The sequence below is a fragment of the Delphinapterus leucas genome, chromosome 5, assembly GCF_059928025.1.
Source record: "Delphinapterus leucas isolate spDelLeu-1000000601 "Yukka" chromosome 5, BTC_Dleu_Yukka2, whole genome shotgun sequence".
Classification (NCBI taxonomy): domain Eukaryota; kingdom Metazoa; phylum Chordata; class Mammalia; order Artiodactyla; family Monodontidae; genus Delphinapterus; species Delphinapterus leucas.
Window position 1 is genome coordinate 62,069,698 of NC_143133.1, and position 144,179 is coordinate 62,213,876.

At 39.5% G+C, this 144,179-nt stretch overlaps 1 protein-coding gene across 1 annotated transcript; it reads left to right on the forward strand.

Annotated features, from left to right (window-relative positions):
* The first annotated feature begins 4,446 nt into the window (after positions 1–4,446).
* LOC111170757 (NACHT and WD repeat domain-containing protein 2) lies at positions 4,447–113,189 on the forward strand. Its single transcript, XM_022566305.3, has 3 exons — positions 4,447–4,597; positions 76,754–76,842; positions 112,530–113,189. The coding sequence occupies exons 1-3, from the start codon at positions 4,447–4,449 to the stop codon at positions 112,665–112,667; spliced, it is 378 nt and encodes a 125-aa protein (XP_022422013.2). The 3' UTR covers positions 112,668–113,189.
* Positions 113,190–144,179: the final 30,990 nt, after the last annotated feature.

The following is a 144,179-nucleotide window of genomic DNA, read 5'->3' on the forward strand; positions in this document are numbered from 1 at the left end:
CAGTAGTATGGTGTGTTAATTTGGTCATCTTTATAACACTAGGGGCTCTATTTCCACTTCTATCCACAATAGGAAAAATGCAGAACACCGGTCCAGAAGCATTCAGGCCAGAATATTTGATGTACAGAAATGCAAATGTACATGCAGGTAAATACAGTTTGGATGATGTATCTTCCTTCTGCTGGGTCAGAGTCAATGTTCTTTATGATCACCACACCCATTATCTAAGCAGAATGAACTGAACATGTGATACAGCCATGTAGCTGGGTGAAAAATCACCAGCTTTCACAGGAAAGGGAAGTAGGTGAGGTACATTTGCATACCATGGACTTTGGAACAAGCAGCCTGCACATACATCACAAGAGGTATACAAGGGACAACTGTGTCCAAGAAGGGACATCAAGTGGGAAGATGGGAGGTATTTGGCCCAGATCCCAGATACAGTGGGATTAAGTGAGAAACCTATTAAAAGCTTTATACAGTGTCTAGCTTACAGACGCTTAACATATCAATATTATTAGACATTAGTTTTCTTTCCTCCTGTTTTATAAAATTACTTTGTGGGAGGGGCACTATCTATATACTAAGGGGAGTTGGATTCCTTGACTGCAAAGAATCCTTCTAGCTTTACGAGTAGAATGAACCTGGCAGTAATTTAACCTTTGAGCAGCCCTGTTTTATCAAGGGCTGGCATCACTGTTTATAAAGATAGTAACCTCTTTGTGGTCCTCTGGCCTGCAAAGTTGGGTGAGTGAGAGGATGGAGAGGGGAATACCTGTTCCTGATCACAAGCTTGGTCCCAAGCCCATTTTTCATGTACATTTATTTTCCTATTTCTATTTCTAGGTGCTTTTCTAGATGCTCCAGCCAACTTCAGGCATGGTATGGGTTTACCTGTGGTCTTATGAGGAAAAGACAGGACCCAAGGAAAACAAGGAACTTGGAAGTCTTTGTCATCAGATCAACATCCTACAAGTTGGAAGAGTCTAGTCTTGTGTGATCTTGTGGCAGAACTTCTTTCCTATTTGGTCTGTGATAACCAGCCTTCCACACCTGTGAACACAGGCCTGAACACCTATTTTTCAGGTTACTAAAGATGCCAGCCAGGGTCAGACCTGGGCAAAATTAGAAAACAATGGTGGTGTGTTAGAAAGACTACTGAGACAGGGGTCCCAGTACCTGGATCCCGGCTCAAGCATTAACTAGTTATATGACTTTGGGTAAGTCATTTCTCTTTTTTGAGCCTTGTTTTTTTGTGTGTGTAAAATGGGAGTAATAATAACATGTTTGTAAAGTGTTTTAAACAGATAAAAACAGAGCAGTCTCCATACTGTAAGTCAGGGCCTGCCTTCCACATTCATGCCCACTCTTTCCCTTCCCTTTCCAGTTTCTCTCCCTCCCCACCCTCCACTTGTACAGCCTACAGTTCCTCAGGGTGGGAAACAGATCTAGTTAATTCATAACAAAATGTTTGCACCATGAGTGACTCTTCCCTTATGCCATCTGCATGCTAATGAATGAATCTCTGTTTTTAGGCTATCCAATGTTAACAAGAGACAGAATAGAAGAAGGTAGAAGTGTGCATTTGGGGGCGGGCAGGGGGAGGTTGGGTATCCTTAGGTAGAAACCGCCCTGATAACCCAAAGACAGCAGCCGGCTCAACCTGACGCAAAGCTGGCTGTGCTGGGAGCCTTTGGAAGCTTGGTCCCACAGATACCGTGCAATTCTCTCTCCTCTGCATCCTGGGTCTGCAGTGACACTGGCAGCTGCTAAACTTCGGCCTGTCTAGAACACTTAATTAGGTTATAGAGGCTGCCCAAAATCCCAAAGTCATCCTAAGAAAGTGAAACACTTTGAGATCTGAAACAAAGGTCAGAAGACACAAACACTAGTTTGATTTTTTTTTTTTTTTTTTTTGCGGTACGCGGGCCTCTCACTGTTGTGGCCTCTACCGTTGCGGAGCACAGGCTCCGGACGCGCAGGCTCAGCGGCCATGGCCCACGGGCCCAGCCGCTCCGCGGCATGTGGGATCTTCCCGGACCGGGACACGAACCCGTGTCCCCTGCATCGGCAGGCGGACTCTCAACCACTGCGCCACCAGGGAAGCCCCACTAGTTTGATTTTTAAGAGAGAAACCACCAGATAAGGAGGCGGGGTGGGGGGTGGGGTGGGCGGGGGGGGGGTGGACGAGAAGGAGGGGAAGGCCGGCGAGCCCTTGACAATCTGGCAACTCCTCATCAGTCTCATAAACAACACTGAGATCAGGCATAAAGTGGTCCTGGCTCTCCTTTCTCCAGTAACAAATACTGTATATTCATAAAGGATGATACTGTAATAGACACTGTATATTCATAACCTCTTCCAGAGAGCCCAGTCCGAACCTCCTGGGACATCAGGAGAGCTTTCAGAGAGTTATCCTTACTGCTGAAGAAAGTTACCACCTGGGAGTAATGAGGTTGGAGAGAGGAAGGAGATAATTTGCTAAATGGGATCAGTTGAACTAATACATGGGCACGTTCAAGGTTTTCTTTATTGGTTGCATCAAATTATTACAAAGTAAGGACTGCTGTCTGCCCCCCTGGTTCTCAGTACTGAAGAGGCAGCCTTAAAAACCCAGAGACCCAATTCTCCGAAAAGGTTACCCCAGAAAGTGTGTGCTGGTGATGCGGCGGGGTGACAAAATAAACAGCCGTGCGTAGGACTTCACTGCCACCAGCTGGGCCCAGAAGAAGTGCAGGCCAGGAGGAGGCCAGGAGCTGCCTACAGCAGAAGCCCCAGGTGAGAGGCTAAAACCAGCAGTTGAGCTACCTTCACCCTGTGCCCACCCTCCCCTCCCCAATCTCAAAGATTAGGAAAAGCTATTCTTCCTCTCTAAAAGCCAGGAGTTCCTGCCCTAAAGCTCAACATAAGGGGTTTGGAGACCAAAGTCCAGTTAAGGCTCTAAGCACGCCCTGCTCACTTCCGCCACCCCACAGCACAATCACACTTCCTTCGTGCCCCGGGATTTGCAGAATTTTGGAGGTGCAATGAAGTGCGGCCCGGAGATGGCAATTTTATGGCTCGGTCCCTTTATATCTCACGTCACCCCGGACGTGGATCAGACTCCTTGCACTGTCCACCTCACGCCCCGACCCCAGGCAACAGTCCCCCCATGCGCTCTGGCCACGTTGGATCAGCGTCAGGTGGAGCCAACTCACGCTCTGCACGAACTTGGAAAAGCTGCTCCACGCCAACTCTGATCTCTCGCACCTGGCTCCAATCCGTGGCCACCTGCACTTTGCGGGACGTTGCGCGGGGCGGCGCTCCCCCGAGTCCACACTGGTCTGCGGAGCCCAGGCGCGCGCCAGGGCGCGCGGGGCTCCCGGCATCCTCCCGTGCGGCGGGGCCCCGGAGCCTCCGGACTGGCGGAATGGCCCGGGGATGCGCCCGGGCGGGAGCAGGAAATAACCCCTGGATACTTAGAGACCTCGGGAGGGCTCGCTGCGGAGATCGGCTCTAGAAAAGGTTCCGTGAGCACGCGGCGAGGAGCACGTGAGCGGCGCTGCTTCGCTATAAAAACCCCCGGCTCTGCTGGGCGTGGAGAGTGAACGGAGCGGCAGGACTCGCCACCTGCGCCAGGAGAAACGGCGACGGTGATATTCCCTCCAGGACGCACGAGACGGTCCCGAGTTTTGGTGCTTCGATCCCTGGGAGTCCGGGCTCCGTGGTGCGTCTAACTTTGAGGCGGAATTCCCAGCACTTAGGCAAAAAAAACGCGCAGACGCCGGGATGCGAGCGTTTTGGAAAATGCTCAGGGCTTGTTTGACCCTTAGTAGAGTTGGAGGAGGAGTAGCAGAAATCTCGGGCTAATTTCTTTCTGGTCATCCACCGAAGAGGCAGCCAGGAGCGCCCGGGGTCGCCCTCAGAGAAGCCAGGGAGACCCCTGGCAGCCCGAGGCCCCCCGCAACAGAACCGCCCTTAATTTAATTAGGTGGCGGGATATTCCTGTGCCCCACGGGAGGCGGCTGGGGATAAACTCCGGACGCCTTTTGTAAAGTTTGGTCCGCTCCACTTGCCCTCTCTGTCCGGGCCCCGTTGACCGCCCCCTCCTTTAGCGGCGGGCGCGGGCGGGGACATGGCCATGGGCTCGGCTTCCTGGCGCAAAGAGGCGCCGCGCCCGTAGCCGCCGCCACGCTGACCTCCCGCTCTCGCCCGCTACTGCGCTGAGCCCTGGCAACAAGCGAAGGCTGACGCCCAGAGGGGCAGAGGCGGCGGTGAGAGGGGCCCGAGGGCCCGTATGGCCGCTCTCCGCCGGCCGTTGGTGTGTGCCACGGAGCTCGCCCGCGTCGCCTCGGGCTCGGAGCGGCTCTGAGCCGCGCCGCCTGCGGGGATCGACCTAGCCGTTCCGCGGAGCCGCGGGCAGGAACCCGAGAAGCAGGAGTCGGCGGCTCTTCCTCCCTGAAGGCAATGTGGCCGGCCGGCGCGGGCACCAAGCTGCCCTGTCCCCGGGACTCTGCGCTCCGGCGGGCGGCTTTCTCTGGGAACCTCACCGCCCTGCCTTCTCACCTGATGCCAGCCGGCCGCAGCGTCCGGGTCTTCATCAGCGCCAACCCTGAAGGTAAGTCCTTTGCTTGCGCTTGTCCGTCTGTCCTTCTATCCGTCTACGCGGCGGAGCCAGAGAGAGTGCCATGGCACAGCCGGGCGCGCCGTGCGTCCCCGGCGTTCCCTTTCTCTAGCTAATACCGAGGCTGTCCTGAGCGCTTGGGACTTTAATTTGAATCACTTTTCTTCTTCCCTCGCTCATTGCTTCTGCCTGCTGACTTCCCCTGGGACACCCATTTCTCGCCCCCTGGGTTCTTTTCCCTTGGTCTAAGAAATGTCCGAGGTATTAACAGACGCTTCTGGAAGCTTCATCCTGCCACTCCCCACCCCCACCCCGTTTTTCTTTCCTTTAGCGGTTTCTTCTCCGAGGTTATCGTGAAACGCAAATAATACGTCCTCTCGCTCTCTCGGCTCCGCGGCAGATTCCTGAATGGGGGCTCCCTCCTCTGCCACTTGTTCAGGCCGAGGCGAAGTGAGAGCATGGGGTTCCCCGAGGCTTGCCTCTTGCCGGTGTGCTAGTGGGACCCTTTGTCTTGGGGAGCTAAGGAGACTCTTGTGAACCCAAGATCCGCAGAGATCGAGGGGAAACGCGCTGTGCGGTCCCGAAACAGGCTGACGCTGGTTTCCAGGTGAAGCGTTCAGGATGAGTTCATCTCTACAGTTGGGTCTTGGGCTAGATCGCCCCGGTCTAGAACTTGGCCTTCTCAGTCGTGTTCCAGCTAAAGGCTCGGGCCCTGGTAGCTGCTAAATGAAAACTTGTTGATTTATTGCATTCACAAATCACAGCGGCTGAGCTCCGGGTGGTCAGTTTTCTCTCATCACTGCCTATCAATTCACAGTCCTGAACGTTAACTTTCATTCCCAGTAAGTGAAGAAAAAGTAGGATGCATTTGACTTGGCTTGGATAAAACTGTAAGAGTTGCTCTTTCCCAGAAAAATAAGTGTTTGGCCCTAAGATGAGTTTATAGGAGACTGAAATAGGCGTGTGAGATGGGAAACTTGCTACACTCTAACAAGCCTTGGTTCTGACAAAGAAGTAAAGGAAAAAAAGAAAGTTAACAGTCATATGGATAGTCATCATTGCAAAACCCAAGGTTCTGGTTGCCTGTAAAAAGCATTCAGAGGACCTATAAAAAAATAGCTTTCTAAAAAAATTACTGTTTCATAAAACGCTAGCAGAAATTTCAGGTACAGTTCACCTTATGACAAAGGGATTGGGAAAAGAATCAAATAGATAACCCACAGTGATTAGTATTAGAAGGGCTGTACACTTTTGAGGGAGGGTATGACTGTCCTCTTATCAATTTACAACTTGGTTTCACAGCACTTAGTAATTAAGGAGGCTTTTTGAAAGCTGCAGTACATTCTTTAAAATTCCTTTCATCTGAACTATGTCTTACAGGATTTTTTATTTAAATCTGGATAAAGAAAACTGTGGGGCTGTGCAGCATTTTGAAGGACCTAAGGAAGTGTGCAACTTAAGTTTTCGGTGTTGTTTTTAAAAATATTGATAAAACAGCAGTATTTGAGAGAATTTAATTTTCCTGAGCTTAAAAAAAAACCTCATAAGAAGTGTTAAGTGTGCTGATGTAAAACCAGTTAAGTAACACTTTTCTTTAAACAAGTTGTTTTTAAATACAGTGAAAAGTCTGCTAATATCATTAGTAGTTTATTTTTCTTTACATTTGTGATTTCTAGGATAAAAATCAGTGATAATGGATTTATATCAAGTTAGCTTAATATTGAATTAATATTCAAGATTAATGTCATTTTTCTTAAGCCAGTACATGTGATTCTATAAGTTTTCCCATTTCTTGAAATACAGTAGAAGCTTCAGCGTGTATTAACATTAGGACAGCAGACAAGAGAGGGGGTGAATCATGCCTTCTGGTCACTGAGCTGGGCAGCTTGAACATTGATCTTAAAAGCCCAGAAATGTGACTCTTACCTGAGAAATTGCAATAGGAGCAGGACTTCACCTTTTATCCCAAATGGAGAGCCAAGGGTATATTAAATAGAAAAGACAGAGATAGGTATTTTTTTTAAGAGCCTGAACATGAAGCTTTGCGATCTCCGTAAATGCTCTGTCAGAGACAGCACTTTACCACCAGATCTTTATGGATATGACTCAGGAAGCAAATGGTTGTGTTTTGGTGCGATCCCGTATTAGGTTGTTGGCCAATACTCAAGAGCCTCTCCGCTGTCAAATTAAGACAAAGAATTTTATCTCATGCTTTTCTTTACAAGCCGGGAATGCAGTTTATGCTCTAAATAAAAGCTTCTCTGTGTTGAACTCATAGCAGTACTTTTAAGAATCCAGAAAGGATCTCCCTTAGATTGCTTTACAAAGCTTGTATGAAATTTCCCTATCAGTAATTAGGATAATACATGTTTTTAGAACATAAGTTAGCTCAGTCAGTAGTTCGGTTTTCGTTCTCAAACCCTGTGAGGATGGTAGACCAGAGGGTGTTCTCCCTATTTTACAGAGGAGAAAACTGAGGTACCAGGTTAAGCTAGTTGCCTGAACTCATCTAGCAGAATGAAACAAGCTGGAGCCTATAGGGGCCTCAAAACATCTCTCTTGGTACTTAGGTCCATGCCTGATTTCTGTAAATGTCTTACACCTATATGGTCAAGAAAATCAGCTAGCTGTAGTCAAAAATGCTGGCCTTCCTCTTGAAGCCTGACAGCCACAAGAAGCTGAGTAGCAGGAAGGAACCATAGCTGCCCTGACCCACTTTACCCCCATGAAAAGGTAGCCATAGGAGCATTCAAGGAAATGGCAGGATTTTCTGAACTCTGAAGGACACATTCCTATTCAAAAGCATATCTGCATCAGACCTGTCCCCACTGTGTGATAGACACTCGAGAAGAACCAGTGTGGGAGAGGAGTAACTGTCCCCCGTTCTCTTGCGTGGACGGACCTTGGACTTCATCTAGTCCCACCTCCCACCAACGTAGCAGTCCCATCTGTGGCATCTTTATTAATCCTTGGAATTTTTCCAGTCATTTAACCACTGTCTCTCTGCCAGAATGGCACTTATACCTCCTTGGAACAGTGGTTCTAAAGCACATATAAATTTCTCCACTGTGATTAGCCTGAATTGAATTGTCTGTGAATATGCAGAGGAGAGGAGCCTGCACAGTTCTCTCCCTGTGACTGAAATTGGAGGGGCCTGTTAAATAGTATTCCTCTTCTGTGCTTCATTTCTTACCCAAGGCTCCTTTCCTTATAAGGACACATCTCATATTGGGGACTCTACTTTCATCATCTCATCTAAACCTGATTACCTCCCAAAGGCCCCACCTCCAAATATGATCACATTGGGAGTTAGGGCTTCAACATATGAACTGGGGGGGGGGGGCAAACACTCAATCCATAACATTCTGCCCCTGACCCTCCCTCAAAATTCATGTCCTCCTGGCATGCCAAATACATTTATTGCATCCCAACAACTGCAAAAGCCTTGTCTTGTTGTAGTATCAACTCTCAAGTCTGAAGCCCAAAGTCTCAACTAAATAATATGTGGGTGAGACTCCAGATAGGACTCATCGTGAAGCGAAATTCCCCTCCAGCTGTAAAGCTATTAGATAAGTTATAGGCTTCCAAGACACCATGAGGGGACAGGCGTAGGATAAAGTTTTCCATTCCAAAAGGAATGAGAAAACTGGGAAAATTGGAAGGAAGAAAAGGATGAAGGGTTCCAAGCAAATCCGAAACCTGACAAGGCAAATGCCATTAGGTTTTAAGGCTCTAGAATAATCCTTTTTGATGTGATGCTTTGCCTTCTGGACGTGCTGGGGTGGCAGTCTCATCTTTATGGCTCTGCCGGGAGGGAATCACCCACCCAGGCTCCAGGAGGCCCTGCCCCCAAATCTTTAGGCAGAGGCCACCTCCCCTGTTGAAGCCCAGGTGATGCCTCCCCCAACTTTGAAACTAAGGAGGCAGCCCTGATGACCTCTGAATCTTTGGGGTCATTCTTCCTTTGTCTTCAAGAAGAACACATGTTCACAGGCAGTAGCCCTGCGTTTCCGGTCCTATAGGGCCTAAGAGGTCTGACAGCCTTCCTTTTTGTCAACCTGTCTCCTCCAGTTCACACTGGCCATGTTTCTGCTGGGCGGGGGGGTTAAGGGGGGACGGTCCATGCTTCACACATATACTCATTTCTTTACCAAATGGTTGTGTGACCACACCCTTACTGTTCTTTTCAGAACAATGTTTTTTGCAATATGGATAGACAGAGAACTTTCAAGATCATCAAGTTCTGGTTCCTTTTTGCTTAACAGTTATTGCTTCAGTTCATCTCTTTCTCATTTTACTATAAAGAGTTAGGAGAAACCAAGCCAATCCTGCAATACTTTCTTAGAAATCTCCTCAGCTGAACATCCAGTTTCATTGGTTCTAAATTCTACCTTCCACAAAACACTGTTCAGCCAGTTCTTTGCTACTTTATAAGTCACTTTTTCTCCATTGTCCAATAACATGTTTCTCATTTCTGAGAGTCACCAGAAGGCCTTTGTCGTCGATAGTCTGGTCATGATTGTTTATGTATTCTCTGAGAAGCCATCTCTCCAGCTCTCCTCTTTTCTTTCTGTGCTCTTACCAGAGAGTCTCCTTTAACAGTCCCTTCATGGCATGCTTGGCTTTTTCTAGCACGCACCTCAAAACTCTTCTAGCCTCTAGCCAGTTCCAGAGCTGTTTCTACATTCTTAGATATTTGTTAGAGCAGCACCCCACTTCTTGGTACCAAAATCTGTCTTAATTTCCTAGGGTTGCCATAACAAATTACCATAGATTGGGCTTTAAACAACAGAAATCTATAGCCTTACGATTCTGGAGTCTAGAGCCTGAAATCAAGGTGTTGGCAGGGCTGTGCTCCCACTAAAGGCTGTAGGGAAGAAACTTTCTCTGCCTCTTCCTACTTTGACGCCAGTCCTTGACGTCTGTGGGCTTGTGGCTTTATCACTCCAGTCCCTGCCTCATCCTCGTATGGGGGAGAGAGAACTCTTGTGTCTCTTCTTCTAAGGACAGTAGTCCCATCATGGAACCCTACCCTCATGACCTCATCTAAACCATTATCTCCCAAAGGCTTCACCCCAAAATACCATCACATTGTGGGGGGTTAGGACTTCAACATGTGAATTTGGGGGGATACAGTCCTTCAGTCCATAATAGGTAAAGTCTAAACCTGAAAAAAGACCAAATATTGCCTTTATAACTAATGAAAGCTGAAGCAGGCCAGTACTCCTTATCTGTGATCCTGTGGGCCAGATGCGATTTTGCAATTCCACATTTTTTTAGATTTAGGGGGTAAATGGTGCATATGCTGTTTATTATTAATATCTGATAACCAGATATGAATATGTTTATAAGAAAACATGACTAAGTGCTGTACTGTAGAACTTTCTGCAATGCTGAGGGTCTTTATCTGCATTATTTTGTGTGAGAGCACTATTTACATATGGCTGTTGAGCTTTTGAAACGTGGCTAGTATGACTAAGAATTTGAATTTTTAATACTTCACAGTAATTGACTTAAATTTAAATAGACTCACGTGACTATTGGCTGTTGTATTGGACACATAGCTCTAAGTGGGGTAATAAGGACTGTAAGTGGCGTCATGTCCATCAAGGTCAGGTTTTGCCACCATCGACTGAGGTCACTTCAGGTTTTGCGGCCATATGAATTGGGGAAAAAAATTGTTTTCAACACCGGGGGGATTTTGTAATTGCAGGTAAGGGCTGTGGCTCTTTACTGGGGAATGTGGCTTTTAACTTGAGACAAGTGGGTTTCCCAGTACTGAACCTCAGAATGGCACAGACTTACCCTCCCCATCACTATCAGAGTGGACAAAGTCCAGACCCCTCCCCGTGGACAGAGTTGAGCCCTCTAAAATTTAAGATACAGAGGAGCTGAGAAGAATGACAGGTTTACTTACAAGAGAGAAAGAAGGGGCTGGGCTGTTTGTGCTCAGATTTTCCTTCCAAATGCATCCATCAGATAAAGACACTTGTCCCCTGAGGAATAAGTGCCGGCCCTGTCCACGGCTACTAGTAGATCCCTCTGTGTGTCGGGAGACATCTGGAGTGGAGAGAAAGATACCTCCAATGCCTCTTTTGTTTGTTTCCCATCCCCTCACCACCCCCCCACACACAGATTTATGCACTGGTCATCTTTGAAGATTGTGCACTTTTGTCTACAATGTTAATGATTGGATGCTGAGTCCATTCCCACTTAGACTTCTTACTTTACTCGTCTTTGCATCTTCCCTGACTCTCTTCTCCATTCCTTTGGAGTCTTGGTGGGAAAGCTTATTCTCCAATTGCCAGAAGCCGCAGTAACAAGAAAGAGATAATCCCTACAGTTGCTGCATCCAATGGCCATTGGCTTTAGCTTGTGCTCCCAGACAAGAGGCAGAACGATGTGCGTCAAGAAATTCACAAGAAACCTATGAATATTCTTTACCATGGTTCTTCTTACCTTTCCTACAACGCTAATATCCAGGCTCCTTATTTTTTCATTGTTTTTATGAGTCACTAGAAAAAATAGTTAAGCACAAGAAGCATATATATACTCTTCTGATGCTGCAAGAATATCTTTCAAAGTTGAGAGTCATAAAGGAAAATATCGTGAACGGCTCTTTTATGATAAATGCACACAGGACATTTATAATAAATGAATTATAAAATTTTAGTGGTTGAGTCTTCAAGTCCTTCAGCAAACATTATTCAGGCAGGAGAGAATACTAGATACAAGTACAGACTTGAGAGCTAAACTAGCCAGGTTTGACGACTCCTCAGTCCACCGTGTAATGCAGTGATTTCTTAAGCATGTTGTTTAACTTATTTGTTCTCAGTTTCATAATCTCTAAAAGAAGACAGTAGTACCTGCCTCACAGGGTTATTGAGTAGATTAAATAAGCTAATAGACATAAAGCACTTAGAACTGTGCTGGACACTTATTAAACATTGTTTGCTATTATTATCCTTATCATCTTTATTAGTTTCCACTGTGATCCAGACACTGCAGGTATGGATATGCGGAGAGGAACAAGGCATTTCGTGCCCTCAAGGGAATGCCGTCTGTGAAGCTATCAGAACTCAGTAGTAAAATTAAAAGCCGTTCCAGATACTGTAGGAAACAGTGTAAGGGTTGAAGGAGTGAAAGTCAGGGGCACCATTAGGCATTTAGGTCCCATTGCCAAAGCTGTCACCCAGAGGGCAGGAAAATGTAGAAGCCACTGCCAGGATCACAGCTGCCGCTGGGGACTGGGTAGCTGGCTGGCTTCTACAAGCACGCGCTGAACCCGAGTGTCAACCACAGCTGGTGGCAGAAGAATCTCCCTGGTTCCCCTTGCCCTCCAGATCTCACACAGATTGTCCATCTGGCAGAAGGGGATTGCATTCGGACCCTGGCCGCAAGTACGACTAGGACCCTCCAGGCTTCCAGCCCCTCCATCACAAGGGAGAGAGTGAAAGAAGTGCTATCGGATGTTCAACCCCAAGAAGCAGTATCTGGCCCGGGGTGGGAGGGAAGGCATATTCACTCATTCGCTTATTCAACCACTAACAAGCGAATGAGTGAAGCACCCACTCCATATGGGTGCTGTTCTGGTGCTTAGAATACAACAGTAACAAAACAGGCCGGGTCTCTGCTCTCACAGAGTTTACGTGAATCATAAATTATATGTGATGGGCACTGAGCTAAAATATGAGCAGAGCGTTAAAGAGACAATGAGGGTGAGTACGCCAGCTTGGGGCCGAGGATGCGGGGTTGGGAGGGCCCCCCAGAGGAAGGAGTGGAGAGCCAGGGTGTAGAAACTGTTCTCTACGGTAATGGAATATGAGGCAAAGAGATGGCGAGATCTCTACAGGGAACAGAGAGGGATCACCTTGATTATTCAACGAAGAGCTTTTATCCTTTTGAATAAGAGTGGCGCTGATGTCTTGAGGTGATGGTATCGTTTGTTCCTTGAAAGTGGCTCATTTAGAATGACATTTAAGAAAGCGTGACTTGGACCATATAGGTACTCTGTGTCCAAATAGATCATGACTTTATGGTTTAATAAATCATCTACTGATCTTTAAAAATTCTTGTTACACCATAACAATGGTGCATTTGCCTTTTTTTTTTTTTTTTTTTTTTTTTTTTGCGGTACGCGGGCCTCTCACTGCCGTGGCCTCTCCCGTTGCGGAGCACAGGCTCCGGACACGCAGGCCCAGCGGCCATGGCTCACGGGCCCAGCCGCTCCGCGGCACGTGGGATCTTCCCGGACCGGGGCACGAACCCGCGTCCCCTGCATCGGCAGGCGGACTCCCAACCACTGCGCCACCAGGGAAGCCCGCATTTGCCATTTTAAAGGGCGTCTGCAAGTTTGTATTTTGTTTCAGTTGTCTGTTGCTGTGTATCAACTTGCCCCAAAACGCAGTGACGTAAACCAGTGATTTACTGGTTTACACATTTCTCACTCCTGTGTCTGGCTCCTCTGTGCTCCTCCATGAGGGCTCCCGCGCTCCAGCTTATTCTCATCATTCAGGATTCATTGTAGGGGATCGGCTTCCCCAGAGAAAGGAAGTGGAATCTGCTGGGCCTCTTCAGGCCTGGGCTCCGAAGTCCCAAAATGTCACTTTCCCTGCCCCTGCGTCCTATCTATGTGAGTCATTAAGGTGAGCCTAGAGTCAAAGGGAGGGGAAGGAGACGCCATCTCGTGATGTGGGGTGAGGCATGTGCATGCAGGGAGGGGAGGATTTCATGGTGGCCAACTATGAAAGCTACTGAAAGTCCCAGTTATATCGTGTGGTTTCTTTGGCTTGGCTTTGTCATAATTAAATTAAATGAGATAATACATGAAAATGTAGTAAACTGATAGCCTGACACAAAGCGAGTGCTCAACAAGTGTTACTAATCATAATAGTTGCTGTTGTGTTGATGATGAGTTGTTGAGGCTTGACAGTGACTCTGTAAACGGTACCCTTCTAGATCCCCCCAAAATCTGAACGGAGGGAAAAAAGACCAAAGAGTTTGCAGATAGGAGATCAAATTATCACCATTTTTGCTGACAAAGGTAACACCAGAGGATGCTTTTGTGCTTCCTAGCACTAAACATCGGAATGAGACAGTCTTCTGCCCCCACACTGGCAGTGGGGCTGGGGAGGGTGAGGGACGGAGGTTCTGCTCCATAGAACAGGAGTCTGGAGCGGGGAGCGCAGCCACGCTCTCTGTGGACAGACGGGTCGCTTCCCCAGAGAGAGGGGTGAGCAGGTGGGTGGAGCTTGCCTGGTTTATTCTTCCCACATTTTCCAGTCAAACAAGTCACCCTTTAACTTCCCACCCGATTCTGGAGAGGGTAAGCGGGGCAGTAAAGAGAGTCCAGGAGTCTTCCGCTCCAGAAGGGCTTCTCTTCCCTAGCACGAATATTCACTTATTTCTATTTTAGCATTTGTACACGGTGGAAGCCTTCAGTTACCCAGGATCATTTAAATCAGATCATCTAGTTTGACATACCCCAAATTATATCCCAGTGAAATATCTTAATACAAAGAAGAGGAGACAGTGAGCTATAGGGTGTTACATACCGTATATATAAAAGCAGAAATTACATGCAAATATCCGTATCAGAATACTTTTGTAAGATAAGTGCTTAGCAGGGCTTTAGGAAAAGTCACTTTATCTCTCTAGAAATAATTTGTCTTAAACCACTAGGTTTTTGGGGTACATTGATATGCTGCAATAGACAACTAAAAAGTACAAACTCACAAAGATGGCAAATGATAGAATTCCTACAGAGTAACAGGCACTCATCTACAAAGCAGTCGAGTTTGATAAAGTAAGCGGACAGTTCTTTTCAACTCAGGAAATTCTTTTAAGTCTCGTTCTTCATGGTCGGGTGATTTAAATAAAAGTAAAACTTGTAGATGGCTCACAAGGATTCATAGGTGCTGAGTTGTGTACAATCTAAAAGAAAATGATATTAACTTAAAGATTCCTTTGTATAACTTCTTCAGAGCTTAGTTTCCATCATTTTTTGCTGTAATTAAACAGAATTCATTCTACAAATTAACATATCTTGGCTGTTGTATAATTAGAAAAAGATTTGTGTGATACTAAGTTACTGAAAGGTTAAAAAACTGCAGCTTTGGATGCAATTCAAAGGGAATAATACCCACTTCCAATTAAATACTTCCTTGAAATCTCATTTCCAATCCAGAATATTTCAAAGACTTTGACATGGGGGTACACTCAAAACAGAGAGCAAAGCCTAGATGTCAGGTGTCTTATTCCAAGAGTGATTGCAGAATCTAACTCAGAAATGAAATCACAAAATTGAAAGGGTATCCCTCATAATGCTGAATCTGATCCATTATGTATAGTATCATTCAGAGAGATTCTTGCCCCTGAACGTATTTTCTTTATATTTTATTCTAAGCTGCACCATTGGTTAGACAGGCGTTGTACACACCAAACTCCTAACTGATTGGTGTGGAGAGTTACAAAGGAAGTTAGGGACACATGCTGCTGCCTTTATTTTTTAGACTCATCCATCTAGGAGGCAGGACCAACACAGCTGCCAAAACCATCAATGCAAACACTGGCTGTGAGAGGGATGTTTGTGTGCAAAGGTCAATTGGAATAATTGGAATCAAACTGTCATATCTGATATCCCAGTCAGGCAGGAACTGGTCAAGTTTTGTTAAAAGGGAAAGACCAAGATGTATCAAATCTAAGAGAGAGCCCTCTCTTCTGCAGTGGAGTGGCCAGCGGGGAAACTGGTCCAGCTGCAGGTGATGAGAAGCAGTCTCTCTGCTGAGACCGCTGAAAAGAAGATGTGAAAATAAAAGCTCCCCCACCCCCCGCCCACCCCCAGCAGAGTCCTCCCGGCAGACCAGTGGCGTATAGAGCAGAAACCCCCTCCCCACCAAGCCCCGCCCAAATTGCAGATCCAAGAGAAAAATGAGTGAGGATTGTTTTAATCTGTTATGCAGTAATAGATAAGTAAAAGGCATAAAATGAAACAAATGCACTATAGTGTGGGCTGGCTAAGGTGAAAGAATTTGGGGGGCACATCTGGATTTGCATCCAGAGATTTGTTATAATCTTGGTAAAGCATTTAATTTCCTCAAGCTTCATTGCCCCTCAAACTGCTGAATGTTGAGCATAATATTGGGTTGACCAAAAGGCTCGTTTGTTTTTTTGCGTAGCATCTCACGGAATAATAACAATGGTAACTACCTTACAGGGCTAGCACGAGAAATAAATAAATAAGCACCTAAGACAATGCCTGAAAAATAGGGAGGGCTTAAACGTTCTAGATCAGAATTTGCTAAAAGCCCTAGGCGATACAGAAAAGAAGAGGTGTAAGGTTACAAGGGAATGAGAATTACTTGAATAACTGCTCTTTTGTCATATTAAGAGAGATGAAAGTGGAGAGGAGGTGGGGGCAGTCTACCCACAGATCCAGCCTTCCCAGGCATTCCTGCAGGACCAGCTCTAGTGCACAGAACCCATCCCCCTACGTTGCAGTCCCTGTTGCCTCCCACCCTCACCTCCAGCAGAGCCAACCCTCTCTCTGGCAATATACCCAAACTCCTCATACCTGTATGGCTCCCCTGCTCTTCTGGGTGAGACTAGGTCCCTACAGGGATGGTTGTAGAGACCCAACCGTGCAGACCCCATCCCCCAGGCTAGAGCTTCCATGAAGCCACATTCCATGAATACAGCTCCTGATTTTTTGCTGTAGCCACCCAAGGGAGAGGAAAATTGGCGGAGAAGGGCGTCTTCCTCTCAGGAAAGCAGGGACTGAAGGATGAGATGAGAAGAGATTTCTGCCATGAAACCAGACAACAGCAGTGCAGTTTTAAGTTTCTGTGCAATTCTCACAGAAACAATTGAGAAATCAAATACTGCTAATGTTATGGTCTAGCTGCACTGTGACTTTGGGGACCAGTTAGGAACCTTGCCACTTTCTGTAACATTGTCTTTATGGCAAGTTTCATTTTGTGTTCCATTTAAATCATGCGCAGTCAGGCTTGCGTATCAGCCATTTAGAAGTTGGAGAGATTTGAGCGTTTTCGCTAGAGAACTTTCTCATTTTCTAATAGCCTTGTGTGTGCGTGTAGTATAAATGTTTGTGTCCTAGAGGCGACCTGTGGTTAGGAGGCCTGAAATGAACTGAAACGTTTTGCCTTCTACTTTTGGTTTGGACAGTACCTCTGCTACCTTGGGCAGTTCTCCCTGGGACTCTTTTCCTCATCTGTAGAATGAGGTAGATGAAACACAGGGCTTCTGGGACCTCTTCCAGCTTCAGTATTACATTACTCCATTTCTTTGAAACTCCACAGCAGTTCCATTTTGTTTTGTTTTTAAGAAGAGGAAGTGTGGGCTCTAGCTCTGCCTCCTACCTTTGTGAACGATTACTCTGTCGTCGGAAAAATGATCATAATATCCTCTGACCTCCTTGACTCAGATGTTTGTCATGATAATGGATGGAGGAGCACTTCTGAAACCGCAGTGTACTGCAGGAGTGAACACTGTTGATTATTGGAATGTCGAAAGTTTAGCAGAGGACAACCAGGTCAGTGGGAAATCTCACCAGGATTTAGAAACCCTTCCCACCTGTTCAGTATTAAAACTGGAGAGTGTGAGTAGGATGAAATAAGCATAAACGTCCTCTTCTTCAGGCCTACAGATGAGACTTTTAGGTTGACAAACTTGTTGGGCCTTTGGGTGAGGTGGTTGAATATAAACTCCTGGATAGAAGGGGTTGCATCTCCACCCTGAATTGCGTGATGGGATTCATCATGTGTGTACATCCAACACAGGATACACACAGGGACTAGTGAGTAATCGAGCCTAAAGGTTCACAATCTGGAGCTGGAAACACTTGAGTTTGAGACCTTGCTCTGTGCCATTTTCTGACTCGGTGACCTTAAGCAACTTATTTAAGCAAATCTACAATTAGAGAAATTTTCTCTAAAATTGAACATATCATAGGATTCTTATGAGGCTTAAATAAGATAAAGCTTGTGAAATGCTTATCACCTGCCTGGCACATAACAAGTCCTCATTAAGTGTTAACTAGGTTTATTTTTATCGTTGTTATTTATTAGCTCCATTATCTCCTTACCTAGCAGATGCTGACAACTCAGCTAGTTAAAGAGGTGACATCAAGCCTGGCTCAACTAGCTGGCAGTCATTAAAAACAAACAAACAAAAAAAACCCCTCATCTGCCAGTGGTATCTTGTTGCCCACTCAATTAGAAGAGGGAAAGATATGTGACATGATGATACAGTTGGGAAACATTTATATTCTATTTGTTTATATTAAGCCAGAATGTTTATTTCCAGCTGTCAAGGTTGATATCTTAAGAGGCCATGGTTGTTACAAACATTTTAAAAAGTGCTTTTGTAGAATTATCATCAGAAATAAGCTTATGAGCTAGGAGGATAGGCATGCCTTCTTGCTTTACAGTCAGACCCTGTTTTTAATCAGAAATTCACAACAGTCATTTTACAAATATTTATTGGGGGCTTTCTACATGCAAGACACTGTTCTAAGCCCAGATGATACAGAATTTAACTATGTTAAATAACTGTGTTTATTTAACATACACATCACCCCTACTGTCATGGGTTTCATGTTCTAATGGAGGAATCATGTGAAAAAAGCAAATAAATTAAAATATCTTTAAAATATCTTTGTAAACTTTGTAAACTCCTTGGGATGATGCATACCATGAAGAAAAATGAAGCAAGGTAAGGAGAAAGAGTAATAGGCAGAATTACTTTCCCATCAATGAGTGGTCAGAGAAGGTCTGCCTGATGAGATATTTGAACAGAGCCATGCACGGAAGGGAAGAAGGGAGCCAGCGAGATAACATGGAGGACAAGCATTTCTGCCAAGAAGTGCATGCAAAGAAGAAGCAGTAAGTGCAAAGGTCCTGAGGCACAGCATGCCTTAGGTGCCCAAGGAGCAACAAGGTCAGTGTGGTGGAGAACAGATGGAGACGGCAATTTTCACAAAATGTAACACCCCAGTATAGCAGGCACCAACCAACCAGAACAGATACTGTCTATCAGCAGCCAGTAAGCTGCACCTGTGTGTCTCTGCTGAGCATCAGCCTTGGTAGACAATGAGATCAGGGAACATATGGGGGCCAATATCATGTGCAGCCAGCATGTTATCTAGACTTAGCTCCATAAACCAACTTTACCCACAAAAGATAAGGATTTTTCACTATTGATTTGGGTAGTATCCCATTCATTGATTCCATTTATTTTTAAAAGTGATTCTAAGAGAAGTTTCCAAAAATATTTCCAACATTGTTGGAAAAGAGGGTGTGTCAATATTCACTTGGATGTATATGTAGGTTCGTTAAAAACGAACCTGATCAGTGTTTTGTTTTGTTTTTTAAATTCAGCAGTTGTTCAGTGCCCTAATGATGTAGAAAGGTGTGCAGCCTAACCTGCCTCTACTGGCTGCCTGGGTCCCTGGGAACTAGAATGGAAAGGGATGAGAGACATAATAGTCAGATATTCAGAGGAAGCAGGTGGCAAATGGCCCCAAACCTTGGAAATAATACCCATACAAGAGAGGAAAAAGCCATTTAAACATATGTGGCCTGGCTAGACAGGAAAGCCTCTGTGAGGTGGCAGAGAGGATGGGGCCAGTCTTGGTCTCTGGGTGCTGGAAAGATGCATTGGCTCTGCTTGATGTAGCTCCAGGTGAATCCCTTAACCAAGGTTCATAGGAAATCTTTTACAAATTCTTTTTATTTTATTGTTTTTAAATGAGTTCAAAGTTTATTTCCACTGAATGGATGAGAAGGTCTTTCAGATCAAGTGAGGAAAAAGCGTCAAATTTCTTGAACTTTAAAATATTAGGCAATAATAAACATTAGAACAAAAAATTCAAACTTAAAAAATAGATTTTATATCATCCTTGACTTTTTATCCATCCAGATACTGGAAAGTTTCTTTGTTACACGTTTCTGAGTAACATAATGTTATTACTTGGTATTTAAAATACCTTCATGTAGAGCATATCTTATTTTTTTTTAATAATCTTTATTGGAGTTTAATTGCTTTACAATGGTGTGTTAGTTTCTGCTTTATAACAAAGTGAATCAGCTATACATATACATGTATCACCATATCTCTTCCCTCTTGCATCTCCCTCACTCCCACCCTCCCTATTCCACCCCTCTAGGTGGTCACAAAGCACCGAGCTGATCTCCCTGTGCTATGCAGCTGCTTCCCAATAGCTATCTATTTGACATTTGGTAGTGTATATATGTAAAAGCCACTCTCTCACTTTGTCCCAGCTTACCCTTACCCTTCCCCATATCCTCAAGTCCATTCTCTAGAGCTGCGTCTTTATTCCTGTCCTGCCCCTAGGTTCATCAGAAACTTTTTTTTTTAATTCCATATATATGTGTTAGCATACGGTATTTGTTTTTCTCTTTCTGACTTACTTCACTTTGTATGACAGACTCTAGGTCCATCCACCTCACTACAAATACCTCAATTTCGTTTCTTTTCATGGCTGAGTAATATTCCATTGTATATATGTGCCACATCTTCTTTATCCATTCATCTGTCGATGGACACTTAGGTTGCTTCTGTGTCCTGGCTATTGTAAATAGTGCTGCAGTGAACATTGTAGTACATGACTTGTTGAATTATGGTTTTCTCTGGGTATATTCCTAGAAGTGGGATTGCTGGGTCGTATGGTAGTTCTATATTTAGTTTTTTAAGGAACCTCCATACTGTTCTCCATAGTGGCTGTATAAATTTACATTCCCACTAACAGTGCAAGAAGTTTCCCTTTTCTCCACACCCTCTCCAGCATTTTTTGTTTGTAGACGTTTTGATGATGGCCCTTCTAACTGCTGTGAGGTGATAACTCATTGTGCTTTTGATTTGCATTTCTCTAATGATTAGTGATGTTGAGCATCCTTTCATGTGTTTGTTGGAAATCTGTATGTCTTCTTTGGAGAAATGTCTATTTAGGTCTTCTGACCAGTTTTGGATTGTGTTGTTTGTTTTTTTGATATTGAGCTGCATGAGCTGCTTGTATATTTTGGAAATTAATTATGTCAGTTGCTTCATTTGCAAATATTTTCTCCCATTCTGAGGGCTGGCTTTTCATCTTGTTTATGGTTTCCTTTGCTGTGCAAAAGGTTTTAAGTTTCATTAGGTCCCATTTGTTTATTTTTATTTCCATTTCTGTAGGAGGTGGGTCAAAAAGGATCTTGCTGTGATTTATGTCATAGAGTGTTCTGCCTATGTTTTCCTCTAAGGGTTTTATACTGTCTCGCCTTACATTTAGATCTTTACTCCATGGAGTTTATTTCTGTGTATGGTGTTATGGAGTGTTCTAATTTCATTCTTCTACATGTAGCTGTCCAGTTTTCCCAGCACCACTTATTGAAGAGGCTGTTTTTTCTCCATTGTATGTTCTTGCCTCCTTTATCAAAGATAAGGTGACCATATGTTCATTGCATTATCTCTGGGCTTTCTATCCTGTTCCATTGTTCTATATTTCTGTTTTTGTGCCTGTACCATACTGTCTTGATTACCGTACCTTAGTAATATAGTCCTAAGTCAGGGAGCCTGATTCCTCCAGCTCCGTTTTTCTTTCTCAAGATTGCTTTGGCTATTTGGGATCTTTTGTGCTTCCATACAAATTGTGAAATTTTTTGTTCTATTTCTGTGAAAAATTCCATTGGTAGTTTGATAGGGATTGCATTGAATCTATAGATTGCTTTGGGTAGTGTAGTCATTTTCACAATGTTAATTCTTCCAATCCAAGAACATGGTATATCTCTCCATCTGTTTGTATCATCTTTAATGTCTTTCGTCAGTGTCTTGTAGTTTTCTGCATACAGGTCTTTTGTCTCCTTAGATAGGTTTATTCCTAGGTATTTGATTCTTTTTGTTGCAGTGGTAAATGGCAGTGTTTCCTTAATTTCTCTTTCAGATTTTTTGTTGTTAGTGTATAGGAATGCAAGAGATTTCTATGCATTAATTTCGTATCTTGCTACTTCACTAAATTCATTGATTAGTTCTAGTAGTTTTCTGGTGGCATCTTTAGGATTCTCTGTGTATAGCATCATGTCATTTGCAAATAGTAACAGTATTACTTTTTCTTTTCTGATTTGGATTCCTTTTATTTCTCTTTCTTCTCTGATTGCTGTGGCTAAAACTTCCAAAGTTATGTTGAATAATAGTGGTGAGAGTGGGCAACCTTGTCGTGTTCCTGATCTTAGTGGAAATGGTTTCAGTTTTTCACCACTGAGGATGATGTTGGCTGTGGGTTTGTCATATATGGCCTTTATTATGTTGAGGTAAGTTCCCTCTATGCCTACTTTCTGGAGGGTTTTTATCATAAATGGGTCTTGAATTTTGTAAAAATCTTTTTCTGCATCTATTGAGTTGATCATATGGTTTTTATTCTTCAGTTTGTTAATATGGTGTATCACATTGATTGATTTGCGTATATTGAAGAATCCTTGCATTCCTGGGATAAACCCCACTTGATCATGGTGTATGATCAAGTGTATGATCCTTTTAATGTGCTGTTGGATTCTGTTTGCTAGTATTTTGCTGAGGATTTTTGCATCTATGTTCATCAGTGATATTGGCCTGTAGTTTTCTTTTTTTGTGACATCTTTGTCTGGTTTTGGTATCAGGGTGATGGTGGCCTTGTAGAATGAGTTTCAGAGTGTTCCTCTGCTATAATTTGGAAGAGTTTGAGAAGGATAGGTGTTAGCTCTTCTCTAAATGTTTGATAGAATATGCCTGTGAAGCCATCTGGTCCTGGGCTTTTGTTTGTTGGAAGATTTTTAATCAGAGTTTCAATTTCAGTGCTTGTGATTGGTCTGTTTATATTTTCTATTTCTTCCTGGTTCAGTCTCAGGAGGTATGTGCTTTTGTAAGAATTTGTCCATTTCTTCCAGGTTGTCCATTTGATTGGCATAGAGTTGCTTGTAGTAATCTCTCATAATCCTTTGTATTTCTGCAGTGTCAGTTGTTACTTCTCCTTTTTCATTTCTAATTATGTTGATTTGAGCCTTTTTCCTTTTTTTCTTGATGAGTCTGTCTAATGGTTTATCAATTTTGTTTATCTTCTCAAAGAACCAGCTTTTGGTTTTATTGATCTTTGCTGTTGTGTCCTTGATTTCTTTTCCATTTTTTTCTGATTTGATATTTATGATTTCTTTCTTTCTGCTAACTTTGGGTTGTTTTTGTTCTTCTTTCTCTAATTGCTTTAGGTGTAAGGTTAGGTTGTTTATTTGAGATTTTTCTTGTTTCTTGTGGTAGGATTGTATTGCTATAGACTTCCCTCTTAGAACTGCTTTTGCTGCATCCCATAGGTTTTAGGTCATTTTGTTATCATTGTCATCTGTTTCTAGGTATTTTTTTAATTTCCTCTTTGATTTCTTCAGAGATCTCTTGGTTATTTAATAGCGTATTGTTTATTCTCCATGTGTTTGTATTTTTTTACAGATTTTTTCCTGTAATTGATATCTAGTCTCATAGCATTGTGGTTGGAAAAGATACTTGGTATTATTTTAATTTTCTTAAATTTACCAGGGCTTGCTTTATGACCCAAGATATGATCTATCCTGGAGAATGTTCCATGAGCACTTGAGAAGTGTATTCTCTTGTTTTTGGATGGAATGTCCTATAAATAATCAATTAAGTCCATCTTGTTTAATGTGTCATTTAAAGCTTGTGTTTATTTATTTTCATTTTGGGTGATCTGTCCATTGGTGAAAGTGGGGTGTTAAAGTCCCCTACTATGATTGTGTTACTGTCGATTTCCCTTTTTATGGCTGTTAGCATTTGCTTTATGTATTGAGGTGCTCCTATGTTGGGTGCATAAATATTTACAATTGTTATATCTTCTTCTTGGATTGATCCCTTGATCATTATGTAGTGTCCTTCTTTGTCTCTTGTAATAGTCTTTATTTTAAAGTCTATTTTGTCTGATATGAGAATTGCTACTCCAGCTTGCTTTTGATTTCCATTTGCATGGAATATCTTTTTCCACCCCCTCACTTTCAGTCTGTATGTGTCCCTAGGTCTGAAGTGGGTCTCTTGTAGACAGCATATATATGGGTCTTGTTTTTGTATCCATTCAGCCAGTCTATGTCTTTTGCTTGGAGCACTTAATACATTTACCTTTAAGGTAATTATTGATATGTATGTTCCTATTACCATTTTCTTAATTGTTTTGTGTTTGTAGGTCTTTTCCTTCTCTTGTGTTTCCTGCCGAGAGATGTTCCTTTAGCATTTGTTGTAAAGCTGGTGTGGTGATGCTGAATTCTCTTAGCTTTTGCTTGTCTGTAAAGGTTTTAATTTCTCCATCAAACCTGAATGAGATCCTTGCTGGGTAGAGTAACCTTGGTTGTAGGTTTTTCCCTTTCATCACTTTAAATATGTCCTGCCACTCCCTTCTGGCTTGCAGAGTTTCTGCTGAAAGATCAGCTGTTAACCTTATGGGGATTCCCTTGTGTGTTATTTGTTGCTTTTCCCTTGCTGCTTTTAATATGCTTTCTTTGTATTTAATTTTTGACAGTTTGATTAATATGTGTCTTGGCATGTTTCTCCTTGGATTTATCCTGTATGGACACTCTGTGCTTCCTGGGCTTGATTTACTATTTCCTTTCCCATATTAGGGAACTTTTCAACTATAACCTCTTCAAATATTTTCTTCAAATATTTTCTAAGTCCCTTTCTTTTTCTTGTCTTCTTCTGGGACCCCTATAATTCGAATGTTGGTGCATTTAATGTTGTCCCAGAGGTCTCTGAGACTGTCCTCAGTTCTTTTCATTCTTTTTTCTTTATTCTGCTCTGCAGTAGTTATTTCCACTATTTTATCTTCCAGGTTACTTATCCATTCTTCTGCCTCAGTTATTCTGCTATTGATTCCTTCTAGAGAATTTTTAATTTCAATTATTGTGTTGTTCATCATTGTTTGCTTGCTCTTTAGTTCTTCTAGGTCCTTGTTAAACGTTTCTTGTATTTTCTCTATTCTGTTTCCAAGATTTTGGATCATCTTTACTGTCATTACTCTGAATTCTTTTTCAGGTAGACTGCCTATTTCCTCTTCATTTGTTTGGTCTGGTGGGTTTTTACCTTGCTCCTGCATCTGCTGCGTGTTTCTCTGTCTTCTCATTTTGCTTGACTTACTGTGTTTGGGGTCTCCTTTTACAGGCTGCTTGTTCGTAGTTCCTGTTGTTTTTGGTGTCTGCCCCCAGTGGCCTAGGTTTGTTCAGTGGGTTGTGTAGGCTTCCTGGTGGAGGCGACTAGTGCCTGTGTTCTGGTGGATGAGGCTGGATCTTGTCTATCTGGTGGGCAGGACTGCTTACAGTGGTGTGTTTTAGGGTGTCTGTGACTTTATGTTTTTAGGCAGCCTCTCTGCTAATGGGTGGTGTTGTGTTCCTGTCTTGCCAGTTGTTTGGCATAGGGCTTCCAGCACTGGAGCTTGCTGGTCATTGAGTGGAGCTGGGTTGTAGCGTTGCGATGGAGATCTCTGGGAGAGTTCTCGCCAATTGATTTTATGTGGGGCCAGGAGGTCTCTGGTGGACCAGTGTCCTGAACTTGGCTCTCCCCCCTCAGAGGCTCAGGCCTGACACCTGGCCGGAGCACCAAGACCCTATCAGCCACATGGCTTTCTAAAGAGAGCAGTGTTTGTGGTGAGTCTGGCCTCCAGCCAGTGGGTCCGATGCTGACACACTCCCGTCTGCTCCTATTAAAAATTCTTTAAGAGGGAAAACTAAGGCAGCAATTCTGAAGCCCATTATAAAGTTGATGGGGCAAGGACCACCAGCCCTATGGTGTCTGCATCATTGAGGGCAGTAGCAGCAGCAATGAGATTGATGGTGATCAGTAGCGGAAGCTTAAGTGAATTCACCTGGGGCACCTTACAGCCCAGCAGCAGCTGTGATATGACTGCTGTCTGGGACAGTGGGGATGCATGGTACGGGTTTCACAGCTGTTAAGATCCCAGGACACTGTATATGTAGTAAAACCTATAATTGCAGTAGCAAAATGTAATGGCACACAAGGAGAATGCATAAGCCATGTGTTTCATAGCAGATCCCCAAGGTAATCAAGAGTTTCATACTGGCTATTACTTTTTCATTCATGCATGTGTCCGTTCACTCACAGGACCAATAAGTGTATGGTTGGAGCTGTCCACTGCTTCCCCTCTCCCAGTCTGGTTTGGAAGCTGAGGAAGCATGGGTTACACAAGCTTTCAAGATGTTAACAATCACAAAGGATTGTGTGGCTTTTGGCTCTGGAATCTGAAAGTGCCAGGTGTGTCTGGATTTCACTACTTCATAGCAGTGTGTCTTCTTTCTGTGAGCCTTTTAAATGGGGCTAGTAATAGGACTTGTAAGCTTCCTATGAGAATTACTGGGATAATATATGAAAAGCACTTAGCTCTGTGCCTGGCATAATAGACACATTAAAGCTAGTTCTGATGATTCAGAATGAGAATAGAAGTATAGACTGGGGAGTGTGGGGGAAGAGGAGGAGAATGAAGAGGAGGAAGAGGAAGAGAAAAGAAAAGGAAGAAGGTCGAGCAGAGGGGGAGGAAAGGAGTTAGGGAGGAGAACATGCAGGGAAGAAAATAGCCGAGAAAAAAAATCAAACAAATGTGCCAAGCTATGTGAAGACAAAATATTCAAGCTCCCTATAAATTTTAAGAAAGTCAGAAATTATTTAAGAACCAGAGACTGATAGACTGGAAGGGGCCCTAAATGATGTTTTTTTTTAAAGGAGAAGGATTTTTTTTTTACATGAAGAAGAAATGATTTTAACAGTAAGATTTTAGATGGTCATTGGAATCAAATGATTGCTTTTATTCCTGTTTGCTGAGTTCCTGTAAACAGTGAGATGAGTAATACTTTCTGAGCATCCCTGAAACAAGATAGTAATTAAAGAGAATTCTAGAGTTGTATCTGATGGTTATTAAGATGGAGATTCCAGAGTACAGTTAATAGCCATTCATTTCAGATTGAACTAACCAAGCCGTTCCAAACCAAAGGAGATTTTGGACTCAAACTTCTTCTATCTATCTGTCTACTTCCAATTCTAAGAGGTAACTGTCAGCTTAAAATTCAGTGCCTGGCCGAATTCAGATGTGATAGGTGATTATTTTTTTTACCAGTCCCTTCCTATAAAATAGGAGGATATGGAGAATTTGAGTGGTTTGCTGAAAGTTACATAGCTGGCATAAACCCTATCTGTCAAGAGCATTTCAGAAGATCTTGCTTTATTCTGGATGTGATTTGGGTAGTTTCTCCCCCTTAGGTAAAATGATGTTTTTCTACCTGCCCTCATCCTGGAGTTGTCTAATCGTTTTGGTTTTTTACAACTTGCTGACCTTTTTCCTAAATAGATCATTTGGTTTTACAACCAGTAAACTTTGTGTTCTGGAGATTTTGCCCAAGGAGGTTGAATAGATTTATATCTGCATGTGTCTATATATTTCAATATGTATTTGAAAGCTGCTAAGGTTATATAGCACTATGAAATTTCCTGCTCCACAAAATAAAATGAAAACAAATGCCCTTATCCTGTAACAAGACATTTTCAAAAGTTCAAAACATGTAAAAATGAGGCTTTATTCTGTAAGAAGTAAAATCAGAAATAAATACGGGATCTCGCCCTTTTTCATTAATGCCCTTATATTCTGTGTACATATGTAAGTAATTTCCCATTTAAGTTCTATAAAAGATTGATCATATTTAGATGTACATGATATGTTTCTAAACATTTTAGCCACTTAATGTCATTTTCTAATCAAAATGACATCTGCAAGATAAAAATAACGTTTAGAACATTTGTTTTTGGAATAACTTTTTTCTACCATAACAGCTATACTATCAAAACACACTGAAGGTGTTTACTGCAAAATCTATAGGGTAGAATGAACCTCAGAATAGGTCTGCCAGCCATGAAGTACTTAAATTAATGCAGATTTCAGCAATATTAAAAACAGATCAAAACATTCTATCAAGCCCAAGTCCAGACCATTCCATGACTGGATTGTAAACTTTTCTACCCCTCCAAAACAAGGGGGAGACAGAAGGAAAAGGTCTGTTTCATGGTAGTGACAATACTGAATAATTAAAAAGGGGGGGTAGATAGGACCTTAAGATCCAGATATAAAATGATTACAGCTGCCCCTTAAACAACGCAGGTTTGAACTGTGCGGGTCCACTTACACATGGATACTTTTCGGTAGTAAAAACTACAGTACTGGGCAGTGCATGGTTGGTTAAGTCTGTGGATGTTGTTGACCTGCAGACATGAAGGGCAGACTGTTATACATGGATTAAACCCCCATGTTGCTCAAGGGACAAGCGTACTTCCAAGAGTACCAATTTACCTGTGGTAGATTACATGAACAAGTAAGATGTAATTGAGCCTACTCTGCACAGTCTCTGTAAAGTCACAGAGAAGTTTGAGACGTGGGATCTACACCCATGAACTTGCAAAATAGCTACTGGCATTGACATCTGAAAAGTTAGGAAGCATCTAACAAATGTAAAACATTTGTATTAGTTCTGGAGGTTCTAGGGGAGAATCTGTTTCCTTGCTTTTTCCAGCTTCTAGAGTCTGCCTCTACTTCTTGGGTCATGGCCCCCTCTGCATCCTCAAAGCCAGTAGTGTAGCATCATCCACGTCTCTCTCTATGACCTCTGTTTCCATTGTCATGTCTCCTCTGATTCAGCTTTCATAGTTACATTTCCTCCTCTCCCTCTGACCTCCCAGTCTGGTCTTAGTGTGTTTTTTGAAAACAGATTTGCATGTTTACCTTGTACCAGGAATTATTATTATTATTACAATATAGGTAAAATAATAACTGATAACAATTACAACAATTAATGATAAGTGTGCTCTGCCCCCAAGGACTTCATGTCTGATAAAGGGAGAGAAACACAGAAATAGAAAATAATAATTGGATGTCATGAGAGTTGTGAAAGCTGCTTGACCCTAGTGGTATGGGACCACTACATGCCTCACTCCAGTTCTGATTCCTCAACCATTGTCTACTCTTCTTTTTTTTTTTTTTTTTTTGGTACGCGGGCCTCTCGCTGTTGTGGCCTCTCCCGTTGCGGAGCACAGGCTCCGGACGCACAGGCTCAGCGGCCATGGCTCACGGGCCCAGCCGCTCCACGGCACGTGGGATCTTCCCGGACCAGGGTACAAACCCATGTCTCCTGCATCGGCAGGCGGACTCTCAACCACTGCACCACCAGGGAAGCCCTGTCTACTCTTCTTAATCTGCTTCTCCCTTACCTGCTCCTGTGACCTGTCTTATTTCCAATAGGAGCCCTCTGTGCAAAGAAGATAGCTGTGTAGTCAGAAATTATCCATGTGCCTTGTCATCAACCCGGAAGCATCTACACTACCCCTTACCGCCTGTGGGATAAAGTCTTATCTCCAAGAGCCTGATTTGCCAAGCGTTCAATAATTTGGCATTATCCTACCAGCCAGCTAATTTCTTTCTGTACCCTACCCTCACCATATCCCCCCAAAAGAAGCCTTTGTGTTTCAGTTTTAAGGTCGACCTCCTAGGGGAATTATTTAATATCAATGTTTTAAAAAATCATATAGATCCCATTATTGCTTCACCTTATCTAATGTCTATGCCTTGTTTCCCAATTCATTGTCAACTAATTAAGGGCTAGGACTCTGTTACAGTCATCTATCAATTACGAGCACCTTGGACAGTGCCTTGCCAGACAGGCGCCTAGTGAATGAATGTGCAGTATTACAATACATAGCTTGACTGTTGATAAGACAATTACAAATGTAGATTGCCATATGGTCCTTTTATACAGTAAGATCACTCTCCGGCATTAGTGATGTCCTGTAATTATTAAGAGCTTTTAAAAGGCTATTTAATAACACTTAGGGGAAAAAGCAGACCATTGGCATGAGGAGTTCGTTTTTAAGAAAATTATTTAAAAAGTTAGTTTTTAAGAAAATTATTCTGGCAGCCATATGCATGAGGGGTTGAATAGGTGAGGGAAACTGGAGGCAGGTAGACAAGCCATAAGGCAGATGCAGTAAATCAAGCATAAGAGGTGAGTGAGTATCTGGAAGGAGTTTCCCAAACACCTAGCATAGCCTATTAACATCCATTATTTAAATGTTGCTAAAGCTTATTTGACAAATGGAAATAAGTTATCAGGCTTTATTCCATTAATTGATCAAAAAAGGTCCATTTTTAGGCAAGTAAGATCAGAGTGAATTCCAGATTTCTCACAGCAGTGATTTTTAAGCCTAATCTTCAAAGAATTCCTTTGCCATTGTGAGATTTATTTTTATTAGTATCACATCGATGTGTACATTGCTGGTTTTATAGGAATTAAATAGCCTGCATCTTTCGCTAGAAAAAAGAACACGTACTTGTATTACAATCACAAATAAGATTTTTAGAATAAAAATTGAACATACTGATAGTGGGGATGCCAGTCATAATTTGATTTGATTCAAGACAGCCGATGCTTGTCTCTTTTCATGCTGCTCTCAATGATTGGTTGTACTTTTTAATTAGGGAGAATATGAGCTGTGCAAAATTGATGTCTAGAATATTAAAGTAAAAAGTGGAAGGTTTATCCACAGTCTTCTGAACAATGATCTTTCATGAAGTACAATTTATATATAATGAAACACACATATCTTAAGTGGACAATTTGAATTTTGACAATGGATTCACTTGTGTATCCACACCATAACAGAGCTATAGCACACTTCCATCACCCCCAGAACTACCCATGTGCTCCCACCTGTCAGTCTCCACCCTACATAAGCATCATTCTTCTGATTTCCATCACCATAGGTTAGTTTTATTTTTGAATTTTATTCCAGTGGAATCATACAGTAGGTACTTGATCTGGATCCTGTCACTCAGCATAAGGTTTTGGAGATTCGTCATTGTTGGGTTTGTATCAGTAGTTCATTCTTTTTCTTTTTTTTTATTGTTGAGTCCTATTCTGTTTTGTAAACATAAAACTTGTTTGTACATTATCCTTTTGATAAACATTTAGGTCGTGTCCAGTTTTTTGCTCTTAAGAATTAAGCTGCTAAGAAAGTTTTTAAGAGTGTCTCTATATTTTTTCATTGTTGATTAAATACCTAGGAGTAGAATTGCTGACTCAAAGGCTGGCTGGATGCTCAACCTTATAAACTGTCAGTTTCTGAAAATAGTTGTGCCATTTTACACTCCCGTCAGCAATAGATGAGCAATTAATATGCTTTATATAATTTGGAGTTGTCAGTCTTCTGTTGCATGTGAAGTAGTACCTCACTGAGGCTTTAATTTTCATCCTTCTGAGTAAAATTGATATTGAGCATCTTTTCATGTGCTTATTGGATGTTCATATATCTTTTTTGTGAGGTGTTTTTCAGGTTTTTAACTGATTTTTCATTGGGTTGTTTGTCTTTTATTATTGATTGGTAGAATTATATATTCTGCATACAAGTCTTTTGTCAAATATACATACATAAATATACATACAAATATTTATTCACAGTCTGTAACATGCCCGTTTTCTTTCCTAAACTGTCTTTGGATGAGCAGAAGTTTTCAATTTTGGTGAAGTCTACTTTACCAATTTTTTTATATTTAGTGCTTTTTGTGTCCAAAGAAATCTTTTCCTTTTCCAAGATAGCAATTATTCTCTCATGTTTTCTTCGCGAAACGATGTAATTTTAGCGTTTAAGTTTAGGTCTCTGCTGCAGTTTGAGTTGATTTTTATATATGGTATGAGACGGGTTGGGATTCATTTTCTACACGTTATCCGGTTGACCTTGTGCCATTTGTTTACAAGACTTTCTTTTCTCGCGTTGAATTGCTTTGACAACCTTGTTGAAAATCAATTAACCATATACGTGGATCTGTCTTTGGACTGTGTTCTGTTTTATTGGTTACTTTGTCAATCCCTACTCCAGTACCACACTGCTCTGATTACTGTAGCTATACAGTAAGCCTGGAAATCAGGTAGTTTAAGTCCTTCAACTATGTTTTTCTTTTGCAAGATTCCTTTGGCTATTTCAGATCTTTCTAATTTCCATGTAAATATTAAAATCAGTCCATTGCTATAAAACAGTCTTCTGGGATTTTGGTTGGGATTCCATGGAATCTGTAGATGAATTTGGAGATAATTTGACATCCTAACAATATTGAGTCTTCCAGTCCATGAACATGGATATCTCAACAGCGTATAGTAGGTTTCAATGAAGAGGTCTTACACATCTTTTGTTAAATTATTTCCTAAGTATTTTAAACTTTGTATGCCATTTTAAGTGGAATTATTTTATATAATTTTCTAATTGTTTGCTGCTAGTATATAGAAATACAGTTGTTATTTTTCTATTGACTTTATGCCCTGTGATTTTACTAAGTTCACTTGTGAGTTCAGATAATTCTTTTGTAAATCCCTTAGCATTTTCTAGATAGACAATCATGTCTTTTTGAAATAAAAGTTATATTTCTGCCTTTAGGTCATTACATTTTATTTCTATTTCTTACCTTATTGTACAAGCTTATTATACTCCAGAATAAGTTGTCGAACAAAGGTGATAAGAGGAGATGTTTTCCTTGTTCCTGATCTTAGGGAAAAACTGAATGTTCCCAATCTTAGGGGGAAAATATTCAATATTTCACTATTAGATATTAGCTATAGGGTTTTTTTGCGGTTGCCTTTTATCAGATTGAGAATGTTCAAATCTATTCCTGATTTTCTGAGGACTTTTATTATGACTACGTTTGAATTTCTCAAAGGTTTTTTCTGCATCATTTGTAAAATAATCATAAGGGGATTTTTCTCCTTAATTCTGTTATTGTGGTGAATTATATTGTTTATTTTCAAACGTTAAACTAATCTTTACTTCCTGGGATAAACCTAACTTGCTTGTATTGTATTACCTTTTATATATTGCTGAATTTGATATGTTAATTTTTTTTTTTTTTTTTTGGCGGGGTACGCGGGCCTCTCACTGCTGTGGCCCCTCCCATTGAGGAGCACAGGCTCCAGACCCGCCGGCTCAGCGGCCATGGCTCACGGGCCTAGCCGCTCCGCGGCACGTGGGATCTTCCCGGACCGGGGCACGAACCCGTGTCCCCTGCATCGGCAGGCGGACTCTCAACCACTGCACCACCAGGGAAACCCTGATTTGCTAATGTTTTAAGGACCTTTATTCTGTACTCATGAAGGTTATTGATCTGTAGTTTTCTTTTAATGTATTTGTCTGATTTGAATAACGGTACTACTGGCCTCATAAAATTAGTTGAGAATTGTTCCCATCACCTCTATTTTTAAAAATCGTTTGTGTAAGATTGATAGTCTTTCTTCACTAAATGGTTGACAGAGTATACCACTGAAGCCATGTGGGCCAGTGTTTCCTTTGAAGGAACATTTTATAATTCAATTTTCTTTAATAGATACAGGACAATTAAGAGTTTCTATTTTATCTATTTTACTTACATCAGCTCTAGTAGATTGAGGTTTTCAAGGAATTTGTGTATTTCATTGAAGTTGTTGAATTTATTAGCATAAAATTGTGCATAATATTCTGTTATTTTATTGACATCTGTATGCCTAGTGGTATCCCCTCTGTTCCTGAAACTGATAATTTGAGTCTTCTCCCTTTTTTGCTTAATCAATTTTGCTAACATTAATCATCTTAGTATTTATTAATCTTATTCATCTCTCAGATAGCCATCTTTTAACTATGTTAATTTCCTTTGCTTGCTTTCTTTTTCATTGCTTTCTGCTCTTATTTCCTACACTCTACTTATTTGGGATCAATTTACACCTTTCCTATTTTCTTACAGTGAAACTTAAATTATTGATTTTTTTTTTTTGCGGTACGTGGGCCTCACCGTTGTGGCCTCTCCCACTGCGGACCTCCGCGGCACGTGGGATCCTCCCGGACTGGGGCACGAACCCGCGTTCCCTGCATCGGCAGGTGTACTCCCAACCACTGCGCCACCAGGGAAGCCCTCTTCAGTATTTTTATAAAACCAAGACTACTAGCAACAAATTCTCTCAGTCTTTATTTATGAATTTGACTTTCACTTTTGAGGGATAGCTTTTCTGCATATAGAATTCTTGGTTTATAGAGTTTTAAAAAAATTCCTTTCATCATTTTGATTTTGTCATTCCACTGCCTTCTGGCCTCCATTGATTCTGGTGAGAAGAAGTCTGCCATTATTTTTTATTGATCCTCTGCTGTATGGAATTACTTATTTTTCTCTTTCCATGTTTAGAATTGTCTGTCTTTGGCTTTCCACACTTTTACTATGATGTATTCAGATGTGAATCTCTTTGTATTTATTTTACTTGCATCTTGTTGAACTTCTTGGATATGTAAATTAATAGTCTTCATCAGATTCAACAGAGGAATCAAAAGCTTTACAGACAAGCAAAAGCTAAGAGAATTCAGCACCACCAAACCAGCTCTACAACAAATGCTAAAGGAACTTCTCTAAGTTGGAAACACAGGAGAAGAAAAGGACCTACAAAAACAAACCCAAAACAATTAAGAACATGGTCATAGGAACATACATATCGAAAATTACCTTAAACGTGAATGGATTAAACGCTCCAACCAAAAGACACAGGCTTGCTGAATGGATACAAAAACAAGACCCATATATATGCCTACAAGAGACCCACTTCAGACCTAGGGGCACATACAGACTGAAAGTGAGGAGATGGAAAAAGATATTCCAGGCAAATGGAAATCAAAAGAAAGCTGGAGTAGCAATACTCCTATCGGATAAAATAGATTTTAAAGAATGTTACAAGAGACAAGGAAGGACACTACATAATGATCAAGGGATCAATCCAAGAAGAAGATATAACAATTATATATGCACCCAACATAGGAGCACCTCAATACATAAGGCAACTGCTAACAGTTATAAAAGAGGAAATCGACAGTAACACAATAATAGTGGGGGACTTTTAACACCTCACTTACACCAATGGACAGATCATCCAAAATGAAAATAAATAAGGAAACAGAAGCTTTAAATGACACAATAGACCAGATAGATTTAATTGATATTTAGAGGACATTCCATTCAAAAACAGCAGATTACACTTTCTTCTCAAGTGCGCACAGAACATTCTCTAGGATAGATCACATCTTGGGTCACAAATCACACCTCAGTAAATTTAAGAAAATTGAAATCATATCAAGCATCTTTTCTGACCACAATGCTATGAGATTAGAAATGAATTACAGGGAAAAAATGTAAAAAGCACAAACACATGGAGGCTGAACAATACGTTACTAAATAACCAAGAGATCACTGAAGAAATCAAAAGGAAATCAAAAAATACCTAGAGCCAAATGACAATGAAAACACGATGATCCAAAACCTATGGGATGCAGCAAAAGCAGTTCTAAGAGGGAAGTTTAGAGGGAAGTTTATAGCTATACAAGCCTACCTCAAGAAACAAGAAAAATCTCAAACAATCTAAGCTTACACCTAAAGGAACTAGAGAAAGAAGAACAAAGAAAACCCAAAGTTAGCAGAAGGAAAGAAATCATAAAGATCAGAGCAGAAATAAATGAAATAGAAACAAAGAAAATAGCAAAGATCAATAAAACTAAAAGCTGGTTCTTTGAGAAAAAAAATAGTCTTCATCATGTTTGGGAAGTTTCAACTATTATTTCTTCAAGAATTTTCCTGCCTTTGCCTTTTTCTCTCCTTTCCTGCTGGATCTCTCACATATGTTTGCATGCTTGACATCCTACAGGTCACTAAGGGTCTGTACATTTATCTTTATCCTCAGATCTTCAGATTGGATTATCTCTGTTGATCAACCTTGAATTGCACTGATTCTTCTGCCATTTCAGAGCTATTATTACTTTCTAGTGAATTTTTATTTCAGTTACTATACTTTTCAACTCCAGAATTCTTTTTATAATTTATCTGTCCTTCTTGATGATCTCTATTTATTCATTCATTGTTGTCATACTTTTCTGTAATTCATCAAATATGGTTTCCTTTACTACTTTGAACACATTTTTAAAAGCTTCTTTGAAGCCTTTGTCTACTATATAATCAGGGAACATTAGAGTTGGTTTCTAATGACTACTTTTTTCCATGAATATGTGTCACACTTTCCTGTTTCTTCACATGTCTCACAGTTTTTTTGTTGAAAACTTGACAATGTAGCAACTCTGGATTCTGATATTTTCCCTGAAGATTATCGTTGTTGCTGTTTTTTGTTTGTTTCACTCTTTAGTAATTTGCCTGAGCAAATTCTGTGAAATCTGTCTCCCCTATAGTATGCTTCCACTGATATCTCTGCTTAGTTTGTATGTAGACATATACATAGGTTTTTTTGTTTGTTTTAGTTTTTAGGTCTGGTATTCTGGGAGTCATCACATATGGCCATGTAGGTTGATCATGAGAGGTTGTGCTCAACCACTTTGCCAGTATGTCCTCTGTTCACAATTTATGAATCTCTATATGGGGTGGGTAATGCACTTAAACCTCAGGTTATTTTAAATTTTGCTCTGGTCTTTATCTGGGCACTTTGAGGTCTTTCATGTGTATGTGCATAGCCTTAGGTGTGGTTAGGAGTATGAATAGCTTGGATCCTCTCTGGTATTCTCTGCATGTGCATGTAGCCTCAGCCATAATTATACTTTCCCCAACATGACAGTATCCTCAGGCCAGTAGAACTACTTGGCCCTTCTCACTTACCCACTACTGAGATCATTATTTCTATCAATCACGCCACTGGGAATGGGCATTCCCCATCACTCCAAATTAAGTGAGCCCCTTTACCTGCAGCAGATAAAATGCCAACTCCATGGCCTGGCCTGGCCTGGCCTGCCCTGGCAGAACCTCCATGTCAGTCTTGCTGGCCAACACCAACTGTGAGACACCAATAATTTTAAGTGACATTTCTTCAAATATGCAACTAGAAATTGATGAAACATGGTTATATAGGTTAGAAAAGCAGCAAAGCAGCACTTACATGAATCCTGAAATGCATTGCTGCCCTTGTGAGGGTTTTGATCATTCAGCCATCCCCTGAACCTTCATGGAAATGAGCACCCACTTCCTTGACCATTTCAATGTAGTTAAATGGACCCAGCCATGACAAGAGAGAAATAGGCTATTTCCCAAAATACACACATCTGCAAGGTAAACATTTAGTCCATTTTCTGACTTTATTACCATCTTCACCCATCCCATTATGTGCAACTGGCTGTACAGCCCCCTCCCTGAGAAGAGCAGGGGACACAGTCAGTCCGTTTTGTTAAACGCAGTTTATTCAGCCCCCAGAGAAAGATCTTCTGACTGTTATTGTCAATTCTGTCAAAACATTAGGACAGGGCAGAATAAAACTGACCGACATAGGTATTTACCCCTCAAAACAGCATTTAGCTGTTTTGTGTAACATCCAGAATAATGGGCACAAAAAAGACAGAATGCAAAGGAAGATGAAAATAAGATGGTGAAATACACATGGTTAATATCAAACCATATTTTTAAATAGAGAAGATATAGAATTCACTGCTAAGCTTTTCTGGGTTTAGGTCTATTTGTGGCAAGGAGCTTTATTATCACTTTGTTTTATAGGTTTCCAGCTCCCTATTTCTATTGCTTACTTTCTTCTTGAATAGCAGTCCCTTTGGAAGCCAAAATACGCAGAAATAGGACAAAGCCTTTTGGTGGAAAATCCTCCTCACCAAATGGAAATATAGATTTATGAACAGCAACAAGAAGTTGTGTAACAATAAGACTGCACCTGCAGAAGAAAAAAATTAACATAGTAATTTGCTGTATGCTTTCATAATTGCATAGTGGTATCTCTAGAAATAATATGTAGAAAGAGAAATTCATTGTAAATGAATATCAGTTGCTTACTCCCAAATGTATATTAAAGTTACTATAACGTCTGAGTTAGATTGCAGGAAACACACAGTGAAAAGCAGAAGCATTTCTATTATATCTGTATTATCTCAAAAATCATTTTACATTATACTTAATGTAAAATAATTGTTAATGGTATGTTTGTAAGTCTATTTTAAACTTATTATTCACTGAAAAAAAATCAGTTAAGAGCAAAATCTCTTTCAAAACATTTGCTGCTTTATAGTCTGATTATATTATCACCTGTAGCTAATGTTAAATATGGACAGCAGAATAAAATCAAGTGAAATGATGCCTCTAAAAAGTACCAAACCAAAAATAAAAACAAGAAACAGAAAATTATCCCTAAGTTGTGGCAGAGATCTTTTCTCTTGAAAGAATTTCCTTAAGGAAAAGAATGAAGAGAGACAGGTTTATCATTTCAGAATTCAGGGAGAGATTTATATAGGAATCATTTAGGAGCAGTGAGGCAAAGCATCTGGGTCCCAACTGGGCATAAAAGAGGAAAAGTAGCTGCTATCTGGCTGCATAGTTGTTTTATCGTTCTCCCCTTGTGTATCTATAGTACTGCATTGACCCAGGTTCCAGCAGGAAACAGATGGCACACTCAAACTAGATTATTTCTAGAAGGTTTAAGAAGGGGACTTTCAGCAAAGCTGTGGGGAAAGTGGAGAGAAATTGCAGCACTCTAGGACCAGTAAGAATAGAGTTGTTACCACCTCAGGTCCAAAGGACCCAGAAGAAAGCATATTTACAGAGTACTAGAGAGAAGCCTCTCTTAAGGGGACCCTACAGGGCAAAACCCTGGGGAATAGAGACGCTAACATCTCTTTCCTTTCTGTCTCTGGCCTCGTGCTGTGGTGCCCAGGGTCCACACATCACAGGAAGCTGGAGGACAAGGGGACTCACTGATAGAGTTTCTACGCATCAGCCTCCTGGCTGAGGAGAGAAAAGGTAGAGAAGGGCAAGGAGCGGAGCTCGAGTGGCAAATGGAAGAAAGCTGACCCCTGTGTTATTTTAGAATGCTGCTCTTATGGAACTTATAGTCCAGTGGGGAGACATGGTTATAAACAACCACAACAGGGCTTCCCTGGTGGCGCAGTGGTTGAGAGTCCGCCTGCCGATGCAGGGGACACGGGTTCATGCCCCGGTCCGGGAGGATCCCACATGCCGCGGAGCGGCTGGGCCCGCGAGCCATGGCCGCTGAGCCTGCGCGTCTGGAGCCTGTGCTCCGCAACGGGAGAGGCCACAACAGTGAGAGGCCCGCGTACCGCAAAAAAAACAAAACAAACAAAAAAACAAACAACCGCAACAAAATTAAATATGAACACCAGAGAGAAAAGCATAAATGCAGTACTCTAATCCAAACTTTTTACGAAGGACCTTCCTCCTATCTCAGCTGAACTACCCAAAGGGTATCCCCATGGGGCAGTCTGTGGTCCCCTCTCTTTTGAGACACAATAAGTGTTTCTGGGACCAGTTGAGTTTAGTAGAATTATATGTTTTTTGAAAAGCTATATGTGCCAGGCATATAGTTTAAAATTGGTAATATAAAGTTGGTAAAGACTCAATTCCAACCCTCAAGGGCCTGGTAGGAAGAGAAGAAAGGCACGTTCAAACAGTGTCTGGATGGACCTATCAAGGGAGACCCGAAGGGGGGAAGGAAGACTGGGACTCATTGCTCCTCTTAAACGCTTTGTATGTATCAATTCATTCTTCCCGTCACTAACCCGAGAGGATTCGTGCTTTTCCTCATCCTCATCTTACGTATGAGAAAACTGAGGCACAAAAAGTTAAAAGCCCAGGGTCACACAGTAAGTAAGCCTTGGAGGTGGGATTTGAGCTAGGTACTGTGGCTCTAGTCCAATTCTAAGCCTTACACTGCCCTCCCAGCCACTTCCCAACTCTGAAAGGTAACAAAAAGAGGAAGAATGGGAGGAGGGAAGTGTTTTTAATGATAATGATAGCTGTCATTTAAGGAGGAACTACAGGCATACCTTGGAGATCCTGTGGGTTTGGTTGCAGACCTCCATAATAACAGAAATATTGCAATAAAGTCAATATGAATTTTTTGGTTTCCCGGTGTGTAGAAATGTTATGTTTACACTATACTGTATTCTGTTAAATCTGCAGTAGCATTATGTCTAAAACAATGTACATACGTTAATTTAAAAATACTTTATGGCTGAAAAATGCTGTCATCTGCGCCTTCAGCGAGTCATAATGTTTTTGCTGGTGGAGGGTCTTGCCTCCATGTTGATGGCTGCTGACTGATTAAGGTGGTGTTTGCCGAAGGCGGAGGTAGCTGTGGCAATTTCTTCACGTAAAACAACAGTGAAGTTTGCTGCCTCCATTGACTGTTCCTTTCACGAATGATTTCTCTATAGCATGCATTGCTGTTTGATAGCATTTTATCCGTAGTAGAACTTATTTCCAAATTTTGAGTCCTCTCAAACCCTGCCACTGCTTTATGAACTAAGTTTCTGTAATATTCTAAATCATTTCTTGTCATTTCAACAGTCTTCACAGCATCTTCACCAGGAGTAGATTCCATCTCAAGAAACCACTTTCTTTGCTCATCTGTAAAAGCAATTCCTCATCCGTTAAAGTTTTATCATGACATTGCAGCAATTCAGTCACATCTTCGGGCTCCACATCTAATTCTACTTCTCTTATTATTTCCACCATATCTGCAGTTCCTTCCTCTGCTGAAGTCTTGGACCCCTCAAAGTCATCCATGAGGATTGGAATCAAGTTCTTCTAAACTCCTGTTAATGTTGCTATTTTGACCTCTTCCCATGAATCTCGAATGTTCTTCATGGCATCTAGAATGATAAATATTTTCAATTGACTTTGCCCAGATCCATCACTGGATGGATCCATCACCATAGATGAATCACTATCTATGGCATCTGTAGCCTCACAAAATGTATTTCTTTTTTTTTCTTGGGGGGGGGTGATGAGTATTCTTTTTTTCCTTCCATTTTTATTGAGATATAATTGACAAACAACACTGTAAGTTTAAGGTGTACAGCATAATGATTTGACTTACATACATCATGAAATGATTATCACAATAAGTTTACTGAACATCCATTATCTCAGATACATAAAAAAGTAAAGAAATAGAAAAAATTTTTTCTTGTGATGAGAATGCTTAGGATTTACTTTCAGCAAAACTTTCATATATAAATACAGCAGTGTTAATTATAGTTATGTTGTGCGGTACATCCCTAGTTCTTATTTATCTTATAACTTGAAGTTTCTACCCTTTGACCGCCTTCATCCAATTCTTCCCCCCCAACCCCCCGCAAGCCCCGCCTCTGGTAACCAAAAATCTCTTCTCTCTTTCTAAGTTTGTTTGTTTTTGAAGTGTAATTGACCTACCACACTATGTTAGTTTCTGTTACACAACATAGTGATTCACTTCTTCTGTACATTTCAAACTGATCACCATGACAAGTCTAGTGACAATGTGTCACCATACAAAGATATTACGTAGGTATTGACTAACTGTATTCCTCACACTGTACAATTCATATCCTTGACTCATTTATTTTGTAACTGGAAGTTTGTACTTCTTAATCTCCCTCACCTATTTCTTTCCTTCCCCTAACCCCCTCCATTCTGGCAAACACCTGTTTTTTCTCTGTATCTATGACTGTTTTTGTTTTCTTATGTTTGTTCTTTTGTTTTTTAGATGTCACGTAGAAGTGGAATCATACAGTATTTATCTTTCTCTGTTTGACTTATTTCAATTAGCACAATACCCTCTAGGTCCATCCATGTTGTTGAAATGGCATTATTTCATTCTTTTTTATGGCTGAGTAATATCCTCTTGTATATACGTGTACCACATCTTCTTTATCCATTCATCTGTTGATGGATGCTTGGGTTGCTCCCATGTCTTGCCTATTGTAAATAATGCTGCAGTGAACATAAGGGTGCATATATCTTTTCTAACTAGCATTTTCATTTTCTTTGGATATAAACCCAAAAGTGGAATTGCTGGGTCATATGGTAGTTCTGTTTTTCGTTTTTCTGAGGACTCTCCATAGTGGCTCCTTCAATTTATATTCCCACCAGCAGTGCTCAAGTGTTCCCTTTTTGCCACATCCTTGCCAATACTTGTTATTTTTTTGTCTTTTTGGTAATAGCCATTCTAACAGACGTGAATTGGTATCTCATTGTGGTTTTGATTTGCATTTCCCTGATAATGAGTGATGTTGAGCATATTTTCATATGCTTGTTGGCCTTTTGTATGTCTTCTTTGGAAAGATGTCTATTCAGATCCTCTGCCCATTTTTTAATCAGGTGGTTTGTATTTTTTGATGTTGAGTTGTATGAGTTATATGTGTATTTTGTGTATATTTTTGGATATTAACCCTTTATCAGATATATTGTTTGCAGGTTTCTTCTCCCATTCAATAGGTGGCCTTTTCATTTTGTTAATAGTTTCCTTTGCTGTGAAAAACCTTTTTAGTTTTATTAGGTCCAATTTGTTTATTTTTGCTTTTGTTTCCCTGGCCTGAGGAGACATATCTCCCAAAAGTATTACTAAGACTGATGTCAAAGAGCTTACTGCCTCTGTTTTCTTTTAGAAGTTTTATGGTTTTAGCTCTTATTCAAGTTTTTAATCCATTTTGAATTTATTTTTGTGCATGGTGTGAGAGAGTAGTCCAGTTTGATTCTTTTGCATATAGCTGTCCAGTTTTCCCAACACCATTTATTGAAAAGGTTTTCTTTTCCCCATTGTGTAGCCTTCCCTCTGTTGTCATAGATTAATTGCCCATATAAGTGTGGGTTCATTTCTGGGCTGTCTCTTCTGCTCCATTGATCTGTGTGTCTGTTTTTGTGCCAGTACCTACTGTTTTGATTACTGTAGCTTTGTAGTATAATTGGAAATCAGGGAGCATGATACCTCCAGTTTTGTTCTCTCTTTAGATTGTTTTGGCTATTTGGGGTCTTTTGTGTTTCCATACAAATTTGGGGATTATTTTTCTCTTACCAAGCCTTCTCCATTAGAGGAATCACTATCTATGGCAGCTATAGCCTTACAAGATGTATTTCTTAAGTAATAAGACTTGAAAATCAAAATTACTCCTTGATCAATGGGCTGCAGAATAGATGTGTATTAGCAGGTATGAAAACGTCATTAATCTCATTGTATATCTCCATCATAGCTCTTGGGTGACCAAGTACCTTATCAATGAGCAGGAATATTTTGAAAGGAATCTTTTTTTCTGGTGAGTAAGTTTCAATAGTGGGCTTAAAATATTCAGTAAACCATGTTATAAACAGATATGCTCTCATCCAGGGTTTGGTCCATTTATAGAGCACACACAGAGTAGACTGAGCCTAATTCTTAAGGATCCTAGGTTTCTGACAATGGTAAATGAGCATTGCCTTCAGCTTAAAGTCATGAGCTGCATTAACCCCTAGTGAGACAGTCAGCTTGTCCTTTGAAGCTTTAGAGCCAGGCATTGACTTCTGCTCTCTAGCTATGAAAGTCCTAGATGGCAGCTTCTTCCAATGTAAGGCTTTTTCATCTACGTTGAAAATCTGATGTTTAGGATAGCCACTTTCATTAATTATCTTAGCTAGATCTTCTGGATAACTTGCTGCAGCTCCTACATCAGCACTTGCTGCTTCTCCTTGCACTTTTATGTTATGGAGATGGCTTCTTTCCTAAACCTCACGAACCAGCCTCTGCCAGCTTCAAACTTTCCTTCTGCAGCTTCCTCACCTCTCTCAGCCTTCATAGAATTGAAGAGTTAGGGCCTTGCTCTGGTTTTGGCTTTGGCTTAAGAGAATTTTGTGTCTGATTTGATCTTCTACCCAGACCACTAAAGCTTTCTCCGTATCAGCAATAAAGCTGTTTCTCTTTCTTATCATTTGTGTGTTCACCGCAGTAGCACTTTTAATTTCCTTCAAGAACGTTTCCTTTGCATCCACAACTTAGCTAACTGTTTGGCACAAGAGGCCTAGATTTTAACATGCCTTCTTCACTAAGCTTAATCGTTTCTGGTTTTTGATTCAAAGTGTGACTCTTCCCTTCACTTGAACGCTTAGAGGCCATTTTAGGGTTATTAATTGGCCTGACTTCAATATTTTTGTGTCTCAGGGAATAAGGAAGCCCAAGAAGAGGGAGAGAGGGGAGTGGCTGGCTGACGGAGCAGTCAGAACACACACGTTTATTAATAAGTTCATTGTCGTATGGGTGGGATTCGTGGCTCCCCCAAAACAATGACAATAGTTAACGTCAGAGATCACAGACTCAAGTATAATAATAATGAAAACGTTTGAAATATTGTGAGAATTGCCAAAATGTGACAGAGAGACATGAAGTTTGCAAATGCTGTTGGAAGAATGGTACGGACAGATTTGATCAATGTAGGGTTGCCACAAACCTTCAATTTATAAAAGCGTGCAGTATCTGTGAAGCACAATAAAACGAGGTCTGCCAGTACTGTGTCCCAGCATTGTTAACCACTTTGTTTTTTCAACCAGTACTAAATAATTAGTTAATGTTTATTTAATCTTCTCAAACCACACCTGTACTATAAGCAGGTTAAAAGCATGGAGTAATGATTCTCTGAAGTCTCCCATCTTTGCACTAGGTACCTTCTGTCCATCATACATGATGATACAATGAGATTCATTGCTGTCTAAAAATAGAAGAAATTATAGTATTAGAATATTAAGATCAATATAAAAACTTTCATTATACTGTGTTTTTACTCTATCCTGTTATCTTACATTTTAATCATCATGATATAAAATACTTTTCTTTTAAGCTAACTTAACAGGTATAAGAATCCTAACTAAAACTCTCTCCTTTACACAAAGACAGTAACATTCTTTTAGCTAACTCAAAGTGGTCTGACTAAACATAGCTTTCTGAAGTGCCTGCAACGTTGTTAATTCCCTAGGGAGAAATAGAAAGGTCTGTCTTTTCCATACAATTTCTCTTCAGTACAGTGAGTATAACGTTGCTTATCTCAGGCAATATTTTAGAGCAGTTATGCATAGCCTTTTAGTGTTCAATAACTTAATAGTCTCTCGATTTAAAATCGCCAGCCTATTTCTTGCAGAAGCCACAGTTCTTTTAATGGAAGGCTGTTAAAAATGAAAAACAAAAAAGGCATCCCATGACCTTAAGCATAGGATATGTAATCTATTGCTCAGACTGGAAAAAAAATAGATTACTTATAAAATGATTACATTATCACCATATTTCATTTCTGTGGTAGGAAAAAATTGCAGAATAACAGTGGTTTCCCCCCCACCCCCGAGCCTTGCTTTATTTCCTGACCTCGAAGTAATTTAGGTGCTTAGGAAAGCCTGTTGAGAACTTTATTCTACTCGGATAGTATTTCTTGCACACTGAATGCAGTTTGGGCTGTAAAAATAGTGAAGCCTCTCTCTCTTAAGCATCAGTAATTCTTTTTTTTTTTTTTAACATCTTTATTAGAGTATAATTGCTTTACAATGGTATATTAGTTTCTGCTGTTTAACAAAGTGAATCAGCTATATGCATACGTATATCCCCATATCCCCTCCCTCTTGCATCTCCCTCCCACCCTCCCTATCTCACCCCTCTAGGTGGTCACAAAGCACTGAGCTGATTTCCCTGAAGCATCAGTAATTCTTTAACCCAGACCCATTGACCTTTCCAGTCAGTCTGATTCCTTGCACAATTTGAATTGTGGAAGTATGCGGGTGCAGTACCATCATTGATACTCAACATTTATTGGATTTGTATTTGGATGCAGCTATTATACTAGGCACGTTCGCAAAATATCTCTCTGTTTTAGGTTTTGAGGCACTGGTTTCTCCTTTCCTGGGTTCTGCTTGTATGGCACTTACTGATATTGTAGGTAAAGTTGCACCATGAGTATCCTTGGAAAATTACTTTCCCTCTCAAGACTCCCATTTCCATATCTGTAAAAGTTGTTTCAGAGTTCCTTCTGTTAGAATTGTGAGAAATTGACAAATGTCAATAATGTAATGATAATAGGTACCCTCTAATTAACACTTACACAGGACCTTGAGTGATTATTAAGTTATTTTCAGATTATTAGGAAGGCATTACTATTACTTCTCTTTTACTGATAAGGAAGCCTAAGCTCAGAGAGGGTTAGTAACTTGCCCAGCATCACACAGCTGGCATGTACTGGAGGCAGAACTCACATCCACATCTGCCTGATTCTGAAGCTCCAAGCCACTGCTTTGCTGCACTGCAGTCATTATAGACTCACCTAATTGCCTCAAATCCAGCCTTCTGCGATCAGTGAAAAGCCTTCTTCCACCCAAAATGTATAAACGATCAGAATTTATACTGGTAATATTTTAATGTAGAAAAATCTGTTTTATCCAACTATGGAAGAATATTAGGCTCGATACACGTGGCTTTACGGAAAATTCTCTATGAGGACCAATCAGCTTTTCTTTTTCGGTTCGCGGGCCTCTCACTGTTGTGGCCTCTCCCGCTGTGGAGCACAGGCTCCGGATGCGCAGGCTCAGCAGCCGTGGCTCACGGGCCCAGCCGCTCTGCAGCATGTGGGATCTTCCCGGACCGGGGCACGAACCTGTGTCCCCTGCATCGGCAGGTGGACTCTCAACCACTGCGCCACCAGGGAAGCCCCAACCAGCTTTTTTGACAGACGAAATAATTTCTAAAAGATAGCACTTATGTTCTCTTTAATGTGTGTGTTTAATTTTTTAATTCTATATGCTTGTATATGTCACCTAAGAGTTCTTAATGACACTGGAAGATTTTAGTTCTATATTATGATAATCATAGTGGCCAATGTTATAATCAATTACAAATGTAGGACTGTATTGTTGCCACAGTTTATTGAAATCCTAATCTTCCTGTTTAGGGGCATTACATCTTTTCAGAAGCCTGGTGTATTCGAGTGATTTGACACTCAACAGGATAAGACTCAACAGTGTATAAGTCTTAAGATTTTTGCAGTATTCCTAAAGAATTGGAACTTAAATTTTATTAGTGGGTATCATGTGGAAATTTACATGTAGTGGGGGAATCAGATAATTTGACAAAGAGTTTTATTAATACCTCGATAGTATCTGAGTAGTATAAAATGATCGAGAAAACTGTCATCTCTGGGAAGGGTATTTAGGATCCTTCTATGTGCTCTTTTTTTTTAACATCTTTATTGGAGTATAATTGCTTTACAATGGTGTGTTAGTTTCTGCTTTATAACAAAGTGAATCAGTTATACGTATACATATACCCCCATATCTCTTCCCTCTTGCGTCTCCCTCCCTCCCTATCCCACCCCTCTAGGTGGTCACAAAGCACCGAGCTGACCTCCCTGTGCTATGCGGCTGCTTCCCACTAGCTATCTGTTTTACATTTGGTAGTGTATATGTGTCCATGCCACTCTCACTTTGTCCCAGCTTACCCTTCCCCCTCCCCATGTCCTCAAGTCCATTCTCTAGTAGGTCTGTGTCTTTATTCCCGTCTTGCCCCTAGGTTCTTCATGACCATTTTTTTTTTTAGATTCCATATATATGTGTTAGCATACGGTATTTGTTTTTCTCTTTCTGACTTACTTCACTCTGTACGACAGTCTCTAGGTCCATCCACCTCACTACAAATAACTCAGTTTCATTTCTTTCTATGGCTGAGTAATATTCCATTGTATATATATGCCACATCTTCTTTATCCATTCATCTGTCAATGGACACTTAGGTTGCTTCCATGTCCTGGCTATTGTAAACAGTGCTGTAATGAACATTGTGGTACATGACTCTTTTTGAATTATGGTTTTCTCAGGGTATATGCCCAGTAGTGGGATTGCTGGGTCATATGGTAGTTCTATTTTTAGTTTTTTAAGGAACCTCCATACTGTTCTGCATAGTGGCTGTATCAATTTACATTCCCACCAACCGTGCAAGAGGGTTCCCTTTTCTCCACACCCTCCCCAGCATTTATTGTTTGTAGACTTTTTGATGATGGCCATTCTGACCGGTGTGAGATGATAAAGGAAACCATAAACAAGATGAAAAGACAACCCTCAGAATGGGAGAAAATATTTGCAAATGAAGCAACTGACAAAGGATTAATCTCCAAAATTTACAAGCAGCTCATGCAGCTCAATATCGAAAAAACAAGCAACCCAATCCAGAAATGGGCAGAAGACCTAAATAGACATTTCTCCAAAAACGATATACAGATTGCCAACAAACACATGAAAGAATGCGCAACATCATTAATCATTAGAGAAATGCAAATCAAAACTTCTATGTGCTCTTGAATGGGGTTAGGAGATGAAGATTCTGGGGAATGTCCTCAGAGCTCTTGGGGCTTAAGTTTTCTCATTAAGAGGTTGGCTCTTAATCAGTTTACTATACACATTCTGTGAGATTGAAGGATACTGCAAATGTTTTATTTAAGTTCCTTTAAAATATTTTGGCCACATCCTCTGGGAGGTCATTAGCATTGAGTTATTCTAAATTAATATAGCCCCTCTAATCCATAGCCCAGAATGTTCCACCAGCCTCAGGACCTCACAGTCCATCTTGGGGGACTTCCCTCAATTCCTTGGCTCTACCAGTGCCTGTTGGACTTCTTTCTAGGGCCCCAGACCTCCAAGGTCTCCTTTAGCCAGAGTGACCCCATGCATCTGATGGCCCTATCGCTACAGCTCATTTACAGGAAACTTCCTCTTGTGATGAATCATATAAAAGTAGGGAGTGAAGGAAGACAGTTCCGTTGGAAGGGTAGAATGCAGATGAGGTGCACATACCTCTCTACCCAACACCAGTGAGTATCTGGTGCTCAGGATGCTGTGATAGCCCTTGTGGTTGTTTGTCGCTCAGAACCAAGCTTGTACATTTGTCTTTGCAGCCATGCACTCTCTTTGTGTCCCTTCAACGACTAGAGACCTGTGGTTGGGGGTATCAGAGAGGGTTGTAGACAGAAATCCTGGGAGCTTGTTTGCCTTCAGGGATGACACTCTTAGTAGTTGTTTGGCTTGTGAGGTGCCTCTCTCTGTCAACTCCACTGTTAGAGATATTCTTCCATGTCTAATGATGGGCAGGACTGATTTAAAAAAAAAAAAAAATCTTGGAACTGTATATGACCTTGGGTACCATCTTGGATACCCCATTAATTTAATACTCCTTCCCATACCACCCCCCACCCCACAATACACTCATGTTATAAGTAAGGAACAGAAGCCTATTTAAACTAGTCATTATTGGCAAAACTTGAATTTAGTTCATGGGTCTCCCTTTCTAGCCAACTTTACAGCACACTATGTAACTTTTAAGGAAGTAGACATTTTATTTTGTGGGGTTTCTTTTGGTGATCTCTGATATGTGTTCCCTGTAATTCAGTAACATTTGGTTATTCTTCCAAAGCTCTGAAATCACTGGGGGAAAAAAAGGGGTGCTAAAACAAATTTATAAATAATTATCCTAAAAGTTTCTCCTTTATTTCAAATATGATTTAATTGGCTAATCTCTAAGACCTTCTTAATGTACAATATAATGATGTATTTGTAGTATTATAGAAGAGATTAATAACGGCATCCTGATTTGTAATTTTTATAAGTACCCAAGAATCAAATCAAGAAGATACTTTGGCATTTCCACAAATTCATTTTTATTATATTAACTGATTTGCTATCCTCATGATGGATGCTATTTCCTAACATTTAATTTCCTTTGAGAAAACATATGGTTTTTAAAATTTTTTAACCCTCAAATTTGTTTTATTTGATTACAAAAGTAATACATGCTTGCTTAAAACATTTTAAGACACTACAGAAATACACAAAGTAAAATGTAAGTTTCTTCTCTCCATCTTCACCACTCCCTTCAAGGAATATCTACTGTTAATAGTTAGGTATGTATTCTTGTAGACTTTCTTGCTTTTCATACAAACAAAAGTAAGTAATATATAGTTTTTAACTTTTTTACAAAAATGAGGTCATAGTACAGTGTAACATGATTCTGAAACTTTTTTCAACCAACAATATGTCATGGTACTTTTATCAAAGTTATATATATATTTTTTAATGACTGTGGAGTATTCCAGTAGTATGGATCAATACTGTATTGATGAACATTTAGGGTTTTTCCCCCAATTTTCACCTTTTATTTTTGTTCACTTATTAACTTCTTTTTAAATTGAAGTATAGTTGATTTGCAACACTGTTGTTAATTTCTGCTGTACAGCAAAGCGATTCAGTTATACATATACATATATATATATATACACACACACACACATTCTTTTTTATGTTCTTTTCTATTATGGTTTATCACAGGATATTAAGTATAGTTCCCTGTGCTAAAGCATAGGACCTTGTTGTTTATCCATTCTATATATAATAGTTGCCATCTGCTAATCCCCAACTCCAACTCCATTCCTCCCCTATCTCCCCTCCCCCTTGGCAACCACAAGTCTGTTCTCTATGTCTGTGAGTCTGTTTCTGTTTTGTAGATAAGTTCATTTGTGTCATATTTTAGATTCCACATGTAAGTGATATCATATGGTATTTGTCTTTCTCTTTCTGACTTACTTCACTTAGTATGATAATCTCTAGGTCCATATATGTTGCTGCAAATGGCATTATTTCATTTCTTTTTATGGCTGAGTAATATTCCATTGTATATATTTACCACATCTTCTTTATCCATTCATCTGTTGATGGACATTTAGGTTATTTACATGTCTTGGCTATTGTAAATATTGCTGCTTTGAACATAGGGGTGCATGTATCTTTTTGAATTATAGTTTTGTCAGGATATATGCCTGGGACTGGGATTGCTGGATCATATAACAGCTCTAGTTTTAGTATTTTTGTGGAACCTCCATACTGTTTTCCATAGTGGCTACACCAACTTATATTCCCGCCAACAGTGTAGCGGGGTTTCCTTTTCTCCAACACCCTCTCCAGCATTTGTTATTTGTAGACTTTTTAATGATGGCCATTCTGACTGGTGTGAGGTGTGGCTGGTATCTCATTATGGTTTTGATTTGCATTTCTCTAATAATTAGTGATGTTGAGCATCTTTTCATGTGCCTGTGGGCCATCTGTGTGTCTTCTTCGGAGAAATGTCTATTCAAATCCTCTGCCCATTTGTTAACCAAGTTGTTTGTTTTTTTGTTGTTGAGTTGTATGAGCTGTTTGTATATTTTGGAAATTAAGCCCTTGTCGGTCACATCATTTGCAAATATTTTCTCCCATTCTGTAGGTTGTCTTTTCATTTTATGGTTTCCTTTGCTGTGCAAAAGCTTGTAAGTTTGATTAGGTCCCATTTGTTTATTTTTGTGAGAAGGCATGTATGTTTTGGTTTCATTTGGACTGGATAATATTTTCTAAATTATCTTTAGTTAACCATATTTTTACTTTATTTGGGATTCTAATATACATCTATGTATTTTATCATCATATTATTCTGTTGAAAGTTTTATGCAGAAGTTTGTAGTAAGCTGATTTTTTTCCATCAGAAATTTTATATGCAGAAAATTCTCTTTAATACTCAGAATATAGGGCATTCTGTTTAGTAGTGTTACTGCTTATACCAATCAAGTGATAGCAATTTAAAAATTACTTTATCAAACCTATACCAAACAGAATTTCACTCCAATTTTTTGAAGACTCATCAGGTATACATAAGGATTTTGAAGCAGCCTCTTAGAATCATGACATCCATTGGCCTTAGGCCATATGTGTGGAGGAGAGTCAATTAAAGGTATTGCCCATAGAAATCTGCAGAGAAAAATTTTCTGTTTTAGTTGACTGAACAATAGGAAATAGCATCAGAGTATTATTTAACACATAAAGGTTACTTTCAAATAAAACTTTTATTGCCATCTATAAGAAAAATTCTTAACTTTCAAGTGTGCTTGGTAAGTTCATCATTTTTATGTAGTGTGTTTTCTGTAGCATCAGCTTTAGAGACTCCTTTACTTAGCACTTTTGTTAATGAGAACAGCAGTGATGATGAAATCCCCAAGATACCCTAGTGTTGAAATATCATCCAAATCACGCATGTGCTTATTGGGTCAGATTTCCCCCACTGTCAGGGTTGGAGAAGTACATTAACTTTTTCCTGTCTTGTTACCTTACTGTGAAGAGGCCCTTGCATTCTGGAACATGAAAGTAGCTTCGTAAGATGCTTACTTAGATATTAGTGAATTCCAGTTGGCATTGAGCTGTGCATGTGCAAAGAAAGGGGTAGAAAGGGTAAGGATTAATGGGGGGTAATTACATGGGGTAGAAAGGGTAAGAATTAGAATCAGCGTTGTGTGGCAATAGAAAGAATGTGGACTCTGGAGTGTGTAGCCCGGATTAAACTATGCATTGGCCAGTACGACTTCTGTGCACTTGGGCAAGTTCCTTAGCAACTTTGAGTTTCCTTGTGTGTGAAATAGAGATCATGATACCAACGTCAGGTGATTATTGTGAGGTTTAGTGAAACAATGTATGTCACGGTAGCTGAGCAGTTACTGAGAAGGTCTTAATTGTTAGGTGAGTATGAATCTTTACTCCTTGTATTCTCACAAAGCTTAACTTGGTTTAATGACACTAAAAGAAAAAGAAAATCGGTGTAAAGAAGATAGGAGATTTTCTAGTGTGCAGTGTTTTATGTGGATCCTTTATGTCAACAGGAATAAAGCCAGTGCAAGGAAAATTAATTTCACACATTAGCCTTCTGCAAATGCCTCCTGTTCCAGGATTTCTTTGGCCAGTATCACTTAACCCTGAGGTGAAAATGAATATAGCAAGAGAGAGAAACAGTTGTTCAATTTATTACAATAGCCAAGCCATCAAATTAAACATGTTATTTATAGTGTTCCTAATTGTCAGCCTAACTGGCATATTTTTCAGGCTAGCATGTGAAGAATTTAATCGGCAGCCCATTCTTTCCACAGAGGTTTAAGGTTGTATCCTGGACAAGAATTCAAGCATCAGTCTCTTCTGCCTCCTCTGGGGATCCATGTGCACAGCAGGAGGGTTTGTAGAAACTGCTCTAAGCTGCCCATTTGCATTTGTTACGCAGTGCTAAGCAATAGAACTAAATTTGTGGTTGGTTTTCATGGGATTAACTGAGCCCAGTTATTGTAGGAGCATAAAAGAATGGGCATGATTATATTAGATGAATCACTTGTTAGCTATTTAAATAAAACTGAGCTCTAAAAAAAACATGTTTATAAATTTGTGATGAATTATTAGTAGTTGGTTTTTATATTTTATGTGAATTCCACATATGGTTTACATCAGTGTTTTAGCTTTGGCTTATTTTCTTTTTAATCCCTGAGGTTTCCAATGACTTTTCATGATGAATCTCTTAACCTAGAATTCAGGCTGGTGCCTAAATATTGATGGTTATTTGGATAGACACCTCCAACATGGTTTCATTATTCATTTTAATACCTCAACTAATATAATCTAGCTTTGGATGCTGTAAATCGGAAATTTCCACATAACTTTTATATTTTTTTATGAATCATCATTAGCAGCTCTCATTTGAAATATGCTTATACCACATATTGGCACAGAAGCACCACTTTTCAAAAATAAGCAATTTACTAAGAAATTAATGCTTTGATTTAATTCATTTATGTCAGAAATTCCAATACTACTGAGTATTGTTTCCTGAATAAATAGGGTCATTTCATCCATTTTTGTCCAGTACATTGTTTTGTATGAAAGGGTACTTCTGTAAATGAATCTATTAAGATAAACAGTTTTACTCAGGAGAGAGGTTATTATTTTGATAGTTGCATTTTTTTTTCATTTGTTTCCTCTCTCCCCTCCTTGAGTGCATTCCAGAAAACACCATATAGTCTGTGATTGATGTCATTGGTACTTACATTATGCTGTGTCAACTTTTTTTCCTTTAATTATAAAATTTTTAATTCTGAAGAATTTTAGACATGCCGAAAATGCACCATCGAGGTTTAACTGATGTTTTGCCATAGAGGCTTCAGATACTTTTTAAAAGAAATTTTATTCATGGAGTGAAAATCCTGACCACTGCTCTCTGCCCCCTTCCCTAGAAGGAGCAGAGCATGAGTGTGTACATGGTGTAGTATGTCTTAAAAGGTTTCAAGATATAGGTGTTCTATATACCCTACATGATACATTCTGCCAGAGCAGATTGTAACATGAGTTAAGAAAATCAAAGGCACTGATTTTTTTTTTTTTCTACTTTGGAAGGCAGGCCGATGCTCCAACAGGAACTAAAAGTGGTCTCAGCTGAAGATGCTCTTGTCCTAAATTGATTACCGTTCCATTCCAGTTCTCAATGCCTTGATCCGTTGTGTGTCCACATGTGTTATTCCCGTCAAAGGATGGTCTTAGGCCTGAAACAGGAACAGAACTGCCACTTGGTCTACTGCTAACTCCCCTTCCCCCACCTTTCTTCCCATCTTTGGAGGATTCCCCTTGAAATCATGATGAAAATCTGAAATTCCAAGAAGACCTAGACTTTTATCTATTTTTCTTTACTGTGTCTAAAACAGTTTCTGGTATGTACTAGGAATTCCATAAATATTTATTGATTAAATGAATGAGTCACAGATAATGAGAACTTTTCCCATTTTCCTGAGATTTTTAGAATTTCATCATTACTCCATCCTAACATTTCATCCACGACCTTAATTTCTGACTTTGCATAACCAAAGGACTCCTTGGAAGCAGCTCCGTACTTAAGTTTTCGGTGCTAATGTACCTGCATTTAAATAGGGGCCAAGCAACCATTTTCTCCAACATTTTTTAGTGAAAATTTTCGAACATACAGGCATGTTGAGAGAATTGTATAGTAAACGATCATATACCTACCACCTAGATTAATATTTTACATATTTATCATATGTTTCTCCACCCCTTTTTTATTATATGCATTTCAAAGTAAATTGCAATCATCAGTACACTTCACCCTTAACATATCACATCATTAAATAGTGTTCATTAAATAGTATCATTAAATAGTGTTCAGTACTTGACAGATCTTTCATTTGCTTTTTGAGGTAAAATTTACATGCAGTGAAATGTGTAAGTCCCAAGTGCACCATTTGATGTTTTGAATAAACCTTAAACTAAATATAGAATGTTTTTATCCCCTGAAATTTCCCTTTTGTCTCTTCCCAATCATTTGCCCGTCCCCACCCCCAGAGGCAATCACTGTTCTGATTTTTTCTACCACAGATTAGTTTCAAGCAACGGATTATTGGCAAACGATTTTTTCATTAAAAAAAAAAAAAAATTGGTTGGATTTGGTCACATGCATAGGTGCCCTGCCTGAAGGTTGAATGAGCAATCCATTTTCCATTTTCACATCCATGCAATTTTCTGAGGCTATAATAATTTAACCATCTTCTAATTCCTTTCTCACAGTTACAGGTAAGCTAAGGGAAGAAGAAGCTATCCTTAGAAAGTTAGATAAGCACACCATTTCAGAAATAATATCAGCCAGCATTTATTAACAGCATACTTTGTAGCAGGTACTGGGCTAGACATTGAGGATGCCAAGATGAATAAAACATGTAGATGTAACAGCACAGGAGATTGACACAAAAGCCAGTAACTATTAGCCATTTGTTTACTATGTTCAAAAAATAGGTATTGAGCCTCTCCTGTGTGCCAGGCAGTGGGGATATAGCCCTGAACAAGACAAACATGGTTCCTGCCCTCAAGAGCTCCAACCTAGAGTTGAAGGCAATCCTTATTGATATTAAGTGTGCCGAGTATCCCAAATCAGAAGTACAGTGTGTTACAGGAGTGTATAGCAGGCAGAAGGAACTTAGGCCTTCTGGGAGGTTGTAGGTAGTCAGAAAAGGCTTCCTGGAAGAAATTGCCTTAAATTGATAATCTAGAGGACAAGCAGGAATAAACTAGGTAAAGCGGATTACCCACAGGAGTTAGATTACGGGCATGTGGAAACAGCGAGAGAAAACAAATGGCAGGTTGGAAAATGGAAATAAGGGATAGAGAGCAAAGAGGAAGGTGCCAGAAAGTGAAAGCTGGAAAAGGAGATGGAGTAAATCCATCTTGGATTCTTGCAACATTTCTCAGGAGAAGGTGAAGGTTTTTGACATTCTGAGTCATCATCATCTTCACTCCCTAGATAAAATTATTGGTTTATTGGATTAGCTTTTGCGTCATCTAGAATTGGCTTCATTGTTATTTCAGAAAGAAGCAATTCTAAGAGGACGAGTTAAAGAGTCCTAGAGTTAAGAAATGATATGACTCAAGGAATTAAATACTTGGGAATGTATTTCACTAAGGAGGTGAAGAAAAAAAAATGATATGACAAAGTTTTGGTTTAATTGACTTCTTAAAATATGCAGCTCTGTCTAGTCTGGAACCCTGAGACCAAACCTGAAAGGGATCACAGGGGTTCTTTGACCAAAGGCCTGAATTTAGCTGTCTACTTCAGAGGCCCGAGATCAGCCCAGGGCATGCTGCAGGGGTAACCATTCTCACAAGCAGGCCTTCCCTGAGTAGTTAGTTCAGCAATTTAAAAATAACTAAATGTGGCCAAGTTCTCACTTTCATATCACTTTGATTTTCTTGCATTTTTTAATACCTTGCAATAAAATTGAGATGCCATAACAAAAATGAGAGTCCAAGGGCTTCCCTGGTGGCTCAGTGGTTGAGAGTCCGCCTGCTGACGCAGGGGACACGGGTTTGTGCCCCGGTCTGGGAGGATCCCACATGCCGCAGAGTGGCTGGGCCCGTGAGCCATGGCCGCTGAGCCTGCGCGTCCGGAGCCTGTGCTCCACAACGGGAGAGGCCACAGCAGTGAGAGGCCCGCATACCGCAAAAAAAAAAAAAAATAACCTAAAGATTGCTGTGAGATATTAAAAAAAAAAAAACACCCTTAAACGCAACATTTTGTTCATCTCAGATTATATAGGGAGAAAACCGCAGTGACTCAGCTGTTGCGTTGAACTGCGTGCTGTTGCTGATAAAATCTCCATTACCTTTTTGTAAATTTAATTACATCAGTCTAGTGGGCTCCATGCAGATAGTTACTCTTAGTATAATGGATTTTTAAGGGAAAATGTTCCATGAAAGCATTGAGCATTGAATATTTCATTTGAAAGCAAATGCTAAAAGTTTTTTTTTTTTTAATTTTTATTTATTTTTGGCTGCATTGGGTCCTTGTTGCTGCGCACGGACTTTCTCTAGTTGCAGCAAGCAGGGGCTACTCTTCGTTGCAGAACTCGGGCTTCTCATTGCGGTGGCTTCTCTTGTTGCAGAGCACGGGCTGTAGGCGCACGGGCTTTGGTAGTTGCAGCACGCGGGCTCAGTAGTTGTGGCTCGCAGGCTGTAGAGAACAGGCTCAGTAGTTGTGGCGCACAGGCTTAGTTGTTCCGCAGCATGTGGGATCTTCCTGGACCAGGGCTCATAATGTGTCCCCTGCATTGGCAGGCAGATTCCCAACCACTGTGCCACCAGGGAAGCCCTAAAAATATTTTTATAACATTCAATATTGAGACTTTGGGAAAAGGTAAAGTAAAAATATCCTTTAAAGGATTAAAAGTAAACTTTTACAGCCTTCATCTATGAGGAGTATTTAGAATTTCACACTAATAATAATATATTATTGATAAATGCATTAGAGTGAGGGATAACTCTGCTAACACTTTGGCTGATTTTTTTTTTCTGTGTGAAATTATATTAATGTTCTTCATATGGTGTGACATGACTAAGACAGCTCACCCGTTTAGTGACAAGACCAGATGAACACATCCATAAATTTATAAGGATCAAGATATTTAAACGTATTTCAAAACAAAATTAAGGCACCATCTTACCTATACCTTTGGTATAGGTAGCATGTTAAACACTTTGCTGGAATTCTCAATTCTTGAAAAAATGGAAAAATTGTCTGAATGTGTGCTGACTCCTTAGACCCTCTAACTGAAGATCATTTTGGGTTAATTATATTAACAGGATCACATAGCATTAGATTTTAAATATATGTATATGTGCTCATGGCAAGGGAGCAATACATATTTGCTAGTAATTCATTAGCAGTATCTAACGAATCCACGTTTGTCCCTAAAAGCAGTCATTATGGGAGCTCTTTTGATCCCTATTTGATGTCTTCAGGAGGAAGGTTTTTTTAAGAACAAAAATGTCAATTTAAATATGATCTTCCAATTTGCCAATTTTTGATGAACATCAACTGTGACGTGAATGCATTTCATATGTTGCCAAAATGGACTAATTACCTTCCTTTTCTAATAGCTGTGTATAGTACATTATATTAACTCCCTTTAAAGTATTATTTCTCTTATACGTTTGTACATTTAGTTTATTTTGTAACCAGATGGTGAAGGATGGTGTTGATAGTGTGTAACAAGAGCAATTTATATGAAGAATGAATATTTGCTTTTACTAATGACAGTAAGAGTTTAACGTGCTTTCTTATTAATGTGGAAGGAACCTTCATCTATTGTTATTCCTACTAGTTCTTGCAAACCATGTATTATTGATTAGTACTTAACGAATGTTAAGCCTGGGACACTGTGCATTTAAAAATATATATATATATATTCGGACTTCAGAAAACCAAAGGAGTCCTGTCAGTAAACATTCTGAACTCATCAAAAGCACAGTAAAAAGTTTATAGGTAAACGTCAGAAGACAAGTCAAGAGTGTTCCACAAGTCACAGGAAGTCTCCCCCCACCCCCACCGCCAGCGTCCTCATGGAGGGGAGGTTTTCTGTGTTGTCAGGTGAGAAAGTAATGAGAGGGGAACCACAGAGCTGACGCAGTAAGACAGGTGTGAGAGCTTCCAATTTTGTGGCTGTAACAATCGCTAATGTCCCCAGGGCTCCCACACACCAGTGAAAGGGTAGGTATACAGCAGTTTGGGAATGAGTATTAATGCTCTTGACAGTTTTAACTTCAGTATACTACTAACTAGCAGTTGATGCCACGCTGTTTCAGAGAAATCCTTGGTACTGAAGACCACAACCTAGTACGGAATTCCCAGGACTGTCTGCTTTTTTTTTTTTTTTTTAAATATGCTTCCCTCAAGCCCCAAGTACCCATTTCCTGCGCTGTAGAACTTATCTCGTGCTGACTTTCCATAAGGAGCAGCCAAGAAGGATGTGTTCCAGGCCCCAAATGTCCATCTCACCTGTTGCTTATTTGTAAGACAGCAGCAAACTAAGGGAGAGTGTGGACAACGCTGGTGAAGACGTGGCTTCTGCCTTTATCTCCATGTTCTAGATATTCCAATGAAATGGACTATGGTTTTGTCCATGACACCAATTTTTTGCCTATGACAGAAAAATTTTGCTTTGATAGGTTTGATTATTTTTAAGGATCTGAGACCTGCTTCATGATTGATGAAATATATGGTAATCATTTAAGACTCCAAAGAAAAGAGTTAGCAAAAAATTAGAATATTAGAATCATACAGGTCTTAAAAGATCATCCAGAGTATTCCATAATGCTCCCATCCCGGTAAATGACCTACACCCTGTGTTTGAATAGCAGCAAATCTGTCTCTTTAAGCAGCCCATTGCATCTGGAAAGCTTTATCTAGTCAAATCTCATATATATATATGTATAATCTGTCTCACTGAAACTGTCTGCTGCTCCTTACTCAGTGCATGTATTTTAATAGATTTGCCAAAGCAAACACAGGTTTCACTGTGTGCCCCTTTCCTGATTCAATAGCCTTGATTCTGCGTTTCTTCACTGTAATTATTTAATCCTCACTTGTCTTACGGGTTAGGCACAAAATCTGAGTCTTCCTTTGCTCTGATTTTGGCTTCAATTATCTCTACTGTGTAACCAATAATTCCCATAAACTTCATCTGCTACTGTAATTTGGCTTTCATCAGCTCCTGGATTTCCAAATGCATCTGATACATTTCTGGGACAACCTTCCAAACAGTATCTTCCCTTCCAGAACAACTCTCCTGCCCAAAGACTAACTTATTTTACTGCACTACTAAATTTTCTAGTCTTCCAGGTTGAAAGTATATTTCGTTAACTTTTTATTTTGACATACAGTCAATCCTCATTATTCACAGATTGCATGTTAGTGAATTCATCCACTGGATAAAATTTTTAACCCCCCCTCCCAAATCAATACTCACGGTGCTTTTGCAGTCATCACGGACACGTGCAGATGGGTGAGACATTTGAGTCGCCCAGTGTGCCCAGTTCCCTGCTGAGGTCGAACAGGGGAACACTGTGCCTTCTTGTCTCAGCTTAATACTGCAAACAAGTGCTCTTTTCATGGTCTGTTCAGTGCCACATTTTCCACATTTTTGTGGGTTTTTTTCTTGGGAATTTTGCTATGCAAAATGGCTCCAAAGTACAGTGCCAAAGCACATGAGCATAGTGTTCCTGAGTGTAAGAGAGCTGCAAAGTGCGTTAGGGAGAAAACCTATGCACTAACGAGCTCCACTCAGGCATGAGTCATGAGTCGTAGTGCTGTGGGCCAATGTGAGTGAATCAGCAATATAAAATAAGGTCTTTAAACAGAACACACATAAAACAGGTTTTGTATTGATCGGTTGAAAAAAATAAATACTGTGACCAGAGGCTCGCAGGAACCTAACCTTTTATCTCTCTTAGGAGCAAGGCTTCAGTGTTCCCTAATTCTGTGTTGACAGAAACTTCATAGAACATTACTGCAGATAATGAGAAAGGACTGTCATTTCAAACTTACAGAAAAGTTGCAAGAAGAGTAAAGTGAATTTACGTATACCCTTCATCAGGAGTCCCCAAATGTTAGTATTTTACCACATTTGCTTTATCCCCCCTCCCACCCTCTCTATGTCTATGTGTGTGTGTATGTGTGTATACACACACCTATAATTCTAACATATATCTGTATCATTTGCACTTAAATGCTTCAATGTGTATTTCCTAAAACTAAGGACATTTCCTTATATAACAATACAGTTATCAATTAGGAAACTAACATGAATTCAGTATTCCCTAATCTGTAGATCCTAATTTACCCCTTGCCGCAATAATACTGGATCATGGGTTGCGTTCAGATGTCATGTCTCTATAGCCATCTGTAATTTAGTACAGTTCCTTAGTCCTTGACATTAATATTCTTGAGGAGCATACATCAGTTATTTTGTAGAATACTGTTTCTTCATGATTAAATTTTTTTAAAGATTTTTTAAAATATTTATTTTATTATTTATTTTTGGCTGTGTTATGTCTTTGTTGCTGTGCACGGGCTTTCTTTAGCTGCGGCGAGCGGGAGCTAGTCTTTTTATTTTTTTTTTCACACACACACTGTATTTTATTTTTACAAGAGATAAATAAAGTGACACCAAGCATTGTAAATGGATAACCACAACAAAAGCAACAATGATTGCAATTACCAAACATGAAACACACTCACACTATGTCATAATATTGACATTCAGTCCAGGAATCCTCCACTGTAACAGGGAGCTACTCTTTGTTGTAGTGCGCGGGCTTCTCAGTGTGATGGCTTGTCTTGTAGCGGAGCACGGGTTCTAGGGCACGTGGGCTCAGTAGTTGTGGCTCACAGGCTCTAGAGCGCAGGCTCAGTAGTTGTGGCGTACAGGCTTAGTTGCTCTGCGGCATGTGGGATCTTCCCAGACCAGGGCTTGAACTCGTGTCCCCTGCATTGGCAGGTGGATTCTTAACCACTGCGCCACCAGAGAAGCCCTCTTCATGGTTAAATTTATATTATGCTTTTTTTGGCAGGAATATTACAGAAATGATGTGTCCTCCTCAGGACATGGTATCAGGAGGAATAGGTTATTTATTTGTTCCATTTCTCGTTAATGTTTGTTGATCACTTATTTAAGGTGGTGTCTGCCAGGTTTCTCTATTGCAAAATTATTGTTGATGTCCTCCAGCCAGAGACCCCCTGGGAATATACCTCTGGTTAAACAAAGTTGGGTTTGTTGGCTCAGGACAACAAGGGAGAGTGCACACCATGAGGAACTGTGGGGCATCTCAGTAAGAATGTATTAAAAGGTGCTTATTATCAGATTTGGACTTATATGATCAATTATTGGGGGGAGGTTTCAAGGAAATGTGGTTTTACTCTAGAGTGGGTGCTATCAAAATGGGCGGTTTCACTGTTGGTTATATTAATAATTTGTATATCGGAGGCAAGAGGAATGGAGCAAAGCTAAACCTGTGTTTGAAAGAAGCAACACTCACTCACGTCGGTGGGGAGAGGAGGATGTTGGTCATTTTTTGTGGTTTGGACAGTATTCATTTTTTTTTTTTTCTGTATCCACATGTGATTATGGAGTGGTTCTGTTTTTGTTTCATTCCAGCAAGGTCATAGAGCATCTAATATTGGCGTTCTATGAAATTATTTACATTCACCAAGGGAACACCATCACCTAGGTGTGAGAGCCAGATCTGCTCCTGTTTGATAATAGTCAGGGACTGATTTTTTTTCTTGTTTATTACTATTTTCACCCTTTGTTAATTAATGTAAGCATCCCTACTGAAGTAGGTAGGTGGGTAGACAGATGGGTGGGTGGCTGGGTGGATGAAAGTACAGATGGATGGGAAGGGAGGGAGCACTTCCTCACAATAGAAAGTTAATTGATAAATGTAAAAAATGATAGAAGTAGAAAATCATTATTTGCCAACCATAATAATTTGAGGCAAGGATCTTCAATAGATGCTCTAACTAGTGGATGAAAGGTTGAAGAACAACAGGACACTTTATAGTCTCAAAGTATTTCCATACAAGATACCTATCAATTACAAAAGAAAAATAGCTATTTTATAAAGAAGAGAAATTGTAATCACTCTGGTGTGATGGTGGTGGTGGTACAAGCCAACTTTTACTGAAAAGTTACTGTGTGAGAAGTACTTTATATTGATTTAATCCCAATGAGGTAGATAGTATGGACATTCTGAGGTTTTTAAAGGCTTATGATCTAGCCCTGGATATGCCCTTGATGTTTAACCAAGCCAGTATTCAAACCCAGGATTCCTCTTAACAGCCGTACTATGCCAGCTCTTTCTCGTATATATAAAATCTGTCACTCAGTTTCCCGTTAAAAGTCTCTCCTTTGCGCCCCTTCTTTTCCCGCTGTAATCAGGGTATAAGCACTCTTTACCTCGTGTATGGATTACTGCCGCAGTTTCCAAGTGATCCTCCCTGTTTCTGTTTCTTCTTTGTCAAATCTGCCATATGGAGTGTTTCCCTTTGTATCTTTCCGTAAGATCACATTTATCATGTCATCACCATGCCTACTTCATCAAATCCACATCCCTCGTTTTCAAGACCTTCAGTAATTTGGTCCCAATACCATAATTTGATTCCCTATCCCGTTAGGAAGTTTTGTTCACAGACCCCTAACCCCTAAGCTCCAGGTCTTCTTGTCCATCAGGAAAGCTCTCTTTTCTACCCTATTCTTTTTCTGAATTCTACTCATTTTCAAGTCATAGCTTCTCCAAAATCTTTCCCCAGCTAGGGCCTCAAAATCAGTCTGGTGTCCAGAACGTGTTCCATTCAGTTTAATATGGAATCGTTTTCTGTTTTCTACAGGTGCCTTAGTTTTGACTCTGTCTAAAGCAAGTTCGTTTGCGTTGGGGACCATGCAGTGTTTTGTTTCCCCAACACCCAGCTGAGTGTTGGGTACATGGTAGAGTCTGAACAAACGGAGAACTGGCTGACTGATGAATTACTCTAAACAGACAGGTCAGCCAAGTGCAGGGAGACCCCTGTAAGTAAGCGACAGCTGCATTTTGGACATGGTATGAAAATGTTTTTCTTGGAGTTGACTGAAGTGGATGATGAGTTGCTTTTGTTCTGTATGTTCCTCTGTATGTATTCTTTCCTCTCCCATTTGATTATGAGAAGTAAATGCTGTTGACCCCAAAATTCCCAGAACACAGAGGAACAGCAAAAGACTGATAATTTATAGACTAATTAAAATATAACCCCGTACATCGTACAACAAACTACACTACTTGGTGTTCCTCTAACACATCCTGAACTTCTTAAGCCCTCCTCACTTTCCTCATGCTGCTACTCTTCTAGAAGATATTTCTTCCTTCCTACCTGAGAAAATCTTGTCTATATTTCAAGTCCTAACTTAATTGTCATCTTCTCTGATAAACTCTCCCTGATCATTAGACAAAATTAATCATTCCTCTCTTCCTGCTTTAGTAGCGTTTTGCTTATCCCCCTGTTCTAGAACTTGCTATGCATTACTGGGAACCCCATTCTTAGCTGACTGCTGTCTGGCCCTAATATATTGTGAATGCTGAGGGCAGCAGTTGTGGCACATGGGCTCAGTAGTTGTGGCTCACGGGCTCTAGAGCACAGGCTCAGTAGTTGTGGCACACGGGCTTAGTTGCTCTGCGGCATGTGGGATCTTCCCGAACCCGGGCTCGAACCCATGTCCCCTGCATTGGCAAGTGGATTCTTAACCACTGTGCCACCAGGGAAGCCCAGGATCTAGGGTTTTATTCTCATCATGCTATTTTTATCTAATATTTTTTTAATATTTATTTATTTGGTTGCCCTGGGTCTTAGTTGCAGCACGTGGACTCCTTAGTTGAGGCTCACCAGCTCCTTTGATGTGGCATGCGAACTCTTAGTTGCGGCATGCCTGTGGGATCTAGTTCCCTGACCAGGGATCAAACCCGGGCCCCCTGCATTGGGAGCACTGAGTCTTAACCACTGCATCACCAGGGAAGTCCCTATCTAAGACTTTTTAATTCTATCTTTTTAAGCCCCAATATTAAATGTTATTATTTTATGTTACTAGTTTTTAAAGTATAATTGACATACAACATTATTAGTTTCATAGATACAACATTCTATTATTTTCTTTGTTTACATACCCAGAAGTGGAATTGCTGGGTCATATGGTATTTCTATTTTTAATTTTTTGAGGAACCTTCATATTATTTTCCACAACTGCACCAATTTACATTCCCACCAGCAGTGCATGAGGGTTCTTTTTTTCTACAGATCCTCACCAACACTTGTAATTCCTTGTCATTTTGACAAAAGCCATTCTGACAGGTGTGAGATGATAACTCACTATGGTTTTGGTTTGCATTTCCCTGATGATTAGTGATGCTAAGCATCTTTTCATCTACCTATTGGCCATCTGTATGTCTTCTTTGGAAAAATGTCTATTCAGATTCTCTGCCCATCTTTTAATTGGATTGTTTGTTCTTTTGTTGTTGAGCTATATGAGTTCTTTGTATAGTTTGGATATTAACCCCTTATTCGATATATGATTTGCAAATATCCTCTCTCTTTTTGCTTTCTTGTTGGTTTCATTGGTGTACAGAAGCCTTTTAGTTTGACGTAGCAACTAATTTATTTTTAGGCTTAGCTGTATATCTACCAGTTTATTTGCACACCAATACTTCTTGCATCTCAAATTTTCTTCTACCTGAAATAAATCCTTTAGAATTTACTTCTAAAGAAATAAGCCACAGAATAGAGAGCTCAGAAATGAACCAACATTTATATGGGCAATTAGTCTACAACAAAGGAGGGAAGAATATACAGTGGGGGAAAAGACATCCTTTTCAGTAAATGGTGTTGGGAAAACTGGACAGCTACATGCAAAAGAATCAAACTGGACTACTGTCTCACACCATGCACAAAAATAAATTCAAAATGGATTAAAGACTTAAATGTAAAACCTGAAACCATAAAGCATATAGAAGAAAACATAGGCAATAACTCTTTGACATCAGTCTTAGTAATATTTTTTTGAATATGTTGCCTTGGGCAAGTGAAACAAAAGCCAAAATAAGCAAATGAGACTACATCAAACTAAAAATCTTTTGCACAGTGAAGGGAACTATCAACAAAATGAAAAGGCCACCTACTGAATGGGAGAAGATATTTACTGACAATATATCCAATAGGGGGTTAATATCCAAACTATATAAAGAACTTGTACAACTCAACATCAAAAAACAAACCTGATTAAAAATGGGAAGAGGATCTGAATAGACATTTTTCCAAAGAAGAAATACAGATGGCAGCAGGCACATGAAAAGATGTTCACCATCGCTAATCATCAGGAAAATGCAAATCAAAACCACAATGAGATATCACCTCACACCTGTCAGAATGGCTATATTAAAAAGACAACAAGTGTTGGTGAGGATGTGAAGAAAAGGGAACCCTTGTGCAGTGTTGGTGGGAATGTATAAACTGGTGCAGCCACTATGGAAAACGTATGGAGGTTCCACAAAAAATTAAAAATACAGCAACTTTATCCAGCAATTTCACTCCTGGCTATTTTATCCAAAGAAAATGAAAGCACTAATTAGAAAAGATATATGCACCCCTATGCCCACTGCAGCATTATTTACAATAACCAAGACATGGAAGCAACCCAAACACCCATCAGTAGATGAATGGATAAAGAAGATATGGTGTGTGTGTGTCTGTGTGTGTGTGTGTGTACACACACACACACTAATCAAAATAAGTCAGATAGAGAAAGACAAATACTGTGTGATTTCACTTACAATGTGGCATCTGGGAAACAAAACAAATGAACAAACATAAAAAAACAGAGTATAGATACAGAGACCAAACAGGTGTTTGCTAGAGAGGAGGGGTGTAGGGAGGAAAGAAATAGGTGAGGGAGATTGAGGTTCTAACTTCCAGTTGCAAAATAAGTGAGTCACAGGTATGAAATGTACAGCGCGAGGAATATAGTCAGAAAGTATGTAATATCTTTGTATGGTGATGTATCTTAACTAGACTTATCGTGGTGATCATTCTGAAACGTAGAGAAAAAATTTACTATATTGTGTAACAGGAACTAACATGGGTTAGTTGTAGGTCCAGAAACAAACAAGCTCACTCATAGAAAAAGAGACCAGAGGGAGGGGCAAGCAATGGATAAAGACAGTCAAAATGTACAAACTTCTAAGATAAATAAGTACTAGGGATGTAATGTACAACATGGTAAATATAATTAACACTTTTATATATGAAAGAGTAAATCCAGAGAGTTCTCATCACACACAAATTTTTTTCTATTTCTTCAATTTTGTATCTATATGAGATGATGGGTGTTCATTAAACTTGTGATAAGCATGATGTATATAAGTCAAATTATTATTCTGTACACCTAAACCTATATATTGCTCTATGTCAATTATGTCTCAGTGAAACTGGAAAAAATAAAATAATTGATACGAAACAAAGAAGGCAGGAAACTCACTTTTTGTTTTTCTAAAAATACCCTCTTTGCCGAAAGATTACTTTGTTGCTTATTTAATTCTAGGCTGACAGTCTAGATATTTTTTTTAATCTTTATTGGAGTATAATTGCTTCACAATACTGTGTTAGTTTCTGTTGTACACCAAAGTGAATCAGCCATATGTATACATATGTCCCCATATCCCCTCCCTCTTAAGCCTCCCTCTCATCCGCCCTGTCCCACCCCTTTAGGTCATTGCAAAGCACCGAGCTGATCTCCTTGTGCTATGCTGCTGCTTCCCACTAGCTAACTATTTTACATTTGGTAGTGTATATATGTCGATGCTACTCTCACCTCGCCCCAGCTTCCCCCTCCTACCCTGTGTCCTCAAGTCCATTCTCTATGTCTACATCTTTATTCCTGCCCTGCCAATAGGTTCATCAGTACCATTTTTTTTTTTTTAGATTCCATATATGTGTGTTAGTATACGGTATTTGTTTTTCTCTTTCTGACTTACTTCACTCTGTATGACAGACTCTAGATCCATCCACCTCACTACAAATAACTCAATTTTGTTTCTTTGTATGGCTGAGCAATATTCCATTATATCTATGTGCCACAACTTCTTTATCCATTCATCTGTTGATGGACACTTAGGTTGCTTCCATGTCCTGCCTGTTGTAAATAGTGCTGCAATGAACATGTGGTACATGTCTCTGTTTGAATTATGGTTTTCTCAGGGTATATGCCCAGTAGTGGGATTGCTGGGTCATATGGTAGTTCTATTTTTAGTTTTTTAAGGAACCTCCATACTGTTTTCCATAGTGGTTGTATCAATTTACATTCCCACCAACAGTACAGGAGAGTTCCCTTTTCTCCACATCCTCTCCAGCATTTGTTTCTAAATTTTTTGATAATGGCCATTCTGACTGGTATGAGGTGATACCTCATTGTAGTTTTGATTTGCATTTCTCTAACAATTAGTGATGTTGAGCATCTTTTCATGTACCTCTTAGCCATCTGTATGTCTTCCTTGGTAAAATGTCTATTTAGGTCTTCTGCCCATTTTTTTAATCAGATTGTTTTTTTGATACTGAGCTCCATGAGCTGTTTATATATTTTGGAGATTAATCCTTTGTCTCTTGTTTCATTTGCAAATATTTTCTTCCATTCTGAGGGTTGTCTTTTTGTCTTATTTATGGTTTCCTTTGCTGTGCAAAAGCTTTTAAGTTTAATTAAGTCCCATTTGTTTGTTTTTATTTTCATTACTCTAGGAGGTGGGTCAAAAAAGATCTTGCTGTGGTTTATGTCAAAGAGTGTTTTTCCTATGTTTTCCTCTAAGAGTTTTATGGTGTCTGATCTTACATTTTGGTCTTTAATCCATTTGGAGTTTATTTTTGTGTATGGTGTTAGGGAGTGTTCTGATTTCACTCTTTTACAAGTAGCTGTCCAGTTTTCCCAGCACCACTTATTGAAGAGGCTGTCTTTTCTCCATTGTACGTTCTTGCCTCCTTTGTCGTAAATTAGGTGACTATATGTGCGTGGGTTTATCTCTGGGCATTCTATCCTGTACCACTGATCTATATTCCTGTTTCTGTGCCAGTACCATACTGTCTTGATTACTGTAGCTTTGTAGTATAGTCTGAAGTCTGGGAGCCTGATTCCTCCAGCTCTGTTTTTCTCTCTCAAGATTTTTTGGGCTATTTGGGGTCTTTTGTGTTTCCGTACGAATTGTAAAATTTTTTGTTCTAATTCTGTGAAGAATGCCATTGGTAGTTTGATAGGGACTGCATTGAATCTGTAGATTGCTTTGTGTAGTATAGTCATTTTCACAATATTGATTCTTCCAATCTAAGAATATGGTATATTTCTCCCTCTGTTTATGTCGTCTTTGATTTCTTCATCAGTGTTTTATAGTTTTCTGAGTACAAGTTTTTTGCCTCCTTGGGCAGGCTTATTCCTAGGTATTTTATTCTTTTTGTTGTGATGGTAAATGGGATTGTTTCCTTAATTTCTCTCTCTGATTTTTCATTGCTGGTATATAGGAATGCCAGAGATTTCTGTGTATTAATTTTGAATCCTGCAACCTTACCAAATTCAGTGATTAGTTCTGGTAGTTTTCTGGTGGCATCTTTAGGATTCTCTATGTATAGTATCATGTCATCTGCAAACAGTGACAGTTTTACTACTTCTTTTCCAATTTGTATTCCTTTTATTTCTTTTTCTTTGATTGCCATAGCTGGAACTTCCAAAACTATGTTGAATAATAGTGGCGAGAGTAGACATCCTTCTCTTGTTCCTGATCTTGGAGGAAATGCTTTCAGTTTTTCACCATTGAATATGATGTTTGCTGTGGGTTTGTCATATATGGCCTTTATTGTGTTGCGGTAGGTTCTCTCTATGCCCACTTTCTGGAGAGTTTTTATCATAAATGGGTGTTGAATTTTGTCAAAAGCTTTTTCTGCATCTATTGAGATGGTCATATGGTTTTTATTCTTCAGCTTGTTAATATGGTTTATCACATTGATTGATTTGCATATATTGAAGAATACTTGCATTCCTGGGATAAGCCCCAGGAATTCGTGTGTGTGAGTGCATGTGGCTTAATAGTCTTTGAAACTTTTAATTTGCTGAAATTCATTAGGCCTTGTTAGAAATTATGCTTCTCAAGCACTAGGGGTCACGGCATGGCACGCAGTATCTTATTCACAGTTCCCCGAGCAGGGATCGAACCCGTGCTCCCTGTAGTGGAAGCATGGAGTCCTAACCCCTGGACCACCAGGGAATTCCTTGTCAGACTTTAAATAAAATGAATTTGCACTGCTAACCTATAAGAAACCAAGCTTGTGATTACGAATATCAAGGAGGTTGTTTTTTTTCCACCTAGTGCGAATGGTATAACAGCAGGTTTTCTTGGTGATGAAGATTGATTTCTGATTCACCCTCACACTGAAGGTCTTAGCTCTTTGGGGTCATGGCCTTTTGCAAGGATTTCCTGTTAGACTCATCACTTTGGGGCTCTGTGCTTTGTGTCCAATCTACCCTGCACCCACAGAAGACAAAAATCAACACTAGAGGTCACCAGGGCTTAGTGGAAAATAACCAAAAGCTGGCCTCAGAGATCCCTTATTTTCTGATATTACTGCTTTCACTGTGCCTTGGGCCTCTGTGCATTGCTTAGTTTCACTCAAACTATGTGACACATTTTTAAATATATATGTTAAAATATTGTTATGCCATATTTGGGTTGTTTTAGTGTCATATTTGTGAGGGTTCTTTTCCTCAATATTACCAGAACTAAGCCCAGCATTGTTATCTCTTATAGTTTACTCCTTTTTCCTAAAGTGTATTGAGGTGTAGCAATAATACAGTTAGTGAATTCCTACTGGGAACTTTTAAGAGTATTTGGATAAACTGGTGATATATTTTTTTTAACTTAAGCCTTTATTTCTTTATTTTTGGCTGAGTTGGGTCTTCATTGCTCCACACGGGCTTTCCCTGGTTGCTGTGAGCGGGGACTCCTCTTCATTGCGATGCACGGGCTTCTCATTGCAGTGGCTTCTCTTGTTGCAGAGCACAGGCTCTAGGTGCACGGGCTCAGTAGTTGTGGCACGCAGACTCTAGAGCGTAGGCTCCGTAGTTGTGGCACGCAGGCTTAGTTGCTCCGCGGCATGTGGGATCTTCCCGGACCAGGGCTCGAACCCGTGTCCCCTACATTGGCAGGTGGATTCTTAACCTCTGCACCACCAGGGAAACCCTAAACTGGTGATATTTTTAAAATTACATTTTAACTATGGTTTTCCCTAAACCTTTGAAAACTATCTTGAAAATTTAATCATTTTAAGAACTACAATGATCATGATCAAGATCATGATGGTTGTAGCTACTTTACTATAAATCTTTCAGTGCTAAAAATTCTCATAATAAAAGATGCTTTAGTCTTTGATTCCCCAAATTGTTTGATAGAATAATTGCAACATTTATTGAGTATTTACCACATGCCAGGTGGTGTTGAAAGACTCCATCTAATCTTCACAACAACCTCATAAGCTTGATACTAGTAATTTTGATTCCACATGACAAATGAAAAAAAAAAAAGACATCTTTTAATTTGCCTGAAATCACACAGCTAGCAGGTGAAGAGGTGGGATTCAGACATGGGGAGTTTGGTTCTAGAACCACAGTTAGTCCCTCTACTGTCTTTTCTGTTTGATACCAGTTGGTGTACTTAACAGATCAGATAATGAGCAAGATTGACCAAAGTGTGCTTTAAAACTTCATTTCAATAATGGTACGGAAAAAATAATTGCAAAATATGCTGGGGTTTTGATAGGGACTGTGTTGGATCTGCAGTTTTTCTATTTCATTTTTGGATTGTTTGTTGTGAGTACAGAGAAATACTGTTGATTTGTATAGTCTATCCAGCCACCTTGTTGAAATCGTTTATAGCCATTGTATTTTTCCTCTGGATTCCTCAGGGTTTCCTACATACAAGACCTTGTCAACTGAGAATATTTTTTTCCTTTTCAGTCTAGATGCCTTTATTTTTAATTTTTTCTTCACTGCACTGACTACAACCTCCAGTAAAATGTTGACTGTAAGTGATAATGTGTTCCTGATCATAGGTGGAAAATATTCAGTCTTAAGCCATGAAACATGGTGCTAATTGTAGGGTTTTGTGTAAGTGCCCTTTATCAGGGCAAAGAAATTACTTTCTGTTCCCTGTGGCTAAATGGGTATTAGATTTTGGCAAAAGTTTTTCTGCATCTGTGGAGTGATCATATGGTCATGCCCTGTATTAATGTGGCATATTCCACGTTAAACTAACCTATCATTCTTGTACTATATCCCCTTAGGTGACAGTGTATATATTGCTGGGGGCAGTTTGCTAGTATCTTGCTAAGAGTTTTTGCCTCAGTGTTCATGAGGGATATATATTGGTCTGCAGTTTTTGTTTTGTGTTTTTTTCTTTTGATGTTATTGTCTCATTTGGGGTTTAGGATAATATAGACTTAAAGAATGAGTTGAAGTGTTCCTTCTACTCTTTTCTGAAAGTGTAAGGGATTATTTCTTTAACTATTGATATATCAGTTAAATACTCTTGGGTGGTGATTTTCTTTGGGAAGATTTTTAATAACTAATGGAAATTTTTTAACTTGTTGTATATCTCTTCAGATTTTCTTTTCCTTGAGTCACTTTCAATAATTTCTGTTTCTAGAATTTGTTCATTTCACCCACATTTTCTAATTTATTAGAAATAAAGTTATTGTTCACAGTATATCCTTATATATATTTTAACTTCTGTAGCATCAGTATGCTACTTGGCATTTCATTCCTAATTATAATAATTATGTATGAGGAAGTCCTTGCCTCCCATGAATTCACAAGTCTAATGGGGGAGACAGACTAAAAATAAATAAATTAAAAATATTATATTTATAATAAAGTAAAATACATGATGTTATATAGGGGTGAACAAAGTGCTATGGGGTGGCCAGGGCATGCCTGTCTCTGTCTCGTAAGCATTCACAAACTGTGCTGCCTTTGATTGGGACTCAGGAGGGTCTGAGTCTGCCAAGCAAAGGGGATGCAGTAGATAGGGGATTCTGGGTGTGGAAAGCAGTATGTGTAAAGACAAGGCTCGGGTTCAAGTAATAGCTGAAAAATACCCTGGAGGGTGCATGATAAAGAGCAGTAGAAGATAGAACTTAGGTCGAAGATACATTTACACCTGCTGAATATTCTGGCCTTCATCCTCTGGGCCACCAGATGCCAGCCAAGGTCTTTAATGATCAAATTAGTTTTCACTTTTGTTTTGTCTTAGAATTTATCTCCGGCAGCTCTGTGGAGCTTAAGACTGCAATGAGAAGGGACAGGTAACAGGTCAGTCAAGTAGGACTCTAAGGGCTGAGAGATGGTGAGTACAAAAATAGAGAGTAGACAGAAAAGCATAGCCACATTCAAAAGAAGATTATGATAAAGTTGACAGGATGTGGTGATATGGAAATAATGAATGGTGAGGATGATGGTTGGGCACAGAGGACTTGGAGGGCATGGAGAGGAGGTAGCCTCTGGGAAGCTGCCAGACAGGAAATCAACCCCAACAACAACAAAAGTCAGATAAGATGTCCAGATGAATCATTGGCTAAGGGGCCAGGTAAAGAGGGAAAATCCAGGCATGAGCAAACCTACAGAGACTTGGGAACCCAGGCTGGAATGACAGCTGTAGGTGGATCCTAAATAAGTTTTGTGAGCTGCCAAGAGGGAAATGACTTAATCTAACATCCGTGCTCTGAAGGTTGGGTGAGGTGGGGCAGTAATAAGTTCCAGTCCCACATGGTCATTTTGGCACTCTTATTTTTAATAAAATCTTGGAATTAATCTAAATCCTGCTTGAAGTAGGATAAAGATATTGACTGATAATTCTGTGCCAGCTAATGTTCTTCCTGCAGGTAACTCAGATACTACACAGAGACCGTCATTAATTCTGAAATCATAGAGGAATTATTTAGAAAGCAACTCTTTAAAAACCTCTTTAGTGCTACCGAAGTGTTAATGCATCTTTTCAAAGCATTCAGGAGCTGGACAGATACAAATGGATGCAGTGACTATGAAGAATAAATGATGACATACCTCGTCTTCTACACTTTTGTAAGAGGTCCCTTTTTATGTGTGACATTCTGCGACTTAATTTTTCCTATCCATGACATTCTAGTGTTTTTTAATTGCCAACCATCAGGATGTGCTGTCAGTATGAATCAGGTTTTTTGTATAATTAAGCCAGCTTATCTGTCACCCAGCATAATTAATCCATTTTATTTTAATTACTTTTCCATTTCCAGAGCCAATCATCCTATATTAATACAAATATAGGAAAATCTGAGTCGCTTTTGTAATATAAGTAATAATAAAGAATGCCTGTCATACACTTCCCTCACATTTTTAGAAACATTTAACATAATTTGATAAAATATTAGTATTTTGCCAGAAACACAGAAACCATGAAAGACATCAGTATTTCAGTTCATTCACTTACTTCATGAAGTCCACTTTCTAAACCCAATCATGTATTTCCCAGAATTTCACAGTCTTGATTCCCTGTCCAACCAATGGCATATTGTAATGTAGGAAGCCTTTCTGTTTCTGGAGGTAATTGCAGAGATGCATTGCCTGTCAGCTCATTTTTATCCCTGGTGCCTGTGTGGGTTTTTTCATATACTCCTTCCTTAATTGAGCATGACTCTAGTCACTGGGGATGCAGCAGCGAAAGAGACAGAAGAAGGTCCTGAGTCCCATTGAGCTCACCTGGCAGTGGGGGAGACACATAGTAAACAGAAAATTATCACCAATAGTGATGAGTAATGTGCAAAGAATTTGAAGAAGATGGTGTGATAGAGAGGGGTCTGTAGCTGGAGGGCTCAGAGAAGGCCTCTCTGAGGAGGTGGCATTAAAGCTGACACTTGAATGACAGGAGATGACATGAAATGATCATGGGACTAAGCATTCCAGGAGGAAGTCATGGCTAGAGCAGAGGTCACCAGTGAGAATATAACCCAGGAACCAAATGAACGCCAGCGCTGCTTGAGTGACATGAACAGGGCAAGTGGTAAGAAATGAGCTTAGAGAAGGAGAGAACATTCAAGGTAAGGAGTGGGGATTTCATTCCAAGTTCCATGAAGAGCTGCTGGAGGATTTTAAACAAGAGAGTGATGTGATCGGATTTATGTTTTTACATAAATCTGGCTGCTCTGTGGAGAATGGATTGACGGAGCCAAGTATGGAAACAGCGAGATAGGGTCCAGGTGAGAGATGAGTTTGGCTTGTACCAGAGGTGCAGAGAAGTAGATTCATTCAGGATTTATTTAGAGATGGATGGAGCAAGAGAACTTATTGATGGGTTGGCTGTTGAAGGGTGTATTATAGAAAGGGAAAAATTTGTCACGGGTAACTGAGATTTTTGTTTGTTTCATAAATATTAGGACTTCAGCATCCCTTAACCATTCTGGGAAGCTCTTGCATTTGCCATTTTCAAAAATTGATTCTTGGCACAGTTGCATATCTTCCATGGTTAGAGCAGACTATGGCATTCGGCTCTCTAAATTCAAATCCAGGTTCTCCAACTCAGTGGTCACATGACCTCAGGCATGTCTCTTAACCCCTTTATATTTGTTTCCTCTTATTTTAAAAATGGACTGATGATTTTCATAGGGTTTTTGACAGAAGTGACTAAGAAAATACACATAGAAAAACTTAGCACACTACTAGTCTACAGTAAGCACTCAGTAAACGTTAGTAATTAGATACTGCATTTCTGTCTTAGCCTCCTTACTACGACACATTCAGGTCTTGGGACCCAGTAATAAGAGTTATAATAACATTTTTTAGAAGCAAATTTCTGCTCATTTCATAATTTTTTTCATGTATTATTTGAATACTATTTTTTTTAGAATATCTTACCAATAATTGTTGTTTAATATATTCCCAAATTCCACATCTGGTAGTATCTCTTCATTTTTGAAGTGACTTTTTGTTATTTGGGTCTTAAAAGTCGGTAGCCTTTTAGAGAGATTGAATATCAACAGCTTTACTTGGAAGATAGTGTTTTCAGCCCTTACAGTGGGGTGAGGGAGGATGGGCACCTGATCCCAAGATTATATAAATCATGTGGAAGCTTAATCTGCTTCCACCAGTGCCGTAAGGGCACATGGGCACTGCTCAAGTGTACCCTCCTCAACACGGTCCTCCTGCTTTCCCTTTGGACTTAGGTCCATGTTGGGTCTATGGGGGGAAAAGACCCTACTTGTTTGGATCACAGGGTAATCTCGAAGACCTTGTATTGAGTCTTTGGTTCCCATGTAAACACTGGTTCCTGTCACTCTGTCAAGCTGCCGCTGCATCTCAGACTCTTGGGATTGGTTGTTTGCCTCTCAAAACGGGCTTGAGAACAGTAGGAAAGTAGAGTAGGTCAACACGGCATATGGTTGAGTTTGCACGGACAGATGTGCTTGAGAATAACAAGGACAGTCTTTTAAATTGGTTCCTGAGTTACAAATGTGGTATGCAGATGTTTCATGGTTATGGCTGGGATTGAGGTACATTTAGCAAATGGTCCTTTTCATGAGATAACACATTAACCTAATTTTTTAAGCTCTGATTCTTATCTTTCTGTGAAGTTAGCTGGGCGAGGACCATTCTCTTTGCTGTAAGCATCTTACAGCGTCATCACTGATGTAGAGCACCGTCCAGCACAAGTGGCTGTAGAATCCCTTTCTGTGCAGAACATTCAACATTAAATACATACATATGTTATGGTTCTTCTGGTTTCGGGTTCTCTGTTTCTTCTCGTATTTTTTAATGACACGGATAATTTTTAAATATTTTATTTCGAAGCTTTTACACACTGTGGCACATGTAAAACGATCCCCTCTCTGACATAACAGGTCCCTAAGCCCAGGGTGGGAGACGCTAATGTTGAACCATTGGCCAGTGGAATCCGCTAGTTTTAGACGATGACTCCTACAATCTGTCACTCCTGACTGTTGTGCTGATTGCACAGATGCTGTACTGAATCTTGTAAAAGTAGCATTGTTTCTAAATACTGTAGGGAATGATAGAGTCTGGATGTTTTTGGAAATCAGTAATCAGTGTGTGTGTGTGTTTTGAAATATTTACACTCAATGGAGCTACACCTGACAGCCTTACAATTTTTCCTTCTGCCTCTTTGAAAGACAATGTGGTTGTAGCTATTTAAGAGTGCCATGTGAGGGTCTACGTGGGTATAAAGAATGAGCTGTGAATTCCCAGCTCTGCCAGCACCCACAGAACTTACCCAGGGCTCCCATTCGCCCTGTGTGCATGGTAAACATCTCAGCTCCCCTGCTCTGTTAAGAGCAAGTCTTCTCCAGCAGGCTAATATCCCATCATTTCACAATGCAGCACCCCAGCTTGATTATATTAATGTTAATGTTTATTTGTAAGCTTTCTTTTCTTCCAGAAATGTGTACTATGTGGACATAACTCACTTTCTGTGTGTTTGCTTTTCTACCACAGACACGGGAGCAGAAAGACAGGCACTAAGAGAAAACGTGTATCCTAAATTAAGAGAATTCTGCAGAGAAAACTATGGATTAGAATTTCAGGTAACGCTGATATTAATTTCATTTTTAATTATGTCAGCTAAATAACTAATGTGTGTTTCTTGTCACAGTTTGGGTGTTATAAAATATGTTTTAAGCCCCGAAATATTTCATTTCTTTAAGCGTGGGTGAAAAGAAACACTGGAAAATGGAAGTAAAATATTTAGTCATTTTTGATGTTTTGCACTTTTATGCTCTGTTTCTTGGACCCTATCCGGTATTGGCTCATCTTTTTCTTGGAATTATGTTTATTTGCTTTTTTGCTAACCTCCACTAATGTCAAAAAGGGCAAGGTTGCTGAGCACCTGCCTTTAAGCTGGCATCTCTAGAAATGTTTTGCATCAAAAAATTGGGACCAACTCTCTCCCGAGTATTTCTTTTTAGCAGCTTGGTCAGTCCTTGCCTTCTGTCCTACCTTTTAGTTTTTATTTGCATTGAAGAATGTCCTTTTCCCCAAGCATTTTGGGAATTTACCATTTACCAAAAAAACAAAACAAACCATCAGCCTTTCAAGAAACAGTAACTGTGCATGTCATTGCTAAAATTCATAACATCCTAGCTTTTGTAGACACTGTTGATGAAGCCACCTAACTGAAAAGTACTAGAAGACATTGGGCATATCTTAGACATCCAAAAAAATTTTTAAGTGAATGGCTCCTGCAACTATAGATAGCGTTATTTAGTCAGAATTCATCACCTTCATTTGCAATGGACATCTTAACCGAACAGTGCTATCCTAACTACATGTTTACATTGTTAAGTAGGGACTGTGGACTAGAGGTCTGTGGTGTAAGAGTGCAAAATGTGTCTTTTTTTTTTACTCTTTGGGTTGGGAGAGAGTTTTGGGGTTATTTTTTTTAATTTTTTAATTTTATTTTTTTGTACAGCAGGTTCTTATTAGTTATCCATTTTATACATATTAGTGTATATATGTCAATCCCAATCTCCCAATTCATCACACCACCACCCCGCCCTGCCCCCGCCAAAAATGTGACATTGTTAATGGAAGAAAATTTCACCCCTCATTTGTTTCCTTCTGAATACAGTTGACCCTCAAACAATGCAGGGGTTAGGGGTGCTGACCCTCTGCGTAGTTGAAAATACACGTATAACTTTACAGTCAGCCCTCTGTATCCACGGTCCCTCCATATCCGAGGATTCAGCCAACCATGGATCATTTCATACTGTAGTATTTACTACTGAAAAAATCCACACAAGTGGATCCACACGGTTCAAACCTGTGTTATTCAAGGGTTGACTGTAAATATTTTGTCTTGGTATACTTCCTAGTGCCTTCTAATAGGATGTATAAAATAAGAGTTTCAAAATGGCTTTGATCTCAATGCATAGTGTCTGTTAGCAGCAAGCCATTGTGACACACATATTGAATAGTTACTCCTAAGTCACTGTTTACTTGAAAAATCATCAACCTAAATTCCTTGTTGTGAAGTCAGCACCACCTTCTCTGAGGAATCTCGTTCTACTGATAACAGAGTCTCAACTGTTAAAAATTCTGATATGTCAAGATTCCCAAAGACTTAGACATTCCTTGGGGACTCGGTTACTGTAAAGAAATGTATCCAAGCCTATTAATACCATCTTTGAGCTTATTTGGGTTTGCATCACTTTTGTCAGTAGAAGAAGGTTGAGCTACAGAACAGCCTCCATAAAACATGGAATTGATTAGGATTAGCTGAGGGGAAAAAAGGAAAAATATATTTTCTAAATTTTAAGTAGGTACAGGAGAAAACAGATAAAGCCAAAGGAAAACGGTAGAAGGCAAGCTCCATAGAAGAAATTGATGGCAAGGATCATTCCAGGCAGGTGTATTGAATCAGTCAGTGAGATACTGGACAGCAGAGTTAACAGCACTGGGTAAAGCATGACATGGAATTGAGCCCCAGCTCTTGACTGTGAGTGACTTAACCCACCTGCTGGTCCTTTAGTGTCTAAAATGGGGGTGGTGACAGCTTACACATCTGAGGTTGTGTTTAGAATACAATATGCAAGGTTGCACTTGCTTCCCACCTTCCAAAATAGGTTGGTTATAGAGCTCCCTGAGGCTGTGTTTACTGGAGAGATGGTCCTCTTTTCTCAGCTGCAGCAAAATGTGCCAGAAGCTTCACAAAAAAACGAATTTAGCCGTACAGCGTTCTGGATTCCATCTTTGTGCATTGGACTCAGGAGAAACGCATTTCCTAGAGTTACTCAAACATACCAGTCTATTTCCTGCTTTCTTGCCTTCTGTTCTTACCACCTACAATGCTTTTCCATCTGCTTCTTCCCCTGCTTCACCTCCTAAGTCCTGCTCATTCCTAGGACTCTTCCTGTCTGATCTTAAGTCATCCCCCTCTTCTCCTTGCCCACTTCTCTGCAGCTGTGTGTCCTCCAATTGGTCCCTTGAACACTTCAAGCCCATTCCATTTCAGGAATTTTCCCTGGCTGTCTCTCTATAGGAATGCTCACCCCCTCATCTTTACACGGGTGCTTACTCACTGTCCTTCAAGTCTCCTCTGAAATGTCACTTCCTAGAGTTGATTCCCTCATGACCCAATCTAAAGTAACCCCCTAGGTGTGCTGTATTTTACATCATCCTATTTTAGTTATTTGCATAGCATGTGTCAGTGTTGGATATTTTTCTTGTTTACTCATGCATTGGATTGTTTCTTATCTTTCTTCCAAGATTGTAAGTTCCACAGGAACAGGGACTTGTCTGCCTTTATGACAGCTACATCCTAGAATAGCGCCTGGCACGTAGTAAAACTCCATAAGAATGTTGAATGAATGAAGTCTCAGCCCAAACATTACTTGCTTAAAGAATTGTTCTCTGCTCCCCTCATTCCTCCCAGGTTATACCACATACCCTGCTCCCCTAAAGTCCTGTGCATAACTCCCAGTCATTGATCCAGCTCATTTAAGAAGTGTTTATTGACCATTGACAACATGCCAGTTGACATTCCACGTGCTGGAAATACAGGGAAAAAACCCATCACACCCTCTTCTCGTGGAGCTTCCAATATTGTTGAGAGAGGCAGACAATAAACGGTAAATTCCAGTGGTAATAGATACATTTTACTGAGTAAATGCTTTTAAGAAAAGTAAAAAACGATAAAGGGAGGTAGGGAATGCCAGGTAGTCAGAGAAGGACTGAGTAATAAGACAGCCTTTGAGCAGAGATCTGCAGAGGTAATGGAGCAAATCATGCAGACGTTTTGGGAGGAGAATTCCAGACAGAGGCAGCCAGGAAAAGGGTCTGGGGTGGGAAAGTGTTTAGAATATTCTAGGCACAGTAAAGAAGCCAAGTGGGAATGGAGTAGAATGGAGTAATGAGTAAGATAAATGATGGTAGGAGATGACATCAAAAGAAGATCATACCTTATGGACTGAGAGTAAGGACTCAGAATGTTCCTGAGTAAGAAGTGAAAGAGTGACGGGATTTATGTTTAAGAGGTTCGCGCAAGCTTTGTGAGGGGACTGGAGTGGGGGTGGGGAGAGATGGCAGAAACAGTAAGGCAGCGCAAGTAAGAAATGATCGTGGTGCGGACTAGAATGAGCGGCAAAGATAAGGAGACATCTGACTAGGTATGTTTTTCATCACCTGTCTATAACGTCTAAAAATTCTCAGGACTGGAACTGTCTTATTCAACTTATCCCAGTGATTGGCCTACTATGTGCCAGGTACTTGACTATTGAGTTAAATCTCTATTGAACTAAGTTGATAGACTGCAGAGTTACACTTCAAGCAACGCCATGTACTTTTTTCTCTATGCCTGTTTGGCAGACTGTTTTCTAGTATTTCCTTTATTTTTTCATTTAAACTAAGAGTTTTAACGAAAATGCACCAGGCTCTCTGATTATGTGAACTTCAACTAATTCCATGTGTAATATACATAGTTGACTGCTTGGAGATGGTGACATTAAATGGAAAGAATGTCAAGCCTACTCAGAGCAGAAAACACACATGGCTCAGAGAAAGACAAGGGGTTTAAATAAGATGTTATTTGATTTGCCAGTGTTCAGTGAGTGCCCTTGACTATGGAGTAGAGGATCAAAAGGAAGAACAGGGGAATAAATTGGGAAAAATAAAGACAGATTGGGGTAAAAGCAGGTGGTGCAGGACCCAATAAATAAAGGGCTTGTAATTATCTGCAAGCCCTGCTTTCAGATGTTTCCTCTCCATTCTTATTGCTGAGACCCTGATGTAACCTTAATTGGTTCAAAAAATTAGATGAAGAGACTTCCCTGGTGGTGCAGTAGTTAAGAATCCACCTGCCAATGCAGGGAACATAGGTTCGAGCCCTGGTCCGGGAAGATCCCACATGCCACAGAGCAGCTAAGCCCATGTGCCACAACTACTGAGCCTGAGCTCTAGAGCCCACGTGCCACAACTACTGAGCCTGCGTGCCACAACTACTGAGCCCGTGTGCCACAACTACTGAAGCCCGCACACCTAAAGCCCATGCTCCCCAGCAAGAGAAGCTACTGCAATGAGAACCCTGCACACCGCAACAGAGAGTAGCCCCCACTCACCGCAACTAGAGAAAGCCCATGCAGAGCAACAAAAACCCAAGGCAGCCAAAACTAAATTTTTTTAAAGCTATTAAAAAAAAAATGATGAACAAAGAGGATCTTAACTGATCTTGTTCTGTGCTTACCCACAGTAGGTTGCAAGTCCTGGAGGAAGAGACTAGTCCTCACTTATTTTTTTTTAAATTTATTTTATTTTTGGCTGCGTTGGGTCTTTGGTGCTGCGCGCGGGCTTTCTCTAGTTGCGACGAACAGGGGCCACTATTCGTTGCGGTGCGTGGGCTTCTCATCACGGTGGCTTCCCTTGTTGTGGAGCACGGGCTCTAGAGTGCAGGCTCAGCAGTTGTGGCACACGGGCCCAGTCACTCCACGGCACGCGGGATCCTCCCAGACCAGGGCTCGAACCCATGTCCCCTGCATTGGCAGGTGGATTCTTAGCCACTGTGCCACCAGGGAAGCCCCTCCTCACTTATTTTTAAGTCTCCGGGGCCTGGAAGAGTACTTGACATTTACTGGGTTTAGTAAAAGTAGCAAGCAGAGCTGCCTACACCATCATCCTACTTGAGTTCTTCTATACATCACCAGAGTAACCTTACTTAAATGTCAGGTTGTCATTTCCTTTGCTTAAAACCTTATAATGGCTCCCTGCTGCTGATGGGGTCCCTCTTTGATGCGATCCCAGCTGTCTCCCCAACTTCATCTGCCATTTTTCCCAACATAAACACTCCATGCCAGTTTGGCCATCCTCAGCCTATCCTTGGAGCATGTCTTGCTGATCACTCATTCTTGACTTGAAAATCTCATTCACTGTACCTATTGTACTTCTCCCCTCTTATCAGAAATACCCTTTCTCCTCTACCGCCTACCCTTCAAACTCCAGCCCAAGTTCTTGCTTTCTAAGAAGCAAGAAGTTCTTGCTTTCTGATTCCCAAATATTCCCCCTCTACTCCCTGAACCCTTATAATCTGCCCCACCCTGCCCCCACAGGTACCCTGAGCAGGAGTAGACCTGATTGGGGCAGGGACCTCTAACGGGGGTACTTGATTGATCTGGGCGTTTAGCCACTGCTCCATTTTGAAAACAGTTTCATTTCAGTCCAGCCACTCAACTTAGTTTCGTTCCTTAAGAATACCTTCTGATAGCAAACAGTTTTAGTGGGCATCTAGTATTCCTCTCACATCACTTAGTCACCAAAGTAAATAACCCTGTTCCTTTTTCTTCACCTTTAACATCCAATAAATCCCAAAGACCTGTGGATTCTACCTCCTAAATATTTCTCCAGTGTATCTCCGCTGTTCAAGTCTCTATTACTGTCATCTTGACTATTGCAGTAGATATGCTGTGGGCCTGTTTACCTTCATCTTGTCCTTCTCCTCCCCAGCCTCAACCCTTCCAGCCACCTGGACCACCTTGTCCACCCTCCACCATATTTCTGCAGTGGTATCTCTGAAATACATATCTGACTCTTTCATCCACAAGATACATTCTGCATGTCTTAGCCTGGCATATGAGTTTCTCTTTTCCACCCCTATCCACTGAGGTCTTGTCTGTCCCCTCCCACACAGGTAGCCTGTTTTAGCTTTTCTAATCTGCGTTCAGTTCCCCAAACAAGTTCTTTTTTCTCCCCTGAGTCTTCAGACCCACTGTGCCCTCTGTTCGGGCTGCTCTTAAATTGTCCCCCATGCCAATGACTAGAAAATTTTCTACTCATCCTTTAAGAAACAGTGAATTTCCTTCTTCAAGATTCCATAGTGCTTTATTTCTAGTCTTTAATAGTATCTGTCATATTGTTTTAATTACTTTTAAAATGCCTTTCCCCCTAACTGGAAGCTCATCAAAGTCAGAAGTCATATTATTTATATCTTTTTATCACCAGTCCTTTTTAGAGTACCTGGTTCATATTATATACATAATAAATGTTGATTAAAGTGAATTTATTAAATGAATAAGACCCAGAAGCTGAGAGTCTAGACCACTGCTGTAAGAAAGAAGTATAATGGGAATCACAGATGCAAGCCACAAATGCAATTAGATTTTCTAACTACGTTTTGAAAAGTAAAAGGAAGCAGAAAAAAAAAAATTTAAGAACATATTTAAGCCATTTTATATCCAAAATATCATTTCAACACATAGTCAACATAAAAATTATTAGTTATTTTATATTATTTTTTTATACGAAGTCTTCAAAGTCCAGTGTATACTTTACACTCACAACACATCCCGGTTCAGACTGGCCACATTTTGGGTGCTCAATAGTCAAATGCTCCCATGCTGGACTGTGAAGCTCTAGATGGGAGTGGTCAGGGTGAGGCCATTCTAACAGGAATGAGAACCTGACTGCCCAGTAACAGGTGTCCTGATGCAAGTGATGGAGAGACTTAATTAGAGGAGCTTCTGGAGTGAATGGAAATTCATTTGTACATGTAAAAAAAAAAAATCCAGATAATGATTAATAATTTTTCACTAGTCAAATTAGTAACTTTTCCTTTTATTTGATCACTTTTGGACATTGCATTAGTAGGGTGTGTCAACTAAAAAGAAAAACACACACACACACACACACACAGTGTAGAAACTATGAGTCAAGTTTTTTGGTGTCTTACTGAGTACTATAGCCTGGGAGACAGCCTTGCAGAGAGCTCTGAGAAACTGTTCTGAGAGCTAAGGGGGAGGTCAGTACACATGTGATTTTGGCAAAAGGGGAACGTGCAACAGGCACACATCTCGGTAGAAGGTTGCTACTAGTCACAAGGAACTGGTATGTTAGTTAATGGTTTTAGTGCTTTTCTAAGTATGGGAAGACGCAAGAATCCAGGTTCATAAAAATTTTCTCCTGAAAATATCTAACTATCTGAAGGCCTGTTCTGCCAGGTTTCCCAGAGCACGGAGTGCCTCCTTCCTGATCTCGGCCTTGAACTCCTTTCAGGGTAATGTTGAAGGTCATACTGCAACATGGCTGCAGTGGCTAGTGACTTAATTCTTGTAGAGCCAGATGGTGAGCAACGTTCTTTACTTGGCAGGTGCATAATATGAAATAGTTAATGCAGTGTTCAAAAGCACTGTGGGGGCTTCCCTGGTGGCGCAGTGGTTGAGAGTCCGCCTGCCGATGCAGGGGACACAGGTTTGTGCCCCGGTCCGGGAAGATCCCACATGCTGCAGAGCGGCTGGGCCTGTGAGCCATGGCCGCTGAGCCTGTGCATCTGGAGCCTGTGCTCCGCAACGGGAGAGGCCACAACAGTGAGAGGCCCGCGTACCGCAAAAAAAAAAAAAAAAAGCACTGTGGAATTGGGGCTGAGTAACGATATGAGGCAGTAGACTAAAACTTATGGTCAAGCAGTTCATTTACCTGCTGTCTTAAGACTTAAACTTTATTTGAAATCAAAAGAGGAAGGTGATGGAAACCTTATTTCCCAATATTAGATGAACAGTCTTAGTCTTGAGGGGTGCCATTTGTTACCTTTTGCAGCTTTGCTAAAGATAGCTTTTAAAATAATTCCCCCATAAGCCCTTGCAATTAAATATAACAACTTGGTCTCAAAGCAGGAACTCCTATGCCAACCCAGCCCTTTTCCTTCTCTCTGGCAGGCAAGTGTTGAGTTCCTAGGTGTGTAGGGAAGTGTGAGTGAAACCTGCAGCTCCAGCCAGCAGGAAGATCTTGCCAAACCTGCTCTCTGCCTCACAGTGCCATTGTGGTGCCACCTGAAGGCACCAGAGAGGAAGATGCTCATCCTTGGTGAAGGTACCTCCTGAGGCCCCTTTGGTCTAGAGTTTGTCCTTCTCTTCTTTGCTTAACATTCCATCTCTTCATGTTTCCTTTGGCAGCACAGGTCCAGACCTGTCCACCTGTTTTTTTCATCCCTAGACCCCCAAGTAGGTGTCATCTTCTGAAGCTGGTGCCTGTGCGTGAGTGAGCCCCATATCAGCATCTCCAGCCCTCACCAGAGTTACATGAAGATAGTTGGTTTTTGAATGTTAAAATATCTAAAATGGAACCCATCCTTCTTCCTTTTCCCAATTTCTCAGTTGCTACTATTCCCCAGTCTTCCAGACTTTAAAACTGTGGTCATAGTTCATTCTTCATCCTTTACAACCTAGATCCAAATTGCACTGTTCCCCGTTGATTCACCTGCCACAGTGCTTCCTGGAAATTGGCCTGGTCTTCCAGTTTCACAAGGCTCTGTCTTTACTCAGGCTTCTGTTTCTTTCTTTCTTTCTTTCTTTTTTTAATATCTTTATTGGAGTATAATTGCTTTACAATGGTGCATTAGCTTCTGCTTTATAACAAAGTGAACCAGCCATACATATACATATGTTCCCATATCTCCTCCCTCTTGTGTCTCCCTCCCTCCCACCCTCCCTATCCCACCCCACTAGGTGGTCACAAAGCACTGAGCCTATCTCCCTGTGCCATGTGGCTGCTTCCCAGTAGCTATCCACTCCACGTTTGGTAGTGCACATATGTCCATGCCACTCCCTCACCTCGTCACAGCCTACACCTCCCCCTCTCCATATCCTCAAGTCCACTCTCTAGTAGGTCTATGTCTTTATTCCCATCTTACCCCTAGGTTCTTCATGACATTTTTTCTTCTTAAATTCCATATATATGTGTTAGCATATGGTATTTGTCTTCCTCTTTCTGACTTACTTCACTCTGTATGACAGACTCTAGGTCCTTCCACCTAACTACAAATAACTCAATTTCGTTTCTTTTTATGGCTGAGTAATATTCCATTGTATATATGTGCTACATCTTCTTTATCCATTCATCCAATGATGGACACTTAGGTTGTTTCCATCTCCCGGCTATTGTAAATAGAGCTGCAATGAACATTTTGGTACATGACTCTTTTTGAATTATGGTTTTCTCAGGGTATATGCCCAGTAGTGCGATTGTGGGGTCATATGGTAGTTCTATTTGGAGTTTTTTAAGGAATCTCCATACTGTTCTCCATAGTGGCTGTACCAATTCACATTCCCACCAGCAGTGCAAGAGGGTTCCCTTTTCTCCACACCCTCTCCAGCATTTATTCTTTCTAGAATTTTTGATGATGGCCATTCTGACCAGTGTGAGATGATATCTCATTGTAGTTTTGATTTGCATTTCTCTAATGATTAGTGATGTTCAGCATCCTTTCATGTGTTTGTTGGCAGTCTGTATGTCTTCTTTGGAGAAATGTCTATTTAAGTCTTCTGCCCATTTTTGGATTGGGGTGTTCGTTTTTTTGTTATTGAGCTGCATGAGCTGCTTATAAATTTTGGAGATTAATCCTTTGTCATTTGCTTCATTTGCAAATATTTTCTCCCATTCTCAGGGTTGTCTTTTTGTCTTGTTTATGGTTTCCTTTACTGTGCAAAAGCTTTTAAGTTTCATTGGGTCCCATTTGTTTTTGTTTTTATTTCCATTTCTCTAGGAGGTGGGTCAAAAAGGATCTTGCTGTGACTTATGTCATAGAGTGTTCTGCCTACCTTTTCCTGTAAGAGTTTGATAGTTTCTGGCCTTACATTTAGGTCTTTAATCCATTTTGAGCTTATTTTTGTGTATGGTATTAGGGAGTGTTCTAATCTCATACTTTTACATGTACCTGTCCAGTTTTCCCAGCACCACTTATTGAAGAGGCTATCCTTTCTCCACTGTACATTCCTGCCTCCTTTATCAAAGATAACGTGACCATATGTGCATGGGTTCATCTCTGGGCTTTCTATCCTGTTCCATTGATCTATATTTCTGTTTTTGTGCCAGTACCATACTGTCTTGATTACTGTAGCTTTGTAATATAGTCTGAAGTCAGGGAGCCTGATTCCTCCAGCTCCGTTTTTCGTTCTCAAGATTGCTTGGGCTATTCAGGGTCTTTTGTGTTTCCATACAAATTGTGAAATTTTTTGTTCTAGTTCTGTGAAAAATGCCAGTGGTAGTTTGATAGGGATTGCATTGAATCTGTAGATTGCTTTGGGTAGTAGAGTCATTTTCACAATGTTGATTCTTCCAATCCAAGAACATGGTATATCTCTCCATCTATTTGTATCATCTTTAATTTCTTTCATCAGTGTCTTATAATTTTCTGCATACAGGTCTTTTGTCTTCTTACGTAGATTTATTCCTAGATATTTTATTCTTTTTGTTGCAATGGTAAATGGGAGTGTTTTCTTGATTTCACTTTCAGATTTTTCATCATTAGTGTATAGGAATGCCAGAGATTTCTGAGCATTAATTTTGTATCCTGCTACTTTATCAAATTCATTGATTAGCTCTAGTGGTTTTCTGGTAGCATCTTTAGGATTCTCTATGTATAGTATCATGTCATCTGCAAACAGTGACAGCTTTACTTCTTTTCTTATTTGGATTCCTTTTATTTCCTTTTCTTCTCTGATTGCTGTGGCTAAAACTTCCCAAACTATGTTGAATAAGAGTGGTGAGAGTGGGCATCCTTGTCTTGTTCCTGATCTTAGTGGAAATGCTTTCAGTTTTTCACCATTGAGGACGATGTTGGCTGTGGGTTTGTCATATATGGCCTTTATTACGTTGAGGAAAGTTCCCTCTCTGCCTACTTTCTGCAGGGTTTTTTTGTCATAAATGGGTGTTGAGTTTTGTCGAAAGCTTTCTCTGCCTCTATTGAGATGATCATATGGTTTTTCTCCTTCAATTTGTTAATATGGTGTATCACGTTGATTGATTTGTGTATATTGAAGAATCCTTGCATTCCTGGAATAAACCCTACTTGATCATGGTTTATGATCCTTTTCATGTGCTGTTGGATTCTGTTTGCTAGTATTTTGTTGAGGATTTTTGCATCTATGTTCATCAGTGATATTGGCCTGTAGTTTTCTTTCTTTGTGACATCTTTGTCTGGTTTTGGTATCAGGGTGATGGTGGCTTCGTAGAATGAGTTTGGAGTGTTCCTCCCTCTGCTATATTTTGGAAGAGTTTGAGAAGGATAGGAGTTAGCTCTTCTCTAAATGTTTGGTAGAATTCGCCTGTGAAGCCATCTGGTCCTGGGCTTTTGTTTGTTGGAAGATTTTTAATCACAATTTCAATTTCAGTGCTTGTGATTGGTCTGTTCATATTTTCTATTTCTTCCTGATTCAGTCTTGGCAGGTTGTGCATTTCTAAGAATTTGTCCATTTCTTCCAGGTTGTCCATTTTATTGGCATAGAGTTGCTTGTAGTAATATCTCATGATCTTTTGTATTTCTTCAGTGTCAGTTGTTACTTCTCCTTTTTCATTTCTAATTCTACTGATTTGAGTCTTCTCCCTTTTTCTCTTGATGAGTCTGGCTAATGGTTTATCAATTTTGTTTATCTTCTCAAAAAACCAGATTTTAGTTTTATTGATCTTTGCTATTGTTTCCTTCATTTCTTTTTCATTTATCTCTGATCTGATCTTTATGAATTCTTTCCTTCTGCTAACTTTGGGGTATTTTTGTTCTTCTTTCTCTAATTGCTTTAGGTGCAAGGTTAGGTTGTTTATTTGAGATGTTTCCTGTTTCTTAAGGTAGGATTGTATTGCTATAAACTTCCCTCTTAGAACTGCTTTTGCTGCATACCATAGGTTTTGGGTCATCGTGTCTCCATTGTCATTTCTTTCTAGGTATTTTTTGATTTCCTCTTTGATTTCTTCAGTGATCACTTCGTTATTAAGTAGTGTATTGTTTAGCCTCCATGTGTTTGTATTTTTTACAGATCTTTTCCTGTAATTGATATCTAGTCTCATAGAGTTGTGGTCGGAAAAGATACTTGATACAATTTCAATTTTCTTAAATTTACCAAGCCTTGATTTGTGACCCAAGATATGATCTATCCTGGAGAATGTTCCATGAGCACTTGAGAAAAACGTGTATTCTGTTGTCTTTGGATGGAGTGTCCTATAAATATCAATTAAGTCCATCTTGTTTAATGTATCATTTAAAGCTTGGGTTTCCTTACTTATTTTCACTTTGGATGATCTGTCCATTCGTGAAAGTGGGGTGTTAAAGTCCCCTACTATGAATGTGTTCCTGTCGATTTCCCCTTTTATGGCTGTTAGCATTTGCTTTATGTATTGAGGTGCTCCTATGTTGGGTGCATAAATATTTACAATTGTTATATCTTCTTCTTGGATCGATCCGTTGATCATTTTGTAGTGTCCTTCTTTGTCTCTTCTAATAGTCTTTATTTTAAAGTCTATTTTGTCTGATATGAGAATTGCTACTCCAGCTTTCTTTTGATTTCCATTTGTATGGAATATCTTTTTCCATCCCCTCACTTTCAGTCTGTATGTGTCCCTAGGTCTGAAGTGGGTCTCTTGTAGACAGCATATAGCATATATATGGGTCTTGTTTTTTTATCCATTCAGCCAGTCTGTGTCTTTTGGTGGGAGCATTTAATCCATTTACATTTAAGGTAATTATCGATATGTATGTTCCTATTCCCATTTTCTTAATTGTTTTGGGTTTGTTATTGTAGGTCTTTTCCTTCTCTTGTGTTTCTTGCCTAGAGAAGTTCCTTTAGCATTTGTTGTGAAGCTGATTTGGTGGTGCTGAACTCTCTCAGCTTCTCCTTGTCTGTAAAGCTTTTAATTTCTCCATCAAATCTGAATGAGATCCTTGCTGGGTAGAGTAATCTTGGTTGTAGGTTTTTCTCCTTCATCACTTTCAATATGTCCTGCCAGTCCCTTCTGGCTTGCAGAGTTTCTGCTGAAAGATCAGCTGTTTACCTTATGGGGATTCCCTAGTGTGTTATTTGTTGTTTTTCCCTTGCTGCTTTTAATATGTTTTCTTTGTATTTAATTTTTGACAGTTTAATATGTTTCTTGGAATGTTTATCCTTGGATTTATCTTGTATGGGACTCTCTGTATCCTGGACTTAACTATTTCCTTTCCCATATTAGGGAAGCTTTCAACTATAATCTCTTCAAATATTTTCTCAGTCCCTTTCTCTTTCTCTTCTTCTTCTGGGACCCCTATAATTCGAATGTTGGTGTGTTTAATGTTGTCCCAGAGGTCCCTGAGACTCTCTTCAGTTCTTTTCATTCTTTTTACTTTATTCTGCCAGGCTTCTGTTTCTTGATAGCTGAATGATTATGGCAACGTCTTCTTGATCTTTCCTTACCCTGGGTGTTTTTGTGTTCTGGTCCAGACTGTACGTAGCACAGCAGCTGCTCAAATAATCTTTAAACCATCTTTACCAGATCATTCTTTCTAAGATGCATTTTTTTCACCCTTTTACGTCTCAGAAATTAGGATTCATCGTACAAACAAATGGTGTGTCATGGTGTAATTGGCAGTGCATTTCTTTTTTAGTGGAATGTACAATATTAGAGCAGCCTACTACTGATGATATTTTCAATTCAGTAAAATGCAGCACATTATGTAATTTATGGGGTACAGTGGAAACAGCATAAGTTTTTCTGTTAGAAAGACTAGGATTCAAATTCTGGGTCTGCAAATTTACCAGTCCTGTGACTCTGGGCCAATTGCTTGATTTCTCTGACAGGCAGTTGACCCCTCTGTAAAGTGAATGGGGTAGTACTTATCTTCCAGGATTGTTACAAGAATTCAATGAGATGATGCAACATGCCTGGCACTTGGAAGGCACTTAACCAATGTTCATTTCTTTTTTTCACCTTTAAGTCTTTCTCCTGAACAAGAACCTAGTGTAATGAAATTATTCATATGCATTTTTCTTTTGCCTTTTTGAGTACAGTAAGAGACCTTTGATCAAGTCATCTGTCTGTCTGAGGGGTGCTTCGTGTCTGGTGCAGAAGGAATTTAAATGGGAAGAATATTCAAGAAATATTGTCATGCACACAAGAAAGGATTATGTAGCAAGACAAAAACCTTTGAGGTCACACTATCAGCTTGTGAGAAGATTTCCCTAAATTCCTTAAATCACATCTTTAACATATCATCTAGCACTAGCACTCTGACCCTGGAGATCTAATATGTAGAGAAGAGGGCCCAGCTCGTCAGTAAGGCAGAGCCAGGATCTACCCAATGTGGTCTCTAGGAAAATGGTGGAAGGAGACAGCGAGGGGCAGAGTTCGGGAGATTTGCTTCCCCATCCTCCTTCTCCGAGTTCTGCTTCAGAAAAGGGGAGGTGGGTTAGATGAATGAGAATGGGTCGGTGCATGCGTAACATTAAGGGCAGCTTACCTCTGCTCTCTATTTAGGACTCTGGAAAGAGATGGCCTTACAACAATCATCCCCCTGCCCCTACCTCTGCCAACAGACCTGGGTGTGGCCACATCATGGCCATGGCAGCAAGAGACCATGAAGTTTCACTTCCAAAGCTGCCCTCAATTACTGTGTGTCACATATGCTGAATTAAGGGCCACTGTTAGTCTCCATGACAGGGAGAGGTGGCCACACAAAAGGGCTAGGGTGGAAAAACTGGATGGAGCATGGGCCCAAGGCCTGGGACTTCTCAGCCCCAGGAGGGGAGGGTGGCCCTGATTGCTGCAGAGCAACACCAGGCTCTGACCAGGCTGAGAGGGAGAGGCCAATCCATGGGTTACAACTGCCCCAAGCACAGCCATGCTGCCAGCAACCAGGCGGGCAGTGGGCATCACCTGGGGACTGTGCCCTAGAAATCCATTTTTCCCCTTCAGGATATGAGGTCACCCAGGCATCATGTCAGGAAAAGAAGGAGGCTTTTGAAAGAGTCAGCAGCTTGATTGAAGAGAGAATAAGCACTTAATAAAGAGTCCTTGGAAACATGAGTTCAAACTAAGGTTGAAACTGGATAGAACAGAAGCTCATTTTACCCTGATAGCCAGAGGATAGAGACTTAGGCAGGAGGCCCAAACCATTTTAGACAAAATAAAAAAGCTACATTCTCTATGTATATCGAAGTTTTAGGTCAGGTGAAATTATGTGAGTCTTATATTAGCCTGACCTTACTAATAATTACTGACTAATAATTCCTTAGTCTCACACTGAAGGTCCATCATCAGTTGTGTCCCCCTGCTTTTCTTCCACTGCATCTTCACCACCACCCTCCTGTTCTACTGAACCCAGTCTCCTTCTCTATATTCATTTTTTCCTCCTGACTGTCTGCCTGCTCAGGAATCTCAGAATGCATTTTGCCTCCTGAGTTGCCAAAATACATCATTGGCTTTATAATTGATAGGATATGTTGTGATACCCTTGGTCTTTTCTCCACATTGTCAACTAATCACTCCTTTTCCATTGTCTATTAATCAAATGTGTGCCTCTTTCTAAAATGAAATGCATCTCCCCTCATTGAATCACATCATTTCACTCAGGCCAGCACTTCAATTTGTCTAGCTTGCTTTGCATTTTGATTCTGTCCATCAAAGCCTGGACAGGCCTTACCAAGTTCCTATTCTGTAAAAGTCTTAAAAGCATGTTACATCATCCTGCTCCCATCCATGAGCCCATTTATAAAAAGGGGAAAGGAAGATTAATAGAGAAGATAAAAGGGAAGGAAATCATTATGTCATCATTGACCTTCCTTGCTCCAGTTGAATTATAAATATTGGCTCAACATTTCTGCAGTGTGGAATGGCTCTTCTAGAATTCTCAGGCCTGACTTCCCAAGCCAGTATTTTTGTTCCTCCTTTACTTTGTGCACATAGGCAATTTTATATAGAGCAGTGGCATTGTGGCAAACTCCAAAATTTACTGGAGGAGCTGTACTTCGCTGAACATTTAATTCCGCTAAATTGTGGCTATCAATTATGCCAACTCTGGAAATCACCCAAGAGGATTAGTCCCTCAATAAACAGAATGAGAGATCCCCATTTGCAGGTGACATTTAAGTATCCCAGTCAGGTCCAGTCACCATGAAGTCTTTCTCAGATTCTGAACACAGGGAAGCTATTTCTTCCCATCCTCATTTTCTATTTCTTGTAGGATGGAGAGGAGACCTTATAACAAGTCTTTGCACAAAGAACATTCACTTAAGAGGTCCACTTTGTCAGTAATTAGTTATAAACCATTGGAAAAGTAACTTAAGCCCAGTTTTCTTATCTATTAAGTGGAGTGTTTCTTCAGCCCGATCTTGTTTCCTCTCAGCTCCCAAAATGATGATGCTTTGACCTCATCTCTGTATGGCAGGCTGTGTCACATTTCTGTCTTTGCAGTTCTGTCCTCTTACCCTCTCCAAAGAACAGTCTCCTATGCATGTATCCTTCAGGTCCAGATTCCTGTCTTACTTCCTCACTGATGTCTACCCCAAATCCCCAGGGCACGTTAAGGTGCTTGGTCCCATGGGCTTCACTCATTTATTCACAGACATTTATTGAGCCTCTGCTCTGCACAGGCCAGGTTGTGGGTACAGTGGATACCTTAGTGTTGAAAACAAACATAGTCCCTGTCCTCAGAGTTTACAGTCTCAGAGAATACAGTCATCACAACAGTGACCATGGTGGTGCTTACTGCAGAGGAAATACAGGGAGCTCTGGGCGTGCGTGATGGGGGCGGGGGGCGGGCCTCGTCGAACCTAGAGGCATCAGGAAGGCCTGCTGAGGAACTGATGTCTACGCTGAATGCTGAACGATGGGTAGATGGCCAGGTTAAACAGAAGAGTATTTCAGGCAGAAGGAACATATTTTCATAAGCAAATTTGGGAAGGAATTTTAGCATTAGGTAGTACTCACTGCCTGCCAGGCACTTTTTCTAAGTGCAGTATATACATTAACCTTTTTAATCTTTGCTACGAGCCTAGGAGGTAAATTCTATCTTCTACATTTTACTAGATAAGGACACTTAGAAATACAGAAGTAAATAACTGCTAGAGATCCCACAGCTAATAAGTGGCAGAGTCAGAATTTGAACCAATGTAGTTTGGCCCCAGTGTCTGTGCTCTTAATTACTTCATCAAAAAGCCTCTTATATTCATATATTCACAAAAATTTATATAAGTGTGTATAGGTATGTAAATGTACGTGTATATATGTAAATACATGTGCATATGTAAATGTGTACAAATGTGTACATGTGTAAACACGTGTACACATGTACAAACGCGTGTGAGGAGTATATACACAGCTGGAGTGTGACCCATGAGAGAGAAAGTGGTATAAGGTAAGGTTGGAGACAGGCAGGGACTACGTCATGGAAGATCTCAGAAATCAGGTCATAGATTCTAGATACTATCTTTGGGTGATGGGAAGCTTAAACATGGAAAGTGCTGTAAAATAATGTTAACAGCCCAGGTTCAAATCCCACCTCTGCTACTCACTACCTGTGTGATTTTGAGCAGGTTACTTCTCTGTTCCTCAGCTTTTTCATCCATAAAATAGGGATAATATTTCTGTCTACTCATAAGTTTAAGGAGTAAATAAGTTACTCTATATAGTGTCTGGTGGAATGAAAGGAAATCCTAACATTGGCGATCAGATTTGCATTTTAACAAGAGCCCTCTGCCTGTGGTGTAGTGAATGGATTAGAAAGAGCGAGAACAGAAGCAAGGAGATGATTTGGGAAGTTGCAGCAGTGATGCAGGCCCAGGTCCACGAAGCAGATCACTCCCATACAGTGGTTGCTGAAAGCCCACTGCCAGGAACAGAGCCAACTTTGGGTTTTTCACTCAGGCACATCATTTGTTTGTGGTCAAGTGTCCTGCCCCTGAAGGCAGTTGGTGCCTAGCTGCAGCCGGGCTGAGGTTCCTTTATACGGCGAGTCCCCAGCTCAGACTCAACCTAGATGCGCATGGCTCCTGCCTTGCAGCAGCTTGTCTCCAGCGACTCCTGACACCTTCTCTGTGTCCCCAAGTTCATTAAGCCTTAATAGGCAGAGGTTCTGCCTCGGTTAAGAGTTCAGTTCTTTCTTACCATCACGTTACAATTGTTAGGACTGTCCAGAGGCTGAATCTCCCAAGAGACAGAGGCATCAGGTCTGAGCAGTTAGTCGCCTTTATGAGGCTTCGGATGAAACATTATCCTAACTCACCCTGTTGGGCCCTCTTTCTTTCTGGTGATCGTGTACAACCACTGGGGCCAGCCAGTTCTTTCTGGGCTTGATTGAGGACCTGATTTTCCCAGAAATGTCTGTCTTAGTTGTGCTTCCATATATCCTAATCAGATATCTCATGACCAAGAGAATAATTGCAGGTGACCTAAAGTCGTCAGAGTTTGCAATAGTTCTAGTAAAAGTGTGGCCAAGGGTTTTTTGTTTTGGGATTTTTTTTCTCTTGTATCCCATGCAACTGGGGAAAGTCATTCTAACCAGAGTAAGAATTTGATAAGTATAAACAATAACTTTTCCCTGGTAAACAGTATCTGACAAACCTAGTCTGAGGTTTAAGACTCTCTGCTTACCTTATCCTGTGAGATGAACATTCTAGTAACAGGACACAGCTACTAAGCTACATTCAAATGAGTACTGTCTGCATTCTGCACTGACCTTGAAAGTTATATCCATAGCACAAGAATGTGTCCCTGTTCAAAATTTTCTGAACCTGCTCTGTGTTCTTTTGAATGTTTTTAGCAGTAACAGATACTTATCCCTTTTAAGAATAGATTTGATTTTTTTAGAGAGCTAAAATTCTTTTCAAAGCCATGTCTTATAAATGTAAAGGCCTGTTAAGCCTGGAGAAATACCATTTTAATAAAAACAACTTCCCAGCTATAAAGGGGTGAGAGTTTTTCAATACAAAATGAGATAATAGAAGCATGTGGGATCATCCCTGACCATTTCCTCCTACAGAGGAAATGCCCTGGGCAATGGCAGAATCATTAGAGTGAGTGTGTAGCCTCCCATAGTAATAACTTTGAGGAACAGCCTTCATCTTAGTACCATATCTGTTCAGAAACAAAATCAGTCATATTATCTCAGTAGTTACATTGTTTTGCATTCAGATAGTGTCATATAGCATGGGAAGATTGAGAAGGAAAATATTTTGGAAAATATTTAAATTTCAAAGGTTCTTTCTGAAGAAGTGATCATGTGAAGCCATTATGAATTGAAATTTGACCTTTTTTTGTTATATTTTTGTAAAGCATAAGGCTATTATTTGATTCTTACAGGTTGCTTTATTATTTGTTCAATAATCTTGGTATTTAAATCATTATGTCTGATTTCAAGTGGTAAAATTTGTTAGGGCTTTTATTTGCTGGCTTTTTGTTTGCAGACCAATTCAGCACATTATAATGAGCATGATAAATTAGCTTGCCTAAGAATATTTTTAAACAAGTGAAAAAAATAAAATCAATTACTTTCCTGAACTTTTATACTTACTGATGAAATAAGTAAAGGCGCATAAAATGTGCTATCAACAAGGTAGTATTCCAATAAATAGTAAATTAGATTCCAGTGTCTGCAGTGCCTGGACATTAGGCCAAACGCTAAACTTAATTTTTTAAAGTGTGTAATAAATCTTGTCTTATTGAGCACTTTGGGTTCCAGCCACTTCTTGCCAGTTATTGATAATGCATTTCTGTTTGCCCGTCATGGTGTTTTGTGTTGCATAAGCTAAATGTTTCATCTATTTATTTCCTGCTTGTCTTCACGGTTGCTTGATTTTATTTTTCATCATTTTCTGCTCATAAAGACACTTGAGAAAGAACAATTTAAATATTCTCTTACTTCCAGCTTTTCTTCTTTAAACAAAGCTACTAAAGTAAGGACACATGGAGTTATAAAGACCTGGATGAAAGCAGTGGTGGCCAAACTTTAAGGAAATAACAGATGCAAAAACTATTATAAAAGGCTCCCATAGGTGTCAAATAAATCATGTGATATTTAAGCTTCTATTTAAAAACATAAGTGAAAGCCTTGTTTTGACTTTTACCCTGGTCATTTGGCTCGCATATATTTAGTTAGATCTTATTGTTTAGCTCTTAATACACTAGGTGCTTGATTTAAACATTCTGTTCTTGATCTCAGTTCTTTGAGTTGGAGATGTAAGACCTGTGGAAAATCACAGTCCAAGCTAGCTGTGCAGACTATCATTGAGATACAATTCGGTTCACACATCATAAAATTTGCCCATTTAAAGTGTGCAATTCAGTGTTTTTAGTATATTCTCAGTTGTGTAAGCATTACCAAAATTAATTTTAAAACATTTTCATCACCCAAAGAAGAAATCCTCTCCCCTCTGGCTATCATTCCCTAATTGCCCTATTCCCCTCCCTCCCAGCCCTAGGCAACCACTAATCTACTTTTTGACTGTAGATTTGCCTGTTCTAGACATTTCATGTAAATGGAATCATACAAAAGGTGATCTTTTGTAACTGGCTTCTTTCACTTAGGATAGCATTTTCAAGGCTCATCCATGTTGTAACATGCATCAGTATTTCATTAATTTTTTTTTAGATATTGATTGATTGCTGTGTTGGGTCTTCATTGCTGCACGCGGGCTTTCTCTGGTTGCAGCAAGCGGGGGCTGCTCTTCGTTGCGGTGCGCGGGCCTCTTGTGGTGGCTTCTGTCATTGCGGAGCACAGGCTCTAGGCACGTGGTCTTCAGTAGTTGTGGCTCGCGGGCTCTAGAGCGTAGGCTCAGTAGTTGTGGTGCACAGGCTTAGCTGCTCTGCAGCATGTGGGATCATCCCTGAACAGGGATCGAACTCGTGTCCCCTGCATTGGCAGGCAGATTCTTAACCACTGTGTCACCAGGGAAGTCCCTATTTCATTACTTTTTATTGCCAGAAAATATTCCATTGTGTGGATATATACTACATTTTATTTATCCATTGATCACTTGACGGACATTTGGATTGTTTCCACTTCTTAGCTATTACAAATAATGCTGTTATGAACATTCATGTACAAGTTTTTGTCTAGACGTAGATTTTCATCTGCCTTGGGTATATACCTAGAAGAATTGCTGGATCACATAGTAACTCTGTGTTTAACCATTTGGGGAACTGCCAGACTGTTTTCCAAAGTGGCTGCACCATTTTATATTCCCACCAGCAGTGCATGAGTTTTCCAGTTGCTCCACATCCCTATCAACACTTGTTATCAGTGTTTTTGATTATAGCCATCCTAGTGGGTATGAAGTGTTATCTTGAAGTTTTGATTTGCAATCCCCTGATGACTAATGACATTATCTTATCATGTGATAACACTGATTATCTTTATTGGCAATCTGTATATATTCTGTGAAGAAATGTCTACTCAGATCTTTGGTCCATTTTTAATTGGGTTATTTGTCTTATTGAGTTATAGGAGTTCCTTATATATTCTAGATATAAATCTATTATCAAATATGATTTGTAAGTATTTTCTTCCATTTTGAGGGTGCCCTCTTCACTTTATTGATAGATCTTTTGAAGCACAATTTTTTTTAATTTTGAGGAAGTCCAATTTATCTATTTTTTTCAATTACTTGTACTTTGCTATCATATCTAAGAAACCATTGTCAAATCCAAGGTCATAAAGATGTTTTCTATAAAAATAGTTTTGTAGTTTTAACTCTTAATTTATGTCTGTGATCTCTTTTAATTTTTATATATGGCATGAGGCAGGGATTAAATTTTGTTCTTTTGCATATAGATGTCCAGTTGTCTCGATACCATTTGTTTATTTGTTTCCTCATTGATTGTTTTGGCATGCTTGTTGAAATGAGTTAACTGTAAGTATGAGAATTTATTTTTGGATTTTCAGTTTTATTCCATTGCCTATACTTATGCCAGTATCACACTGTCTTAATTATTGTAGCTTTGTACTAAGTTTGAAATCTGGAAGTGTGAGTCCTCCAAATTTGTTCTCCTTTTGCAAGATTATTTTGGCTGTTCTGGGTCTCTTGAATTTCCATATGAATTTTAAGATCAGCTTGTCAATGTCTGTAAGTCAGCTGGGAATTTTATAGTGGTTGCATTGAATCTATAGATTTATTTGGGGATTATTGTCATCGTAATATTTAGTCTACCAATCCATTTATAGGGGATGTCTTTCAATGGTGTTTTGTAATTTTCAAAGTGTAAATTTTGCATTTCTTTTGTTAAATTTATTCCTAAGCTTTTTATTCTTTCTGATGCTCTTTTAAATGGACTTATTTTTTTAATTTATCTTAGATTGTTCATTGCTACTATATAGAAATACAAGTGGGTTTTACATATTGATCTTGTAACCTACAACCTTGCACAACTCATTAGTTCCAACAGTTTTTTAGTGCTTTCCTTAGAATTTTCAATATACAAGATCTTGTAATCTCTTAATAAAGGTGGGTCTACTTTTTCCTTTCCTATATGGATGCATTTTCTTTTTCTTGCCAAGTTGCCTAGCTGGAACCTCCAATATACTGTTGAATAAAAGTGGCAAGAGTGGATATCTTTCTGTTGGTCCTAATCTTAGGGGGAAAGCTTTCAGTCTTCATTAAGTATGATGTTAGATGTAGGTTTTTCATACATGCCCTTTATTCAGGTTGAAGAAGTTAATTTCTGTTCCTAGTTTGTTGAGTGTTTGTTTTTTTTTTTTATCATGAAGGGGTGTTGGATTTTGTCATTTTTTTTTCCTGTGTATGTTGAGACATACGGTTTTTGTCCTTTATTCTGTTAATATATAGTGTCCTCCATTAGTTGATTTTCTGATGCTGAGTCAACCCTGCATTCCTGGAATAAGTCCCACCTCATTGTGTTGTATAACCCTTTTTATATGCTGCCAGGTTAGGGTTTTTAATATTTTTGCTGAGGATGTTTATTTTCTTGAGATGTTGCTTTGTATTTTTCTTCTGATATTTTTGTCTGGCTTTGGTACCAGGATCATACTGGTCTCATAGAATAAGTTAGGAAGTATTCTCTTGTAAGTTTTGGAAGACTGAATAATTGTTATTCTTTTGTAAATGTTTGGTAGAATTCACCAGTGCATCGGTCTAGACCTAGGCTTTTTATGCAGCTTTTAAAAAATTACTATTTAATCTCTTGTTAAAAATGTCTTCACATTTTTCTATTCTGTCTTGGGTCAATTTATGTAATTTGTGTCTCTCTAGGAATTTGTCCATTTCATCTAAATGATCTAGTTCATTGGCATACAGTTGTCTGTAGTATTCTCTAATAATCCTTTTATTTCTGTAAGGTTAGTAGTAATGGCCTCTTTCACCCCAGATTTTAGGAATTTGAGGTTGTTTTTGTTTCTTTTGGTGAATCCAGTTTTATCCATTTTGTTGATCTCTTCAAAGAACCAATTTTTGATTTCATTCGTTTTTTTTCCTCTATCATTTTTCTATTCTGTTTCATTAATTTCCATTGTAATCTATTATTTCCTTCCTTCTGCTTGCTTTGGCTTGCCCTTGATGCTTTTTCTATTGTCTTAAGTTAAATTATTGAAATCTTCATTTTTAATATAGGTGTTTACAGCTCTAAATTTCCTCTAAGTATGGCTTTACCTACATCCCATAAATTTGCTATGTTGTATCTTCATTCTCACTCATCTCAAAGTAATTTTTAATTTCCCTTGTGATTTCTTCTTTGATTCATTGGTTATTGAGGAGTGTGTTAATTTCCATCTACTTATGAATTTTCCAAGTTTCTTTCTATTATTGATTTCTAGTATCATTGCATTGTGTTCAGAGGACATACTTCATATGATTTAGATCCACTGAAGGTTATTGATGCTTGTTTTATGATCTAACATATGTTCTCTCCTGGAGAATGTTCTATGTGAACTTGAGAAGAATGTATGTTATGCTGTTGGGTAGATTGTCCTAAGACATGTTAGAACTAGTTCATTTACAGTATTGCTACAGTCTTCCAGGATTTTGTTCTTACCATTATTATACATTCAAGTCTCCAACTATTATAGTTAAATTGTCTATTTCTCCTTCATTTCTGTCAGTTTGTTTTTCATGTATTTTAAGGCTCTGTTCATTGCATATACATTTATAATTGTTACATCCTCCTGATGGATTGACCCTTTTATCATTATAAAATGTCCCTCTTCATCTTTATTATATTGTTTTAAAATTTCTTTTGTCTGATATTAGTATATATTTGTCTGATATTAGTATAGCCCCGTGAGCTTTCTTATGCTTGCTGTTTGCATGATAAATCTTTTTCCATCCTTTTTTTGAAATATTACATTTATTTTAATACAAATTCTCTTACATATATAGATTGTTTTATTGATTTTATCTATTGTCATGCTGGTTCTACACTATTATAACACTTTCAATTTTTAAGTGAATTTAAAAAAATTTTTATTGCAGTATAGTTGACTTACAATGTTGTGTTAGTTTCCGCTGTACTGCAAAGTGAATCAGTTATACATACACATATATACACTCTTTTGTAGATTCGTTTCCCATGTAGGCCATTACAGAGTATTGAGTAGAGTTCCCTGTGCTATACAGTAGGCCCTTATTAGTTATTTCATATATAATAGTGTGTATATGTAAATCCCAATCTCCCAATTTATCTCATCCCTCCCCTTACTGCCTGGTAACCATAAGTTTGTTTTCTACATCTGTAACTCTATTTCTGTTTTGTAGATAAATTCATTTTTACCTGTTTTTAGATTCCACATGTGAGTGTTACCATATAATATTTGTCTTTCTGTCTTACTTCACTCAGTATGACAGGCTCTAGGTCCATCCATGTTGCTGCAAATGACATTATTTTGTTCTTTTTTATGGCTAATACTTCATTGTATATATGTACCACATCTTCTTTATCCATTCCTCTGTTGATGGATATTTAGGTTGCTTCCATGTCCTGGCCATTGTAAACAGTGCTGCAGTGAACATTGGGGGCACATGTATCTTTTCAAATTATGGTTTTCTCTAGATATATGCCCAGGAGTGGGATTGCTGGATCATATGGTAGCTCTATTTTTAGTTTTTTAAGGAACCTCCATACTGTTCTCCATAGTGGCTGTACCAATTTACATTCCTACCAACAGTGCAACAGGTTTCCCTTTTCTTCACACCCTCTCCAGCATTTGTTTGTAGATTTTTTGATGATGGCCATTCTGACTGGTGTGAGATGATACATCATTGTACTTTGGATTTGCATTTCTCTAATAATTAGTGATATTGAGAATCTTTTCATGTGTTTATTGGCCATCTGTATGTCTTTTTGGAGAAATGTCTATTTAGATCTTTAGCCCATGTTTTGATTGGGTTGTTTGCTTTTTTGATATTGAGCTGCATGAGCTGCTTGTATATTTTAGAGATTAATCCCTTATCAGTTGCTTCATTTGCAAATATGTTCTCCCATTCTGAGGGTTGTCTTTTCTTTTTACAGTTCCCTTTACTATACAAAAGCTTTTAATTAGGTCCCATTTATTTTTGTTTTTATTTTCATTACTCTAGGAGGTGGATCAAAAAAGACCTTGCTGTGATTTATGTCAGAGTGGGGTTATTTTAAGATTTTTTTTTTGATGTGGGCCATTTTTAAAGTCTTTATTGAATTTGTTACAATATTGCTTCTGTTTTATGTTTTGGTTTTTTTTTGCCTGTGAGGCATGTGGGATCGTAGTTCCCCAACCAGGGATTGAATTGGCACCCTCTATGTTGGAAGATGAAGTCTTTTTTTTTTTTTTTAAACATCTTTATTGGGGTATAATTGCTTTACAATGGTGTGTTAGTTTCTGCTTTATAACAAAGTGAATCAGTTATACATATATATATGTTCCCATATCTCTTCTCTCTTGCGTCTCCCTCCCTCCCACCCTCCCTATCCCACCCCTCCAGGCGGTCACAAAGCACCGAGCCGATATCCCTGTGCCATGCAGCTGCTTCCCACTAGCTATCTACCTTACGTTTGTTAGTGTATATATATGTCCATGACTCTCTCTCGCCCTGTCACAGCTCACCCTTCCCCCTCCCCATATCCTCAAGTCCGTTCTCCAGTAGGTCTGTGTCTTTATTCCTGTCTTTCCCCTAGGTTCTTGATGACCTTTTTTTCTTCTTCTTAGATTCCATATATATGTGTTAGCATACGGTATTTGTCTTTTTCTTTCTGACTTCATTCTGTATGATAGACTCTAGGTCTATCCACCTCATTACAAATAGCTCAATTTCGTTTCTTTTTATGGCTGAGTAATATTCCATTGTATATATGTGCTACATCTTCTTTATCCATTCATCCGATGATGGACACTTAGGTTGTTTCCATCTCCGGGCTATCGTAAATAGAGCTGCAATGAACATTTTGGTACATGACTCTTTTTGAATTTTGGTTTTCTCAGGATATATGCCCAGTAGTGGGATTGCTGGGTCATATGGTAGTTCTATTGGTAGTTTTTTAAGGAACCTCCATACTGTTCTCCATAGTGGCTGAACCAATTCACATTCCCACCAGCAGTGCAAGACTGTTCCCTTTTCTCCACACCCTCTCCAGCATTTATTGTTTCTAGATTTTTGATGATGGCCATTCTGACTGGTGTGAGATGATATCTCATTGTAGTTTTGATTTGCATTTCTTTAATGACGTTGAGCATTCTTTCATGTGTTTGTTGACAGTCTGTATATCTTCTTTGGAGAAATGTCTATTTAGGTCTTCTGCCAATTTTTGGATGAGTGGTTTGTTCTTTTGTTATTGAGCTGCATGAGCTGCTTGTAAATTTTGGATATCAATCCTTTGTCAGTTACTTCATTTGCAAATATTTTCTCCCATTCTGAGCGTTGTCTTTTGGTCTTGTTTATGGTTTCCTTTGCTGTGCAAAAGCTTTGAAGTTTCATTAGGTCCCATTTGTTTATTTTTGTTTTTATTTCCATTTCTCTAGGAGGTGGGTCAGAAAGGATCTTGCTGTGATTTATGTCTCAGAGTGTTCTGCCTATGTTTTCCTCTAAGAGTTTGATAGTTTCTGGCCTGACATTTAGGTCTTTAATCCATTTTGAGCTTATTTTTGTGTATGGTGTTAGGGAGTGATCTAATCTCATACTTTTACATGTATCTGTCCAGTTTCCCAGCACCACTTATTGAAGAGGCTGTCCTTTCTCCACTGTACATTCCTGCCACCTTTATCAAAGATAAGGTGTCCATATGTGCGTGGTTTTATCTCTGGGCTTTCTATCCTGTTCGTTTTATCTATCCTACTGTTTTTGTTCCAGTACCATACTGTCTTGATTACTGTAGCTTTGTAGTATAGTCTGAAGTCAGGGAGCCTGATTCCTCCAGCTCCATTTTTCGTTCTCAAGATTGCTTGGGCTATTCAGGGTCTTTTGTGTTTCCATACAAATTGTGAAATTTTTTGTTCTAGTTCTGTGAAAAATGCCAGTGGTAGTTTGATAGGGATTGCATTGAATCTATAGATTGCTTTGGGTAGTAGAGTCATTTTCACAATGTTGATTCTTCCAATCCAAGAACATGGTGTATCTCTCCATCTATTTGTATCATCTTTAATTTCTTTCATCAGTGTCTTATAATTTTCTGCTTACAGGTCTTTTGTCTCCTTTGGTAGATTTATTCCTAGATATTTTATTCTTTTTGTTGCAGTGGTAAATGGGAGTGTTTTCTTGATTTCACTTTCAGATTTTTCATCATTAGTATATAGGAATGCCAGAGATTTCTGTGCATTAATTTTGTATCCTGCTACTTTACCAAATTCATTGATTAGGTCTAGTAGTTTTCTGGTAGCATCTTTAGGATTCTCTATGTATAGTATCATGTCATCTGCAAACAGTGACAGCTTTACTTCATCTTTCCGATTTGGATTCCTTTTATTTCCTTTTCTTCTCTGATTGCTGTGGCTAAAACTTCCAAAACTATGTTGAATAAGAGTGGTGAGAGTGGGCAACCTTGTCTTGTTCCTGATCTTAGTGGAAATGCTTTCAGTTTTTCACCATTGAGGATGATGTTGGCTGTGGGCTTGTCATATATGGCCTCTATTATGTTGAGGAAAGTTCCCTCTATGCCTACTTTCTGCAGGGTTTTTATCATAAATCGGTGTTGGATTTTGTCAAAAGCTTTCTCTGCATCTATTGAGATGATCATATGGTTTTTCTCCTTCAATTTGTTAATATGGTTTACCACATTGATAGATTTGCGTATATTGAAGAATCCTTGCATTCCTGGAATAAATCCCACTTGATCATGGTGTATGATCCTTTACATGTGCTGTTGGATTCTGTTTGCTAGTATTTTGTTGAGGATTTTTGCATCTATGTTCATCAGTGATATTGGCCTGTAGTTTTCTTTCTTTGTGACATCCTTGTCTGGTTTTGGTATCAAGGTGATGGTGGCCTCGTAGAAGGAGTTTGGGAGTGTTCCTCCCTCTGCTATATTTTGGAAGAGTGGGAGAAGGATAGGTGTTAGCTCTTCTCTAAATGTTTGATAGAATTCGCCTGTGAAGCCATCTGGTCCTGGGCTTTTGTTTGTTGGAAGATTTTTAATCACAGTTTCAATTTCAGTGCTTGTGATTGGTCTGTTCATATTTTCTATTTCTTCCTGATTCAGTCTTGGCAGGTTGTGCATTTCTAAGAATTTGTCCATTTCTTCCAGACTGTCCATTTTATTGGCATAGAGTTGCTTGTAGTAATCTGTCATGATCTTTTGTATTTCTGCAGTGTCAGTTGTTACTTCTCCCTTTTCATTTCTAATTCTATTGATTTGAGTCTTCTCCCTTTTTTTATTGATGAATCTTGCTAATGGTTTATCAATTTTGTTTATCTTCTCAAAGAACCAGCTTTTAGTTTTATTGATCTTTGCTACTGTTTCCTTCATTCCTTTTTCATTTATTTCTGATCTGATTTTTATGATTTCTTTCCTTCTGCTAGCTTTGGGGGTTTTTTTGTTCTTCTTTCTCTAATTGCTTTAGGTGCAAGGTTAGGCTGTTTATTCGAGATGTTTCCTGCTTCTTAAGGTGGGCTTGTATTGCTATAAACTTCCCCCTTAGAGCTGCTTTTGCTGCATCCCATAGGTTTTGGGTCATCGTGTCTCCACTGTCATTTGTTTCTAGGTATTTTTTGATTTCCTCTTTGATTTCTTCAGTGACCACTTCATTATTAAGTAGTGTATTGTTTAGCCTCCATGTGTTTGTATTTTTTTTACAGATCTTTTCCTGTAATTGATATCTAGTCTCATGGTGTTGTGGTCAGAAAAGATACTTGATACAATTTCAATTTTCTTAAATTTACCAAGGCTTGATTTGTGACCCAAGATATGATCTATCCTGGAGAATGTTCCATGAGCACTTAAGAAAAATGTGTATTCTGTTGTTTTTGGATGGAGTGTCCTATAAATATCAATTAAGTCCATCTTGTTTAAAGCTTGGGTTTCCTTTTTTATTTTCATTTTGGATGATCTGTCCATGGGTGAAAGTGGGGTGTTAAAGTCCCCTACTATGAATGTGTTCCTGTCGATTTCCCCTTTTATGGCTGTTAGTATTTGCCTTATGTATTGAGGTGCTCCTATGTTGGGTGCATAAATATTTACAATTGTTATATCTTCTTCTTGGATTGATCCCTTGATCATTATGTAGCGTCCTTCTTTGTCTCTTTTAATAGTCCTTATTTTAAAGTCTATTTTGTCTGATATGAGAACTGCTACTCCAGCTTTCTTTTGGTTTCCATTTGCATGGAATATCTTTTTCCATCCCCTTACTTTCAGTCTGTATGTGTCTCTAGGTCTGAAGTGGGTCTCTTGTAGACAGCATGTATAAGGGTCTTGTTTTGGTATCCATTCAGCCAGTTTGTGTCTTTTGGTGGGACCATTTAGTCCATTTACATTTAAGGTAATTATCAATATGTATGTTCCTATTCCCATTTTCTAAATTGTTTTGGGTTCGTTATTATAGGTCTTTTCCTTCTTTTGTGTTTCTTGTCTAGAGAAGTTCCTTTAGCATTTGTTGTGAAGCTGATTTGGTGGTGCTGAACTCTCTCAGCTTTTGCTTGTCTGTAAAGGTTTTAATTTCTCCATCAAATCTGAATGAGATCCTTGCTGGGTAGAGTAGTCTTGGCTGCAGGGTTTTCTCCTTCATCACTTTCAATATGTCCTGCCAGTCCCTTCTGGCTTGCAGAGTTTCTGCTGAAAGATCAGCTGTTAACCTTATGGGGATTCCCTAGTGTGTTATTTGTTGTTTTTCCCTTGCTGCTTTTAATATGTTTTCTTTGTATTTAATTTTTGACAGTTTGATTAATATGTGTCTTGGCGTATTTCTCCTTGGATTTATCCTGTATGGGACTCTCTGTGCTTCCTGGACTTGATTAACTATTTCCTTTCCCATATTAGGGAAGTTGTCAACTATAATCTCTTCAAATATTTTCTCAGTCCCTTTCTTTTTCTCTTCTTCTTCTGGAACCCCTATAATTCGAATGTTGGTGTGTTTAATGTTGTCCCAGAGGTCTCTGAGACTGTCCTCAGTTCTTTTCTTTCTTTTTTCTTTATTCTGCTCTGCAGTAGTTATTTCCACTATTTTATCTTCCAGGTCACTTATCCGTTCTTCTGCCTCAGTTATTCTGCTATTGATCCCATCTAGAGTACTTTTAATTTCATTTATTGTGTTGTTCATCGTTGTTTCATCTTTATTTCTTCAGGTCCTTGTTAACTGTTTCTTGCATTTTGTCCATTCTATTTCCAAGATTTTGGATCATCCTTACTATCATTATTCTGAATTCTTTTTCAGGTAGACTGCCTATTTCCTCTTCATTTGTTAGGTCTGGTGGGTTTTTATCCTGCTCCTTCATCTGCTGTGTGTTTTTCTGTCTTCTCATTTTGCTTATCTTACTGTGTTTGGGGTCTCCTTTTTGCAGGCTGCAGTTTCGTAGTTCCTGCTGTTTTTGATGTCTGTCTCCAGTGGCTAAGGTTGTTTCAGTGGGTTGTGTAGGCTTCCTGGTGGAGGGGACTAGTGCCTGTGTTCTGGTGGATGAGGCTGGATCTTGTCTCTCTAGTGGGCAGGTCCACGTCTGGTGGTGTGTTTTGGGGTGTCTGTGGACTTATTATGATTTTAGGCAGCCTCTCTGCTAATGGGTGGGGTTGTGTTCCTGTTTTGCTAGTTGTTTGGCATAGGTTGTCCAGCACTGTAGCTTGCTGGTCATTGAGTGAAGCTGGGTGCTGGTGTTAAGATGGAGGTCTCTGGGAGATTTTCGCTGTTTGATATTATGTGGAGCTGGGAGGTCTCTTGTTGATCAGTGTCCTGAAGTTGGCTCTCCCACCTCAGAGGCAGAGCCCTGACTCCTGGCCGGAGCACCAAGAGCCTTTCATCCACATGGCTCAGAATAAAAGGGAGAAAAAGTAGAGAGAATTAGTAGAAGTATGAAGAAAGAAAGAAAGAAAGGAGGGAAGGAAGGAAGAAAGAAAGAAGCAAAGAAGGAAAGAAGGCAAGAAGGAAAGAAAGGAGGGAGGGGGGAAGGAAGGAAAAGAGACAGAAAGAAAGAAGATACAGTAAAATAAAATAAAGTATAATAAAGTTATTGAATTAAAAAAATTATTTAGAAAAAAAAAGGGACAGATAGAACCTTAGCATAAATTTTGGAAGCAAAGCTATACAGACAAAATCTTACACAGAAGCATATACATACACCCTCACAAAAAGAGGTAAAGGGGAAAAAATCATAAATCTTGCTCTCAGAGACCACCTCCTCAATTTGGGATGATTCATTGTCTAAAGGAGGGAAGGAAAGAAAGAAAAGAAAGAAATAAAAGTATAATAAAGTTATTAAAATTAATAAGAAAAAAATATTTTAAAAAACCATGGACGGATAGAACCCTAGGACAAATGGTGGAAGCAAAGCTGTACTGACAAGATCTCACACAGAAGCATACACATTCAGAAAAAGAGGAAAAGGGGAAAACATCATAGATCTTGCTCTCCTTCTCGATGATTCGTTGTCTATTCATGTATTCCACAGATGCAGGGTACATTAAGTTGATTGTGGAGCTTTAATCCGCTGTTTCTGAGGCTGCTGGGAGAGATTTCCCTTTCTCTTCTTTGTTCTCACAGCTCCCAGGGCTCAGCTTTGGATTTGGCCCTGCCTCTGCGTGTAGGTCGCTGGAGGGCGGCGTCTGTTTTTTGCTCAGACAGGACGGGGTTAAAGGAGCCACTGATTCGGGGGCTCTGGCTCACTCAGGCCTGGGCGGAGGGAGGGGCACTGCGTGCGGGGCGGGCCTGCGGCGGCAGAGGCCAGCGTGACGTTGCACCAGCCTGAGACCCGCCGTGCGTTCTCCCAGAGAAGTTGTTCCTGGATCCCGGGAACCTGGCAGTGGCGGGCTGCACAGGCTCCCTGGAAGAGGGGTGTGGATAGGATAGTGACCTGTGCTCGCACACAGGCCCCTTGGTGGCGGCAGCAGCAGCCTTAGCGTCTCCCGCCCGTCTCTGGGGTCCGCGCTTTTAGCCGCGCCTCGCGCCCGTCTCTGGGGTTCCTTTAAGCAGCGCTCTTAAACCCCTCTCCTCGCGCACCAGGAAACAAAGAGGGAAGAAAAAGTCTCTTGCCTCTTTGGCAGGTGCAGACTTTTCCCTGGACTCCCTCCCGCCTAGCCGTGGTGCACTAACCCCTTCAGGCTATGTTCAAGCCGCCAACCCCAGTCCTCTCCCTGTGCTCTGACCGAAACCCAAGCCTCAGCTCACAGCCCCGCCTGCCCCAGCGGGTGAATGCCGGTCGGCACCGACCCTCTGTGCGGGAATCTCCCCGCTTTGCCCTCCGCACCCGTCGCTGTGCACTCCTCCGCAGCTGCGAAGCTCCCCCCTCCGCCTCCCGCAGTCTCCGCCCGCGGAGGGGCTTCCTAGTGTGTGGAAACTTTTCCTCCTTCACAGCTCCCTCCCACTGGTGCAGGTGCCGTCCCTATTCTTTTGTCTCTGTTTATTCTTTTTTTCTTTTGCCCTACCCAGGTACGTGGGGAGTTTCTTGCCTTTTGGGAGGTCTGAGGTCTTCTGCCAGCCTTCAGTGGGTGTTCTGTAGGAGTTGTTCCACGTGTAGATGTATTTCTGGTGTATCTGTAGGGAGGAAGGTGATCTCCGCGTCTTACTCTTCTGCCATCTTCCGCTCCAGCCGGAAGACGAAGTCTTAACCACTGGACTGCCAGGGAAGTCCGCCAAAGAGTGTTCTTCCTGTGTTTTCCTCTAATAGTTTTATAGGATCTGGCCTTACATTTAGGTCTCTAAGCCATTTTGAGTTTATTTTTGTGTATGGTGTTAGAGAGTGTTCTAATTTCATTCGTTTACATGTAGCTGTCCAGTTTTCCCAGTGCCACTTATTGAAGAGACTGTCTTTTCTCCATTGTATATTCTTGCCTCCTTTGTCATTTTTTCCATCCTTTTAACCTTTTTGAATCTAAAGTGTACTCCTGTAGAAGTATATAGTTGGATCTTGTTTTTATCTAGTCTGACAGTCTCTCTGTTTGGACTTTTTAAACCATTCACACTTAATGGTATTATTGACATAGTTGGATTTACTTCTGCCCTTTTCCTTTTATTCTATATGTCTGTCATTTCTGTTCCTCTTTTACTTCTTTGTTTTGTGATATGTATTTTCTAGTTTAACATTTTAATTCCTTATAGTGAAAAAATCATTTGAGTTATTTTCTTTGTAGTTATTTTAAGGCATATACATCTTAGTTAGTATAAATCATAGGTAGATTCTGATAATTCCAGTGAGCTATAGAAAGACTACTCCCATATAGCTCTATTCCCTTTTCTCCCTTTTGTGCTATTATTATATATGCAACATCTAATAAGTTACAGTGACATAATTATTACTTTATATAATTTTATGTCACAGAAGATGTGAGAGGAATAGCAGTTGTATATTTATAGCTTTTGTTACATTAACTTGCATTTTTACCATTTCTGTTTCTCATTTATTCTAAATCCTACCTTTCCTCAGATATCAAACAGTATCAGCCACAAGGACGGGGACCAGGTTCTGTGTATGGTTGTTAGTTTGTGCATGACACAACCAAGTTACCATTCACACTGCAGATTTGTTTGAGTTTATTGGCAGATGGCCAAAAATGGACTTGTTCTAGTAATTTCAGTATATGAAGTTCAGTAAATTACAGTTCTGTCCAATTAAACTTCCTGTGATGGTGAAGTATTCTATATCTGCATTTTCCAACATGGGAGTCAGTAATCACATGTGACTATTGAGCACTTGAACTGAATTTTTAATTTTAATTTATATTTAATTTTAGATAACCACAGCTAAGGGCTCTCATAGTGGACAGTCAAGTTATAGTCTCAGATGTCCCTCTTTCTTAATATTGTGATTAAACCTTGTAAAGTAGATTAAAAGAAAGAACCCCAAAATCAGTGCTGATAGTTTTATATTATAAAACTCATGGACTGAGCCACGGGAGTATTTTTTTAAAGAAGTTGTTATATCTCTGTCAGCCATCTAATGACTCAAATGCAGATAGACAAAGATTTGATACAAACACACTTGCGTGAGGCATTGGCCAGGAGATGGAAAGTATACAGAGCACTTGGGGCACAGTGGGGGACCCCATGCTCTGTGCCTACATCTCACTGAATGCCATGCAAACAGCCAGTAAGGAGGAGAGGTTGTTTTTTCTGCTTGTGGGAAATAAAAGAAGAAATCTTCAAAGCTACAATTAGAAACATTTAGCTTATGCAGACAGCAATTGAGTAAAAGGAATGAAACCCATTCTGCTCTCCATAGCAAATTTTTCCATAGCAAATTTTTCAAAGAGTGTACTTGTGAAAGTTTTTTACAGACTCTTTCCTCATCGTCTTTGAAGTAAGGAGATAGAGGATCCTATTATCTTCACTTCTCAGTGAGGCATACCTTTCATTGTTTTCCATACATGTTTTTTCAGATATGTATTAATGAAAGCTAAGCTGCTTAGAGATAAGATATAAACAAAATGTCTCTGTGGGATAACTAACAGGTTTCTTTTTCTATTTTTATTTTTTACAGAAATGTAGCTATTTAACTTTGGGTCAGTATATGTGAATGCCCATTATGGTTTTCCCTTCTCATATTGAGACATAACAGTAAAATTATACACTGTTATTTGTCTCCGATAATGTAGTAACTATATCCCAGCTGCTTTCAGACTTCTGAAATCCTGTTACCATTTCAATATAATGAAAGCCTGAATTGCAAAGCCTCTGATATTTAACATTTCATTTTCTCTGGGGCCATGTCAACAGTATAATCAGGAACAAAAAAAAATTATAGTGTTCATCCCCAAACCATCATGGGATTTAAAAAAAAAATACCTCTTTAGATTGATCTTAAAAATCATTTTCCCTCTGCAAGGGAAAACATGCTGCAAAGAGAAAAGTTAGAAGTCACATTAGCTTAATATTGTGAATATAAAAGCCTACACATCAATTGATTTTTCGCACAGGTGAATTAACACTGCCTCATCCATTGGTCCCCAGGTCATAGATCTGTACTGGGGAATTGATGAAGATGAATGGGACAGCCCTGAGCTCCAGAAGACCCGCATGAAGCTCCTGGAGGATTGTTTGAAAACTTCTGCAGGTCCATGTTTTGTTGTGGGTATAAAAAAAACTTAATGCTTTCTATTGTAGATGAATGTGAGAATTCTTGATTTGTGATTCTTAAGGGGCTTTTAGAATGGGGAAAAAAACCTTGTTTTTCTGTATTTATTTAAAATTCTTAAACTGTCTCCTTGCCCTCAGTGTGTGAGGACAAAATCCTCCCCTTTCCATAAGAAGCACTGCAAATTAACAGTGAATAATTTGAAGTGGTAATCAAAGGATTGACTTGGGGTTGACAACAATTTCCACAACACCTTGTGATCAGCAGTAAGGCTTACTGTGTTAGTCCTCCAATAATTATCCTAATTTTCCTTATATTTTATCATGTAGTATTCTATCCTAGTATCTGTTTCTCAACATTAGAATTTCTGGCATATTTTTTTAAATACTGTGGCAGAAACATTGTTAAAGTAAACCAAACATATGGTCTCAGATCCGCCACTAGGAATTGATACGCTCTGGAAAAAATTTGTTTTTGCAGTGATTTTCAGCTAGAGATGTTGAACAGGAATATTATTATTAGTTTGTCATTATCTTCTAAAGAATATCCACTCCTCTGTGTAAACACAGTGGTGGTAAGAAGGTCACTCTATGGTGGTGATGTGCAAAATCACTGCCTCAGTTTAGCTGAAGAGAAAGACCTTATCCTGAATCCAAACAGCTCCTACCAATTGATAAGGAAGTTGGCCCTTTCGACACAGGATGTTCTGAGGCTGACGGATGACTGTTAAAATTACTATGATATGAAAATGTCATATCTCATATTTAAATGCTAGGTTCAGTGTATCAATAAAAGTTTTTAATATTTATTTGCATGTCCATCTATATTCAACTCCACATAAGATGTAAAGTACATAAAGTCTCTATAATATTTTTAGTATGTGGATAAATTATTCATTTATCAACCAACTACTTACTGAATGCTGTTCTGTGCCAGGGGCTGCTCTTAGTGCTGGGGCAAGTTGACCCATATGAAATGGTCATTTTTTTAGGCCAGTTTCTTATGATTTAATGTTAGAATTGAACTAAAAGGTAAGACTTTCTACCCTCGTGGAGCTTGTGTCGTTATGTGGGGCTAAGAGGAGAGGGCAGGCAAAAATCAAAGAAATAAGTAAAATAAACAATAATCAGATGGTGACAAGAGCTGTGGAGAAAAATGCAAAAAGGAAGGAGGAAAGGGAAGAGCAGTGAGGGGAGACAGGAGGAGGGACAGGGAAGAACCGACTGGATATTCCAGCTCAGAGCTTTCCAGAGAGAGGAGTGGGGAACATGCTTGGCAGGTTTAGGGAACAGGAAGCAGGCGGGTGTGCCTCCAGCAGTGTGAGCAGAAAGGGAGAGTGTGGGACTGGAGGTCACAGCATGGGGTTTGCCATCTTGAAGTTGGGTGTGAAGATCTTACTTGCACTTTGACATGAGAAGCAGAGTGCGTTGAGCAGAGGACTGAAGAGATCTGACTCATTTTAAAGCCTACAACTGCTGGTGGTCAGACAGAGGACAGAGCATGAAGAAACCCATTAGAAAGCTAATGCAATATGCAAAACAAGAAGAATAGATGGTTGGAGGCGGGTTGAAGAATGGACATCTAAAAACAGTATCTTGTGGTCTAAACAGACTGCAGAAAGTCCTGAAATCCATACAGATATACAAAGAGCTCGTAGTGGAAGAGGAATTAAGACTTTTTCCCTGAGTCTGAGGATAGAACTAGACCAGTGGGTGGAAATTACAAGGAGACAGATTTTTTGCTCCAGGTGAAGATGATAGAGTCTATAGCTTCCTCTCAGGTTTTGGGGTCACAGATCCCTGGGTATGACTGACATTTCACAGCTGTGGGACACTGGAGGAACTTCTTTACCATTCTAAGTCTTGGCTTCCTTCTATAAAATGGAGATAATAGTTACTTGCCTCCTGGGGTCTTTCTGGGGATGAAATGAATTTACAGGACACTTTTACTTATTTGTTGTTGTAATCATTATTTCTCAAAACTGTCTATATTATGGGTGATGCACTCATTACAAAGTTTTCATCAAACTAGAGAATACAAATCACTCTGGCAGAGGTGCTGTAGGAGAGATTCAAACTTTGGAAGACAAGTTAGACCGGATTCCATCATGCTTAGAAAGCCAGATTTAGGAAGCATAAAGAGCTATGTGTATGTCCTGGGGCATCTCTATTGCTATGATCTCCATAGCTTTATACTGATCCAGCCTCAGAAATTCAGGAATGAGAGAGACATTCTCCTTTTATCACCCTGTAGTGTGTCATACCCAAACTAAAATTAGTCATGACCATTAATCCCTATAAGTTACTGGTAGGGGAATGAATAAAGACTTGCCAAGTTCATGCAGGCTCTGAGAGTAAAGGTTAAGTGATAGAACATCAGTAACCACTGAGCTTAAACAAATCATTTATCCCTCCTTCTCTTCACTGTTACACGTTGAAACTCAAGGCAACCACGATAAAACCCTGTGGACAGAGTCAGGATTATTCACCCCAGTGATCCTAAATCACGGAAGGTTTATTTCACTGCTTATAGGAGAAAGCACGCCTCTCATGGCCTTTCCTGTTGTAACTATGGTAACAGCGGGCATATGTGTGTCGCTTTTAAGCTCCGGTTTCCTTGCACACTGCTCCCTTGTGACATTTCTACAAGTCATGATGACCCCCTGGGCTGCAAAGCATGGCATATTACTTCCCCTAATGCTGAAGTGTTTGTTTGGCAAGAAAATTCACCATTGCTGAATGAAAAAAATGTTTTTATATCTTCAAAGCCTTCACAGATATTAGCCCTTATGTTAGTTACAAATTCAGTACCAAACAAAGCTTTCATTTTAAGTACCCGGGGGATTGAAGTCTAAAGGGAAACATAAGCGTTGTATGCACATGGCTCTTTTCAACTTCATTTCCTAAAAGTTGTCCTTTGAGATATGGCCTGAGGTCCTAGAGACACGCAGGCTGTGCCTGCTAATCCCAGACAATTCTTTGTACGCATGCTTTTGGTCAAAAGGATAGAGTGATAGAGTAAGGTACCTGGACACGTGTCCAGTTTCACTCTCAGGATTAACTTGGGAGATGTATCACACAGAAATACAACATCTCTACTGAGGAAGAATAGCATTTGTAGACGTGTTTAGAGGAAGCCTCAGACAGTGGGAAAAACACAGAATTTTTAGTTTACAACTGGAGTTAGAGCCCTAATTCTGACAAGGCAGCTCACCAACCTCACCACACTTTAATTCTCACATCCATAAAATGGGAAAAAATAACAGTAAACTAAATGTTGAAGAAATATCAAAGGTTTGTTGTGGAAACCAAATGTGATGATGTATGTGAGAGTTTTTTATAAACTATAAAGGGCTACACAACCATCAGTTATTAAATTGTGATTTCAGTTATTTTCAAATGAGAAAAAAATGTTTTTATTCATACTGGGCATTTATGTGGCATTGGAAAATTTTCCCTTTGAGAATGTTGATGATAGCCTCAATGTAGAAAGTGTTAAGTCTTGATTCAGACAGTCAAATATTAAAGGGTTTTTTAGTTCATTCATTCATGGCTGTGTTGGGTCTTCGTGGCTGTGTGCGGGCTTTCTTTAGCTGCGGAGAGCAGGGGCTACTCTCTTATTGTGGTGCACAGGCTTCTCATTGCAGTGGCTTCTCTTGTTGCAGAGCATGGGCTCTAGGCACGCGGGCTTCAGTAGTTGTAGCACACGGGCTTAGTTGCTCCATCGCATGCGGGATCTTCCCAGACCAGGGCTTGAACCCATACCCCCTGCATTGGCAGGCGGATTCTTAACCACTGCGCCACCAGGGAAGCCCTGGGTTCATTCTTAACATTGTCAAATGTAGAGCATATACATTAATTTGCTGAAATTTACTTAGTAAGACCTTAATCTGCTCCCAAGGAGGGTTTTTGACCAGGATTGCAGTCAACAGGGAGACAGCTCACAGTTGAGTCCAAACTCACTACCTGTTTCTCCTTGTAAGTGCAGAGAATTGCCTCAGCCTTCGCAAAGTGTGGAAACTTTAGCAGAATCTTTCCCCCACCAGTTTGTCCCACCCACTTAGTTCATAAACAATGCTTATGAAGGGGAGAAGAATTTGCCTGTTGGAGAGAGCAGATTCCAGGTACATGCTACCTATACCATCCCCATTTCTCTTCACAGTGTGTATTTATGGGGAGAGGGGAATTTTCTTCTTGTCATCCCTCCATATTTGGAGTACCCCCGGAGAATCGCTTGGGGAGTTTGGGCATTGACTCTGGACCTTGAGCAAAGGCCCATCTCTTGGCAGAAGTTGATAAAACCAAGTGCTCTGCTGGCTTGAAGAACTGGAGTTTGAAAAGCTTAGATAACTTTAGTGAAGCTGCCCCAAATGTGTGGGTGCTCTGGGGGGTGCAGACAGCATCTCATTACATTCCCTCAATCCATAGTCCGGATGATGTGAAGATTTACTGAGGAAAAGGTGGCGGCAGCTTACTCTAAGCGAGCCAGGCTAGGCCCATGCATCCAGTAAAAAGAGTGCCAGTTAGAGACAGGTAAGAGGAGATTCCATGACTTCACATTCAGAGTCAGGACAAAGAAAATGCTGTCTGTGGTATTGTTCATTGCTTTGTCGGTTGCTAGGAGTCTCAAGAAGCCAAAGCCCATGTAGCATTCTCATTGGGGCTACCAGATTGCACAGATATAGTATGTTGGCATTGGAGAGAAAAACAGCCAAGGCCAAAAGAATGGAACTATTGCCATCATAGATGCTGAAGCAGCCTCCCCACCCGGCCCCCAACAACACACACACTGCCATCAGTGGCACGGGACCGAGAAAGAACAGGCTATGCTCTTGCCTACCACAGGCAGCTTCGGGCAGGCGCTCTTAAAACCAGTATGCACAAAGGGAGAAGATGGAAGCTAGAGGGCTAGATTTTTAAACCAGAAACATGAAAACTTAAGGAGTTAGACTGCGAAATCTATTATTCAGCAAGTTTAAGTTTTTCCACTAGCCAGAAGAGTAAAGACAAAGCCACAGCTGTTATTGGTAAAAATTAAACCATTCCATATTTGTACATCACTGAGTGACTGTAGTGAACTAAACCTACAGGATATAGATCAGCTCATCATCACCTTCACAGTTAAATTATGCCCACTTGATGGTTCAAGTTTAGTTTCTTATTTTAAATAATTTTAAGAAAATCATACTGTGAGAGTTCTTAAATCATTGAATTTGAAGAAAATTAGGGTTTTTATAAAAGTTTAGCTTTAGAAAAATAGTTCATTTTATCCACATTTCAACTTATGATTGACTTACCATTTTAGGTACACGAAATAAAATACACATGAAAAATTAAAACAAGTGCTTAGTTTGTACTTTAGCAACACGTACAGGTTTTTTTTGACTTAGTTCTCATTTATAAGTACAGATTTACTAAAATATAGTACTAAAATGGGAACAGATTTAAACTAGAAAATCACCTAAATTAAAGAATCTAGACATTTTTTAAAGTCCTTTTTTTTTTTTTGGTACACGGTCCTCTCACTGTTGTGGCCTCTCCCGTTGTGGAGCACAGGCTCCAGACACGCAGGCTCAGTGGCCATGGCTCACGGGCCCAGCCGCTCCGCAGTATGTGGGATCTTCCTGGACCGAGGCACGAACCTGTGTCCCCTGCATCAGCAGGAGGACTCTCAACCACTGTGCCACCGGGGAAGCCCTTAAAGTCCTTTTTAAAAAAACATTTAAAGAAAAATCTACAACCTCAGATTTTCTAGATATATTTTGCTTGCACAATCAAGAATTCTTTACATTAAAATTAAGCTTGTCCAGTTTAAATCCGCTAGACATCATAGTTCTAAGATGGGTTCCATTAATAAATTGGTTCCAATAGACATTCCAATAATAAATCACTTGATCACCGCCAAAAAGAGTTAGAATGGGCAAACATTAAAAAATATTGTTTAGAGCTTCCCTGGTGGCACAGTGGTTGAGAGTCCGCCTGCCGATGCAGGGAACACGGGTTCATGCCCCAGTCCGGGAAGATCCCACATGCCACGGAGTGGCTGGGCCCATGAGCCATGGCCACTGAGCCTGCGTGTCCGGAGCCTGTGCTCTGCAACGGGAGAGGCCACAACAGTGAGAGGTCCGTGTACCAAAAAAAATATATATATATATATTGTTTAAAAAATAATGCTAGTTATCTCACTGGTAGCAGCCAAGAGAGCTGTTTAGTTAATTGTTGCTAATATAGAAAATGTTTCCACAATAAATTTTTATTAATACATAAGCTATTTTAATAGTTTAACTACTTCACAGCCTATGTAAAATAGCACCTTTTTTGTGGAAAAAGAATTATGGAGAAAAGAAAGTGAACTGGAGAGCAGTTAACCTCCTTATAACTTAATTGGTAAGAAAAATGTTCACTTAAAACTAGGACTGTAACAACCTAAAGAGCTAGTAGAGCTATGGAGACAAAAATGATTAAAATTTCCAGAGAGGAGTCCTTCCTTGGTGAGCTGGTTTTACAGACAGAGGTGTCCCAAAAGCATCAGCAGTTGTCATCATGAGACATTTGCTGCGCATTGGGCAACATGGATGATAGAGAGCTGGGATGAAAAAGCAGAGTAAGTTCTTCCACAGTCTTTTGGCATTTAGGAGACAAAGTCCACTAGAACCTAAGAGGAGTATTCAAAGTGCTTGCCATTGAAACATTTTAGTGCAAAGAAAGCTGAATCAAACTATAATAACCTAGTTTCACCCAGTTCAAATACTGAATGGACTGACATGATTAGCTTCTGAGTCTAACATAGGAAAATGAACCACTAAATAAAAGCTCTTTTAAATACAATGCCCAGAATACAATGAAAATTATAAGACATGCAAAGAATCAAGAAAATATGATTAATAAAAGAGAAAAAGTAGACAATAGAAGTCAACCCCCCAGGTGAACAAGATGATGGAATGGGCAATCAAAAACTGTTAAAAAATATGTCAATGAAAATAAAAGGTTAAAGCAGAAACTAACACACCATTGTAAAACAATTATACTCCAATAAAGATGTTAAAAAATAAAAAAAGAAGAAAAGGTAAAGGAATGAGACAATTTCAACAAAGAAATGAAATCTATTTAAAAAATTGATTTTAGAACTAAAATACAGAAGATATAAAATTTAAAACTCATTTGATATACATGTGGAATCTGAAAAAATTGGTATAGACGATCTTATTTACAAAGCAAAAATAGAGACACAGAGAACAAAAGTATGGATGCCAAGGGGGAAAGGGGATTACACCTCCCTTTGCTTCAGATGAAACTAGAGCTTCATCACATCATGAAAAATGATCAGTTATGACCCTAAATCATCAGAAAAGAATAAATGATTTTTAGAATTCTCTACTGAGAAAGATTTGCATCAAAATAGTTAAAGTCTAGCAAACTTGAGTTCTTCAGAATGACTCGTTAAAGCCCAGATCTCTAGATAGTGGAAGTGAAACTCTCTGCTCCTTCCACAAAAACGTCTAGTTTGTAGACTTGAAAATCAAACATGGATACCAAGGGGGAAAGGGGGGTGGGTGGGATGAATTGGGAGACTGGGGTCAACATATATACACTAGTGATACTATGTATAAAATAGATAACTAATGAGAACCTACTGTATTGCACAGGGAACTCTACTCAATGCTCTGTGGTGACCTAAATGGGAAGGAAATCCAAAAAAAGAGGGGATATATGTATATGTATAGCTGATTCACTTTGCTATACAGTAGAAACTAACACAACATTGTAAAGCAACCATACTCCAATAAAAATTTTTTTAACTCATTTGACGGGCTTAAATAGGAGACTGAACATAAGACTGGATTAGAGAACTCAAAGAGAAGTCAATAGAAAATATCCGAACTGAAGCACAGATTTTAAAAAATAGGAAAAACAGAATGGAGCAGAAGAGACATGTGAACCACAGTCAGTCTCTCATAAGTGTAACTGGAGTCCTAGAAAGAGATAGAGAAAGAGGATGGGAAAAGAAGTAACAAGTGAGAATTTTCCAAAACTTTTTAAGGCATCAACCCACACAGATTCAAAAAGCTCAGTAAACTGTGAGCAAGAAAATTGCATCTGAGCACATTATAGTAAACTGCTGAAAAAAAATAAAAAAATTAAAATCCATCAAAAGGAAAAAAAATCATTACCTACAGAAAACCCAAACTTTCAGCTGATTTTCAATAGAGAAGCTCTGGAAATCAAAAGACAATGGAAAGTCCCAAAGATTGGACACAAGATGGTGGAGTAAAAGAACCTCCTCTCATGAGCACACCAAAATCACAACTAACTGCTGAACAACTATCAATAAAAGAAAGACTGGAATCTACCAAAAAAGATATTCTACATCCAAAGACAAAGAACAAACCATAACCTGGTAGGAGGGGTGCACTCGTGTTATAATCAAGTCCCGTACCACTCTGCGGGGGCAGCCCACAAACTGGAGAATAATTATATCACACAAGTTTTCGCACAGGAGTGAGAAATCCGAGGCCCAGGCAAGGCTCCCAAGCCTAGGAGTCTGGCATTGGGAAGAGGAGCCCCCAGAGCATTTGCCTTTGAAGGCTAGCAGGGCTTGACTGCAGAAGCTCCACAGGACTTGGGGAAACAGAGACTCCACTCTCGGAGGATGCACACAAGGTCTCACACACATTGGGACCCAGGACAAAAGCAGTAACCCTGTAGGAGCCTGGGCCAGACCTACCTGCTGGTCTTGGAGAGTCTCCTGGGGAGGTGGGGTGTGGCTATGGCTCTCTCTGGGGTCATAAAAGCTGGTGACAGACACAGCGGGGACCTACGTGAACTCTGGCTGGAGGAAGACATTTTGGGTCCTTGGCACTGAGACCTGGCCCCACGCAACAGCCTGTAAGCTCCAGTGCTGGGACGCCTCAGGCCAAAACAACCAACAGGGCAGGAACACAGCCCCACCCATCAGCAGACAGACTGCCTAAAGACTTCCTGAGCCCACAGCCACCTCTCGACATGCCCCTTGACACAGCCTTACTCACCAGAGTGCCAAGACCCAGCTCCACCCACCAGTGGGTAGGCACCACCACCCCTGCCCCTGGCCAGGAAGCCTTCACAAGCCTCTAGACCAGCCTCATCCACCAGGGGCAGACACCAGAAGCAAGAAAACTACAGTCCTGCAGAACTGAGTCCACAAACGCAGATCAGAACCTACCTGGTCTCTGTCCCTAGGGTGACAAGAGAGGAGTGTACTGCTGAGACACATACAACATCCCCTATAGAGGGTCACTTCTCCAAGGTTGAGAAACATAACTAAGCTACTACATACATAAAGATACAAATAGAAATTTAAACAAAATGGCATGGCAAAGAATATGTTCCAGACGAAAAAATAAGGTAAAACCCCAGGAGAACAACTAAGTGAAGTAGAGATAGACAATCTACCTGAAAAAGAGTTCAGGGTAGGGATCGTAAAGATGACCCAAGAACTCAGGAAAAGAATGGATGCGTGTATCAGACAAAATAGACTTTAAAATAAGGACTATTAAAAGAGACAAAGAAGGACGCTACATAATGATCAAGGGATCGATCCAAGAAGAAGATATAACAATTGTAAATATTTATGCACCCAACATAGGAGCACCTCAATACATAAGGCAAATACTAACAGCCATAAAAGGGGAAATCGACAGGAACACATTCATAGTAGGGGACTTTAACACCCCACTTTCACCCATGGACAGATCATCCAAAATGAAAATAAAAAAGGAAACCCAAGCTTTAAACAAGATGGACTTAATTGATATTTATAGGACACTCCATCCAAAAACAACAGAATACACATTTTTCTTAAGTGCTCATGGAACATTCTCCAGGATAGATCATATCTTGGGTCACAAATCAAGCCTTGGTAAATTTAAGAAAATTGAAATTGTATCAAGTATCTTTTCTGACCACAACACCATGAGACTAGATATCAATTACAGGAAAAGATCTGTAAAAAATACAAACACATGGAGGCTAAACAATACACTACTTAATAATGAAGTGATCACTGAAGAAATCAAAGAAGAAATAAAAAAACACCTAGAAACAAATGACAATGGAGACACAACGACCCAAAACCTATGGGATGCAGCAAAAGCAGTTCTAAGGGGGAAGTTTATAGCAATATAAGCCCACCTTAAGAAGCAGGAAACATCTCGAATAAACAACCTAACCTTGCACCTCAAGCAATTAGAGAAAGAACAAAAAAACCCCACAGCTAGCAGAAGGAAAGAAATAATAAAAATCAGATCAGAAATAAATGAAAAAGGAATGAAGGAAACGATAGCAAAGATCAATAAAACTAAAAGCTGGTTCTTTGAGAAGATAAACAAAATAGATAAACCACTAGCCAGACTCATCAAGAAAAAAAGGGAGAAGACTCAAGTCAATAGAATTAGAAATGAAAAAGAAGAAGTAACAACTGACACTGCAGAAATAAAAAAAATCATGAGAGATTACTACAAGCAACTCTATGCCAATAAAATGGACAGTCTGGAAGAAATGGACAAATTCTTAGAAATGCACAACCTGCCAAGACTGAATCAGGAAGAAATAGAAAATATGAACAGACCAATCACAAGCACTGAAATTGAAACTGTGATTAAAAATCTTCCAACAAACAAAAGCCCAGGACCAGGTGGCTTCACAGGTGAATTCTATCAAACGTTTAGAGAGGAGCTAACACCTATCCTTCTCGAACTCTTCCAAAATATAGCAGAGGGAGGAACACTCCCAAATTCCTTCTACGAGGCCACCATCACCTTGATACCAAAACCAGACAAGGATGTCACAAAGAAAGAAAACTACAGGCCAATATCACTGATGAACATAGATGCAAAAGTCCTCAACAAAATACTAGCAAACAGAATCCAACAGCACATGTAAAGGATCATACACCATGATCAAGTGGGATTTATTCCAGGAATGCAAGGATTCTTCAATATACACAAATCTATCAATGTGATAAACCATATTAACAAATTGAAGAAGAAAAACCATATGATCATCTCAATAGATGCAGAGAAAGCTTTTGACAAAATTCAACACCCGTTTATGATAAACACTCTCCAAAAAGTGGGCACAGAGGGAACTTTCCTCAACATAATAAAGTCCATATATGACAAGCCCACAGCAAACATCATCCTCAATGGTGAAAAACTGAAAGCATTTCCACTAAGATCAGGAACAAAACAAGGTTGCCCACTCTCACCACTCTTATTCAACATAGTTTTGGAAGTTTTAGCCACAGCAATCAGAGAAGAAAAGGAAATAAAAGGAATCCAAATCGTAAAGGAAGAAGTAAAGCTGTCACTGTTTGCAGATGACATGATACTATACATAGAGAATCCTAAAGATGCTACCAGAAAACTACTAGAGCTAATCAATGAATTTGGTAAAGTAGCAGGATACAAAATTAATGCACAGAAATCTCTGGCATTCCTATATACTAATGATGAAAAATCTGAAAGTGAAATCAAGAAAACACTCCCATTTACCACTGCAACAAAAAGAATAAAATATCTAGGAATAAACCTACCTAAGGAGATGAAAGACCTGTATGCAGAAAATTATAAGACACTGATGAAAGAAATTAAAGATGATACAAATAGATGGAGAGATATACCATGTTCTTGGATTGGAAGAATCAACATTGTGAAAATGACTCTACTACCCAAAGCAATCTACAGATTCAATGCAATCCCTATCAAACTACCACTGGCATTTTTCACAGAACTAGAACAAAAAATTTCGCAATTTGTATGGAAACACAAAAGACCCTGAATAGCCAAAGCAATCTTGAGAACGAAAAATGGAGCTGGAGGAATCAGGCTCCCTGACTTCGGACTATACTACAAAGCTACAGTAATCAAGACAATATGGTACTGGCACAAAAACAGAAAGATAGATCAATGGAACAGGATAGAAAGCCCAGAGATAAAGCCACGCACATATGGACACCTTATCTTTGATAAAGGTGGCAGGAATGTACAGTGGAGAAAGGACAGCGTCTTCAATAAATGGTGCTGGGAAAACTGGACAGGTACATGTAAAAGTATGAGATTAGATCACTCCCTAACTCCATACACAAAAATAAGCTCAAAATGGATTAAAGACCTAAATGTCAGGCCAGAAACTATCAAACTCTTAGAGGAAAACATAGGCAGAACACTCTATGACATAAATCAGAGCAAGATCCTTTCTGATCCACCTCCTAGAGTAATGGAAATAAAAACAAAAATAAACAAATGGGACCTAATGAAACTTCAAAGCTTTTGCACAGCAAAGGAAACCATAATCAAGACCAAAAGACAACCCTCAGAATGGGAGAAAATATTTGCAAATGAAGCAACTGACAAAGGATTAATCTCCAAAATTTATAAGCAGCTCATGCAGCTCAATAACAAAAAAACAAACAACCCAATCCAAAAATGGGCAGAAGACCTAAATAGACATTTCTCCAAAGAAGATATACAGAATGCCAACAAACACATGAAAGAATGCTCAACATCATTAATCATTAGAGAAATGCAAATCAAAACTACAATGAGATATCATCTCACACCAGTCAGAATGGCCATCATCAGAAAATCTAGAAACAATAAATGCTGGAGAGGGTGTGGAGAAAAGGGAACAGTCTTGCACTGCTGGTGGGAATGTGAATTGGTTCAGCCACTATGGAGAACAGTATGGAGGTTCCTTAAAAAACTACAAATAGAATTACCATATGACCCAGCAATTCCACTACTGGGCATATACCCTGAGAAAACCATAATTCAAAAAGAGTCATGTACCAAAATGTTCATTGCAGCTCTATTTACAATAGCCCGGAGATGGAAACAACCTAAGCACCCATCATCGGATGAATGGATAAAGAACATGTGGCACATATATACAATGGAATATTACTCAGCCTTAAAAAGAAATGAAATTGAACTATTTGTAATGAGATGGATAGACCTAGAGTCTGTCATACAGAGTGAAGTAAGTCAGAAAGAAAAAGACAAATACTGTATGCTAACACATATATATGGAATTTAAGGAAAAAAAAATGTCATGAAGAACCTAGGGGTAAGACAGGAATAAAGACGCAGACCTACTGGAGAACGGACTTGAGGATATGGGGAGGGGGAAGGGTGAGCTTTGACAGGGCGAGAGAGAGTCATGGACATATACACACTAACAAACTTAGTAAGGTAGATAGCTAGGGGGAAGCAGCCGCAAGGCACAGGGATATTAGCTCGGTGCTTTGTGACAGCCTGGAGGGGTGGGATAGGGAGAGTGGGAGGGAGGGAGACGCAAGAGGGAAGACATATGGGAACATATGTATATGTATAACTGATTCACTTTGTTATAACCTAACACACCACTGTAAAGCAATTATACCCCAATAAAGATGTTTAAAAAATAATAATAATAATGGATGCATGGAGTAAGAAGTTACAAAAGTTTTTAGCAAAGAGTTAGAAAATATAAAGAATAAACAAACAAACTTAAAGAATACAGTAACTGAAATGAAAAATACACTAGGGAGAATCAATAGCAGAATAAATGAGGCAGAAGAATGAATCAGTGAGCTGGAAGACAAAGTGGTGGAAATCACTGCCATGGAACAGGATAAAGAAAAAAGAATGAAAAGAAATGAAGACAATTTAAGAGGCCTCTGAGAAAACATCAAATGCACCAACATTCGCATTATAGGGGTCCCAGGAGAGAAGAAGAAGAGAAAGGGCCTGAGAAAATATTTGAAGAAATTATAGCTGAAAACTTCCTTAACATGGGAAAGGAAGGAGTCACCCAAGTCCAGGAAGCACAGAGTTTCATACAGGATTAACTCAGGAGGAACACACTGAGACACATAGTAATGAAACTGACAAAAATTAAAGACAGAGAAAATATTAAAAGCAGCAAGGGAAAAGCAACAAATAACAAACAAGCGAATCTCCATAAGACTATCAGCTGACTTTTCAGCAGAAGCTCTGCAGGCCAGAAGGGAGTGGCATGATATATTTAAAGTGATGAAAGGGAAAAACCTACAACCAAGAATACTCTACCAAGCAAGGCTCTGGTTCAGATTTGACAGAGAAATCCAAAGCTTTACAGACACGCCAAAGGTGAAAGAATTCACAAACCAGCTTTACAACAAATGCTAAAGGAACTTCTCTAAGTGGAAAAGAAAAGGCCACAACTGGAAACAGGAAAATTATGAGGATGGGAAAGCTCACCAGTAAAGGCAAACATACAGTAAAGGTAGGAAACTGTCCACATACAAATTTGATATCAAAATTAGTAATCATGAGAGGAGGAGAGTACAAATGCAGGATATTTGAAATGCATTTGAAATTAAGAGATCAGCAACTTAAATCAATCATGTATACATATAGACTGCTATATCAAAACCTCATGGTAACCACAAATGAAAACTCTATAATAGATATAAACACACAAAAAAGAAAAAGGAATCCAAACAACACTAAAGATAATCATCAAATTGCAAGAGAACATAAGAGGAAAGGAAGAAAAAAGACCTACAGAAAACAAAGCCAAAACAAGTTACAAAATGGCAAAAAGGGGGCTTCCCTGGTGGCGCAGTGGTTGAGAGTCCGCCTGCCAATGCAAGGGACATGGGTTCATGCCCTGGTCTGGGAAGATCCCACATGCCGTGGAGCAGCTGGGCCCGTGAGTCATGGCCACTGAGCCTGCGCGTCCAGAGCTTGTGCTCCGCAACGGGAGAGGCCACAACAGTGGGAGGCACACATACTGCAAAAAAAAAAAAAAAAAAAAGGAAAAAGAACATACATATCAATAATTACCTTAAATGTAAATGAATTAAATGCTCCAACCAAAAGACATAGACTGGCTGAATGGGTACAAAAACAAGACCCATATATATGCTGTCTACAAGAGACCCACTTCAGATCTAGAGATGCATACAGACTGAAAGTGAGGAAATGGAAAAAAGATATTCCATGCAAATGGAAATCAAAAGCAACCTGGAGTAGCAAGACTGATATGAGACAAAATAAACTTTAAAGTACTGTTTCAAAAGACAAAGAAGGATACTACATAATGATCAAGGGATCAATTCAAGAAGAGTATATAACAATTATAAATTTATATGCACCCAACACAGGAGCAATTCAATATATAAGACATATGCAAATGGACATAAACGGAGAAACTGACAGTAAAACAATAGTGGGGGATTTTAACATCCCACTTATATCAATGGACAGAACATCCAGACAGAAAGTCAATAAGGAAACATAGGGCTTAAATGACACATTAGACCATATGGACTTAATTGATATTTATAGTATGTGCCATCTGAAAGCAGTAGAATGCACATTCTTTTCAAGTGCACATGGAACATTTTTCCAGAATAGATCACATGCTGGACCACAAAGCAAGTCTCGGTAAATTTAAGAAAACTGAAATCATATCAAGCATCTTTCTCAACACTATGAGATTAGAAATCAACTACAAGGAAAAAAACTGTAACAAACACAAACACATGGAGGCTGAACAATGTGCTACTAATCAACCAATGTATCACATAAGAAATCAAAGAGGAAATCAAAAAATATCTACAGACAAATGAAAACGAAAACACAATGATCCAAAACCTATGGTATGCAGCAAAAGAAGTTCTAAAAGGGAAGTTTATAGCAATACAGGCTTACCTCCGGAAATGAGAAAAATCTCAAATAAACAACCTAACCCTACACCTAAGGCAACTAGAGAAAGAAGAACAAACAAAACTCAAAGTTAGTAGAAGGAATGAAATCATAAAGATCAGAGCAGAAATAAATGAAATAGAGCCTAAGAAAACAATAAAAAAGATAAATGGAACTAAAAGCTAGTTCTTTAAAAAGATAAGCAAAATTGATAGACCTTTAGCCAGACTCATTAAGAAAAAAAAGAGCACTCAAATCAATAAAATTAGAAATGGAAAAGAAGTTACAGCTGACACCTCAGAAATACAAAGGACCATAAAAGACTACTTCAGACAACTATATGCCAATAAAATTGACAACATAGAGGAAATGGACAAATTCCTGGAAAAGTACAACCTTCCAAGACTGAACCAGGAAGAAACAGAAAATATGAACAGACCAATTACAAAATGTGAAATTAAATCAGTGATATAAAAATTCCCAACAAACAAAAGTCCAGGACCTGACGGCTTCACAGGCAAATTCTATCAAACGTTTAGAGAAGAGCTAACACCTATCCTTCTCAAACTCTTCCAAGAAATTGCAGAGGAAGGAACACTTCCAAGCTCATTCTACAAGGCCACCATCACCCTAATACCAAAACCAGACAAAGATATCACAAAAAAAGAAAATTACAGGCCAATATTACTGATGAACATAGACACAAAAATCCTCAACAAAATACTAGCAAACCAAATCCAACAATACATTAAAAGGATCATACACCATGAACAAGTGGGATTTATCCCAGGGATGCAAGGATTTGTCTGCAAATCAATTGGTCTGATACACCACATTAACAAATTGAAGAATAAAAAGCATATGATCATCTCAATAGATGCAGAAAAACAGCTTTTGATAAAATTCAACATACATTTCTGATAAAAACACTCAGTAAAGTGGGCATAGCGGGAAACTATCTCAACATAATAAAGGCCATATATGACAAACCCACAGCTAACATCATACTCAACAGTGAAAAGCTGAAAGTATTTCCTCTAAGATCAGGAGCAAGACAAGGATGCCACTATCATTCAACATAGTTTTGGAAGTCCTAGCCACAGCAATCAGAGAAGAAAAAGAAATAAAAGGAAACCATATTGGAAAAGAGGAAGTAAGACTGTCACTGATTGCAGATGACATGATACTATATTTAGAAAATCCTAAAGATGCTACCAGAAACTAGCATCTAAAAACTATTCGAGCTCATCAATGAATTCAGTAAAGTTTCAGGATACGAAGTTAATACACAGATATCTGTTGCACTTCTATTCACTAAACAATGAAAGATCAGAAAGAGAAATTAAGGAAACAATCCCATTTACAATCACATGAAAAAGAATAAAATACCTAGGAATAAACCTACCTAGGAGTCAAAAGACCTGTACTCCAAAAACTATAAGACACTGATGAAAGAAACTGAAGATGACACAAACAGATGGAAAGATATACCATGTTCTTGAATTGGAAGAATCCATATTGTCAAAAAGACTGTACTACCCAAGGCAATCTACAGATTCAATGCAATTCCTGTCAGATTACCAGTGGCATTTGTCACAGAACTAGAACAGAAAATTTTTTAATTTGTATGGAAACACAAAAGACTATGAATAGCCAAAGCAATCTTAAGAAAAATGGAGCTGGAGGAATCAGGCTCCCTGACTTTATACTACAAAGCTGTAGTCACTAAAACAGTATGGTACTGGCACAAAAAAAGAAATATAGATCAACGGACAGGGTAGAATGCCCAGAAATAAAGCCACACACCTGTGGTCAATTAATCTGTGACAAAGGAAGCAAGAATATACGATGGAGAAAAGACAGCCTCTTCCATAAGTGGCACTGGGAAAACTGGACAGCTACATGTAAAAGAATGAAATTAGAACACTCCCTAACACCATACACAAAAGTCAACTCAAGATGGATTAAAGACCTAAATGTAAGGCCAAATATTATAAAACTCCTAGAGGAAAACATAGGTAGAACACTCTTTGATATAAATTACACCAAAATCTTTTTGGATCCATCTCCTAGGGTAATGGAAATAAAAGCAAAAATAAACAAATGGGACCTAATCAAACTTAAAAGTTTTTACACAGCAAAGGAAACCATAAATGAAAAGACAACCTATGGAATGGGAGAAAATATTTGCAAATGATACGACTGACAAGGGATTAATTTCCAAAATATACAAACAGCTCATACAGATCAATATCAAAAAAACCCCCAAACCCAATCAAAAAAATGGGCAGAACATCTAAATAGACATTTCTCCAAAGACATACAGATGGCCAAAAGGCACATGAAAATATGCTCATTGTCACTAATTATTAGGGAAAAGCAAATCAAAACTGTAATGAGGTACCACCTCACACCAGTCTGAATGGCCATTATCAAAAAGTCTGCAAATCATAAATGCTAGAGAGGGTGTGGAAGAAAAAGGAACCCTCCTACACTGTTGGTGGGAATGTAAATTGGTACAGCCACTAGGGAGAACAGTATGGAGGTTCCTTAAAAAACTAAAATTAGAGCTACCATATGATCCTGCAATCCCACTCCTGGGCATATACCCAGAGAAAACCATAGTTAGAAAAGATACATGCACCCCAATGTTCATTGCAGCACTATTTATAATAGCCAAGACATGGAAGCAACCTAAGTGTCCATCAGCAGATAGATGAATGAATAAAGAAGACGTGGTACATGTATACAATGGAATATTACTCAGCCATAAAGAACAAAACAATGCCATTTACAGCAACATGGATAGACCTAGAGATTGTCATACTTAGTGAAGTAACTCAGACAGAGAAAGACAAATATCATATGATATCACTTATATGTGGAATCTAAAAAAATGGTACTTTATGTTGGGGGTAGGAGTTTTTATTAATTTATTTATTTTTGCTGTGTTGGGTCTTCGTTTCTGTGCGAGGGCTATCTCTAGTTGTGGCAAGTGGGGCCCACTCTTCATCGCAGTGCGTGGGCCTCTCACTATCGCGGCCTCTCTTGTGGAGCACAGGCTCCAGATGCACAGGCTCAGTAGTTGTGGCTCACGGGCCTAGTTGCTCCGCGGCATGTGGGATCCTCCCAGACCAGGGCTTGAACCCTTGTCCCCTGCATTAGCAGGCAGATTCTCAACCACTGCGCCACCAGGGAAGCCCAAAAAATGGTACAACTACTGATGAGAAAGATAGAATCTAGCAGAAAAGAACTTCTACAAATAAAGATATAAAGAAGGAACCACAATGAGATGGGTATGTGCAGTATAGTGAAGACCCATACCTCAGGTTGGGCAACCCACAAACAGGAGGTTAATTACAATTGCAGAGGTTCTCCCAAAGGAGCAGTGGGTCTGAGCCCCATATTGGCTCCCCATGCTGGGGGTCCTGCACCAGAAGATGAGCCCCTAGAACAATTGGCTTTGAAGGACAGTGGGGCTTACTTTTGGGAGACCTAGAGGGCTGTGGGAAATAGAGACTCCACTCTTAAATGTTGTATACAAAAGCTCACATGCTCCAGGACCTGGAAATAGAGACTCCACTCTTAAAGGTTGTATACAAAAGCTCACATGCTCCAGGACCTGGGCAGAAGCAATAATTTGAAAAAAGCCTGGGTCAGACCCACCTGCTGATCTCGCAGAGTCTCCTGGAGAGGAGGAGGCAACTGAAGCTCACCCTGGGGACACAAACACTGGCAACAGCCATTATTAGGAGCTCATTCTACTTCATGTTCACTGGTGCTGGCAAGTGCCATTTTGTAATCCTCCCTCTAGCTATTAGCTTCAGGACTCAACCCCACCAGGCAGCCTCTAGGCATCAGAACTGGGATGTCTCAGGCCAAACAACTAGCTAAGTGGGAACACAGACCAGCAGGCAGGCTGCCTTAAAAATGCCTGAACCCACAGCTGCGCTGTGACACAGGTCCTCCACCAGAGGACCCAGGACCCAGCCAAATGCACCAGTGTGCATGCACTAGCCCTGGGACCAGCCTCACACACCACTGGGCAGGTACCAACCCTAGGAACACCTGGGATCTGACAGTGCCCACCAGCCCCAGGACCACTACAGCGAGCCATGGCAGGACCCAGCCCACTCACTAGCAGACCAGCTCAAGAACCCTCAGGGCCTTGCAGCCAGAGATCCCAAGAACAGACTCTGCCCAGTGAGTCAGCACTAGCCCTGAAATACCCTGGTCCTCAGACCCCCCACACAAGCAGTCCAAACCAGCTCTGGGACCTCTGGGCCCTGCAGCCAGAGACCCCAGGATCCAACTCTGCCTGCTAGTGGGCTGTCACTAGCCCCAAGTCCCAACTTCACCCACCAGTTGGCAGGTAATAATAGCCCTGGGATTCCCTGGATCCCAACCCCACCCACCAGTGGCTGGTCGCCATCACTAGGACCACCACAGCCTGCCTTGTCAAAACCCAACCAACATACCAGCAAGCTGGCACTATACCAGGGACCCCCACAGCCCTGGATCTGACCACAACTCCAGCTCTGAGACACCTTGGGCCCTTCAGTAAGTGTCCTCAGGATCCAGCCCCACCTACCAGGGAGATGACACCAGCTTCAGGAACCCCAGGGCCCTGCAACCAGAGACACTGGTACACAGCTCCAGCAACCAGTGAGCCAGCACTGGGAACACCCAGCCCAGTCCCTGCCCTCGGGCAGCCCAGCACCAGCTCTGAGTTACCATGGACTCTTCACAGCTAACCACCCTGGGATCCAATAACACTCACCAGCAGACCAGCACGATCTTTGAGACACCCTGAAACCTTCAGCCAGATGTGTCAGGAACCAGCCCCACCTACAAACAGTCCAACAGTAGATCTGGGAACCCCTGACCTGTAACCACTCACCCCCAAACCTGACTCTGCCCACCAGTGAGTCACCACTAGCCCAGGGACCCCACCCCCAGGGTTCCACAGACAGCTGTCTCATGACCCAGTCCTGCCAACCAGTGACTGGCAGCCTCTGAACAAGGCAGGGCCTGGCAATCAACCAGACCAGGGGCCAGTCACAACTACCAGACCTCCCATAGTAGTCAGTCTGCCACAACAGAAGGACCCATACAGCCCACATAGGGGTACCCCTAGACCTTATAGCTCTGGTGACCAGAGAGGCATGTGCTGCTAGGAAGCATAGGATGTCTCCTATAAACAGTCATTTTCCCAGGTCAGGAAATATAACCAACCTACCAGATACATATAAATTCAGATGGCAAATTAGGCAAAACAAGAGGAGAGAGTAACATGTTCCAAACGAAGGAACAGGATAAAACCTCAGAAGAAAAACTAAGTGAAATGGAGATAGGCAGTCTACTAAATAATGAGTTCAAGGTTAATGATTGTAAAGATGATCAAAGAACTCAAGAGAAGAATGGATGAACAGAGTGAGAAGTTAGATGTTTTTAACAGAGTTAGAAAACAAAGAACCAAACAGATGAAGAATACAATAACTGAAATAAAAAATACATTAGAAGGGATCAACAGTAGATTAAATGATACAGAGGAATGGGTCAGTGCGCCTAAAGATAGAGTAATGGAAATCACTGAACAGTAAAAAGAATGAAAAGAAATGTGGACAGGTTAAGAGACCTCTAGGACAACACCAATTGTAATAACATTTGCATTATGGGGTCCCCAGAGGAGAAGTGAGAGAGAAAGGGGCAGAGAATGTATTTGAAGACATAATAGCTGAAAATTTCCCTGACTTGGGAAAGGAAACAAATATCCAGGTCCAGGAATAACAGAGAGTCCCAGATAGGACCAACCCAAAGGGCCCAAACCAAGACACATTGTAATTAAAATGGCAAAAATTAAAGATAAAGAGGGAATATTAAAAGCTGCAAGGGAAAAGCAACAACTTACATACAAGAGAACTCCCATAAGGCTATCAGCTGACCTTTCAGCAGAAACTGCAGGCCAGAAACTCTACAACCAAGAATAGTCTACCCAGCAAGGCTCTCATTCAGGTTTGCTGGAGAGATCAAAAGTTTTACAGACAAGCAAAAGCTAAGAGTTCAGCACCACCAAACCAGCTTGACAAGAAATGTTAAAGTGATTTCTCTAAGTGAAAAAGAAAAGGCCATAACTACAGACTTGAAAATTACAAAAGGAAAAATCTCATTGGTAAAGGCAAATAAACAGTAAAAGTAGCAGTAAATCAACCATGAACAAAGCTAATAGGAAGGTTAAAAGAAAAAAAGTAGTAAAATCATTTTTCCCACAATAAACAGTTAAGGCTACACACACCAAAAAAAAAGATTCAAAATAATGATGTCAAAAACAGTAATCATGGGGGAAGAAGAGTAAAAATGCAGGGTTGTTAAAATGCATTGGAAGTAACTAATAAGGACCTACTGTATAGCACAGGGAACTCTTCTCAATACTCTGTCATGACCTATATGAGAAAAGAATCTAAAAAATAGTGGATATATGTATAACTGATTCACTTTGCTGTACAGCAGAAACTAACACATTTTAAATCAACTACAATAAAAATTTTAATAAAAGAATAGAAGAACAAAAATGTGCTTGGAAAGTAAGAAATCAGCAACTTAAAATTATTTATGTGTATATATATATGATATATATTGCTATATATTATCATGGTAACCACAAACCAAGTATTTCTAATAGATACACACACAAAAAAAGAGAAAGGAATCTAAACATAATACTAAAGATAGTCATCAAATCACGAGGGAAGAGAGCAAAACAAGAGGAAAGGAACAAAAAAAGAACTACAAGATAACCCCAAAGCAATTAACAAAATGGTAATAAGTACATACTTATCAATAATTACTTTAAACATAAATGGACTAATGCTCCAATCAAAGAGAGTGGCTTAATGGATATAAAAAGAAGACCCACATATATACTATCTACAAGAGACTCACTTCAGATTTAAAAACACAGACTGAAAGTGAGGAAAAAGGTATTCCACAGAAATAGACAAAGAAGGACATTACATAATGATCAAGGGATCAATCCAAGAAAATATAAGAACTGTAAATATACAAGCACCCAACATAGCAGCACCTAAATACATAAAGCAAATATTAACAAATATAAATGGAGAAGTTGACAGTAACACAGTAATAGTAGGGGATTTGAACACCCCATTTACATCAATGGAGAGATCATTTAGAAAGAAAATCAATAAGGAAACACTGGCCTTAAATGGACTTAATAGATATGTATAGAAAATTCCATCCAAAAGCAGCAGAATATACATTATTTTCAAGTACATGTGGAGCATTCTCCAGGATAGGTCATATGCTAGGTCATAAAATAAGTCTCAGTAAATTTAAGAAAATTGAAATATTTAGCATCTTTCCTGACCACAAGACTATAAGAGTAGAAATAAACCACAAGGGAAAAACTGAATAAAACACAACCATGTGGAGGCTAAACATTATGCTACTAAATAACCAATGGATCACTGAAGAAGTCAAAGAAGAAATCAAAAAATACCTGGAGACAAATGAAAATGAAAACTCAATGATCCAAAATCTAGGACACGCAGCAAAAGTAGTTCTAAGAGGGAAGTTTATAGCAGTAAAAGCCTACCTCAGAAAACAAGAAAAATCTCAACCTAACTTTATACCTAAAAGAACTAGAAAAAGAACAAACAAAACCAAAGTTAGTGGAAGGAAAGAAATCATAAAGAACAGAGCAGAAATAAATGAAATGGAGACTAAAAAGAAATAGGAAATATCAAGGAAACTGGTTCTTTAAAAAGATAAACAAAATTGATAAACCTTTAGCCAGACTCATAAGAAAAAAAGAGAGTGCCCGTCAATAAAATCAGAAATAAAAAAGGAGAAATTACAACTGACACCACATAAATACAAAAGATAATAAGAGAATACTATGAACAACCATACTCCAATAACATAGGCAACCTAGAAGAAATGGACAAATTCCTAGAAATGTACAAACCCCCAAAACTGAAACAGGAAGAAATAGAAAATATGAACAGGCAAATTACCAGTAATGAAATGGAATCAGGAACGAAAAAACTTCTAACAAACAAAAGTCCAGGATCCGATGGCTTCACAGGTGAATTCTACCAAACATTTAGAGAAGAGTTAACACCTATCCTTCTCAAACTATTCCAAAACATTGCAGAGGAAGGAATCCTTCTTAACTCATTCTATGAAGCCAGTATCCAAATGAAGATATCACAAAAAAGAAAAGTATAGGCCAGTATCACTGATGAACATAGATGCAAAAATGCTCAATAAAATATTAGCAGAATGAATTCAATGATACATTAAAAGCATCATACACTATGATCAAGTGGGATTTATACCAAGGATGCAAGGAAGGTTCAATATACACAAATCAATTAATGCAATAAACCTTAACAAACTGAAGAATAAAAATCATATGATCGACTCAGCTGTAGAAAAAGGGTCTTGACAAAATTCAACATCCATTTATGATAAAAACTCTCCACAATGTGGATATCAATGGAACATATCTCAACATAATAAAGGTCATGTATGATAAGCCCACAGCTAACATCATACTCAGCAGGGAAAAGCTGAGCATTTCCACTAAGATCAGGAACAAGACAAGGATGCCCACTCTTGCCACTTTTACTCAACATAGTATTGGAAGTCCTAGCCACAGCAATCAGATAAGAAAAAGAAATAAAAGGTATCCAAATTGGGAGGCAAGAGGTGAAACTGTCAAGAGGCTGGAAAAAGAGAAAATTCAACCTAAAGAGATTCAAAGAAAAAGGAACATTCATCAGAATGCAAAAGCTTTTAAAACATTTTCAAAGATTCCCAGTACCATTTGTATACCTCTAAGGATAAAAGGAAGACAGGACTTTAGAGCTGGAAACGGCCCTTGAGATCATTAAGTAACTAAGTAGCTAAAAATCCTACATTTTACACAGGTAGAAAATTGAGACCCAAAGAAGTGAAGGAATCCAATATATTCTGAGCTCCTAAAATACACCAGCTGCTGTTCTGAGCACTTTTCGATACACAGCCCGTGGTGGCCATTATTCTTCCAGCACTATCAAAGAAGATGCTGAGACTTAAGTAGTTTCTGCAATTGGCCTCAAGTCCTGCAACTAGTAAGAGATGGAGCCAGGATTCCAACCTAGGTCTCTTTAATTCCAAAGCCCATACCCTTCCTACAACAAGACCCTAAATGGTTTAATTAGAAGCCATAGTAAGGTCTAGAACCCAAGTCCCTTTTTCCCAGTCTATTTTTATTTCCACTACAAAAGTGAAGAAAATGGAAAAATAATGCCCTGTTTGTTTTGTGGAATTCTTCTACATACAGTTGAATGAGTCAGATAAAATCATCACTCATCTAGTATGCACTGTACTTTTCTCCATTGGGGAATGAAGCTTTGTTGCCCAAGGCTTTATTAAGGTTGTTTAGGCCAACCATTAAATTCTGTAATACACTTTGACTTTTTTAATCTAATTTCCCTGGACAGAGAAACTTGAAGTTGCCAAAATCTGTACTTGGAAATGTCATACATGCAAATTGTGAAAACAGCAAAGATTTCTTAGGGGTTTTTTTTTTCCTCACACTATCCAGTATCTACTCACAATACAAGGTCCATGTCTGCTATACTAAACCAACCTAAAGTCTCCATGTGATTCTGAATGTGCACGTTTCGCAATGTTGTTCAATAAAACAATCAGCAAATCTATGTAGTGCCTATCATGTGTAAGACTTGATGCTAAGAGGTATAAAAATAACATACTATCTCTGTACTCTTAACTACCCACCTAAACAGAGAGAGAGGGGAAAGGGGATGTGCATGCAGTTAAATAGTATACAATTTGACAAATTTGAAAATATTGTATTAAACAAGTGCTATGGGAGCCAGGTTGAGAAAATTGTTCTGACTCTGTGGGTCACAAAAGACATCCAGAGGAAGTAACGTTTGCAGTGAAGCTAGAAGGACTAAGTGCTTTCCATCTTTAGATCTAAGACGTGGGATATGAGGTGCCTTGAATGTTCAGAGACCAGCAATTCCTGCATGTAGTTAGAATATAGGCTTAATTACAGGGCATTGGGGAACATGAGGCAAGAAGTATAGTTTGAGGCCAGACTTTATAAGTAAGTTTCAGCTTACATTTTTAGCAGTGAAGAGGACTTTCTCATGTTCAGATGTGTTACTCTGGAGGTAGTGTTGTGAAGAGGCTGGAGGTGAGACACCTAACTAGGAGCCCAACTAATGTCATGATCCAGATGAAAGATAATCGGTGTGGTGAGAGGTAAAATAGAGGGCATAGATTAGAGACATTTAAGAAATAAAATTGATGTTGACTCTTTAAATGTGGGGGTTAAAGGAGAAGGATGAGTCAGAGGTGATTATGCCAATACCCAGGATGTTGGCCCCTCTATCATCATATATGCTTATGTATACACACCACAAATCACATTCTAGAGTAATCACAATCCATGTTTATAAAAGGTGATTATTTGCTGAAAATAAAATCTATACTGACTAGCAAGAATGTATCATATTCTTCATTCTTTTCTTCATATTCTCTGTGTTTTCTGATTCTTTTGTCTTAGTATGGGAAGAGAGTCAAAATGGTAACCAAGAGTGAGTAAGGAGGAAGTTGAATCACAGTATCAGTGTGTACCATCAATATTCTATGAATACTTCTCATATTGGTTTTTACTTTTCTTCTTTAAAGTATCAGGGACAGAGCAATTTTGTAAACAACTATCATTGTTGCAATGCAAAGAAAACTCTGTGGAGTGGAGGTCAAAGCAGGTGTCCCAACTAGAAATATGCACAGATATAGGACAGCCTTGTAGGTCTTCTGTTTCATGGCCCCTTCTGTATTCTCAGCTGTCCATAGCAGCCACACAAGTACCGGGAGGTGCTGCACTTCTTCCTGTTCTTTCTCTTCCTTCCTTAGCATCTGAGGTGCTAGAGGATGTACAGATCTGATTGTGAGGTTATCATTGCTCCTGACCCCTTTCCTGCTTTATTATGACAAGTTGCAAAACTATCTTCCCAGCCATTCTGCAAATCTAAACTGAATGATCTGAGGCAAATTAAACATTTTAGCATTTTTATTTATGTATACATGATATATGGAAGAGGTAATAGTTGTAACTATTAAATTTTAACTTGGAGAAAGGGAATCTCTGTTTATTTTTACTTAGTTCAGCATTTATACTTTGTCTACTATACAATAACATGTATTGTTATTAATAAATGCTCCAGGTTTTCCAAACCCACCATTAAGATTAGTGTTTCTGGACTAGAATCAAATATTCATATACCACCAGCAATATTATACATAATTTAAAGTGTATCTTGTCATGCAAATGGATTCACCATGGTGCTTTCCCTTAACTATAAAATTTATTCTTGCCCCAATGGGAGCAGGCTTGTGGATTTTTACCCAGCATTGGAAGAGGCCCCTGAGTGAGAATTTGGAAGATGCTTTAAATTTTGTCCCTGTGAAAATGGAATTAATTGGTCTCCAACTTGAATACATTATAAATACAGAGGTAACCAAGATTAACCAACAACAGAGAAGCAATCATATCTTTAATTGCCTGTAGCAGTCTCAGTGAAGTACTGGGCTCAACTTTTTCCAAAATGTAGCAGATACATATAAAAAGAATCTAGAGTAGTCACTGCGTGCATCTCTATACCTCATTTCTTCAAGACAGGAAGAATAATGAGGCTAAAGCTTGATTATAAAATGTTCAGCCTAGCTTAGCTTTTACTAGTTTTATAACTATATAATCTGGCACAAGCAAACCTACAGATTAAATGAAGGTGGTGTTTTTTAGTCTTCCTGTGGGACCCTTTACAGTGTAAGCAAGGGTCTTGGTACTCTCACATGGACCACCACATTTGCCTTTACTTTCTTATTAAAATCATAATTACTATGTTTTCTTTTCTAATTTCCTCTTAATAGGTGGCCAAAATAGACTATTAAACAGCTTCTTTAATAAAGTTTAGGATGGAAAGCTGTTCTGTGTTTATCAATGATGTCATGATCTCTGCTTTTATTCTAATTCAATCTGTTGAATTTTCTCAGGAAATTAAGCAGACAAGAGGCCTCCCTTTTCTCACTTTCTTAAATAACTGATAATTATGGTTGACACGAACTGGCTCATACTTACTTGAGGGTACCAAGTATCTCACCCAATTCTCTTTTTTGACCTTACAAACCAGACAACTGAATTTGTGTTCTACCTTTTTATTCCCTGGAGAAAATGTTAAAATATGTATTCCTGTTCTAATTTTTCCCTTTAGTGCAGAATAATTTTTCCTTTCTTAAAAGTTTTTCTAGCGCAAATAAATGAATTCTTACAAGGGCAAACTTTAACACTGTCCTTCTAAATTGAAGCAGACCCGTATTCATGGTAATGATGCTCATAAAGTATGAAAAATGAATGCAATACATTTTAGGGGATCAAAAAGTCCTTTCTATCTTTTGAAGTATCATGTATTTAAATAAGATAATTAATAGTATAATACTCATACATAGTATACTGAAAATATGCTACTAGGATTTCTTTCAAATCATTGTTAGGTGAAATTAAAATACGAATTTTATCTGAGTAATAATTGTACATTTTAATAACTTTATTTGTATCTCATTTTACTTACTATCTTTATTATCTCTACCTCAAGATTATTATTAAAACTAAGCACGTTTCTTTGACTCATATTCTTCATTTTAAAAAGTGTCCAGTTTCTTATATTTGGAGATTTAAGGTTCTACATAAACATATAAAACATTAGTGGGACCCATATACAGACTGTGCTAGGAGTACTTTACGTGGATAATTCATTCACTCTTCCAAATAGTTTATGAAGAAGTTACTCTTGCTATAACCATTGTACAGACGAGGTAATTGAAGAGAAAAAGGGGATTCCTGACTGTTGCCAGGACATACTGCTAGTAAGGAACAATGCAGGACATGAACCCGGGTGGTCTGGTGCTAGAATTTACACGTTAACCATTCCACAGTCAGTGTTGCTTCACAATTTGTCTTCACTCAGCTTTTGTTTCCTCTGAATTAAGATGTGTTCATTTCAATCTACAAAGTACTCTTAATCAAAGGTTCTTGAATTCCCCCTGGAACACAGACATCTATTAGTATCTCACCTTTTTTAGTGTGTTTGCAGCTCAGATATAGCAAGGTCTAAGAATAACATTCCTGACTTTCACCCTTCCCCCAATATCAATCCATATTTTTCATTCCTCTTTAAGGCACACTCATGCCACAGCACAGAAAACTGTTCATTTCTAGGAATGATTAGTTAGTTCATGTTTCTTTGTCTCGCATAGAATCCATCGCCCCTCCAATCCTTGAGGAGAAAGTGAATGAAAGAATACAGACTTATATTGTAAATACCCTCTGACTCTCCCAGCTTTACACTGAACTGTGAAGATACAAGGCAAAGATAAAAATTTACAATACTAAAACCAAGACCAAATCAAGGAAGAAATTTAGCTGTAAGATGTGTAGAGTGAAATTAAGATTCATGAACTCAAGACATAAATAGTGTTAAGAGCAAACATTTACTTGGCATTATTTATGTACCAGGCACTGTTCTACACTGGACGTACAATAATTTGCGTAACCTCATAACAGTAGTAATGAGGTGTGGGTACTGTTTTTACCCCCATGTTACAGATAAGGAAACAAGCACACAGAGTTGGGATTTGAAGCCAGGCAGACTGACTCTGAGGCTCACGGTCTCAACCACTCTAACCATTTCTCCTGCACTTGATATGAGATGCTTCATTTGACCATACTACCTACTCTTTGCCTCAAAATCCATGTCAGTTACATGCAGTACACTGGGCACTCATCATGGCTGTGCATGTACAGCTTTCCAAAAGAATTGTCCAAGTTCAATCAGTAAAAATTTGGGGGCTGCAAATGACCACAAACTAGGAGCATGATAGAGGTTTGGTAGCTTACTGTAATTTAACATGGATATTCCCTGCAAACTAGTTGCTGTTTGGAAACACCTTATTAGCACTGCATTCTAAGAATTCTAAATATCCGTATACCCCATCACTGAAGACACAGAGAATTAGCAACAGTTGTGGATGGAAGATCCAGCTCAAGCTACTAAACGCCTATTAGACACTGATTTCTAAATTAGGAGAAAGGGCATCAATTTGTTCTCCAGCAACAAACAGATGGAGAAGGAGAGTTGACAGACACCCAAATGGATAGAGATCAGGACAAAAGAGCAAGCCAGACATCCTGGATGTTCACCAACATCAGGTTTGGGAAAGAAAGCTTTTGAAAAATATCTTACATATTAATAAAAATGGATTAAGAAGAAGGTAATATATCTGAAAATGATTTTCTACAAAGAAACAAAAGACTTTAGCAAACACATTGGCATCTTAGTAGCATCTGAGACTGAAAAATCATGTGGTGAGAACAGACTAACGTGAAAAAAAACAGCTAAATGGTAGGGATGGGTGACATGCAAGGAAAACGAAGACTAGAATTAACACAGTAAAATTCAAGTCAGTCCAGTGATACAGAGAATAAACATGAGATGGTTTCTCAGTATTCAGAAGAAAGAGATGAAAAACAAAAGGAAAAAGAAACAAGAGAGATCGAGGGCTTAGAAAGGAATCCAACCCTAAAATCACAGGCATTTCCAGGAAGGAAGACACTAGGGTCAGAAGCAATCAGCAACAATACTGGAGAAAGAAAATCTGCACAAATGATTTTTACTAGCAATAAAAACATAGATCTTTGACATATGTAACAAAATAGGGAAAATACATGGAAGTAAAATTAGGAATAAAGAGTGATTTAGCCATGGATATAGAAATAATAACCAGAAACAACACTAATATGTAGAACTGACTAACTAGGTGCCATGAGTCTGAGTTACATATATAGAATTTTAAACATTTTCATCACAAGTAAGAAAACTTTTAAGTTGAAGATACTGTGTAAAACTCAATGCTGAGAAAGTTTCGAAGCTGAATATATGAATACTTTTCTGAGAAGTGTTAATTACCAAAATAGATTCAAGATGATTTGGATAAACTGGTAGTTGTAAAAGATATTGAAAATTCATTAAGGCATAACTTCCAGATATAAGCTTCCTTTTGCTTCCAAAAAAAAAAAAAAAGAAAGAAAAAAAAGTGGTTCTACCTGTGTATTCTATGCTTTCAAGAAACATATTCCCATGCTAAATAAATTGTTCCATTATGAAGACAGAAAAAGGTATAAAGCCATCCTATTCACTTTTGAAGCTGGCATAATCCTGACCCCAAACCTGACAGAGCACAAAAATTAATATCCATTATCAATTTTAATATAGATTGAAAAATCCTTTATAGAATAATTGCTAAACCAAATTTAGAAGTAGGTTTTTAAAAGTATTCACCATACTTAGGGTTTACCCCCAGAAAGGTAACAAAATTATTATTAGAAAGTCCATTAATGAGTAAATCAATGCTAAAAATATGTTAATTTCAACTGATGTCAGAAAAGGAACTTAATAAAATTCAAGACCCTTTCCTACCAAGCAGTGAATTCTGTAAACCAACCAACAGATTCTTCCTTTTATTTTAAGAATATCTACCATATGTTAGTAACCAACTTTGTGATTACTATAAGCATGCCCATGGCCTATCTCATAATTGTAAAATTAATGCTTATTGATAGGAATTTGCAGATGACTATAAAATAAAATATAAAACTAACCCATAATCTCACCATCCAGAGATACTCATTTAACTAAGTTAGAGGTACCAACCCTCTGCA

Bases quoted from the DNA above. Each gene is read 5' to 3' on its own strand.
- LOC111170757 (XM_022566305.3), top strand. From the start codon at position 4,447: ATGTGGCCGGCCGGCGCGGGCACCAAGCTGCCCTGTCCCCGGGACTCT. The intron at 4,598-76,753 runs GTAAGTCCTTTG...TTTCTACCACAG, and splicing joins CATCAGCGCCAACCCTGAAG to ACACGGGAGCAGAAAGACAG. The intron at 76,843-112,529 runs GTAACGCTGATA...ATTGGTCCCCAG, and splicing joins ACTATGGATTAGAATTTCAG to GTCATAGATCTGTACTGGGG.